The following is a 144,179-nucleotide window of genomic DNA, read 5'->3' on the forward strand; positions in this document are numbered from 1 at the left end:
GAGGATCCTAGGAGTTGTAACAAAACAATTCTTTCCAAGCTGTGCAACCCAGTAATGTCACCGTATTGTCCTTCGCTCCATGTTTGCCTCATGTTATTGGCTATTTGCTCCAGGGGGGTTACATGTTGTATTTATCCAAATGTTCATGGGAAAATCAGTGTAAAAGAGATATGGTCAGATGGCATGTCTTCTTTAAGCACTTGCAGTACTTACAAACAATGCAGATAAAACAGGATAACCAGCAAGATAAAGAGTAAGGCCTGTTACAGACAGCCAAAATAAAGCTGCTTCGAGTCACAGTGGAGGTATGGTGTTTCAATGATGCATGCGTCCTAAAAGTCCAGAAGCCACACCAAAGCCATGCTCCAGTCTGGAGTGTGGCTTTGGTGCGACTTCTGGACTCTTAGGATGCATGCATCACTGAAACACCATACCTCCACTGTGACTCGAAGCAGCTTTATTTTGGCTGTCTGTAACAGGCCTTAGAGATATTACAATTCTGCATCATAATTAGTTTTAATCTACTCTGAGTTTCAGTCGGAACTTCAAAGGAACAGTCCAAGGTGCTGAATGCTATCTCAAAATAGGTGCAGTTTTTATCTGGGTATGGATAACAAGATCACTTAGTGGCTGCTCCAGAGTCCATGAGAAAAACCCTAGTCTTGTATTATATGTCTTCAAATAGACTCTTATGGTGATCCTATCCTAGGAGTTTCTTGCCAACTTTTATTCAGTTGAGGCTTGCCAGTGCCGCCTTCTGAGACTGGGAGAGTGTGACTTGTCCAAGTTCACTCAGTAGGTTTCCATGGTTGAACAGGATTCAAACTCTGGTTTTTTGGAGTCCTAGTAATCCAACATTCAAAGCACTACTCCACATTGGTTTCCAGAAATAGTGACAACTTACAAAATCTAACATGATCTGGATACTCCATATCCAAAGAGAAAAGTAAGTTTGCATAACAGTCTATCCACAGGCCATCTGTCAGGACTGGGTGGTCCTTCTGGTCTCTTCAAACTCTATGATTCAAGCTGAACCTATAACAGTCACTGTTTTCTTTGGGGAATTTTGGAGTCTATTTCAAGTCCCCCTTGATGTCTGGTTCAGATGTGCCCTCCTCTCCCACTGTATTTGACCCTGACACCCTACACAGCCTTGCAGTTGTCTTAGGGTAGTGCCAGCCTGCTAAGGTTATGGGGACTAGCCACAATGCCTCCCTGACATTTGCAGTTTGCAGACGTCAAAAACAAAAACAGCATGCAGTCCAAGGAAATAAACAGTTCATAATTGCTAATGTTTCCTTTTTGATGAGTAAAAAGCATAAGCACATTAAATTATATATTTTAAAGATTTCATTCCTAGTTTAAATACAGCTGCAAGTAATTCTTATGTGCTTCACAGCTGTTCAGCATGCTGGCAGCTGTCCATATCTTATGTGTCCTATCATGCATTTTCTACTATTGTCTTTCTGACACATAAAGAATGTTATCTTTAACTCTTGGGGGGATGAAGAGATTTGATTAATTTGTTTTCTCCAGGTAGCCTTTGCTGCAGAGTGCAAAACACCTGCAGTTCTAGGGGTTTGCATCCATCAAGAATCAGTCAGGACTGTTTATAGAAAAGGGCAATTAGCGTTCTCCATTTCTCCTTGCAGCTGGTCAGCAAATCAGCAAATAGCATTCTAGTTCTATTGATCTAGTCAAGCCGTATATTGAGAATTATTTTTTTTCCTTGCTGGAAAAGCTGGCGCAACCCCTGTTCTACCAAGTCCTTATCCACCATACATTCAATACAGCCTGTGACAATGCACAGAGCTAAGGGTTGCATCATTCTTCCCTTCTTCTAAAAGTGTGGGGGGAGGAAATAGCACAAATTAGGTGTGTGTATGTGTGCACTTCCATTTGGAGCACCTATATCACATATTACATTAAGTGCATGTTGGAAAAATCTGTGTCCCCTTCTCCACCAATGTCACCAAAGTATCCCTACCAGGAGGTCAGGGGTGGTCAGAGTGCAGCCCTTCAGATGTTTTTAGACTGCAACTCCCAGAGATCCTCATCACTGACTATGTTGGTTAAGGCTCATGGAAGCTGCAGTCAATAAGGAGGGCCACACTTTGCTCTCCCCTGCTAGTAAGCCTACGAAGGATGTTGTACAACAAAACAATTAAAAATGAAGCAATAACTAGGAAATCACAGAAATAGCAAAGGAGAGCAAGAGAATGTGAAGAACAAATCAATGTCTTGCACAAATGCTTATGTATGGCAAATACCAGCTCCCTCCCCCCACCAGCTTAGAATGCCAGCATTTGGGGTTAAAGAATTGCAACTTGATAGAAGCAAATTTAGACTTAAAAAAAAACAAAAAAACACTGGCTGAAATTCTGCATCACAGATATAGCTATGATATTGTAGCTCCTGCTCCAACTGTTGACCCCCCCCCCCAAAAAAAAGGCAGTTAGCCATCCTAAGCAATGGAGTTTTGTGGTGCTGGTGAGTGGGACACTGCAGGATGATGCATCCAGCTTCCTCCTATCAATGACAGATTGACAAAAGATTGCAACAGGATTTCACAGGGGTCCCTGGTTTTGTTCCTAACACCATTGGCAAGAAAGGCTGTCATATCATCCTGCAATGTCCTATTCTTCAGCACTGCAGAACTTCATCACTTGGGATGACTGGCTGGCTTTTAAGGGGCATTTGCAGTCATGGCAATGGTACCATGAATGTAAATGTGAATAGGAGTTACATGGTCATAAGTCTTAACTTATTAATACATTGTTCTGTGCCTTCAAGCCATTTTTAAAAAACTTATGGCAACCCTAAGGCAAACCTATTGTGGATTTTTCTGCGGCTGAGAGTGTGTGATTCACCCATGGTCACCCACTGAGTTTTCATGGCAAAGTAGGAAATTGAACCCTGATCTTGAGAATAGTCCAGTGCTCAAAACACCATACCTCGCTACTTTACCCCAACAAAAATGATGATACAGCATAGCAAACATAACTACAATATTATATGACAAAAAGTCGTGTCATGTTCCAAATAGTGGGATACTGACTGGATCTCACAGCCTGTTCCACTGCAAGAGAATATCTATTATCTCTGTGTATTTTCATCCCTTAGCTATAACCATTCTCGCCATCAATAAGAATATGGATACAAGATATTTATGATGCAGATTTTCATTATGATTTCCACAACAGATAATAATAACAGTCTGTTAGTATGTTGGGTGCAAATCTACTTATTAAATTTAATACAATTTCCAAGAAGTCTCTTGCTTTTGGACAAAATGACCACGTAATAGTCAGAATTCCTCTGTGTTTACTACCTCTCCAGCAACACAATAATACATTTTTTATTAATTGATGGCAGTTGAGGAGTAGAATACTATCTATATACTGTTTTATATATGTTTTCTTTCAAACAGCTTTAAAAGAGGTGAAGGGGCTTTAATAGAGGCACAAAACCCAATACTTTTCCAATGGTTCTGAAATAGTAAGGTCTACATCTATTTCTCAAGCAGATTGAGAAGGAACTGAAGAGGAAAGGTTCATTTATTTAATTTATATCTCACCTGTCTCATCAGAAGCCATGGTAGCTCACAATATGATTTTTAAAAACAGGTTCAACTTAAAAATGTAATACATAAAATGTAATAATTCAATATTAAAACACAGTCAAACAGACTGAAACACAATAGAATAACAATAGCTAGTCTTACATGCATGGAATTGGGCATCCTTCTTTCCACAGTGGAAAACCTTATGACAGTGACATTATAATTAAGAATCATTTGAACCTGTGAACCACAATGATATAAAATTAAAGCTTGCTTATGTATAGCTCTATCCTGGCAAATATTTAGTTGTTTTTGTCTCTTTTACTGATAAGCATTGACCAGAATTATACATGTACTACTTAGTTATACAACAAAGGCCCTAAATGCACAGGTCAAATAAGGCAGCTTCCTGGCTGCTGTGGGACACCCCCCAAATGTCCAGAAGCTGCTCTAGCACTGCAATCTGGTCCTTTGGACCAGATTTAAAAGGATTGGATATAACCCCACTCCTGGTAGTGCCAGTTTGGGACTGTGGTGGTAGCCGACCTCATAAGCAGGGCTGTGTGGTCCCAGTGGTCCCAGTCTGATTGTGGCTGGAGTGGTCTTTGGCTGCTCTTTACCATCCATGTGTTTCAGCCGATAGTTAGCTTGTTGCATAGCTAAGTAGCATTTCCTGGCCAGACCACCGCAATCCTGACTTATTGGGCAATAGTCAATGCTATGCTGTTTCTAATATTAACCTATCACTTTCCATCATTCAGTTTTATGTAACTTACTTCATAATTCTATTCCCATGCTATTTTGAGCCAACTTCACCACTTCCACTGTTATCTTCAGCGTACAGTTTCAAAATACGTATAGACAGCTAACATGTTGCCCCTTTAGCTATACATATTCAGCTCTTTTAATCTTTCATCATAAATCAATCATTCAATTGCTTCATCATTTGTCTTACTCTTCTCTTGAGTTCACATCTGATTTTTTTTTTACATCTTTTGCAAGCAGATGAAATGCTACAAATGAATTTAAATAGTAGGATTTAAGCTGAAACTCTCTACTAATTTACCTTGAAGCATGTCACATGGAACCTCTACATTTTTTAAAAAAAGGAATTCCTATTTCTCAGTGCTTCTAAGAGAGGCAATTTTTGTTTGTAATGTCCAGAGAAATAGTGGTCTGAAAAGTTTGCTGGGGTCAAAGGCATGCTTTGCCCAACCCTGCAGCAGTCTAACCTTCAAGTTCCAACCCTTGAGACTACCGTGTCTTTGCTACTCCAGTGAAAATAGTGAGTATAGCGGACACAAGAGTACAACCCCCAGTATAGACCTTAAAATATGCAGGTCAGATTAGAGGGGTGAAAATTCTTTGAATCAGTACTTCATAATCATTGATCTTCCAGAAATTTTGGACTTCCATTCCCAGAAGTCCAAGTCCATATGATCAAATTTCAGGAATTCTGGGAGCTGAAGTTCCAAACAGCTGGAGCAGGCCAAATCTGACAACCATTGCTTTAGTTAACCTGATGCTAAACTATTCAGATCTGTGCAACTCTTAAAATATCAGACTTTTAACTTTGGGACATGGCAATTCTGTTCAAAATAGTAGATCCCAAGGCCTTGAATGTTAAATTTTCATGTGTCCTTTGGAGGCAGGGGGAAATCTACATAGTTTTCAGAGGACATGGGATAAATATTCTGCCCACAATCTGACAACTTCTGGCAGTTTATGTAAGCAAGGAGACTTCATCCTCTTCAAAGGCGAAACAGAAGCGAAGAGAGTGCATTTATAATTTGGGGGATTTTTGAAATCATAACTCTTTCATTAGAAACTGCCTTAAGCCCACAGACGTAGCAATCAAACACTGTAATATCCGGTGTCATGCAAGAAGCACCTTGTGTATTTGAGCAAACATCATCAAAGGGCTTGAGCTGAAATTAGGCATGTTTGCAGAAAGGTGCTGAAGGTTTTAAAAGGCCTTGGTGGATGAAGATGTTTATCAGGAAAAGGACACCACATGAGTTACTTTCTTTTTTGAATGGAGAGGGGGGGAAAATCTTATTGTTGGAATAATTTTCCAGGCCTCAGGTTTGGAAATCACTCCAGCATTGCCCATGAAATGGCCCATTTCACTTTTATGGATCGATGCGTGGAAGCCTGTTTCCCACAGTGAGATCTCACAGTATTGTAGTATATGGCTTAATACCAAGTTACTTACTCAAACAGTTAGAAGGCCCAAGGAAACAGTTCCTTATTGTTAAAATTGCAGTTTTTTTAAAAAAGACCTCATTACACAACTATTTCTGAAAAATAACTAGAAATTATACTTATCAAAACACTTCCTGAATACTAGAAGCTGCTGGCATGTGCTGTAAAACACATTCTCCTTCCATTCACCTCATCATTACCTCAACACCTACAACAAAGGAGGAAGCAGCAGCACAAGGCATGGCACATGCCAGCACCTGAACCATATGATATTCCTCCTCCATCCTGTAGTGAGGCCACTCCTGTGTAACTAAGAAAGCAGCTGACCCTTCCAGTTATGCCATCACCAAAAGAGTGACATTATCCTTTGTTATAGTACAGTCATAATCTCTCTCTCTCTCTCTCTCTCTCTCTCTGGCTTTTCTTCACGAACGAAGATTCAGGAAGGACTCATCCCGCGCTTTCTACACGCGCGTTGATGACTAAAAAGGCCAATCTGGGATAAACAAGTCTGGTTGCAGAAAGCACAGCGGAAAGTCCCCTTGGGTGATGTTTCCAGGTTGTGGTTCTTTCTGCGTTGTCATTTCTCTTTGAGACTCTTTCAGCGTGAGTTTTCAAAAAAGACTGCAACATCGTGGATAGTGCGTCTCCATGCCGCCCAATGTGAGGCCAGGGTGGACCATTGTTGGTGATCAATTTGGCCGAGACTGAGATGTTGTTTCAGGGAGTCCTTGTATACAGTCATAATATAATGTACAGTAAATATATTTTGTTTATTGGGAAACAGAACTGATCATATGTAACTAGTCATTTGTAACCACTTACTTCCGAGTTCTGCTTAATAAAAAAAAGTGCAGAGATGGAAGCACTGACCAAATTCATTCAACACTGACCATTTTCCAACTTGGAGTGAGAAATGTGGTGTAGAGTGGGCCCTTGGTGGGGTTTGGTTTCAGGACCCCCTGTGGGTGCCAAATCTGTGGATGCTCAAGTCCTATTATATACACTGGCATAGTAACATGGTGTCCATTATATAAAGTGGCAAAATTAAGGTTGGCTTTTTGGAATTTATATATATATATATAAATATATATATTTTCAGGCCGTGGGTGCTTGAAGCCATGGATTCAGGACATCAGTCATGTCAAGCGGTCCAGATTATGGACATTAATCTTTAATTTAAAAAAGAAATCCATACAATTTTTTTTATTTAAATAATCAAATACATTCCCCCCAAATATGCATTTTAAATGCATCTTCCTCTGAAAACCAAGAGTTTTAAAATGGATTTGATACTTTCTAAAAGCATAAAATTACAACATTTGGAGAAATGTGGAATCCACAGCATAGCGACATCCTGATACATGTATCAGTTTAAAGGCATAGCTGTGTTAGTCTGATCAGTATGCAAAGAGATCTTGTAGCACGCTTGAGACTAAGGACCCTATCGCATGGAGTTAAAACCCTGGCTTACCTTTCTCAAATTCAGTGCTAATTCAGGAGGCAGCCGGGTCCTATCACTCAGAAATCGTAGCTGAATCGCTGCCTGAATCCATCTTGGATGCAGCTCGGGTCATGTAAGCCAATTTGTTGGCTCCTTTTTGAAAACGGAAACTTCCAACTTCTAAAAGTGGCTGCTGAAGCGGTTTACAGCACCAAGGCCACATCCAGGCACCAATTTGGTGGTGATTTGTATGATAGGACCTGAGACTGCATCTGCACTGCATAAATAATCCAGTTTGACACCACTTTAAGTACCATAGGCTCCATCCTATGGAATCCTCGGCTTTCCAGTTTGTTGTGGCACCAAAGCTCTCTGACACAGAAGGCTAAATATCTCACAAAACTACAAATCCCAGAATTCCATAGTATTGAGCCATGGTAGTTAAGGCAGTATCAAACTGCATTAATTCTGCAGTGCAGATGCAGCCAAAGTGAAAGAAAGGAGAGAGAGGAATCAGCTGTTTACTTCATGCATCTGATCAAGTAGACTTAGGGGCTGCACAGACAGCCCCAAAGGAGTGGTGTCCTGTTGCCCCTTTCAGTGCTGGATTGGGGCTGTGGCAACTTCATGTTGTGGCCCTGATCTGGAGTTTTGCCAGCCCAAAAGGGACTGGCAAAATGCCACTATTTCTTAAAGCAGTGAAAAGCTGCCCTTGCCATTGTGGTGCTGGCTTTCGTCGATGCTTTGGTGTAGCACATCCAAAGGCTGCAACGAAGAAGGGGCATGACGCTACCCGCTATGTGGTCAGTTGGTCAGCGTGATGCCAGCATTGGAGAGCAGTCAGGGCATGCAGCCTGATGCTGGCATTTAGTGCTTGTCTGTTTAGCCCCTTAGTCTATGAAAGTTTAAGCAACCAATGAAAGTTTAAGCAATCAAGAATGCTTTGCTTGTATCATTCTAGTTCATGGAATCTGGACTGTATAAATTCCTCAAGTATCTCTATAGACAACTGGATTTAATTTTCATTTCAGACAATGTTCCTGTCTGGAATTGTTCCTCAGCCCCACCCTGCCATGGAATGCAAGCTTACCTGAGGCCCCAAATTTTCCTGTTTTCCAGGGAAACTTGTACTCTAGCCTTCTAGCAGTCCTTATACAGGAAGCCAGAAGAAGCTGTTGGCAGGCTAGCTCTGCCTTATAACTGTTTGTGCCTTTGGCCCTTTTCTCTATCTAGCTGGACTTGGATTGACTGTGGATCTGTTTGTTTTGTTTACCGCTTGCTCTCCCGCATTTCCCTAAGCCAACTTTTTTGGCTGCTGATCCAAGTCTGTTGCTCACATCTCAACAAGTCCCCAAGAGCATGTAAACAGCAGTGCATAGTCAGATTCCCCAGGAATGCCCATGTTGTTGATGCCTGGGTTTGAAAAGCTGTGCTTGCAACTTCCCCCTGTGAAGGGAATCTCTAGTCATTATTTCTAGTCATTGATTGGAGATAAGAGAAGAAATTTGCCCACAAACCAGCTGGGAGGGAAGCAACATAGGAAGGACAAATCCCCAACTATTATCTCTGATCACTGATGATAAACCAGCTGGGATTTACCCATACCAGTTGGGAGGGAAGCAATATGGGAAATGGGGAGAATCCCAATTCCTATCACTGATCCTTGATGACAGAGAGCATAGGAACTCACCCATATGCAACATTGTTTATTTCCCCTCCCATTTGGGAGCATGAATGGGGAGAGGGGAATCTGGGAGAGACTTCAGGATGGGGCTAGTAAAAGGGTCAAGGTATCTCTCAGACTGTTTGTAAGACATACCACAACCAGTTAGCAGTGATATAGACTTGAATCAATTGACTCGGACTTAAGTTGGACTTAAGTCATTTCAATGACTTGACTTGTCAAAAATGACACACTGATTCGACTTGACTTGAGACTTGTATATTTTTAGTGATGATCTTAACAGCACTCCACTGGCTGCCAATTAGTTTCCGGGTAAAGTGCAAAGTGTTGGATGTTACCTCTAAAGCCCTACATGTGGCCTGAACTTAGGACTGCAACATGGCTTTGGCATGGCTTCCAGCCTCTTAGGATGCATGCATCATTTAAACAACACACCTCCAAAGTGGCCAGAAGCCCCTCATTTGGCCTGTCTGTTTGGGCCCATCATCTGAGTCCAGGTTGCCTATGGGATCACCTTTTCCTGTACAATCCTCCCTATACACTCAGGTCCTCAGGGAAATGTTGGTTCCAACTGGCCAGGACTGGACAGGGAATGGTTTCCAACAGGATCTTTTTGTCTGCTGTGGAATGACCTGCCAGAGGAGACACGACAGCTAAAAATGCTGATGGCACTTAAAACATTAAGACACATCTCTTCCAGCAGGCTTCCGCAGTCAATTTTAAATCATGACTTATTAATTTGTATATTTTAATTGTTGGTTTATGTGTTTTATTTTTAAATTGTGTTTTGTATTTTAACATGTTGTACTCCACCTTGAAGAGAGGAGGGAAATAAATAAATAAATACATAATATTGATATTATTGTTATTATTATTATTGTATCAATTTGTCTGAATGGGAGTATTATCCATTTGATGACTCCATATCCCTGGTCCATTTAAAATAGGGATGGGGAAAATGAGGCCCTGGGGATCAGAGTGTTTTTGCAGATCTCACTCCCTCCGGGCACCCCAGATCACTCTGCTGCACCCCCAGAGGGTATGTTCTTTTTCCTGGAAGATTCCTGGAACAACAGTTCACTGTTTCAATCAGTAGTGGAACCTCCAGCATTGCTTAACGTAAAATACAACAATAAAAAACTAGAGGTGAACTGCCACAACTTCTCAGTGTGTGTGAGGAGGTCCAAGGGCTAGAAAGTTGCCCTCTGGACATGGAGCCCATTCACTCTACAGAATTATAGCTCTGCCATCCTACTTCAACTGTCATCCTGGGATGGGTGGTTTAGTGAAGGGCATTCACTAGACTACAAACCCCAGGATTCCACAGAATGGAGCCACAACAGTTAGAATGGAATAATAGTGGCCTAATTCTGAAGTGTGCTGCAGTTGCCCACCCTGATTTTGAAAGCACGGGGTTATATTCAGTGGTGACTTTGTCTTGGTGGAAAGTGGTCCCACTTGCACAACCTATTTTTTCCTTCTTCCCACTGCAATAGTCTGTATCACATCTCATTTTATTGTGATGGCTTCACTAGTCTCAGATGAAGTTGCCAAACGACCCTCCATTATTTGAGTGCCAGAAAGCTTGTTCCTTATAGGGTTGACAGTCATCTCATATTATAAAGGATGTCTCCTATTAGAGGGCTGGAAACCTTTTTCTTTAATATAGGAAGCATCTGCACTGCAGAAATAATCCAGTTTGATACCACATTAACTGCCATGGCTCAATGCTATGGAATTCTGGGAACTGTATTTTGTTGTAGCTCCAGAGCTCTCTGTCAGAGAAAGCTAAATGTCTCATAAAACTACAGTTCCCAGAATTCTGTAGCATGAGTTAAAGTGGTGTCAAACTGGATTATTTCTACAGTGTGGATGCAGCCATAAATGGAATAAGATACTTAAAAAAGAATCCTTTGTATTGGAGAGTGGGCCCTTCATAAAGCAGCAATATATGCATCATATAATTTATGAGGTTGGGAATAGATTAATTTTACAGGGGAATAGATGGCTTATTGAACTGAATGCTTTCATCTGGTGTTTAGGCAGAACATAAACCTGTTAATAACTACTTCTTGATTGTCAACCCTGCTGTTTATTATTGCTCTTTTTAAAACTTGGCAATACTAGCCTCGGGAGTATCTTTGCAGGGAGGGGAGGGGTTGCTTAAATGAATCGGAAATAATGCAAAAATAAAAAATCAGGAACGTTGTCTTTCTTCCTACTAAGGCAAACCTAGCATTTGATCCAACTCATTGGGCTCTTTCACATGGAGAGGCAAGCTTCATTAAAACATTATTAAAGTGTGGTAATAGTGCGAAGAAATACATAAATTCAGTCTAGACAATGAGGAAATTGAATAGTTAAAGAATTCCCCTATCTAGTATCAAACATTGACCAGAATGGAGACTGCAGTCAAGAAATAAGAAGACTAGGAATGGGAAGGGCAGCTATGAAACAACTAGAAAAGATACTGAAGAGCAAAGATATACAACTGAGCACTAAAGTCAGAATTGTTCAGGCCACTGTATTCCCAATTATCATGTACATCCGTGGGGCGAGAGCCAGATAGTGAAGGAAGCAGACAGAAAGAAAATCAACTCATTTGAAATGTGGTGCTGGAGAAGAGTACTTAGGATGCCATGGAGAGCCAAGAAGACAAACAAATGGATTCTTGAACAAATCAGACCTCTCCTTGGAAGCAAAGATGACCAAGTGGAGGCTATGGTATTTTGGCCACATAATGAGAAGGCAGGAATCACTAGAAAAAACAATAATGCTAGGAAAGGTAGAGGGTAGAATAAAGAGAGGAAGACCACAAACCAGATGGGTAGACTCAATCAGGGGGGTTGTGGCCAAGGGCATGCAGGATCTGGGCAAGGCAGTGGAGGATAGGGATTCTTGAAGATGCTCATCCACAGGATCACCATGAGTCGGAACCAACTCGAGGACAACAAACAAACAACAACAACAACCATCGTGTGATCAGGGGGAAGATTATCACAACCCTGTGCGCTTCTCCCATTCATGTCCCGTGCATAAATTGTAATGGATGCATCATTGGGTAATAACAGGAGTTTCCATTATTACCCAGTGATGCATCCATTACAGTTTATGCATAGGACACGAACAGGAGAAACACACGGGGGAATGATAATCTTACCCCTGATCATGCTATTACCATGATTTAATCACATTTTAATGATGCTTGACTCCAGTGTGAAAAAAATCTATTGTGTTTGAGTTTGAGTTGGTTTCAAGTAATAAGGAAATATAATAAGGAAAACAACAACATCAAATCAAACTCTTTAATTTCAGTATTTCAAAGGAGTTTACAGTAGTAAGAAAACATACAATATCCTTTCTGTGGTTAACAGCTGTCAAACCAGCTATGACCTATGGCAACCCTATGAATGAGAGACCCCCAAGGGCTCATCTACACTACTCAGAATACTCCGGGAGGTTCCCAGATTTGGTGTTGAAATGGCCTTCTTTTGTGAAGACAGTCCACTCTCAAATCAGCATTTTAGCCTGTGTCATGTAGACAGGTCTCAGTGAGGGCAGAGGAAACTGGTGAAATTGGCTTGTGTAGACATGCTTCAAGACACCTCTTATTAACAGCCCTGATCAGGTCTTGCACACTCAAGGCTGTAGTTTCTATCATTGAGTTGTTCCACCTGTAATGTGGTCTTCTTCTTTTCCTACTGCCTTCTATTTTACCAAGCATTATTGTCTTTTATAATGGTTCATGTCATTTCATGGCCTGCTAAATGTACAACATCCTCAGTTTGGCCATTTTGGCTTTTAGGGAGATTCTGGTTAGATTTGTTAGGACTCCTCTGGACACACTCCAGCTTGTCAATATCCTTCTTGAATTGTGGTGCCTAGAACTGGACACAGTATTCCAGGTGAGGTCTGACCAAAGCAGAATAGAGTGGCACTATTACTTCCCTTGATCTAAACACTACACTCCTACTGATATAATATAATGAAGACATTGCAAGTTGCTTGCTGAGATTTTATTTTTATTGGTGACCCTTTGAATAAGGCATACCTATAGGACTTTCTGAAATATCCCACTAGCCTGCCACTTTCTATTACTGGATGATGAGAAGGACTGTATAGCACCTGCAATGAGAAAAGTACTTGCCAGTTTTTAGAATAGCATTATCTAGCCCTCTTTGCCAAACCATCATTTTGCATACAGCCTGAAATTTTCAGAACAGCTAAGTACCCTTTCCTCTTTTTGGCTCTGTAAAATTTCCTTGGTATAAGCATTTTCAAATCAAAGAGTACTGGGCATGGTAAAAATGAAAACACACCACTGGATGCATATCAAAGTGGGCCATTCAATATTACGAACAAGTAAGGACCTGTGGCACAGTACCATGGGCGAGAGAAGGGGCAAAGAGTCAGAGAAAGAGGATCCCATTTTCTCTGCCCAGTCTTCACCCCACCTTAATGCCACTTCTGGATGCCCTACGTACCCCACCTCACACCATTGCATCTTCTGAGTCTCTAGTGCATATTTATTTATTTGTATTTTTAAAAAAATATTTCTGTGTCACCCCCCTCCCCAGGCCACAAGGGCTCCTAAAGTAATGAACTAAAGCAATACAAAGATAAAAACATTTTTAAGACACGTTAAAATGGTCTTTAAAAACTGCTAAAAGTAATCTAAAAATAATCCTAGAATTCAGTTTTGAAACAGTTAAAACAGCAGTTTCAAAGACTGTCATGCGGAACAGCACTGTTTTGGCTGCCCAACCCTGGGTCATGGAAATTCTGTAGAATGGTTTTACATCAGCTTATGCTCAAACAAACAGGACTCTACCTTTAAGAAGCAGGTGGATGCCATGTTTTATAGACATCCCACAATTTTTAATATACATTTCCAGATTTGGGGAGATGTTAAGGTTTTGAACTACAGGACACAGAATCTCCAAGAGTAACTTCCATTTTCCAATGGAAGATGAATAAGAAAAGAAGTAAAACATAGAGGTATCTATCCCGTCCACTTTCCTAAACCATGGAGGAGCTCCTGAAAGGTGCAAACAGTAGCATTGTGAATCAGTAACTTGTCAAACAGAGAATGCCAACACATACCGGTTATTTGGGAAGAGTTGTTTCAGTTTGCCTTTCTGTTTTGGGATTCTTTACTATGTATTTTTCTTGGATGTGTTCCTGCTCCCTTACATCGATGCTTAATTTTTAATTTTTAAAAAAAATATATTGTTTGATATTTTTCTCCCCGCAAGTCACTAGTGCACCTCTGCCTTCTAATAACCTCTCTGAAGGTTATACATGCTAGATACGTTCTTGGCAGCCATTCAGGTAGTTTTCAAGATCACTCTTGTATGCAAATGGAACCTTGATCTGATGATTAAGCAAGATTTATGACTGCTGCTGCAGTAACAGCAGTAGGAGCCCCATCGCCTTCAGTGTGTACAGGATTTGGTAAAAGGAAGAACCTGTCATTTTTATTACCTGGGAACTGAAGTGACATCTTTAAAATGCTGATAAACTCATAGCTGAAGCCAGCCTTTCAACATCTGGAGGGGACTGAAACACATCCAAATGGGATAACAAGAGAGCAACTTGTTCTGGTTTTCTATGACGCCCTCTGCTCATATTCTGCCACATGTCTGCTATACCCTCCAACTGTCCTGATTTGGCAGGGATAGTCCTGATTTATTATCTGTCACCCATCTTATTAGATGCCTTTAAAATGCCCAAGTTTATTTCCTCCACCCACCCTTCCCCCCTTTGTCACTGACTTACTTCACTTGCCTCAGACTGAGTTCAAAATACAAAAGTAGTTTGCACTCAGCTAGGTGAACAGAGAGGAGGGACAAGAGGGAGTGAAATCCTTCCCTTCCCATTAGATTCAAGAAAAAGTAAACAGCTGCAGTCAGTCCTAGTTTGTGTGTCATTACTCATTTGCTGTCCTAACCACACATTGATGTTGCTTGGCCACAAGGATTGTCAGATCTCAGGGCCTGGCCCCGAGTTTCCAGTTTTCATGAGACAAGAGTGCACATTCCCCAGTTTGGGTGGGCTCAGCTACAGGCAAGAGGAAGGGGTTATATATGCACCTCTCTAGCTCTGCCAATATAGCAGAGATTTGTTACAATTTCCAGGGATTAATTAATTTGCTGCTGCAGTTTGCAAATATCCTGTAGATTCAGCGAGCAGGAAACTACTGAAGCCTCTGCTAGTTTGTCTGGTCTTCCTCATTAATAACCTTTCCCATCTTGACCACATACTGATGTTGATTGGCCACATGTGTCCTGGTTTGCATCTGTGCAATGTTAGACGGCATGCTTTGCTGGGCAGCTTGTGTTGCTTATGCATTCTGTTTCTGTTCAGTAACTAGTTTTACAAGCAGAGTAGGCCAGGCCAAAGAATAAGGTAACAGATCAGGCATAAGGGCCAGGAATGTAACTACAGGGTTGCAAGGAATTCAGACTGCACCAGGTGATGCCACAGAGTGCACTGGTGGGAAGAGGCTGCCTTCCAGGTCTGCTGGCTGGATAGAAAAGTGAATTTCCTCCTTTTCCCACTCAGCCAGCAGCGCTTCCAGATCCAGAAAAGCCTGTTGAAGAGAGGAGTATTAAAAAATGAGCCTCATCGGGTATCAAATATATTAGGTCCACCTCTGATGACAGGAATCAACCTGATGCCTTATAAGTGGACCCAAATGAACAGATGAAGAACATCCATCATCATAATGGAATTTATTTGATCAAAAGTCGAATGTGCAATTTATAGGTGAAACTAGCAGGAACACTAGCATTTTTTAAAAAATGCAATTATGCTTCCCATTAGGAAAGGACAAATTTATATATATATTTTATTCCATGCCAGAATTTTGTGAATTTTGGTAAATTCCATAAACCCATCTCAGATGACATACTCATCCATGTCTGGAAGATGGGCAATTCATCAGTTGCACTTTGTCTTCTGTTAAAATAAAACAACACAACACAACAACTTCTGTATATTGGTAAATTATGATCAAAATGCAATTGAATTATTATTTATTACTATTAACTGCATTTATATGCCAACTTTTCTGCAAAAGTTGACCCAAGGATGCTTCTATTGAAATGGAATCCTCACTCACTGGCTTGCAATGGCCATAATGAGTCTCTCAGCCAGAGCTTTCAGACACAACTTTTCCCAGCTACAAACTTTGAAATTTTATTAGCTAGTATGGCCACTATAACTTTTCCAAGCCTAGAAGTTTTGTGTTATTTGTGGATCTCCTCTACTTGTGTCTTGAAAATATTTTCAAAAACTAAATGTGTTGTTTAGGATTTTTTTGGGGGGGAGGTCCTAGAATTTTAATAAAAAGGATGCAAATTCCTATCAAAGCAGGAGAGCCTTCCAGACCTTTTTACACATCATAGGGCACATCTGTCATCTTGTATTAAATTTTGGACATATCTATTTAAAGAAATTAATCCACTATGGTCAGCCTTGGAGTCTTCATTTCTGGTACTTCTGTTCAAATAGACAGGATTTCATTTCATCTCATTTTAACCAGTCATCCAGTAAGTCCCCCAGCTGTGCTATTATTTGGATGTGTATGTGTCCATAGAATCATAGAGTTGGAAGAGACCGCAAGGGCCATCCACTCCAACCCCCTGCCATGCAGGAACTCTAAATGAAAGCAACCTGGACAGATGGCCATCCAGCCTCTGTTTAAAAACCTCTAAGAAGTTCAACACTGTCTACTTTGTAAGAGCTCATACAACTTGGCTGCAAGGTGGTGCAAATAGCACAGCTCAGATCTCTTACTCCCTTTATTAAAAAAAATAGTGATTAACCTTTGACTGTGTTGCTGCTTCCAAGACTTTGGTTCTTGTCTGCCCAAGCTGATACCTCTCTACTAGTCCATCTTTTCACAGTGTGTTTGCTCCTGGGCCTTAGAATACTCTCCATTGTCCTGATTTCTCAAGAATGGGAGGAATCTTGCCTTTCTCCATAGGCTCAGATAAAAGCCTCTTCTAGCTTGTGCGATCTCCCTAATTTATAACCTTTACTGTATTGACCACACTCTCATGTTGTTTGGCCACATATGAGTTCAAGGTGTAAAGGTTGCTCATACTCAGTTAATTCAGCTGGGGAGGGGGAAGGACAGGAGAGGAGAGGAGAGGAGAGGAGGGATCTTGTTCTTCCCAGGAGGCTTAGGCAAAAGCAAAGTGCTGCGGTCTTACCTAAATTGTGTGTTCTTCCTTATTTTTAACTTTTGCCATTCTGAGTGCATTGTGATATTGCTTGGCTGCATGTCTCCTGGTTTTTTTTTGTGGGACGTTGGAGGGTATGCCTTGAGCCTTCTTTGAGTGGTGTTGTGCTTGGTTTCCAGCCAGATTGTGGCCATACTTCCTGCCTGTGGTTCATTTGACCTTCACTGGACACCCAGCTGCTGCTTGTCATGAAGCTAGGCCACAGGCTTGAGATTACCAACATCTGAATTGTATAGGGTCTTTTAATACCAGCTAGAAAGGGTTGTACTAGCTGAGTTATTAAAATATTAGCTGCTTAGTAATACCAATATTGTTGAAGAGTAGTGTAATGGTGGTGATGACAGACTGTGATTCCCCAAGCCACCTCCCAGAGTTGTCTGCCAGCAGCTTTTGTACAGATACAAGGTATTACTTCTACATTTGCCTCTGGGTTACCAAAAGACAGCCAATTGACTACCCCTCCCCAAAGATATATGGCCTAGGGGCTTCTAATTGCTAACTCATTTGCTCTAACATTAGCCCCCCCCCAAAGTGAGTAGATGTCATGTTAACAGCAAAGCTAACAGATATATGTAATGCATAGAGATGAAACCAGTATGTTGCATCTGTGCAAGTCAGGCCATTTTACCATTGGAAACATTATTCTTTTCAAATATAAATATCAAGGTTTCAAAATCTCAGAATCTGAGCCCTTAATAAGAGAGACCCTGACAGCAAACACCATTCAAATCTCAAATTGAAAGAAGCATATGCAGGATTGAAGTGTTAGAGACAACTGTTAACTACAATCATAGTTGGAGTTGAAGGCTTTCATGGTCGGCATCCATAGTTTTTGTGGGGTTTTCGGGCTATGTGGCCATGTTCTAGAAGAGTTTCTACTTTGGGGAAAAACTCTAGAACATGGCCACATAGCCCAAAACCCCCACAAAAAACTATAGTTGGTAAAGTTACTTTCTTGGAGATACAGACCACCAGCCCCCAGACACAATTTTTCCATGTTCAGACTACAATTTTGCAAACCACACATTGTGACTAATCTCTTTGGGAATTTATTTTCTTACTCAAGGGGGCAATAGTGGAAAGAGGGTATTAAGTTAACTGGGAAATTCAGAACGGGAAGCATTTAATATAAATGCATGCGAGGGACAGTTCCTTGTGATTTCACAAGAGGTGGAACCCTGGTGATGTTATATGGGCAGTCCCTAGTGATGTCAATAAGCATGATACATTGAGCGTACAATTACAGCATATACCAAAAGACAGCCAATTGACTACCCCCCCACCTCCGTGAAGAAAATGAATAAAAGGTTTGCGTGGAGACCCCAGTCCACATGTTCCTCACTCCTGATTATGAAGGAATGGCTAACAGTAGGAAACATGGAGCTCTTTTTGCCTTACATGTGGTTTGTTCTTGCTTCTGCTGGTTACAGAGGAAGAACAGCCACCCCCACCTTTGCCAGAAGAGGACAAGTCACCCTGCTCCCTGCACCCAATTTTTACTGAGCTTTGCTAGTTGCTAGTTTGCCGAGTTTGCTAGTTTGCTAATCTGAGTTTCCATGCAAGGGAGATGCTTCCTGTTCTTTGCAGCACTGTGCCTTTGCAAGCAAGTAAGAATGGGGGAAATGCAGGCTAGCAAAACTGCAGACTTCTTGGACTTACAAGACGGAACTAATAAGTATTAATTTCAAAAACTGTTTAGTATGGAAAAGAGTGCAGAATATGGAAGCATTAGGTGATTAATGGTATCATAGTCATTAACAGTGGCCATCTTAATGCATTAATTAATTGATTAAATATGGAAATATTTTCACCGAGTAGTAACAAACTCTTTTAAAAATATTTTATTGAATTTAATCAATATATAAGCATTCATTAGCATATATAAGTTCTGAATCTTATACAATGTACATATTTTAAATCTTATACTATTTTATACAATCTTAATCTTATAAAATCTGAATATTCTAAGTCTTTAGTACTAACTATATCCTAATTCTCTTAGACTTCCTTCCCCATCATTCATTGATTCTAAGTGCCTTTTTTTATCTTTACTTTACTTTTCGTCTTGACTACTAAGTAGTTATCTTACCTAAATATAGCTTAGATTTGTGTCTTTACAGCTGAATTGACTATTTACTAATTTTGATATACTAATTCCTTCTTTATTAATATTTCTCATATATATTATAATAAAATAATATTATTCCTCTAAAATATATTTTCCTAAGTATTCTAAATATATCTTATCTTTATATTTATGGCCTGAGAGGGACGGGTCCTTTGTGGTGTGGCAGCGGTGATACTAGAGTTGTTGCGCGGTCCCTAACCTTAGTATGTGTGGGTGGCGTAACAATGGCGGCTTCCCGTGTACACGGGCACTGCTATTGTGTTGTAAGCACCGCATGGCATCTGTATGGCGCCGCGCTGTGCTTATTTTGCAAGTGCTCCATTGACGCACTCGTGACATCCACCCTGTGACACAAAAAGAAACTGTTTTTTTGGGGTCTTTTTACTCCAGAGGGAAGCCGCGCGGTGTGGAAGCTGTGGCTTCCCTCCAGAGGGAATCAGGCTGCCGGTAGGCCACCTCTTTGAGGCGGTCTGTACCTCGCCTATATAAATAATAAATAATAATAAATAAAACTTTAATTTTTATCCCGCTTTTTGTTACCACAATCAAAGAGGTGTACAACCTTTAAAAATACAATATATACAATTACCCACCTTAAAAAAGGATTAAACAATTCTATCCATTAAAATTACAGACGGTAAAATCTAAAAACAATAATACAATAATAAAATAATGGTGGGCAGAGTCTTCACTTATATCTTCAAATTACCCCCATTGCTCCTTTATGTATGTAGTTACATCTGACCACTCTGAATTAAAATTTTCTAAGGATTTGTTTCTTAATTTTTGTGTCACTTTATCCATTTCAATCATGTCCAATAAGTTAAGTTTCCAATCATCAGTCTCCGGTATTTCTGGTTTCTTCCAATTTTTTGCATATAAAATAAGATTTTACCATACTTCTTTTCCAATTCTCTATTTATCATACCCAGCAAAAAGATCTCCAGTTTGAATTCCAACTTAATTTTTAATATATCTTTGATTATTTTATTTATATTCTTCCAGTATTTCTTATCTAAATCATGGCTCCACCAGCAGTGTATGTAAAACAGGATGTGGGTGATGCAAAGGCCTGTGCAGAGATCCTAGAGCCAATCCCAGTTCAGGTAGCCAGCAAAGAGCTAGAAGAACAAATTAACTGAACTGGTATAAATTTGCTTCTTATATTCATATGCCCAGGTTGCAGCTTTATGCTTTGCTAGCCCTTGAATCTGGGAAAGCTTTCAGACCCTGCCCAGTTCTTCTTAAATTTCTGCCATGGAATGTGAATATTCCTTCCACTATGGAATAGGATTTCCCCCATTGACAGCTCTGTGGATTTGGAGGTTTGGTATTTCTTTCCTTGTGACAGCATCAAAGCATTGTGAAAGGTGGATCTTACAAACTTCCAAGTCCTCTGCCTTTCCCCAAAAAAGTGTACGCAAGGTCAATCTCTTTGACTAAGAATGAGACAGGACGTCTTGTGAACAGCACTGGTATCCTGGGAAGATCAGAGGCAGACTAGGATTCCTTGACTGCCTCCTGCACTGCTCAGATATCTAGAATGAAGTCAGAATAGTAGGACCAGTGGCTGATTTGGTGGCTATACCCAAGAAAATGCCTAACTTTGCTGGCTCTGAATGCTTCCTACCCCTCTTCATGTCATCTCAACCTGTCAAGGCATGAGGAACAGTAAGATGGATTCATGAATTCTGAAGCAGCTGAGATAGTCTCAGCTGCATACATCCACCCCTCCTTATTACATATAGTCTAAAGAAATGAAACCTGCCAAAATGATTTATATGGCAATGTTTTGTAAACCTAGAGAGGCAGGCAAGCAAGCAATGAATCTGGACACCTGATGCAGCTTTGGGCCAAGGTAAGGGTCTGACTTTGGTTCTTTCAACATAAGTACAAGTGAGTCATTGGACCTGCCCTTGCACACCTGATGGAAATAAATGGAATGAACTAGATCTGAAGGGAATATTTTGATTGCCAGCAGAGAATACCAGCATATTTAGTGTCCTTTGCTCTCTGTTGGCTGTTTCTTCATTTGGCAACAATACCTTGAAACCTCTTATACAGCCCCTTCCCTTCAGTTCATTGCACAAAACAATAATTGAAATGCAGCCTCTTCCAACCAACATCATATTTAGTGGCATAATGGGGTTGCCCTCTAGTAAATAAACCCTAATTCTGTAAAACGTCTTGTTCTCCAAGTTAATTATACTTCCTTGGTCTGGTTCTGTGCCACTGTTACTGTGGGTAAATATTATTCTCATTTATTCAAACATCTGATTATCCATAGGTTCTTTTTTAAAAAGCTACACGAGCAACTTGGAGAAATGTTGCAAACGTGGGAGTAGAATCAGATAAACAGTGCTTGTACAGTCATTGTAAAAATATGTCAGATTCTCATTATGAAAAAGGATCTTTTCAAAAAGCATTCTATTACTTGCACAGGGACTTCTGGGATGCTTGATCAGTGCCACTTTTCCACCTGTGCTATATTCATTTTTGGTGTGATATAGGTTTGATGTGATATATATTAGCATCTTATGAGACAGGCAGTATGATGTAATGGTTTGAGTGTTGGATTAGGACTCTGGGAGATCAGACATGGAATCCCACTGGGTGACCTTGGGCAAATCACATTCTCTCAGCCTCAGAGGAAGGTAATGCCAAGCCCCTCTAAACATACAATAAATAATTTTTTTTATTTATATCCCACCCCTTTGTCCAAGACAACCGGGATGGCTTAAATTAAAACAGTACAGTCCCAAATACCAGTATCCTCTCCCCTAAAATAACAATTAAACAATTCATAGTTTAAAACATACCTTAAACTACGGCCTGTTACAGACTGCCAAAATAAAGCTGCTTCGGGTCTCTTTGGAGGTATGCTATTTAAATGATGCATGAGTCCTAAGAGTCCGGAGGTCACACCAAAGCCACACTCCATTCCTAAGCACTGGAGGGCAGCTTTGGTGCAGCTTCCGGATTCTTAGGGTGCATGCATCATTTAAACAGCATACTTCCAAAGAGACCCGAAGCAGCTTTATTTTGGCAGTCTGTAACAGGCCTAAGCAATCAAACAGTGGCTATAAGAGATCTTGCCAAGAAAGCCCTGTGATAGGTTCTCATTAAGGTTGCTGTTAATTGGAAATGACTTAAAGGCACACATCAATAAACATTTGCTATTGGGTACAAGGTTGATGTCCTGACATACGGCAGTGGGTTTAGTAAGAAATCTTTCTCCATCTAGTTGACATGGTGCAATGCAGCCTTCCCAAGTATGGTGTCTTCTGGGTGTTTTGGACTTTAGTGCCCATCATGCAAAATCAGTATGGCCACTAACTTGGGATTAGCAGCTGTGATCCCATATATCTGGAGGGTAGTAAATTGAGAAACCTGATTAAATGGATTATTAATCCCCCCCCCCCCAAATACTACATGTAATCCTGTTTGCTAGTCCCAGCTGAGGTAGGTTCATTGAATTGATCATTGAATGGTAAGTGAACACATAGATAAATCTAATTGATTTAATTGCTCTACTCTAAACAATAGGATCCAGGGTGCCATGATTTTGGAATAGCAGCAGCAGATCAGGAATGTTGTCACAAAGGTGAGTGGGCATTCCTTAAATTTTCATCACTTTTCCCTACACCTTGTTCTTAACTCCCTTGAGATTCTTCAGCTTCATAGTCCTAGCTCCAGTTGCCCTCACTGCTATTCAGCTTCAATGACTGTGGCAAGACAGATTATTTCTTTATGCTGTCAAGCTGCTTCTTCTGATGAGATGACATCTTGGATGCCCATAAACAAAAGCATATCCAATCAGGCTAAATGGTAGTGAAGACAAATGAGGACTAAGTAAAGGAAGAAAAGATAGTAATAGAAGAAGCTATGGTCAGACAAAGATAAAGAATGACATTAAAACCAAGGCAAATATTTGACAAGGTTAGTATTTTGTCCCCAAACATTTGTTTACATATAACACACATGCTAAATTTGAAGTTAATCTTGAAATGAGAAAATAGGGCAGATTCATTCTCCAGACTTCATGGAAAAACAATGAAGACCAGCTTTTACAAACCTATTTTTGACCAACTCTGTTGATAGATGTTCACTTGCTCATATCCTGATCCAGCATTTTAAAGAAATAAATGCTACCTGATGAAATTGTTAGAATTTCTCTCTTGCATATTCCCCTCCTATAGGACACAGAAATACCAAGAAGCGGGGAGAACATGAGACTGAGCAAGAGAGAGAATTATTATACCACAGCCTACTCATAGACCCATTGAATCAACAGTTGAATGGCGGGTCTGCTCATAGATAAATCTCATTGACTCAGTGGATCTACTTTAGCTTAGACTAAATGTAGAATCTGGTTTATGGGAGTGATTCAGATTTAGTCATACTTACAGAAGAGTCAGTGAAGACTCAAGAGGGCTTTTTGATTGTCTGATTCTGAAATTTTTATAGCTTTGGTCCTAATGTTGTATAGGTTCCGTATAGGTTCTACTTAAGACACATAAATATATCACAGCAAAAAAGTTTTACTGAGTGGTATAGAGAAGACCATGTTAATCTTGAACCAAGAGGATGCCAGTTAAAATCCCCACTCAGCCAGCCTTTAAAAATCAAACTCTCTTGGTGCAATTCAAATCCTGAAAAGTTACTTTTTAAAAGTAATTATTCCATTACACATTATATTGTTTAAATTTGTTCTTGTTACTCATTGTGATGATGAAAAAACACTGGAGAAGTTAATGACTTGTTATGTTGCTCATTACTTTTCCACTCGGTCCTCTCATTTGCAGGAGGCAGGGCAGGCTGGATGAATAAGAAAAGGGGATAAAATTTGAAAACTTTCTTTTGAAATGCTTCTTAAAATGCCTGTGAGAGTAATTTTTGAAAATAACTACACACTATTCCTCATTACACTAATAAAGTAACTTTGCTCTTGCTTTTTATGTTGCTCTTATGAAACCTGCATTGCCCCCATAAATAAATAATCACTCTGCCCCAGAAGGGCATTTCTGTTAAGACCTGTTCCTTAAGTGTGTTGTATATTGGTCTGTAGTTTTGTGAGACATTTGACCTTTTTTGTCAGAGCTCTCTGGTGCCACAACAAACTAAATTTCCCAGAATTCCATAGTACTGAGCCATGGCAGTTAAAGTAGTTTTGCAGTATGGGTGCAGCCCTCGTCTCTAGAGCTGCAGAAAACAAGCTTGCTCCATCCTCAATATGACATCTCTTCAAATATCTAAAAAAGACTATCATCTCACCTCTTAACCTTCTCTTCTTCTGGGCTCTAAGCCACTGCTCATAGGGTATGGTTTCTAGGCCTTTCATCATTTTGGTCAACTCCCTCTGGACACACTCCTGGTAAGAAACAATTCCCATTACACTCTTACTTGTGACTAGTTATTTCAAAGCTCCTATCCAATGTGTGGCCACAGACTGATCATAAAGATAACAATGGGATAACCTCAAATTAACTGTTCTGATGAGCTACTTACAAAAATGGTGGGCTACACAATATAAGAAATAGAACCTTGTTATGCAGGTGCTAAAAGAGGCACCATTTTTCTGCCTCTGGTCAATTTCTGTGAAACATTGTCAGAACAATTTCCTCTGGACTAGTTGGTGAAATGTTTTTCAGTTATATAAATTATTGTGGCTGGCAATCTTAATGCTTGGTGGAAAAGGAACAGAATGTAAAAAAAAAAAAAACAACCCAAACAATTATCACTCTGTTCCTTGTGCAAATGATTTCCTGAGCAACACCTCTTCTTTAACAGCTACTGGCAAGCAGGCACAACATGATCCTCTTTGTGCTGCGTAAATCTGAATGAAGCAAATATTAGCAATTATTTCCTAACTTGTACGATTGTCTTTTGTTTCTAATCTTAGTGTGTGGTTGCATTCCTTTTGTGTGTGTGTGTGTGTGTGTTGTATACTTAGTGGCAGCTGGAGTTCCATGAGTCTGTCTTGGGAGAAGGGTGGGATATTAATAAATAAAATAAATAATGAAGGTTGGTGGGGTGGTAATTTCTGTTTCCAATTTGTGACTGAACTTTAATGAGCTTTTGGAAATGCTAGAATAGACCCTATCCTAGAAGTCAGTTCAGCACCTGGGACAGCATCTTTAAAATTCAAGCAAAAACCCAGAGTAGATCCCCTGCTCCACAGACATGGGAGTCAGCAGCTGCCATTGCATACACAAAGTTGATATCTAACAGTATATATGCTTGGTACAATAAAATCCAGAACAGTGATACCTTTATTAGAACAACACAAATGCACAAAATACATGTCAAAAACTTTCAAAGCTCCACTGGCTTCTTCATCGAGTAAAGGTGTTAAAAATGATACAGGAGGAAAAAATGATGTTAGTCATAGGCCTGCATTTTGTCAAGATATTGTTGGGTGTTGTTTTGAGGTATGGAGGAATATTCTTGGCCATGTGTGCACTTGGAGACAAAGGCCCGGTCCAGATGGGCCTATAGGGTGCCCTCATCACGTGCTAGGGGTTGGCCGAGGGCACTGCACGCACACATGCCTCAAACCTAGCACATGACGAGGGTGTCAAAATGGCGGTGCCCTGTACAGATGGGCACTGCATTTTGATGCGATGGACGCTTAGCGTCCGCACGTCGCAGTGCCATAATGACGTTGCGAGTATGCCATTGGTGCATTGTGGCGTCATTATGGTGCTGCAAAAAGAACCCGCTTTTCACAGGTACTTTTTGCTCTGCAAGGGAGCCGCATGGTTTGTCCGGAGCAAACCAGGGCACCAGCAGACCGTCCTTTTTGGGCGTTCTGTACTGGGCCAAAGCTTCTTAAAGTCAAGGGAATAAAATTTAAATTCCATTAGTAACAGAAATTATTGTACTTTGTTATTGTACTTTGCTATATGGCCAACATAACTATTCCTAATATATCTGCTGTGAGTCAGTGTGGCATAGTTGTTTGAGTTTTGAACTGTGACTCTTATTCCCAACTTGGCCATGAAACCCACTGGGTGACCTTGGGCAAATGACATGCTCTCAGCCTCAGGGGAATGGCGAACCTCCTATAAAGAAACTTGCCAAGAAAATCCCATGATAGGTTTGCCTTAGGGTTGCCATGAGTCGGAAACAACTTCAAGGCACACAACAGACACACATATGCTTATACACTATAACAGTATATATGCTCCCTCTCTGTCTCCCTCCCTCTCAATCTCTCTTTTATCTTGATGATCTCCTATGGCAGGCCTTTAACTGTGTGAGAACCTTTTCATCCTCAAGCTTGTTCCCCCTTTCTGCTTCAAATGGTACCCTTGATTATAGTAAAGAAGGTATAGGTTTAATAATTTTTTTACAAATCCCCCTAGGAAGTACAGACCTGTGCTCTCAGTTGCACCTTTAGTAACTTCACTGGTTTAATAGCTATCCTGTATATTTGAAGAGTGTTATCCCAGACACACAGGCATGTCACACACAATGCCTAGGCCCCCAATGGCTTACTTTTAGCTCTAGGCATGCTGAACTCACTTTTTAGAAATGACAACAAAAGCAGGGAAGGAAGAGAAATCTACAATGGTGAATGAATTGAAGGGAGTTGTGTTTTGTACAAGGCGTTCCCCCTCCCCATTCTCTGTGTAAGCGGATTGCCAAAGGGTGTACATGTTACTGCTACAACCAAAGTTACTGTTATAGCCAAGGGAGGTACAACAAGTTGTTGTGTGAGTGAGTTGCCCAAGGGTGCAGAAGCTATAGTTCAAAGATACAGTTGAAGGGGCATTCCTAACTTTTCCACACATGTAATATTCTTTTCATATTCAATTATTCTTCTCCTCCAGATGGCTGAGGGAATTGTTGAAAGGGAGCCCAGTGCATCGGGTGACCTTAAATTTTACCCTCCCCCCTCTTTTAAATCTCTGCTCTTATGTAAGGTGTGAAAATGTAATGGTACTTGTGGCATTCCCCTCTCTAAGCATAGTGGATACTTGCTCAAACAAGTAATATCATACCAAATAGTAATGTCAGAGAGGAGATGAAAAGATCTCAGGACGTCCAATGCACCTCTAGGACATAGATGGAACATCTCCTGGGCCAGTCCTGACTGGATCTCATTGCAAGCTGGTGTTGCTAAGTGGCCCCTTACGTCTTGAATGGCCATGATTCAGCACAAATCCCTGGATGCTTCAGTCCGCTAGAAATCGGGACTTCTCACTCCAGACCTTGGGGAAGTAACAGTTCGGACTTGGTTGTTATTGTGTGCCTTCAGGTTGCTCATGGAAACCCTAAGCAGACCCTATCATGGACTTTTCTTGGCAAGATTTATTTAGAAGAAGTTTGCCATTGCCTTCATCTGAGGCTGAGAACATGTGACTTGCCCAAGGTCACCCACTGGCTTTAATGGCCAAGCTGGGAATCAAATCCTGGTCTCCAGAGTTGTAGTCCAACACACAAACCACTACGACATGCTGACTCTTACACTTTGAACTACAGATCTCAAAATTCCTCATCCAATAGGCCACTGCCCATGTTGGCTCTGGAACCTCTGGTCTCCAAAAGGCCCTTTTCCAAGCTGTTGTAGTTGGGTAGCTGAACCAGGAATAACAGTTTTTACAAATGGCTAATTTCAGCCTTAATGCAAGAAATATTTGGAATGACAGAACTGTTGTAATGGAATTGGAAATGGAAGGGATATTTTGGACAAATGGGAGCAAAGGAGAGATGGGGATAACCAGTGTAATGTAGTGGTTATAATACTGTAGTGTAGCGTAGCCATTATAGTACTTATAGTATTGGACAGGAACTTGCAAGATCCAGACCTATCTTGTTGTCAGGAAAAAATTAGAAAGGAAACCATATATGGTGCCTTTTGGTCATTGGAAAAATGGTATAAACATATCCAACAAATAAAGAGTTCAGTCGGACAGTTCCCTTATGGCTTAAAGCTCAGCACAATGGAGGAAAAAAAGTCTTTGGAACTGAAAGCAGTTGTGTATAGCTTCTCTCTGAAGGGCAAAGAAATATGTATACAAGTAATTTGTGAAGTTCTGGGTTTATGACTAGGCTACTGGCAAAGACAGTGTAACTCATAGGACAAATGTCACTGTATAGAATCATGGCATGCATCTACACTTTAGAAATAATGCAATTTGACACCATCTTAAGTGTTGTAACTCCATTCTGTTAAATCCTGGGGTTTGTAATTTTACAAGGTCTTTAGTCAGCTCCGCCAAAGAGTGCTGGTGCCTCACAAAGCTACAAACCCTGGATTCTGTAGGATGGAGCCATGGCAGTTAAAGCAGTGTCAAATTGCATTATTTCTACAGTGTAGATGCACCCTAAGGCTCCTTTATCCATATGGTGCAGACAAATATTAATTAGATTTGGGCAAACAAGTGGTCTAGGATTACAAGAGTGGTCAGTTTGATGGGTAATGGTCCAAATCTTGGTCCTTCATGCTGTAGAGGGTTCTAGATTTTATCCTCAGTACATTTTGGCTTCTGGTGTCATGTTTAAGGCTTTGCTATGGCTCCACTTGCAGTGAGAACACACCCTAGAATGCACCCAGTACTCTCCACATTGGAAAGGAAAGTCCCATTCTGAGCAAGCTGTTTTTTCTTAAACCTTGTCAGCTGTTACTGAAGGATTACCCTTCCAAGGGATCCTGGATTTCCTAGAGCACTGTTAGGAAAATGCATTCTTGCATCAACACTCTGGGCTTGCATCAGTGCTCTGAAGAAGTGCAAGTGGAACAAAACCCCTGAGAGCTAATTTTACATGTTTCCACTGAGGGGAAACAGGCAAAATGTACTGTTTGTTTAATGTGAGCTGTTTTGTGTAGGTTCAGCTGCTGACCCTGTCATCAGTCTTTGTGCGTGAGGCAAATGAAAGCATGCTTTAGCCCCAAGCTCACACTTGAATGCTGGATCCACAGGCCCATGCACCTAATCTCAGCAAACAAGCTGGTACATGTACATTTAAAACTGATAGATGATTCCCCCCCCCCTCTTTCACAAATCAGGGGAGATTTGATCCTTCTGTCTCAGGTAAATTTTTAATTATCTTTTTATATTTTCAAACCTCCTTTGTGTCTTCCATTTTTAAAACTGAAGTTTGGAAGAGTGACTTTCTATCATTCTCTATTGAGCCAGGGGGTCCTTTCACACTGCACAGTTGTAGTGCTATGATTCCACTTTAACTGCTATGGAGACACCTTCTGGAATCCTGGAATCTGCCTTTTAGGGAGGGGCATTTAGAATTCTCATCCAGAGACCTCTAGTGCCTCACCAGACTATGAACCCTAGGATTCCATACCAAAGTGACATGCTAGTTAAAGTGGCTGTGTCTGCCCTGTAGAAATAATGCAGTTTGACACTACTTTAAGTGCTGTAGCTCCAATGTATGGAATCTATAGTTTTACAAGGTCTTTAGCCTTTTCTGCCAACAAAGGTGTTGCAAACATCAGAGTCAGAATTATAGCAATAGCAGCTCTATTTCTATACTGCTTCATACTGAACTATGCAGTCTTTAAGTGGTTTACAATGTGTAAGCTAATTGCCCCCAACGAGCTGGATACTTATTGTAGTGACCTTGGAAGGATATCAGGCTGAGTCAACCTGGCTGGAATCGAACTTACAACCTTGTGGCCATGAGTGAGTGGCTGCAGTACCGGCATTTAACCACTGCACCACCAGGGCTCCCTAGTTACCCACTTCATGGTATGGTTTCTGTGCATAGACGTGAAAACTGGGACATGGCTGACCAGGAATCGACTGAGGGTGCATCTACACTGTAGAAATAATGCAGTTTGACATCACTTCATCTTACAGAATCCTGGGATTTGTAGTTTTGTGAAGCACCAGCACTCTTTGGCAGAGAACATGAAAGACCTGGTAAAAGTACAAATCCCAGAATTCCATAAGATGGACCTACAGTACTTAAAGTGGATCAAACTGCATTATTTCTACATTGTAGATATGCCTGTGGACTCAGTATGTTATAACTGTGTATTGTGAAAGATCCTATGGTCTCTCTTGGGCCATGCTCTTGTACTACCAATAGACTTTTAGCCAAAGAATGATCCAAGAAGGGCTGCTGACAGTTTGTGCTGGGCCGAGTGCAAGAAAAATGACCCCCCCCCCCAATTTTGCAATAGACACTATGCCTACTCTACCTTCTGTTGAGATACCAAAATTAATTTTGTAATGTATTATTTGTTTTTTGAGAGACCCTGGATGCTTGGGTGTTGTGCTCCTTCAAGTTGTTTCTGACTTATGACAAGCGTAAAGTCATGGGGTTTTCCTGGCAAGATTTGGGAGTTTATTGCATGAACTTTAAAGCTGGCTCCAGCTTCCTGGGTTGGAGCTGGGATGCAGGATGGAGTCGGGGATTATCACATGCTAAATCATTGCCTAATCACCACCTGCCATCAGCTTTGGTCCAAGCCATGCTCCACCAGCACTTTTTAGAAGCCGGAAAGTCTCCAACTTAAAAAAAGTGCTGGTGGAGTGTGGCTGGGACCCAGGCTGATGGTGGGCAGTGATTTAGCAGGCTGTCATACTTTGGCCACATCATGAGAAGACATGAATCACTAGGAAAGACAATAATGCTAGGAAAGGTAGAAGGCAGCAGAAAGAGAGGAAGACCACATGTCAGGCAGATAGACTCCATCAGGTTGGTCACAGGCATCAGTTTACAGGACCTAAGCAGAGCAGTGGAGGACAGGGGGTCTCGGAGATTCCTCATCCAGAGGGTCACCATAAGTCATAGTTGACTTGAGAGCAGTTAACAATGAACAACAAGCTGAAGAAGAGTTCTGTGACTACTGTAGACAGCTAAAAAAGACCAATAAATGGGTAACGGAGAAAATCAGGCATGAACTCTCCCTAGAAAGAAAGGTGACTAAACTGAGGTTGTCATATTTTGGCCATATTATGAGGGGGGAAAGGGCTCACTAGAAAAGGCAATAATGCTTGATCAAGTTGAGGTCAATAGGAAAACAGAAAGACCACATACCAGACGGATAGATTCAGTCAGAGAAGCCATGGCCATGAATCTGAAAGAGCTGCGTAGGACAGTTGAGGATACGGTGACTTGGAGGTCTCTCATTTATAGGAAGTTAACAACAAGAAAAACTCATGTACAGCCATCTGCATAATGGCACCACATGTTCATCTCCACTTTTGCAAACCCGAACTGAATATGGACGTTCTGCACTAGACAAAAATGTCCAATTAATTCCATAGGGAAACTTACACATAGATGACACCAATTGGATTCCAGGCAGTATTTCTTTTTCTGTTTCCAGTTGCTAGAAATTTCCCCCTTGTGTTTCAGGTAGAAAGTTAATATTATTGTTGCTCATTAAACTCAAATGCCTCTAAAAACTCCACTTCAACCTTTATATAAACTGTTGTCACAACTGCACAGCTTTATCCATTATTGGAAATCCATCAGTTATTGTCATCATAGGAGCAGACGAGGCACAGAAATAGAATAGTACATTCCAAAAATGTTCTATGACAAGCAGAGATTGGAGGATACTCTTGACCTGTAGTACACAAGCCCTTTATGTAAGGAGACTATGAAGGATTGGCGAAACATCCCCAGGTACTAAAATATCCTGGGGATGCCCTACTCCACATTCTTTCCAATAATGTAATGCGATATCCTAAGAGTTGTGGGAACATTCTTGGTACTTGTGCATTGTTCATTGCTTTGAGCATGTTTTGGTGGAAAATGTGAGTCATAAATGTGATAAAGAGATGTCAAAATTCAAGGGTGTAGCAAACTCTTAACAAGTCAGACCACTTTAAGGCTGGAAAATTTAACCATAAGTACTTGGGAAAATAAAATGCTGCAAGTTATATGGGACTGTGACTTGCATTAAAGTCACATTAAAGTCCTTAACTGAATATCAGGAAAATGGAAGAATGGGAAGTAGCACTGGATGCATCTGCCAGTGTTGCTTTCTGCCACCATTTTTTAAAAAAACTCTCAAGATATTTCCACCAAGTTTATGAAGGAAATTTGTATGTTTTGAACATAAAAGATAAATAATCTAGACAAAATTCCTACTCATATACACTGCCCAAATTGAACAGGTACAGCTGTTCCCACTACCTTTTCTTGTTCTTTTTATTCCAGAAAATTTGAAAATCAGTTATGGGTAGAAATACAGGCACAAAGTCTTTTGATGGTAGTACCTGTATGTAAGTAAACTGTGGGCACTGAAGACATTGTAGAGAGAGACCTGCAGGTAAATCACTAGAAATCCTACTGTGAGGTGGTGGGAGGAAGCTAAATGGTGATTGATCCAGAAAAAGTAATGCTCAGGCTGGATACATGGTTAAGAACATCAAGAGTGGACCTGCCTGGAAATACCACAAAATGCACCATGATAATATGTGAAGAAATGATTTTTTTTCATTGGGTCTGTTTTGGGAACTAGTGGATGAGGGGGAAAACATGAGCCAGGCAAGAACACAAAATTAAGATTATTCCTAAGAATTCCCAGAAAGTACACTGCAACATGAGAAACATTGTTTGGATCTCAGAAATAACTGCAGTTAAGCACATAGAGAGATCTTGTTGCACCTTTGAGACTAACTGAAAGAAAGAAGTTGGCAGAAGTTAAGTCCATTATTGTTATTGCTGTTACATTCATTTATATCCCTTCTTTCTCCTGATAATAGAGTTGAGGTGGCTAACAATATATTTAAAACAATGCAAATTAAAAACAATAAAAACATTAATAAAAGTATAAACTTAAGATTTATAAAAACAATTAAACAATGTATGAAAAAAGCAATGAACATTAAAAAATATTAAAATGCATTAAAAGACTATATACCAGCCTTAAAAACAGAATGGCACTGTATTAAAAAAATGAATCCTAGATAGTTTGTAAAAGCCTGACAGCACAGCTATAAGCAACATGGCATCCCAGTACATTTATCCCATATCCTCCACCTGTCCCAGTTCAAAATAATCTTCTGTTGGCCCACTTTTTCAGCTGCTTTTACATTGTTTCTCTGTCTTCTTCCCAGTAGTCATTGACTTACTTCAGTTGCTGCAAACTGAGTTCAGTGCGCAAAAGTAGTATGCACTCAGTTAAGAGAAGAAGAGGATGTCCCTGTAGACCCAGGCAAAAGCAGAGTGCTGCAGCCTCTCCTAGTTTGTGTTTTCTTCTTCAGTAATAATGTTTGCCACACTGATGTAGCTTGGTTACATGCGTTCCAATTTTCATCATTGAAATGTTGAATGGTAGGTTATCCTGTCTGGCGACAAGTGTGACAATTTAGGTTTGATGTGTCTCTCTCAAAAAATTTACACTTTTCAACTATTATTATTATTATTATTATTATGAAAAAAAAAACACACTACAATAAAACATTTTCACTTTTGCAATTTGCTTTTGCTTTTAAATTATCCTATTTGTCTTTTAGCTGAGGATGCACTGTTCTTTTTCCAATGCTGAATCATGTCTGGTGAAAATGGCTGTGATTAGAGGATTGACTCAGAAGATGGCTCCATTCTGAGCTTGTTTCTAGCAAGGGACATTTAGGGCACTTCCCATTTCATAAGCAGCCTTCTACATCAGTGCTGTGGAAAGGGAACAGGATGACTTAAGTCTTTTAAGGGTTTCCAGTGACAGTTTGTGTTTTGCAGCCATTAACTAATTATTGCTGGGAAAGTCTCGCCAAAAGCTTTTGTTTTGGTGGGCAATAAAAAGATTCAGATGGATGGCGCCTGGCATTAAGTTCTAACAAAAAACAATTCCTGCCATTCAAGATTTGTAGCATTATCTATGCAATTTTCATTTAGGGAAACGTTACTAAATCATTTCTTGATCTTTTCAGAAAGCACTTTTAGAGCAGTGGAGAAATCCTGATGGGCTGACAAATCAGCCTGGCTCATATATCTGTTTGCTTTGCAATCTTCTGCCTGACATGCACATTTCTAAATAAACAAATTTCACTTGGACTCTTTAATTCAAAGTCATAGCCGGGTTTCTCCGGAAAATCAGTTTACAAAGGGATCTTGTAGCAACTTGGAGAATAAGTGAAAGAAAGAAGTTGGTTGCATGAGTTGTCATAGACTTGAGCCTACTTCCTCAGATGGCTCACAAGAAAACTAATTATGCCAACCTTTAATTGCTGGCAGAAGTGTTGGATGAAAAATAACTCAGAATTAAGGTTGTCTTTAGACTACTTTGTTTGTTTATTAACACTGATCTTTCACACCTCAAGAATCTCAGATCATCTTTCATGATATGCAGAACGGCTTCCCACCTAGACACCAATCCATATTCATGGCTTCTACAATAGAAATTTAAATATAATCTAAGATAATTGGAGGTTATATGGGTTGGGAAGCCAGCAAATCCCAATAATAGCCTAAAACTAATGCTTGCTTAAGGACTTTCTCTCAAGGACTATGGGCACAGCCTATGGGTGTTTTTAAACTTTGTTGTCTGTTGAATTGCCAGTTGTAGTTGTGACCAGGATTCTGGCAAGTATATAGTTATAAGTGGAGCAGTCAGACCAGGCTTTAGTTTCCCTTGCAGTGATTACCTCCTAACAGGGCTATTGCATTGCACTGCACTGCACATGAGTCTATCTTTTCAGCTAAAGCTGGTACACTGTGCAGCTGTCTGGATGTTTATGGAGACCAGGATGTTTGAAAACATAACTCTGACTGCAGTGCCAGCTAATAGGCTTCTGGATAGAATTCAACATGCTGGACTTAACCTGAAAATCAAGACCAACATGGCTTGGGACCGAGCTTGATGAAGGACCATTATACTTAATGAAGGATTATACTCATATAATTTTGCCCATATGTTAAGGTTTGCATCTACTTCTTGAGCACTCACCAGCCAATCTGGTGTGCATCAGAGAGCAGAATTGTATGGTGGTGGATCCTAAACTGTAGAATTCCCTTTTACTGATTCATGCCTTTTCTATGGAAGACCTTGTGATCTTTGAAGACTTTTGATGTTCCCTTGACTTGAGATTGTAAGGTGTGTGTGCACACTCACACATGTGATACAGGCCAACTTCTCAAAGCAGTCCAGCTTGTTCTAAATGTGGCTATTATATGGCATAAGGCACATCTTGTATCTTCAAATCTTCCCTCACTCATGTCTGTAGGTTGTTTTGTGAGGGCATGGCTTTCAAAGGAGGATTAAAAATTAATTATATCTTGAAATATTGAGCTGGAGAAGATACCACATGGATACCACAGACTGCTAAAATGACAAATGAATGGGTCCCAACGCAAATCAAGCCTGAAATCTCCTTAGAAGCCAAGATGACTAAACTGAGGCTGTGGTACTTTGGCTATATCATGAGAAGATAGGACTCACTGGAAAAAGCAAAAATACTTTGTAAGGTAGAAGACAGTAGGAAAAGAGGTATCCATATTACATGTGGATAGCTGGGCTGTTGAAGACAGGTTGACTTGGAAACCTCTCACTGACTGACTTGACAGCAGTTAACAACAATGATCTTCACATTTGCACATTTGTCACTAACCAAAGAATCATACATACTATGCATTATAATCCTATGTGCTAAAGGATCAAAGTGGGGCCCCAACCATTTGTCACCATGTGATAGTGTATGCAAAGATCAAAACTCATTGCAAATTTTGAAGAGTAGGGCTGTACCAAATATTTTCCAAATGTATCAGTTGGCTAAATATTCCAGGATTTCATCTTCCTGTTCTACCTTCAAGTTATTTCTATCTTATGGCAACTCTAAAGCAAACTTATCATGGGTCTTTCTTGGCATGATTTTTCAGAAGGATTTGCCACGGCCTTCCTTTAAGGATGAGAGAGTATGACTTGCTCATGGTCACCTAGTGGGTTTCCATGCTGGAGTGGGAATTTAAAGCTTCTCTCCAGCATGGCTAGTGGTTTGAGTACTGGACTACAACTTTGGATACCAGGGTTTAATTCCCCACTCAGCCATGAAACCACTGGGTAACATTGGGCAAATCACATAATCTCAGCCTCAGGGGAAGGTAATGGCAAACCTCCTCTGAACAAATCCTGCCAATAAAACCTCATGATAGGTTTGCCTTAGAGTCGCCATAAGTCAAAAATGAGTTGAAGGCACACAAGAGCAACAACACACAGTTGTAGTCCAATTCTCAAAGTGCTACACCGGTCTCAACCTCCAACTACTCGACCCTAAACTTGAACTGTTTAATTAATATTTTTAAGCCATTCTTGGAGCCTTTGTGGCTGAGGAGCAGGGTATAAATACTCTGAATGAATAAATAAATAAATAAATAAATAAATAAATGCACCTTTGCTTTTGTTATTTAAGCACTCCCTTTAAGAAGAAAAAGGCAGGAGTGAATATATATCCCTTGCATATCCCAATTTCTCAGGAAGCACCAATGATTTCCATGGTACTTATCTCTGGAAATCTTCGGCATTCTTGAGTTCCTTCTTGAATGCTTGGCAGCCTCAGTGGAGCCATCTCCAGCTTTGAAAAGCCCTGTTTCATTTTCCAGCATGTTTTTGTATCTGCAATATGGTTCTTTATCATGTGAAAAGGGACTCCTCCTCCTCAATGAGGGGAAATAAACGTTAGAGAATTCTTGCTTTGTAATAAGTTAGCTATTAAACATCCACTTTAGTTTTTTGTGTTTAAAGCTTATGTCAATTCTCAAATACTTTCCATAAAGTATCAGTAGTCAGTCAGTCATTAAAAATGCCAAAAATTCCTTTCATCTTTCTTTAAAATATTATAGTCTGCTTCTATATCTCACTACAAAAAATAAACACCACCCTCGACTAGTTTGTCTAATCTTCAGATCATGTTGGGATGGCTTTTAGAATAATACTGTGAAGTCCCACTAGTAACACCCATGAGAAAATCAGCTTGGGAAAGTTACTTTTGGGGGTTCTAACTCCCAGGCATATTGATGTTCCCCAGCTCTGATGATCAAGAAGTTGACACACTAGACAAAGCTGGCTCAATTATTTCTAAGTCAATACTATTATAGGTGTTTTCCAGGTAGAAATTCACAATTTCAAGCCCTGGCATATCTAATTAAATACAAAGGATCCCAAGTAGAGCCAAGTTTAAAATTTCCTTTCTACACATGCAATTGCACACCAAATGGGCAAAGAGAGAAATTTGCCAGTTACTTTAACTTTATTAGGTGACCCAGGTCTGTGTTTCTTCCTTACTTTTAAAAACGTAACTGACCTCCATTGCCTGTCCCTCCAAACCATTTACAGTGGTATGAGTCTGCCCCCACCAAATCCACTCACTAGCATCTCTGGGATGCTTTGGGAGCAATGGTGCATTGCATCACTCCCAAAGCATGATATTCAGGTAGTAGAGACAAACAGAGGCTGCATCTGCACTACAGAAATCATGCAGTTCGACACCTCTTTAATTCCATGAAAAATTGGGTGAAATTTCTCCCAATTAGTACAAAATCTGCCTCCCTGTTATTACTAAGAAAGAAATCAGAGCAATGACTATTTGTAAAATAATTCAATGTATGATGTTGAGTGTTTATATATTACATCACACAAAGTGATAACTATTTTATTTGGCACACTATCACAATATTCTTTTGCTGGCATGGAACTAGATAATGTTCTTTCTAGGTTTAAACCTGTTCCAACAGAATTTGGGTGAGAAGGAACATTTCTGTTATGGTGATAAGAACATTCTGCTATTGAATAACATTTTCCTTTATTACTTTTGCCAGCTATTGTGATAAAGATGACCTAATGAGTATTAGCACAGTCTCAGGATTTCCAGTATAATGGCAGAGTTTTCTCTATTGCCAAACAATGCAAGCTGGTGAAAAAGAAAATTGTGTGAAAAGATGTCTTGCTGAGCACCTATAATACAAGCTGATCTATGTTGCCATCAATGGTGAGAGTGTTAAGTAAACAGAGAGGATGGGAAATAATGGTTTTCTGGGATTTACAATGGCCATAGATTGATCAGAATTCATCTGCCATATTTTATATTTGAAAGAAATGGCAAAATTCTTCTTGCTTTGTGATCTCTCCCATTCAAGCCATTTACAATGGAACAGAAGAGACTGGAATACAGAGATTCCTATTCTCCGGCTGCGTAATGGAAAATCTCCCTGTGATACTTCTCCATGTCAATATTTGTTGAGTTTTAATAGCCGTGCTGCCTAGCAATGGGAAGCATATTCTCTCAGGCTCGATATGAGACTGCATCTTTCAGGAACATTCCCCCTTAAGTAGGCCTTGCCACCATTCCTTTTCTTAAAAACACAGAAAAGATTATTCTAATTAGCCCATCTAGACTGAGGAAGAATATTTACCCTTCATATTTTACCCTTTGCTACTCTTCCAGAGCTTGGAAAAAGTCTATTTTAGGGAGCTACAACTCCCCGAATTCCCCAGCCAGCATGGCTAATGGAGGATTCGGAGATTTCAAACCTCAAGAAGATAATTTTTCTGTCCTTCACCTAAAATAGAAGAGAAGCTGGTTGTTATTTTAAATCACACTGATTTAGATTTGGGGATTTTCCAACATCTCTACAGTTCTTGGTCTGCACTCTGTGCCCCATGCCCCTTCTCTCTCCCAGGTTGACATCCATCTCCAGCCCTTCCTTTGGCCTTCTCCTGTTGTCCTCATTCTTCTGGACCACTCCTCTTCCAATCCTTCATTTCAAGGCCTTTCTGCTTCCTTGGCTGTGTTCCTATTCCAAGCTGCATTAACATTTCTTCTGTAAACTGTTCTCACGCCCTGCCCCTCCTTTAGCTTCTGAGTAGTTTGGCCAACAGAAACAAGAAATGCATAACTAGAGTAGGGATGGACAAAGTCCTCTGTTTCCAGTTCTTTCTGTTGAATTCATGAAGAAATTTGTGAAGTTTGGTCCAGTCTCATCAAAACCAAATTGAACTGAAACTCTGCCCCAACTGTTGCTGCTATTGTTATTGCTTTTGTCGTTAGCACCATCTGTGGCCACAATACTGTATCACCTACTTAGCTATGTAACCACTCTATTTATGTAGCTAAGAAATGTCTTCTACTCCAGCCTCCCCAATCCTCACTTACTGGGCAGCAGCCACTGTGAGCAACAGGGTTCTTTTTCTCTATCGATTAGGAAGCAGCTGACTCCTGTTTCCACCTCCTCCTGTGAGCAATCTCTGGTGCAACAGCCAGAAGCAGAGTCCCTGTCTCAGATAGGGAGACATGTTTATAGTCTTGAATTGGACATGGCTATTGTCCTGAGTCTAACTGTGGCCAGAAATGCCCACTGATCACTTATAACAAATGCACTGACTTAGTAGCCATCTTCTCTCTTGGAGTCTTAACCATTTTAATCCATGCTCATTCCTGTATTTGGTCAACATGACTGTTGCAAAGAGTAAGGCCAATGAAAGCCTGAGATAGGTAAATTGCTAATACCTACCTTGTGAAAAGCATTCCAAGGTCAGTATTTTGAGTTAAAGTGAGTGATCTTTACATGTCTATATGAATTGCTAGTTTGCATGTTTGCTCTTTATTCATTTTCTACATCCATTCTCTTCTGCATCACTCTAGCACACATTTTTCCTCACCCCTCTCTATTCTGTTTTATACCATGTATTCAACTACACACAAGTATTGGTAAGTAAGGCTGCTTCATATCTTTCTTTCATAATGAAGATTAGTCATATTTCCATTATCTGCTGCACTCTAAAGGGTGGGCATGGGACTGGTTGTTGATCAGCTTCTGCCTTGCCAGTTTCATTACTCTACTCTTTAGATCCAGTGTAAATTAACATTTTCCAATATTTTGACACCTGGCTGAGGCAGAAATCTTACAAGCAGCTCTTTGCATTTCTGGCAGTAAATATATAACAACAAAAAAGTAAATAACTAACCATGAAGTTGAAGGCTTTCATGGCTGGCATCCATAATTTTTTGTGGGTTTTTCAGGCTATGTGGCCATGTTCTATTTTATTCACAAACATTGGAAAAATTCAACAGGAAAGAAGAAATCCTCAAAGTAAATCAAGTTTGGCTACCAGTCCTGAAGGACACCAAAACCAGGACTTGGCAAATGCAAATGAGAAACTACCCAGGGTCAGAGGTTTTCCCAGCAAACAATGATCACCAATTAGCAGACACCAATCCTCCCACCCTGAGGAGGCCATCAACAACAGAACAATAGATTAACATGGGAATCACTCCTCCTTACCCAGGATCACACAGTATATATATATACCCACTCTCTTCCAGGTCAGCATTCTCTGAAGATGCCAACCATAGATGCTGGTGAAACATCAGGAATAAACTCTTATAGAACATGGCCACATAGCCCCAAAAACCCACAAAAAACTATAAATAACTATCCATTTGCTACCCTTTCATGACACTCAAAATCTGCTGCATCACTCTTCCAACAGGTAAGGCCAACCTGGTAATGGTCTCCGCACTGCAAAATAACATTTAAGACAGCTCCAAAGCTGCAGCTGGTCTAGGAGGTGGAATCTTGATTTAGCAAGCAGGAGAGTGACCAATCGTCTGTCAATTGCACTATTTCCCAGCATGCATATTAGCCTGACAACAAGACACTGGTTATTTCTGTCAAGACCACAGCTGAAGCCTAGTAAGGGAACACCTCTTCCTTGAGAACTTTTTAGCTAATTAAGATCTTTCGGTGAAGCTCTATTCTAAGTCCCACCTAATTGTGATGTAAAGTCTACAAAGGAGTGGAGTTGAGTCTTTCTTGATACTGGTGCCAAAGTTCTGGTGCTCCCTCCCAATTTGTGGAAATCCCACCCAAGTTAAAATGTTCAAAATTATAGGGAAAAGGCTGAGACATTCCCATTTCAGCAGACTCCTATGGGGCAGAACTGGCCCTTAGCCTAGGGACTGTTTTGATGCTAAGGTGCTATTTTTTTCCTAGGCTTCATGGGCACATAGGTTGAGTTAGCTATATTTTAATTTTAATTACTGTTTGGCTGTAGATATTTTAATGTTAATTATTGTCTAGCAGCTTTAATTGGCTGATGTCTTTTCTTGTAAACGGGGCTCTGTATCTTCCTATCTGTCTATCTCCCTGTCTGCCTGCCTATCTATCTATCTTTATTATATTACATAAGCCACATTGGTCAGAAGAAAGATGTAAAACTATATGAAGACAAGATAATATGCAGAACTTCACACGCTTCCCGTTTAGACATTTTGCATAACATTTATAGTTACACCTGCTGAAATTCCCTTTTTTCTTTTTCCTAGTTTGCTCAGCTATTAAAAGTTTGGGAACCTTGTCCTTTTTTCTAGCCATCTTGCATTTGGTCGGTAAAGCCCTAAACTTCTGGAAGGCCTAAACTTCCCCACTTTTCATTTACTTATATTTGTATTTTAAATTGAATATACTTCTTATGTTTCTGGGTTCCCCATTTCTGCATTAGATAATCAACTAGCACAACTGTATATTTATCTACTCAGGTGTGAGCTTTACTGAGCTCAACAGGGCTTACTCCTAAGTAGATTTATCTAAGATTGCAGCCTTAGTCAAGTCATTAACTCTCCAATGTGTTAGACAAGTCATTAACTTTTTACACACCTGTAAAATGACAGTATTTAAATGCTAGCCTACCTTTGAGGCGTCTTGTAAGGATTACTAAACTTCTGTAAGAAAAAGCATTTGCACACTCTGAAATCCTGTTTTATCTGCTCATTGTTTCCTCTTCCAAGGTACTCAGGGCAGTCTAAAGTGGTTGGTGGAATCTGCCATGTTCCACACAATGACACAATGTAGTGAGAATTCAGAGACATAGTTGTCTTAGTCTGGAATATCAGTATGCAAAGGGATCGTGTAACACATTTGAGACTAACTGTGTGAAAGAAGTTGTGGTATAAACTTTAATAGACTTGGTATCTGGGGAAGTAGAACACAAGTCTATGAAAGCTTATGCTACAACATCTTTCACACAGTTAGTCTAAAAAGTGTTACTTAGCATACTAATAATGCAGAGAGTTAGGTTTAGGGATGAATGAGAAATTCATTTGGTTTGCTTTCTTTTTATAAAGAACTTGGCAAAGTCATACATTTCTTCCTAAATTCAATGGAAAGGACACGAAAATTGTGAAAAAAAAACTGAATATGGAAGAAAGAAATCCAATAAATTTGTCTATGGGGTCCACAGTTTTTCATGCTCAGCTCTTAAAATCTTGGGAGTGAGTCCCTGTGCAATTTCAACCATGTTTGCTGTCCAAAAGCAGGATTACTACTTCTTTCTCCTCTCGACTTTAAGGGCTATATGGTAGGCAGGCACAATGTTAATCACCTGAAGACAGCCACTAGAGACAGTTAAGTATTTTGTTCAGTTTGTAGGGTTGTGTTTTTTTTAAATAAGAGTGTTCCAGAATTCTCAATTGTCTCAAATTCAGTGGAAAGAACAGGAGATATAAAACATTTGAAAGTGCAAGAAAGTGATACTGACTGATCTGTCCATTCTTATACTAAAGCATTGTGTTTTGCCTAATGTTAGGAATTGTCACTTAATAGGTCACAATATTGCACATCCAGATCACACACACACAACATCTAAGAATTTCTCTGCTTGGCTCCAGTATGATGACAACAAGACTATCTGCTAACATGAAATACAGCAGTGAACAAATCATGCATTTATTTGACTTGTATCCCACCTTTGTCACAGGACAGGTACTTAAAGTGTCTTGCATGAAGATTTAAACAGGTGCAGATTATAACAATTAACTAATATAAGTGCAGGATCTTTTAAATACTCCTTTACTAATTCATAAATTTCAAGGAATCTGTGGCTTAAAAAACAACAACCTTATGCCCTCTTGCTCAATAAATGGCCTTCTTTACCCCACAGGCTCCAGAAAGCTGTGTGATCTTCAAAATGGCATGAAAGTAATTATGCAAGTTTCTCACCTATGAACTGGCGAGACTGGGGATTGGAGCACAGGGTTATAATAGAAGAGATACAAAGTACTCAGCCCCCTATTTCATTCCAAATTAGACAAGACTAAATCCTTACAAGTACGGTTGCCCTTTGACAGTCCTTCCTGCTCCAGTCTTAGAAAAAGCAATGGGAACGGGAGCTCTTGATCGCAGCAGGAATGTGTTTATGATCATGCATTGCTCAGGTCTTGTTTTTATTTCCCATTTTATGTAAAATGCTGCAGTAATCCCTTTAGAATTCTCCTCGGCTTAAACCTCAGAGGCTGCCCAAGGCTGCTGCTTAATGTCTCAAGAGCACTTCACTCCCCATAAGCCTCATATTCAACAGGTAAAGCCTACTTTGTTCTATAGAGACAGCTGGAAATAATGTAAAATTAAGGAATTTAATCTTCTTGGAGTAACTCAGACTGTCCTGAGCTCTCCACAAAGGAGCAAAAAGTCTACTAACTTCTAAGGGAGAGAGTGTGAGAGAGGGTGGAATTGATGATTGATAGAGGACTACTAAGAACAATGCTACTTAAAAATTAATTAGAAAATTGGATGAGAAAATGTGAAATTCATCTATCTATCTATCCATCATTAACTGTGCTAGGAATGTTTCCGTATTTTATATATGCTAATTGGTAGGATTTAATAACAATGAAAGATCAGATTGAGCAATCGAACACACTGGCATTAAAAAAAAAATTCTCAGGTTGTCTAAGCAACTAGGCTGCCCTAGACACAGATAACTGGCAATTCTGTTCAATAGAACTGTGCACATTGCATCTCATTCTGAGTACAAATGAAAAGAATTAAATATTGCATTGCCTCTCTCATGAGAATTTAATTCATGCTTTCAAAGCCATGGATAGCCACACATATATCTTGATTCTAACTGCATTCTCAGCATGCATATGGGGATATAATTTATTGCTGTTATCATGCTGGATGCTTATTTAATTTTAAATATTTGTTTTATACCACATGGCCAAGTATGGCTTTTAAAGTAGCTAAGTTAAATTTCAGTTAAGATTTATATTCCAGTGGATTCTTAACAAATTGATCTGTGCCCATAGCCTCATTCCAAATGTGTTTCTTTTCTCTCTCTCAAGCATCCAACTGAATCAACAAGATACATGGCAGTCAAGATCCTACATCATGCTTACAGAGTGCAAATCTCCATTCACACAGTTACGTGTTAGTCCCACTATGTCACTCTTCTGTTATTCACAGTCATTCCTCCATCTCCATGGATTCTTTATCCATGGATTCAGCTACACACAGCTTGAAAATATTTTAAAAATATATAAATTCCAAAAATCAAACCTTGACTTTGCTATTTCATATAAGGGACACCATTTTATAATGCTATTGTATTTAATGGGACTTGGGCATCCACAGATTTTGGTATCCACTGTAGTTTCTGGAACCAAATCCCAGCAGGTCTCACTATACCAGCCTTTCTCAAATAGTGGGGCGAGCCCCCCAGGGGGGGCGCGAGACTCCATAAAGGGGGGTGCGAGGCTCTGTTATGCAGAGGTGTACTTATAACAATTTTATAGACAAATGATACTATTTACAGTCGCGTGGGGGGGGCGCGAAATGTTTTCTTCTTCCTAGGGGGGGCATGACAGAAAATAATTGAGAAGCACTGCACTATACTGACATTGTACAACCAATGGTCTATCTGCCAATGTGCTTACTTATTCTTCCAATGCGCAATAGAAATGCACAGTGGTTGCTTCTGTAATCCCAGTAAAGGCCCTTCTTATCTGCTAGGATTTGGTTTCAGGACTCCCATAGATACCAAAATTCATGGATGCTCAAATCTCACTGAATATAATGGTGTAGTAAAATGGTGTCCCTTATACAAAATGGCATAATTAAGCTTTGCTTTTTGGAATTTATATATTTTTAAAATATTTTTAAATCCATGGATGGTTGAATCCATGGATAAAGAATCTGTGGATACAGAAGGCTAACTGTATTTTAGTAATTGTATCTATTTCTGTTTCCTCTGTTTAAATGTCCTTTTCAGACAGGAGAAATGAAACCCACGCAACTCTATGACCGGGGAGTGGTTTTAGAAATGGGACATTCCACATACTCTGCAGTTGCTGGACTGCAATTCCCAACATTTCTCATTTAAAATCCACCCCTCTTTATCTTTCCAATTAATTATACTTTTTTTAAAACTCATTTTACCTAATAAAATCAGCAGTCACTAAATCACCTTCATTCAGTGAATTAGCCATAACTATTAATTACACTATCAAAACAATAATACTCTTGTTACTTGTAAGCATTTTCATAAGATGTACATTTTGAGATGGAATGTGTTCACTTTTGTATGCAGCCTTTCTCACTATATGCCACTTTTTGTGTCTCATTTAGAAGTGAGAATGGCACAACACAATCCAAAGATAACTGTGCACCAGCCCTTATGATAATCCTGGAAGTGAAAATTAGCCAGGTTTACTGAAAGACCAAATGAAATTATCTCTATTTTCTTCTTCTACTCTTGCCTTTTCCTAATAATTTGTCTTTTGGCTTGTTCCCCTTTCCTTCCCACTCATACGAATGTTTTCCATTTTGAAAAGTCACACCTTTGATTTCACTTGAAGGCTTATGATGTGGAATAATGACAAGGAGCAATTTCCCTACTGGAGACCGTGGTTTCAAAACCCAGCTTGAATTGAAGTTTTTGCTAAATTTGGGCCTGTCATTTTATTCCTGTTGCTGAATAACGGCAGGAGGGGGGAAAGCAAGAAAGAAATCTAATAGTGCTGCTTGTGGAAGCAGTTATCAGTCTGTGAAAGAAGAAAGAGTTGGATGCAATTGTCAAGGACCAAATTAGTTCATTAGAGGAGCAAGAGAGATTCACCTCTTAAGTGAGATGTGAGCAAGACAGTGGAAGACGTCCTGGATGAACAATGGCTTTATCATAATATTATTGCTATATTTATTTGTATCCAGTCTTTTCCTCAGTCTGGGACTCAAGGCAGTTTGCAAAAGTTAAAACAGATGCATATTTAAAATTCATATCATACAAAAAATTGAAAATAGAAGTAAATTAATAACTAAATTAACAGCAGGTAAAGGCATGACTGTTCAAAACAAAACAACAAATACATAGTACAGTGCATTCTGAAAACTCCTTCCTCCGCCTGACGAAGACTGGTTGGATGTCTACTGAATCTCAGGACTTATGTTTGAAAACTTCTACTTAAGATGCAGATTGAGTATTCCTTATCCAAAAATCTGAAATACCCCAAAATCTTTTTCGTGAGTGGTGAGATGGAAACACTTTCTTTGTTTCATGCACAAAATTATTTAATATAGTGTATAAAATTACCTCCATGCTATGTGTATAAGGTGTATAAGCAACATCAATGGATTTTATGTTTCAAAATTTGGGTCCCATCTCCAAAAATGTCTCATTGTGTATATGAAAATATTTCAATTAAAAAAAAAAAACTATATCCAAAATCTGAGCCACTTCTGGTCCCAAGATTTCAGATAAGGGAGACTCAATTTGTGTTTAAAATAAAACAATTTGATATCAGTGTACCCTCCATCTGTCCTGATTTGGCAGGACAGTCCTTATGTCCCACTTTTTTAAATGTCCTATTTTCTCTCTTCTCCTCCATTGTTTGACTTTTATCCTCAACTTAATTCCATTGTTGCAAATTGAGTTCCAAGTTCAAAAATAGTTTGTGCTCAGTTCAGCAAGGCAGACTATAGGAGAGGAGATCATCTTCCCTTTCCCTGTGGAGTTAGGGAAAAGCAGCCTGCTGCAGCTCCTCCTAATTTTTGTGTTTTTTCACATTAATAACTTTTGCCATCTTGACCACATTCTGATGTTTGACCATACGTGTTCAGTTTTCATCTGTGAAATGTTGGTGCCTATATATCAGCCAGGATCAGTGTTCTTCATATCTAATATATGAACCATCATTATTCAGTACTTTACATCTAGCTATAGGAACATACCTGGATGCTGCTATGCCACCCCTGTACTCCCCAGTAAATGGCCATGTTGGATGGAGGGAATATTGAACTAAAAGGTGGACTGGAGGCTGAGGGAAGAGATGCTGTGCAGTTCCACTTTGTGGAACTTTACACTATGTCTTCCAATATCTGTTACAGTATGACCCCCATATGCACATGGGATATGTTCCTGGACTTACTGTGGAGACACAAAACCATTCATATTAGTGAACCCTATTAAAATAAAATAAAAAACTTCTGGTGGAAGTTGACCATAGAGTTACACTGCAGGTCTAGAGATTTCTAGAGAGAATACCTCTCTAGGCATTTCTGGGCCCTCAAGCACTACTTGATAATCACTTTTTACTGTTAAGTATACCATAGCAATGTACTGGAGGACCTAGAAAATGACTAGAGAACACATTTTGGGGATGTGGGTAAGTGTGAAACTCCAGGTATCAGTCCTGTGGATATGGGAGCTATACTGTAACTATTAAAGATACAGAAGCTTTGTACTATATATAGCCTGACAACCCAAGTTGTGCTTGTGCAGCACTGGTACAGCAAAAAGCCAAGAGTAAGAATATGGAAATGCTTTCCTTTTGTCAGCAAGTAAAAACATTTTTATTGAGCCAGGCTTTTAAAAATCATGACAGGGTGGCTTTTATATGGTTATGTGTGTTTTAATGTTAATTTTATACTGTAAAGTGGGTTATTTTAATTGTTTTAATTTTTTGTTGTAAAGTTTTTAAAGTGTTTTTATCTTGTGAGCCACCTTGGGTCCCTTTCTGGGAGACAGGCAGCATAAAAATGAAATAAATAAAATGAGAAGAAAAGGTGGTTGTATGGAGTTGGGCTTCTTGTGGTGTTTGAAGATAGAGAGGGAGTGGTGAGCCTTCTTAATAATAATAATAATAATAATAATAATAATAATAATAATAATAATGTTTATTTATATTTCCCACCTCTCCCAAGGATCGAGGCGGGTTTACATCAATAAAAATAATACAATAATACAAATACAATTGATAAAACACTAATAATGAATTTACCACATTCCTATTGGTTCTCCAAAAACAGTTCATCAGTAGCCAATAATCATAGTCGAGAGTGGAACATCATCATAAGCTTTTAATAATAATAATAATAATAATAATAATATTTATTTGTATACCGCCCTCTGGCAAACCAATCCGGGCGGTTAACAACAGTAAAATATAAAATATCACAATTAAAAACACTTTATCCCTCCCCCCCTTAAGACAGTATTAAATAGTATAACATATTAAAAATACAATATCAAGGATAAAAACAGCAATTAAAACTAAAAACCCTGATATCCCTGTTGATCCTCAACCATCACTAAGATGGGGCCACGGGAGGAATGAGGGAATCAGGGAACCTGGGCCGGGATGGTTAATCTGGAAAGGCCTGCCGGAAGAGATCCGTCTTGACTGCTTTTTTAAAGCTGTCTAATGATGTTATCTGACGGATCTCATCCGGCAGGTCGTTCCAGAGTTTGGGGGCGACAGCAGAGAACGCCCTCTGGGAGGTTGCCGCAAGGATGGATAAGCTCACCGGAAGAGATCAGTTTTGAGTGCCTTCTTAAAGGTCTCTAAGGTATTGATGAGACAGATCTCTTCCAGTAGGCTATTGCATAATTTTGGTTTTTTTATAATATTTTTATTAGTTAATAAAACTTATCTCACATCAACATACATTGCATTACACCACATACACATCACATTACAACAAACGACTACACATAATCAAAAAGAAAATACGACTTCCTGAAATTTTATGATTAAAGCTCATAACCATACCAACCTCTTTTTTGATTATCGAAATTTAGATTAATGTCTATCTACATGCCAGAATATGCACTCTTCTAGCCTTATTTCCATATCAATAACTCATCCAGCAGTTTCCACTAATTCCATAATCATCTATGCTTACCCTATATAGTCAAATTTCTTCATTCTTGACCTTTTTCTTACTTAAATATAATATAGCAGTTTCCAAATCTCGCCATGCTTTTCCCAATCCTGACCTCTTAACAAACATGTAAGTTTATCTTAGATCCGTTAATTTAGCTAACCATTCCTCTACCGAGAGAAGTTCTTGCGATTTCCACTTCCTGGCAAACACCGTTCTGGCACTAGTTGTTATATAAAATAATAACTTGCTGTGTTTCCATAATTTTTGAACCGCAGCTGTAAATGCCCTATGGGAGGTTGTCATTAACCTAGTATTGTGATGTTCCAATAAGTATTTCCCAGATGTTCTGAGAGTGCAGGGCGGATTGTGTAGGTAGAGGCGTTCCCACAATAACTCAGGCTTGAGCCATGTAGGGCTTTAAAGGTGATAACCAACACCTTGTATTATGCCCAGAAGCTAATTGGCATTGTTGTACATTCCCTGGCAGCAATGGCAACTTGGGTCCTGGAGTAAAAAACTCCCTAAGGGCTGGGAGTGAATCCTCCACAAGTCCAGGCAGCAGTGTAAGACCTGCAAATCTCCCCATTTGCCATGTGTTCTGTAAGCAAGTAAACAGTAGATGTGAGTCCTGGTGGAAATTGTGGCAACTACTTTAACTACTGGGTTCATTTTGCCACTTGTCAAAAATGCTTCCCCCAAAACTGGCTTCAGGCTACCATATTGCCTGGTTAAAAACAAGCAAAAACTGGGGAGCATCCAATGAAATCCTCAAGAGAAAGAAGAGACATATCTTAAGACGTGCAAAAGAATGTCCATTGATTCGTTTTGAAAGCCAGGTGCATTTTGGCCTATAGATGTTCTTAAGGCCTTCTTCAGGGGACATTCAGAATAAAAATATCAGCACCAGGAACTCCAGAACCATCTACAAGGTAAATTCATTCATTTTCATTCAGTCATTGTTACAGTTCCTGGCTTAGAGATTTCTTTCATTTTGATTCTAAGTGATCCTCTGAAAAAATCCACAGTCCAAAATTTACCAGGTTTTAAATTAAGAAACAGACATCATTTGAGCATTTTGAATTCTATCACTTATTTCTCTTCAATGTATTACCTTCTTAGTTAGATGTTTTCCAAATTCTGGGTCCATATACCTGGATTGCCAATATGTCCATTTCCACAATCACCTAATCCCAAACAAGTCCTGACCATCTTCCCTGTCTTTGTCTGCTCCACCTATCTGCCATCACACTGCTGCATCTTCCAAATTCAGGTTTGGACCCTGAAATCTTTGAAATGGGACACTGCTCACCAGGCAATCCTAAGAATAGTCTCCAACATTTCACAGATGAAAACTGGGATGCATGTGGCCAAGCAGCATCCAAGTGTGGTCAAGATGGTAAAAGTTATTAATAAGAGCTCACAAGCTGCAGCAGTTTGCTTTTGCATGAGCCTGCTGGGAAGGGCAAGGTTCCAATTCCTCCTCTCCCTTCAGCTGAGTTAATTGATGGCAAGCAGACAGCTAATTGACTGTTTTCACCAAAGGAAGTAAACTGAGGACAAAGGGTGAAGGAGATAGAAACTGTGACATTTTAAAAACAGCTGAAATTGGAATGGCAGAGGATTCATCAGGACAGTCCCTACCAAATCAGGACATTTGGAGGGTATGTAAGTGTCATCTTGGAATTATTTGTGTGCTGGGGTAATGCTCCTCAGCTCCTATTCCTGTTTATAGAGCATATGTAGTCTATTATGTCTACTATCAATTAACTTTACATGCAGAGTAAAAATATTTAAGATATTCCTGCAGAAGTCCCCTTTTACAATAAAAGCAGATGTAATTCTTCCCTGAGGATGGGGGGGGGGGGGAATCCCAATTATCTCTCAAAACATAATAAGTGAACCTTCCCATCAGCAGTTACCCAAAGAGACAAATAAGGTAATTCCTTGTGCCTATGATGTCAGAGAGAAATGACTGCATCCCCCCTCAGCAATGCAGCCCAGGCTCCAGGAGCCAAATGAAAATGAGCAGTGCATGGAAATGGCTTTGTCTAAATGGATTTTCATTAGGGTAGAATCGAAAGGCGTTTAGAAATTGCTAACTTTCCCTGGCAGCAAACAAATGGCTGAGTCAACATCACTTTGAGTCCTTAGTGCTTGCTTTCTAGAATGCTGAACCACTGAAATAGTCTGATGAAACTTGGCATGGTGCATTGTGACTCCTGCCAGATCTGTGAAGTCATACATTTTACTCTCCCTTGGGATATAGCAAATGGCAAATCAACTTCTATATTCCTCTGGGTTTTTGATTAAGCTTCCCTGTCAGATATGTAGATAATAATGGGTGGGGTTGGACAATGGACAAATACATAGCAGCAATCATCCTCTATCTATCTATCTATCTATCTATCTATCTATCTATCTATCTATCTATCTATCTATCTATCCATCTATCCGTTGTGTGGTGCAATGCCAGAACACTGTTTTACAAACATTTTTCGCACTCCTTGCAAAAATCATTCACTTGCTCATGTAAATGAGCCTGATTTGCGTTCAGTGAAGACCGGCGACATCATCATATCAGAAATAGCACTATGATGTCATACTATTTATGTTATGATTCCAGATTTTGAGAAATTATCCATGTGATTAAATCAGAAAGGAGAAAACAGCCACCTCCAGAGAAAGAAATGGATCTGATCAGGGTTTTTTCTTTAATGTTGAATATTAATACCATCTTAGGGCTAGGCAGAAATATCTGGCTTGCTAAAATGGTTAATTTCAGCGTAACTGGAAAATATTTGTTGTAATCCCAAGACTATGTTTGTCACCCAAATGGTAAATTATGTTAAATTGTGGGACACATGTATCTTCAGGTAGAACCTGAACATCTTCCAGAGCCCACCAATTAATATGGCCAGTATTATGCTGGTGAAGAGACTCTGGGAGTTTATCTTGAGAGTATTATAATGGTCCAAGAAATAGTGAAAATTTCTTTTGTTTGTTTGCTTTTAATCATAATTCACCAAAATCTGCAAACCTTTTCCCTGGGAGAAAGTGAAAATGACATATGCCCATCTCTAGTGGATGGATGAGAATTTCATTTTAGTTTCCATTTGATCAGAATATGGGAGAAAGCAAAACTGATAGATTTGTTTGTCTCTAAATGGCACAGTTTGAGGAACTCTGCCCTTTATAAACTATGCTGATGCAGTTTTATCCTTGATTAACATAGTGGTTTATAAAATGAAATCTCAGAAGTCCAGGAGTCTGAGGATTTGCCTGAATACGGCCCTTTCAAGACAGGATTGGAAGGAACTGGCAGTACTCTATACAGATGACTGTACACTCTTTCTGACTAGTTAGCAACATCAAGTCCTTCTACACTTTGAAAAATCAATTCCCCATAGCACCAGTGGATGCCAGATTAATCAAATAAAAAGTGTTACCTAAAACAAAACATTGATTCCCAGTTTGTTGGACTGGGCTAGCAAGGGACTGCTGGTGTCAAACTAAACCTGAAACAGCCTTAAAGATATGGCAACTGGATAAGAGTCCTTCATTTGCCTCTGCAATCACAATCAGAACAACAGGATGTGAAGAAAACTCACTAAAAGATCCAAGCATGATGAAAAAGCCTTTTTCATCATAAAGATGCCTTGTCTTCAACATGAAAACTAGAGAATAAACTGAGGTTTCTGTGATTTGCACAAAACATGTCAGCACAAGACTAGTGCCCTTTTCCTGTTGTGAAGTAAAGCACACACCCATTGAGCAAAATACAGAAGGACCATCTGATTACTCAAGAAAAGGCAAAGAACTCACCCAAAACTTGCTGTTATAGTACAGCCATTCCATTTCAGCAGTTTTTGTGATCTAGAGATTGACAGAGAATGTCTTGCATTCCAGGAGAACAATTTTGTAGTTTCTTGATCTTGCACAAAAGAATGACACAACTGGGGATTTACCTCCCTGTTCATTGCACATGGTTCATTGGAGTCACAAAATGTCTATTTAATAACCCTCGCTGCCCAATCTATCCTCCTTGTCAGCCTCTTCAGCCATTGAGTTGGATGGCAGAAACAAGGACAGGGCCTGTGGTCAGTAGCAATACACAAATCCATACATGAGTATGTTTTTCAATGTATTATTTCCCATTTCCAGAGCCCCTGGACAAAGTGGTGATTGTCCCATGTAGAATATGCAGAGAAATGGCAGCAGGGTGTTGTAGGAGAAGTGTGTGTGTCACAGGCTCTATCTAAGCATGCAAACTGCCCTCAGGTATTGGAGAGGATACTTTTTGATCATTCATTTTAAAGATTCAGCGGCTAATCTATTTAGCTTTCTTGGTATGCAATTCTCTCAGGTAGCATGTTTAGTGCTACTACATTGTTCACTGAAATGAGGACCCTCAACACACACAGACACATCAAATGTGCATTTCTGCAAACATATGCACATACTTCTTTATTTTCAACCTTAATTGTACATCCATTAGAGCTGGAAAATTACTTCTTACAGTGGAATTTTTCGGAAGGGTAACAAATTCTGCACCCAGCTCCTTCCAAATACCAGGACTGAGTAGATCTATGGAGTATACAAAGCCCGGCTGAAAGACAATCAGACCCTCTTCCTTCCCTCTTTCTTTGACATCATCTGTTGGCCTCTTCCCACCACCTTTGGCTAATAAAACAGAGCACTTCAGGATAAGTTCTCTTCTTCAAAGCACTTTACAAATATTAGCTAATTAACTTCCATGCAGGTGCCAAAATGTCCCACAGATCTCACGTATATTTTATGGAGGTGCTCTGCACTTTCCAGCACAGAGGAGGAGACATCGTTTGCTAATTAGATTTTGGTAAAGGCACACGCATGCACCTTCCCACTTCTCAGCTGGCTTTTCAGAATCACGGCTTCCAGGAACATGACCCATGCATATCCAGTGAGCAGTATATGCACCTGGTGGGAATTAGAGCCCTTTGCTTTGCTTTTCAACCACAGATGAAAAGGACTCTTGCTAACATAAATTCCTCACATTTGCCTACAGCAAATTTAAGTGACTTCACCACCACATAAGATGCAACAGTGACAATCACTTTATTAAGGACTGTCAGCATAGTCAGAGGGAAGAAGGGAATATGAGGAGGTGGAAGGAGGTGATATAATGATCCTTGAGAATCAAAATACCCAGTCCTTTGACCCTGCAGATCCTAGTACAACTACCCCATTGATTATAAACATGGAAAAGGGTCTAAATACCCTGAAGTCAATAGATCCCCACTGGTCTTGGAAGCTAAGCAGGGTAAGCCCTGGGTAGTACTTGGAAAGGAAACTGTCAGTGAATACCAACAGTGAGAATTCCTTGCCTAAGAAAGCCCTATGAACATTTATTTTATTTTAATCCCGCCTTACTCCCAAAGTGGGACCCAAGGAGGCTAACATGCATAAAACACAACAGTTAAAATTGTACAATTAAAATTGTAAAAATATAAAAATTACAAATATAAAATTTAAAACACACAAAGTTAAAATTAACAATCCAAGACCATCCCCTCTCACCCCCCAATAAAACCAAGCCTGCCAGATCTCAAAAGTCATGTTTAAACAAAAACATCTTTGTCTGCCTTCGGAGGGCCAGCCTAGTCTCCCATGGAAGGGAGTTCCACACGGTGGGAGCAGCCACTGAGAAGGCTGTCTCTCTTGTCCTCACAGGTGAACCTGGGATGGTGGTGGGACCAAGAGAAAGTCTCCTCCTCAGGGCTCTAGGTGGTTTGTATGGGGAGATACGGTCTCTCAAATAGTCTGAACCTAAACTGTGTAGGGCTTTATAGGTCATGACCAGCACTTTGAATTGTGCTCAGAATTCTGTGAAGTCTGGAAGGAAAAGCAGCTATGCTTTGGGAAATTTATTTTTCTGAGCTGTGACAGAAGGCCATGAATCAGATAAAATATGGGCTTAAACTAAAAGTGAAAATTCATTTTCCACTTTGGTGTGACTTTGTTCAATGGCCCACTTCCTATTAGAAGTCAGGTTTACTAAACTGAGGCCATCGTGGTTTGGACACATCATAGGAAGACATGATTCATTAGAAAATACAATAATGGTTGTATATCTCAGTTTTGGTGCTGAACGTTGTCCAGTCTGTTCACATCAGAACCAAGATTTCTCATCTGGATTCCCTGCAAAGAGGATATAGGAAGTCTGTTTTATTTGGCCTGTACAGAGAAGGCCCTTATGGTGTGGTTTGCTAGGGAAATTATAAATTAAAGAGCCAGAATGGCTAGTAGGAGACGTTTGGTAGAAAGGAACTGATCATTGAGAAATTTATGGAGATCATTGAGAGAATCCCTGGAGTACAAGAACTCTTTGGTGAGGGTCTAGTCCTCTGAGAATTTTAACTACTCACCCCTACACTACAAAGTATGGGATTCTATTTATTTCATTTCATTTCTACAATGCAGCTCATAGTTAAAATGCATGCTTCTATAGCATGTTGCCATGGCAGTTAAAGTGGAATCATAGTGCTGTGATTGTGGAGTGTGAAAGAGTCCTAAGTAAGTCACACTATCAAAATGGTGGGATTTATTTGAGTATTTATTGATTTCAGTCACAAAGGCTTTCAGAACATCTTACAAATGGTTAATTTCAATTTGACAGTTCTCTGCCCTCAGGCTTATAATCTAAATAAGATATGACACACAAGGAAAATGAAATGGGAATCTAAGAGCTGTGTATGGAGAAAAGTAACCTTTTTTCAGGTATTTCAGATGAAGAGCAGCAAGTCTGAGGTTTGCTGGGACCATGAATATTTTTTGTCTCAAACTGTGAAATAAAGGAATAGGTTAATGGTAAACCATTAAGTGTGGTGTAGTGGTTTGAGCACTGAACTATGACTCTGAAGACCAGGGTTCGTATCTCTGCTTGGCCATGAAAACTGACTGAGTGACCGTGGGTAAGGCTCAGAGGATGGCAATGGGAAACCCCCTCTGAAGAAGCATAATGAGAAATGCTATGATAGGTTTGCCATACAGCTTGAAGGCAAATGGCTTGAAGGCAAGCAACATACACACAAACCATTAAGACAAAATTATGAGGTTCATGCAATTTGGAGGGCATCAGGTTAATTTTTAACAAATCATTTCCAAGCTTAATTTTATAAATAAACCAAATATTACAAAAAACCCAAAGAAGCTGTTGTCAGCTAGTGTTGCCTCTGGAACTTTTTTTTGCTGTTGTGTGAGCCTTCAAGTATTTTCTGACTTATGGCGACCCTACAGCCCTAACATGCTATCATGGGGTTTTCTGGGGCTGAGAGTGTGTGGCCACTGAAGGTCATGCAGTGGGTTTCCATGGCTGAATGGGAAATCAAACCCTGATCTCTCGGTGTCCATAATGCTTAAACTACTACAGCATACTGTCACTTCTACTGCTTACACGCTGGAATTTCTTACTCTTCCTGTAACATAAGGCAGACATGATGCTCCTTTATGATGTACATTTATTCTGGGCCTGTGTTTTAGATATCAAAATTCTGAGCCAGAGAAGAACATCTGGGAGAAATGATGCTTAGTTCATTGTACATATGAACAATTCTAGCTGAGTAAATTTATATTACGAAGCAAAGAATTACAAATGTTGACAATGTTAATTCTCAGATGTGTCCAGCTATGATTTTGACAGTTTGGGGACCCTCCAAGAATTCACCAAGTTAAAGAAATAAATTTCCTCTGTGTCAGTTAGTCAATATAGTCAAAATCTCTCCAAGCCATACCCATCCTAATTTTTAAAACTTTGAGTAACTCTCCCCATTGCTTTACAAGCATGGCAGCTAGGCTTTTATTTTATATAAATGCTTTTCTTCTCAAAAAAGAAGATACAAATCATTCAGAGATGCAAAGTCCTTCCCAAATATCCAAGAAATCCATCATCTCTTGCAGCATGGGTGTCAGTATGAACTTAGTCCAATTTTTTTTACCAGACCTATAGAAATGGCTACATTGAAAGAAGCACTTAACTTAGAAACACTTGCTGGAGACACCATTGTCTGGAGAGGGCATCCTTCCACATTTGGTTGTTTACTTTTCTGGCATTTTACAAAGATGGGAAGTTTCAAAGAGGCACTCCCCCCCCCCCAAATGAAGACAGAATGAAGGGGAAAAACATAAAGCTGAAACTGCAGAAAAACAAAAGGAGGATTTTAAAATAGGAGATGGTGGTGGAGGGTGTTTTTTTTTTTTTTTTAAAAAGAGGCAACAAACAGGGTGAGAAAACACTCTTAAAACATCCCTGTTTCTTTCCTCAAAGAACTCATTCAAATAGCTAAACAATCACTGAGTAGCTACAAGTTAAAACAACATTGCATTTAACAAACAACTTGGTTAATAGGAACACCTTCAAAGAAATGCCTTCTGGTAGGCAGTTGAAGGATGGGTCTTTGTGGGATGGAAAATACACCTGAAAATTGATGCTGTCCTGAGTAAGAGATTTTAAAATGGCATTTTGCCTGTTTTATTCTTAGTCACCTGTGTGACTAATTCACATCCCCTGCTTGCTATTCATATCCTTATTTCTGTTTCTCTCCTTACGATTTTTAGGGCTCATTCAGAAAGGGGGAAAAGTCTTTGGAAGTATCAAGAGCTTCCAGACCTTTTCCTTTTGATGTTACTTGCATACTCCAATGCCAACATCCAAACTGTGTCCTTCCTCCTCTCCTTCCCACTGATCACATTATACTCATGCTACATTTCAAAAAATGACTTTCACGTCTATTGATTCTTCTTTATATTATTCAGAGGTTATGCAGCTAAAGTGCTTTAGCAATATTCCACTCAAACATTAGTGTCCTTTTTCTAGGTGCAAACATTCCTCTTTCCCTCACTTGATCTCTGTTGAGTAAGTGTCCTGGAAACAATAGCTGTGTTTACTAGCAGCCACAATCTTAGCTAGTTTGGGGATAATACAGACAACCAACCAGAGATACATTTCATTTTGGAAACTACTGGCTATGCAGTTAGAAATTGGACATTTTAGAAATAGAAATGTGACAGAAAGTGATGAAGATGAAGAAGAAGAAGAAGAAGAAGAGAAAAGAGGTTTTATTTAGTTAATTAATTAATTACTATCTCGCCTTTTTCCTAGCATGGGATTCAAAGTGGTAAGATCTTTCCATCCCTGGTGAGAAGCTTTGAGATTCTTCTGACAATTTAATTCATTTAGTTCAGCAAATTTTAGATTCCAGCAAAGAGAATTCCATAAATACCAGAAGGAATGAAAATTATAAAGATAAACATAAATTCCCTCCAAAATTTGTGGGCCCTAAAACCTGGGGTCCAGTGGAGGTCAGTTAGGCTAATCACAGTCAAGTTGACCCATTTATTTCAGTGGTGACTTAAGTGTGAACCATGTTCTGTATATTGGGACAACTGGTAGTACCTTTCCATGTTTTCCAATTATTGGTGAATTCTTAAGAGAATGGGACCTATACAAACTTCATGCACTAAACATTTAGCCCTTTAGCTGTGTCTACCATCCAGATCAAAGAGGAATTGCACAGAATGAGCTAAATACATATTATTATAATAAAGCTCTGCAGAGTCTGCTGTATCTCTGACCTCTCTGATCAGTTTCTATGCCTGATGAAAGATGAGGCTGCTCAGTGTTTGTCCAGGTGTCAGTTTCACAAAATTGCCCCAATAATGGGTGTGTCTGCCTATTTAGCCCACATTTCTAAGCATTTCTATGTCAGTATTTGTAGGTATTATGATTTCTGTAATAATGTAGAGAAACTATTCCAAATAAATGAAAAGCAAACTTTTGTCTGAAATGTCAATTTCACTGTATTGTCAACATCATGAAGGACATTAAGCACAATCTTCTTGGCACAAAATACTTCCTGTTTCAGTTTGTAATCCTTTTTAAACATTATTCTCCTTCAGTTAAACATCTGTTTCAGGCTTAAATGAGCTGATTCTAGAGTATTATTCAGTGGCTATTATACTTCCAAGTGGAAAAGAGCTTTGGAGAGAACATAACAATAGCTATTATGACAGTAGCATTTTATTATGATGCAGCTTTTGTGAAAACTTTAAATTCTCTGGCTTTGACAGATAATTATGTACTTGCATTACACTGCAGAATATGTTGTAAAATTCAAATCCATGGCATGTCTCTCAAGTTTCAAACAGTTGACAACAACACTGGTTCCTCCTTCTGAATGAAACATTTATTTAGCAAAGGGAAATTCTGCTCCTTTGCAGAAGAGCAGACTCCTGATTGTTCTTGATTTTCATTCCTATACTAGTGCACAGCCATTCTATCAACTACATGTTCAATTTTACTGTATTTTCCACTCTCATGGGCTGCATCCCAGTGAAGCAAATTGCTTCCATTTGCCTCCATTTCTCCACCAAAATGGTGACCTGGAATTATATTCTGTCACTTCCTGTCATCACTTTGGAGGGAAATCAGATGGAACGGGAAATATTTGACAGTTGTGGATTTGGGATTTGGGGTTGTGGATGCTTTGGGGGGATTGTGCACATTTCAGGGGTACTTTTAATATAATTATCAGATGAAAATTGCCCCAAATTTGTACTGATTTTGGTTTTAAAAATGGAGCCTGTTGGGAGACTGGAAGGGGGCTTCAGGAGACCACAAAATTCAAGTCTGGGTGCTGCATGTGACCCACAAGCTGCATGTTCTTAATTTCAAAATGTACAATCTCAGCTTCTCATTTAAAGAGCAAAATAAGTGCACAGATGAAGAGGCTGAATCCTTCCTTCACCCTCAAGTGTCTTCCAGGTTCCCTTCTGGACAGGGTGGGGGGGGAATGGCACAAAGAGGCAGAGATTTAGGAAATGCATTGCAGATACTCCAAATAAAATCAATCTCCCCTTTGTATACGATTTCCTTCAGATCCTAGTTTAAGCATGCAAGTCCCTTTTATCTTGCGTGGCCTTCATTGGGCAAGAGCTGCTAGAATGTGATTGTTACTGCAGGCCAGCCCTCTCATTAGACAGTTTGATATTGTTGAGGTGTCAGTAACCAGAACTGTGTGTACCATGTGGCTTGCCCTGCATCAGCTAACCTACCTTGCTCTCCTCAGTCTGATGAAGGATGGGATCCTTCACCACTGCTGAAGTAAGACACAGTTGCCACTCTAGACAGCCTCAGTATGCAAAGGGACAGACATCGATTTCAGTGGCATACCTTGTATATTTGACACCCAGCACAAATACTTTTTTATTATCCCCCTTCCCTCTTTAAGAGCCTTTTCTGGGTCTGACAAAGCTACTGGCTAGGTGGGCGAGAGAGGAGACTTGCTTTCCTGTCTGGGCAGCAAAGCTGCCGGACCCGGGACTTCATTCCCATCCCACTAGTGCAGCCCCCTGATGACATCCCTGATCATTTTGCCCTTTGCCACAAATAGCTGGCCCTGCCCATAAGAGCGGGTGCAGGGATGCTGGGATAACTTTTGATATTAACAAGAGAAGTGAGTAGTATCTATCCCACTAAAGGTAACAGAAAGTGGCAGGTGGTTGGTTTGGTTGAGCAGTGAATTCATTTTGTGGTTTAGTCTGAAATTTAGAGGAATCATCTAAGGTGCTTAGCTTATTTGGAAGGTAGTGTTCTGTCTCTTTGGTAGTTCCTTTAAAGTTTGGATTGAACCCTTTAAAGTTTGGATTGAGCAGATTTGCCAACCTGACACTTGAGCCATCAGGTGCCACTGGTGACAGTTCTGCCCCAAGCAAATGTTACCTGCCTCAGAATCCTATAAACAATATGTCTTAGATACAATACTACATGCTGGCCAAGTACTGGATATCTGAGCATGCTTCCTAAAGCATTGACACACATATACTACCTTGAGGGGAGGCAATATTTCGAGGATTGAAAAGCCTGGCTCCAGGACAAAATCAAGAGCTAGTTTGGAACAGCGAGCGAAGACAATAATTATCTCCAATTCAGGAATAGGTACATAATAACTATTCTGCCTGCCCTTAGGAGCTCCATCTGTTATTAAATTACAGAGTGTAGCTCCTGCACAAATCTTACAATTCCTTTTCCAGGAAAGTGATTTTACTAGGAGCCTAAGTACCTGTTAACAGAAGAAATGAATATAATTTATTGGGCTTATTATGTGCCTTTACAAATTATTAATTAATATTATAGGCAGGCTTATGCTGGGGTCTCCTTCTTGGAGTACCTGCTTTCCTTTGGCCTTGTATCTATTATCTGCAGTGAGTGGTATCTTTGTTCAGTTTTATCATTCTTCTAAAACACAAGCTTTTAATCTGTTATGACAGGCATCTTTTGTTACACAACCTTTTCGGAACTCCCATGACAATGATGGTGATACTTATTTGTATCCCACTTTCCCCAAAAAAACTGAGACCCAAAGTGGCTCATAATTTAAAAGAACAGTACAATTAAAAACATCCAAAAAGTGGACACTGAAATGGAGTTAAATGATTTATAATATTAAAACAATTCATCCTTGTGTTAAAAGAATAAAATGCAATTAAAAAGACAAAAAGCTCTTCAAAACAGTTCAGTCAAATCCTATAAAAACTTTTTAAAAAGGCTGTTTTAAAAGCCTATCTGAATAAAAAGGTTTTAGCCTGCTGACAGAAGGACAAAAAGGAGACAACCATTTGGTCTCTCTGGGAAGGTGGTTCCAGAATCTAGGGGCAGACACTGAGAAGGCCCTGTCTCACCTCCACAGCAATGGATGCTGGTGGGACTGAGAAAAGGGCCTCTTCTGATGATCTCAGAGCCTAGTGAGGTTAATACAGGGAGATATGCTCTGCCAAATAGCATGGGCCTGAGCCATATAGAGCTTTATGGAACATAACCATCACTTTGAATTTTGCCTGGAAACAAACTGGCGGCCAGTGAAACTGTTTCAACTGGAACATACCATATATACTCGATTATAAGTCAGCCTCATGTATAAGTCGAAGGCAAGTTTGGGAGTCAACATGATGGATTTTGATTTGACCCATGGATAAGTTGAGAGTAAGACTTGGGGTTCATGTAACAAAGGATCTAAAGGATGAAACAAGAGAAAACAATGCCAAAGAACTTACAAAATTGCAGGAGGCATAACTTTTGTGTTCACACTGAGGAAAGATGGATGATAGAATAGAGGAAAGTTAATGCTTCAAGGACACATTACACTCTTGCGTTTCACCAGGGGATGGTTTCTATTTTTATGAGAGTTAAAGTACAGTACTTATATTGACCTGTGGATAAGTCAACTCAGATTTCTGAGACAATTTTTGAACTAAAATTTCTAGACTTATACATGTGTATGTACAGTAGTTTGGTTTCTGTATCCTGCCTCAGTTAACAATCTGGCTGCAGCTCATTGCATCAGCTAAAGTTTCCAAACATTCCACAAAGGCAGTCCCAGGTAGAGCACATTACAGTAGTCTAAATAGGATGTAACTAAAGTATGTACCACCATGGTCAGATCTAATGTCTCAAGGAGCAGACACAGTTGGAGCACATGTTTTAAGTGGGCCATAACCAGCACTTTGACTTGATTACTGGAGAATATTTTCTTATCCGTTTCCTGATACAATTCAGTGCTGATTTCAGAGTCTCAACAAGATCCATATATCTAGAGGAACATCTAACCATTGTAAATGGGCCTTTTCTGGATGCACTTGTCCAGACTTTCAATGCTTCAAGTGAGTTCCCAATTGTATCAGTTTTAGTTAGGGATGGATAAGAATCCCATTTTAGTGCCTTTTAAAAACAAAACAAAATATTAAACATTAACCAAGGAACAATTCTAACCCATCCCTAAATAAAAGTCTGAGCTATGTTGGCAGGGAAATTCTGGGGGATTCTAGTCCAAAAATGTCTCTTTTCCAAGCTCTGACCACAATGGAGAAGGCACAGCAATTATGTACTTGCCTTTCACTTTAATACACTTCCAGTTTCAGCCAGTAAAGCTTAGCTTTAGCAACAGATGGCCAAATCAGTTCTCTTTGCTTATCATCATCTTTACTATTTCCTAGGTACGTTTGCTAAGTTAGGAATAGATGGTGCTGTCTATGACAATGAAGCAGTGAATCCACTCTGAATTTTAATCTTATGAGTTTATTGCACTGCCTCTGGTGTCTGACTTACCTCTTCTGAATTTGGCTCAAATTTGGAAGTTATGCTGATGTTATCATATCTCACATCAGCTTCCCACTGCCTCCAGTGCTGAATTCAGGCCCCATAAGTCACTTCAGTGGCTATTTTTTCCAATTCCTAACCTTACGATTTGGAAAAAAATGGCCACCAAAGTGACTTATTGGGCCGAAATTCAGCCCTGGAAGCAACAGGAAGCCATTTTGAGATAAAAGTCCATGCTATAAAATCAGCTTAACTTCTGAATTTGAGCCAAATTCAGAAGAAGTAAGTCGAACATTGGAGGTGGTGCGATAAACTCCGGAGTTTAATCTGAGCAGCAAATTCACTGCTCCATTTCCACAGAACTGCCCATCTACCACTGTGCAAAGGTTTGTTCCCTGTATGACAGTCTGTGAAAACTTTTCAGAATCCTGGTATGATTATTCTGTTCCTACACTTCTGATTGTACATAGATTGTACAAATTTGACTTGTAAATCTGACATTGTTTTGTTTGAAAGATCCATAAGATAAGGGGCTGATGACATGAAATATGATGAACAGCAATACTTGCCATAATTGACTCCTTGAAGTCTTGGTTCATCAGCTCTGAAATGTTACATTAACAGAAATGCTTTTGGTATGTTGTAAAGAAACCATAAGCTTGTTAAGTGTGGTCTGTCAGAAATGAATGTGGTTATGTTTCTACCTTAATATTATTATTATTTTCCTCCATGCCACAATTAAGCAGAAGAGACAGTCTTACAAAACATTTAAATCGCCATGGACCATGAACAACCTCTTTGGTGAGACTGAAAGCTACATCCAAATCCTTCTTAAATAGACTGAAAGCTGATGGCAAGCAATAGAGCTCTGCTCAACCTGACAATAATTGAACTGCAAAAGGTACTCTCTCTCTCTCTTATGTTTATATCCTACTTTGCAACTGGAAAGTCCCTCAGAGCAGCTTACAGATGAATAATAAATACTAGACTGTCCCAGGCCTTAACTTTATAGTCTTAAAAATGATTTGACACAGAAGCAAAAGAAGATGGACAGGAAAAAAGAGAAACAGGTACCTCAAGCATCAAGATCTTCATCTTCTGTAGTTATCTGTTCAGTAAAACGAGTGCCCCAGTTCTTCTTCCTCATGGGTTCTGCTTTGGCAAATCCCAGTCAATCCCTTGTTTTCCCATTTTTTTCAGCAGCTTTTAAAATGTCCCAGTTTTTCTTTCACCCTCCCCCTTCTCCTTTTGTCCTCAGCTTTCTTCAATTGCTCTGGTGTTAACAGAGAGGTATATCACTATCCACAAACCTGTTGAAAGCATGCAACTAGTTCTGTAGGACTACTGTCAGATCAAGGCCAGAGAATATCCATCATCCTGCAGCCATGCAGTTGGGTGGAAATCATGTTGGACAATGCAATCCTGTGCATGTTTCATCAGAAGAAAGTTCCATTACATTGCAGTGGCATTTAATTCCAGGAAAGTGTGTTTTGGACTAGGGAAGGTGCAATGTCTGCTCTGGCTGAATTTTACTAGGGACTTTACCCAGTCTGCACTTCCTAGAGTGTCCACAGACTAGCTGCAATTTGAACTCCGGAAGCTGCACAATCATAGATTAGCAGGGACATGTCTGAAAATACAAATTGTGTCTCCATTATCCAAAATGCTTAGGACCAGACATGTGTGTAGCAAGATGCATACATTTGAAAGGTGCATAGAATATGGCTTAATCACACACCATCAGTGGGAGAATACATAAAATGCATAAAATTTTAAAATGTGCAGAAACATACCTAAATTTAAGGATAAAAAATGCACCTGATAGAGCTAGCCATTACCTGGATTTGGAAGAGAGAAGAGTGGGACATCTCCAGATGTGAACTTTATAGATGAGCACATCCCTTCACAGACTGCAACCTTAATGGTCTAATGTTTTCTTATGTCTAAAATGTGGTGAGAGGGATGTGCATGGATTTTGGGAAGTCAAAATCCATTGCAAATTATGAAGGGCATCTGAAAAAAATGTGAGGAAAGTTTCCCACATTCCAGTGTTCCAGAAGTTGTGGAGCTGAAATATCTTTTCATATAAAATGCTAGCCAATAATTAAAATTACAGGTGGATTATAAATGGCAATACCAATGCATTTTATAGCTATATGGTTTTATAACTGTAAACACCTCTGTGCTTTTAGCTCCATCATTAACAGATTTTGCTTCCATTAAGAGCAATGCTTTATTTACACAACTGGCATACAAGGATAGTGGTGGTTATCTGTGTAATTATCAAATGTAACTTTGAACAAGCCCTTCAGTTTCGTTTCATCGCCAGCCAAACATTGAGTTGAGAAAGGAATTCCTTTAAACTTCAGTGATGCATCAGCATATGACAGTGTCAAGGTAGAGCTCCAACTTTCATGAGTCAGACATGAAAATATTTTTCAGTGATGTTCTAGCTAACCTCAGGACATTTTTCTTTTCTGAGAGGGTTTATGTGTTTGTAGTGGGGAATAGTAGCCATTCGGAAACCAGGACAATAATTTCTAAAAAGTAATTAATTATGTAACTTGTCACAAGGCCCCAAACAAATTTTTACCATTAATTGTTACTGTTAGCCCCCTTTGTGGTGCCTTTTTATTTTATATTTATTTTTAAAAATACCTTAGGAATGATCCAGAAATGAAATATTAAGATCACATGCTTCTAAAAATACCTAAAATATACCTTTAATGTATTTATTTTATTTGATTGACTGACTGATTGATTGATATCTTGCCTTTCTGATGGGGTTGCCATGCAAGAAGGCTTCCAACCGCAATGACAACTTTCCAATAAAAAATGCAATAAAATATACATATTACAATATGTGTTAAATTAATTATATGATTAAGTCTGAGATCTTCCTTTGAGCTGACAGAGGTAACATCACTTCATTAGTGAATTTGGTTATTACATAACCAAATGCACAACTAAATCTGCATGTGAATCAAGTTGTATTCACCCAGTGAATAGCCATGTGCGATGCATGGGCACATCGATGCACAGTGTGTGGCAATGCATAAGGATGCTACAGGCACAGCTCCGCTTCTGTAACCTACAGTGTTCCACACTGGACCAAAAAATGTCCAAAATTCCATCAAACTTCTGTTGCAATTCAGTTCTGAAGCTGATCGAGGGGAGAGGGTCTGGTGTTGCTGAACTTGGTGTTACCCAGTGCAGCAGGGGATGAAATGTCTTGCCTCCCCTTTGGCTGCCCAGAGTCCGGCACAGTTGCTCCAAGTGCAGCGCTGCCAGACCCTGAAGGCAACCCCTCTGGAAAAGCTTGCCCTGAGGGGGGTGGCACTATGGCCTCTAGAGGGCACATTTAGAGTCTGGTGTGACTGCTGGGCAAATGGGAAAGGCAGGTGACATGCTTTCTCACTCAGCCAGTAGCTGTGCCAGTCCCTCAAGGTGTACTGCCCTACCGGGTAACACCCCCTGTGGAGTGTCACTTGGCGCAGTCTATACTACCCACACTCCCTAAAGACGCCTCTGTCTCTCCCATATTTTACATGTAAAGCACTATTTCTGAACTGATATGCTACGATTTTAGATTGTAAAAGCAACAATGTACAAGATTAACACCCAAATTTCCATCAACACTTGGTGTGGGAGTGTGCACACATTTGCTCTGATTGAAAAAATTAACACCTCAAGAAAGAGAAAACTGGAATGAAGACTATAGAGACAACTCTATTAACGCCTCATCTGTCTTTATTTAACTTTCTGAAAGTAGCCTTAATCAAAGTATACACCATCCTGAACAATTTTTGAATGTGTAGCAAAATTAGCTTGAGTAATCAATAAAATAAAATCAATCATATCTTTTTTTCATATGTAAAGGAGTCAAAACAATAACCAAGCAAGCAAGCAATATAATTATGCCAATAAATATTGTATGAACAGACTCTGTAATTGAACCACTAACCATCCTAGCATGGTCAATTCATATTAAAGTTGGCTAAGGGTATCAATCCAGTAGGTCTCTGCCATTTCAAAAATTCATACAAGGACTCCCCCTTTCCCATTTGATCATCCATTTCATAAGAACATTAGTTCCCTTTAAAGCAATGGACTGCTAATTTAGCTGGCAATAGTAAAGTGTTAAAAATAAGACATTCAAAATGTATCTCAACATTCAGTAATCAGCTGTGAAAAGGACAACCCAATGTGCTGTAGCTAACATCTTTCTCAGCTCATTTAGCTTTGTATTTGTCAATTGCTCTCACCTGTTCTAAGTGCTAAATTTATTTTTTAAGAACACAGTTTCCTGTCTTGTTGAGATGAAAAGCCGTTTAATGTGTTGTCAAAATCTATGCTTCTTGCCAAAGATTATTCAACTGAAATAACTGCCAAGCTGGGAGGGGGAAAAAACCCTACCTTTCTTAGGATACTGTTGATCTTAGGTAGCTTTTTAAAAGTGCAGTTAATCATAACAAAACTCTATAAATCAGTGTTAGTAGTATACTGAAGATGAAATTTTGGTTATATAGTAAGGGGGAGACAGCCAACATGATGTAGTAGCTTGAGCGTTCAATTCTGGAACTCAGGGTTTGAATCCCTTCTTGGCCCTGGAAATTCACTAGGCAAACCTTAGGCAAGTCACACTTTCTCAGCCTTAGAGGAAGGCAAAGGCTATTCCCCTTTGGACACATCTTGCCAAGAAACCCCGTGATAGGTTCATCTTAGAGTCACTGTAATAATTCTCCTTGGGTGCACTTGCACCACTCTGTACTGCATCTGAAAAAGTGGGTTTATCTCCATGGAAGCTCACGCAAAAATAAAAACCTGTTAGTGTTAATGGTGCTGCCAGTTTCCTTCCCTCCCTTCCTGCTTTTTAGACTGCAATACATAACACAGCTACTTCTTTGAAAACAAAACAGAAAGCAGTTGAAAGGATGGAGTACCATGATAATGAACTGTCTTCTTCTTCTGGGATTTTCTTTATGATCACTGTTGTTGTTACTTTTGTTGTTGAATGCTTTCAGGTTGTTTCCAATATGCATCATGTGGTTTTCTGGGCAAATCTCTTCAGAGGGGGTTTGCCATTGTCGTTCTGAGGCTGAGAGAATGTGGCTTGCCCAAGGTCACTCAGTGGGTTTCATGGCTCAGTAGGGATTTGAACCCTGGTCTCCAGAGTCATAGTCCAACACACAAACCACTACACTGTACTGGTCGTCTTTTGAGCATTACATAGCAGCTATTTGCTTCTCCAGGAAAGATTACACTTTGAGAACTCAGGAAATAAATAAGACTTTACTAATGGAGAGAAATACGTTATTTCGTCTCCCCCCCCCAATGAATGCTTTCAGATTTATTAGATAACTGTTCCTATCACTCTCCTAGCAAGGGTGGCCAATTGCCATTGTGGCTGAAGAATGATAGACTATGTATTCCAAAACATCTGATAAGCACCAGATTGGGAGAGAAAGTTCTGCTTTGAACAGTAAACAAAGAATTGGCCTAGGTTAGTCATCCCTTTAGGAAGAAACCTAATTCCACCTATTAAAAACCTTGTCTTGGTTGATTATGAATCTGAACCAGCTGGAAATTTTAGGAAATTATGGCATATTACTATGGAGAAATGATGAAGTAAGCATCTTTTGATTCTGGAGGAATAGTAAGCAACAGCACAAAAAGGAATGAATGTTGCAAACTAGGCCCTTATATGTACATATTAATTAAGAGAGCATTTTGGAGGTGGAATCATTGCAAAATTTCCTTGCATCATGAGAGAGACATAGCAAAAACCCAGAACCGATCCTGGAATGAAGACCTTTCCTGTTAAGATAGAAAAACAAGGTAGAAAGCCTTTTATTTCCACTCTTTTAAGCAAATGTATATATGAAAGTATTCCCAATAGATCATGTAATTAAAAAAACATCTTCTTTAGGGACTGTGAATGGTAACTTCAAGAGAAGGTGGACATACATTTTAATTAGTTCATTATTTGATCTTATATCGTTAGTGATGGAGGGTCTCAGAAAGGAATTATGTGTGCTTAGTCCTGACGTTGCTCAGAATCAAAATGCAAGGTAAAGAAGAATCCATTAAGGGAAGAGAGGAAAAAACTTTGGTTGAATTAAAGAAGGTATTAAATAAAGACCACAATTTGAAAAGAAATATACATCTAACAAAAAATGACCTCCGGGATTCAAGAATTTATTCCAAGCTTAACTGAGGCCCCCAAGCATTTTGATTGAGAATATTCAACTTTCAGAGCCTTTCTAAAGGTGGGGTAGAATATAGCTTGATGTTTCTGAAAGGTTACCCTGCACCAAATAGTGGCCTATCAGTGCTAACCATAGTAGACTCATTGACAGGGGGCAATGCCATTTTCCCCACAAAATGATGGAATGACAAATGAACAATATTTCTTATTGTTACTCATTTTGTTATAGGGAACAGAATAATAGAATTATAGGGCTGGAAGAGACCATAAGGGCCATCCAGTCCATCCTTCTATCATGCAGAAATACACAATCAAAGCACTCCTGACAGATGGCCATCCAGTCTGTTCAAAAAACAGAAATGGAGACTCCACCATCCTCCAAGGCAGCATGTTCCACTGTGGAACAGCTCTTACTGTCAGGAAATTCTTCCTAATGTTGTGTTGGAATCTCTTTTCCTGTAGATTGAATCTATTGTTCGTGTTCTAGTCTCAGGAGCAGCAGAAAACAAGCTTGCTTCATCCTCAATATGATATCCCTTCAACTATTTCAACATGGCTATCATATCAACTCTTCTCAAGGCTAAACAATAACCAGCTCCCTAAGCTGTTCCCCATGGAAAAGATTATTACTGGTTATTGCCTTAAATATGTGAGATAGCTGAAGATTTTTTATTTATTTCTTGCTAGCTGCACAAAGCCATTGTGGTGTAGTACTTTGAGTGCTGGGCTAGCACTCTGGAGATCAGGGTTCAGTTCCCCACTGAGCCATGAAACCCTTTGGGTGAGCATGGGCAAGTCACACTCTCTCAGCATGGCAAACCCTTTCTGAAGAAACTTGCTAAGAAAGCTAAGGTTTGCCTTAGGATCGCCATAAATCGGGAAGAGCTTGATGGCACACAGCAACAACAAAAGCTTGTCAGAACAGTGCTAGTCCCTGTTGGACTCAGGTAAAACAGTAACAGCTCCCAGGTGGGACTCATTCGGCCTATGGACTTCAAGTGCCCCCAAGGCCACGTTTATGTAGCAAACTGTTAAATGTTAAATAATCAATGGGAAAAGGAATGAAATGTACTATGGTCAATGGGATAGTCAATATCACAGTCTATTTAGTTCCTTTTAATTCAGCAAAGATAGTCAATAGTCTTTAAAGTGAACTTACATACACTTGAGGTTGATTTATGTACACAGTTTATTTTATATGCAGATTATAAAAAGATTAATCCAGTTTGAGTGGCAGGGGTTGAGACCTTTGTATTTGTGAACTCCCTTTTTATTGTTATGGAGTTGGAATTTTGTTTTGACCATGCAACCACCAAAATCATCTCCAAAACCTACCTTGTAAGCAGCACATTCTCCCCCAGATGACCATTTCTTTGTTGTTGAAGTGAAGGGAGATCAGTGGGGATGTGTCCAGGTATTTTCCTGTAGGTGGACATGCTACAAGGGCTTTATTTGCAGAGATGTCCCAGAGAATATCAGAGGTCTCTGTAGATGATCTCCAACTGTACTTCACTGTGGCACGTTACAGACCGCCTGTTTGGGGAGGCCTGTATCTGGCCTTTTCCCCGCCGGATTGGGTCCTCAGCTGCCACAGTGGCAGCCTCTGAGGCCCCGATCCGCCGCTTTCCAGGCCGTGGGGAAGCGGCAAAAGGCCGCTTCCTCGCGGCCTGGAAAGGGGTGTCCTTGGGGCTTCATGCCCCAAGGACACCCAACGGCGGCGGGGAGGAGGAGAAAGGGGCCACTTGGCCCCTTTCTGCCTTGCGTCGCTTGCGCAGCAGTCTAAAGGCTGCGTCAGCAACGCAAATCCTAGAAGGAGCTCCGTTTCTGAGCTCCTTCCGGGGCTGCAAAAAAGGCGTCCCAGCCACCCTCTCGCGGCGTGAGGATGTCACATCCACGCTGCCCTGTTTGGAGGCGGCGCTTTCGTGATGTCCTAATGGCGGCACCCATCTAGAATGGGCGCTGCCATTTTGTACGTACCGTGTATGTACTAGGGTTGGGGGCGTCTGGAAGAGATGCCCCCGGGCAACCCTAGTATGTACACGGTACGTACTTTAGGTGCGTGTGTAACGCGCCTGTGAGAATGAACTACAACCAGTCCTCCATATCCACAGATTCTGCATCCACAGATTCAGCCATCCACAGCTTGAAAAAAATATTTAAAAAAACCTAAAAAGCAAACCCTGATTTTGCCATTTTATATAAAGGACACGATTTTACTACACCATTGTATACAATGTGACTTGAGCATCCATGGATTTTGATATCCAGAGGAGATCCTGGAACCAAACCCTAGTGGGTCCCAACAGCAAATGGAGGTTTATTTATTTAATTTAAATATTTCTGTGCTGGCTTTCAGGGCAATGCCTTCCCAAGATAGCTCACATATACACATCCTCTATCTATCTTGTGAAATGATGCAAAAACTGATTTTCCCCATGGTGTCTTCAGCTCCTAGTCTATTCTGAATACAGTATCTCTTTCTCCTAATAAAGATCAACGTGTTTCACCAAAAGGGTTTTCACTATAACAGGGGTATAAGTTCTGTAAATACTTTGCATGGGCTGGAGTTCCTATTATTGCTAACCACTGGTTCTTTTGTCTAAGGCTGATGGAAATTACAGTCCATCTTCTTTAAGGCCATACTTTTCTCATTATTGTAAAAGCTATGGGCATTGTTCAGGAGTGATTAGTTGTGTATTCTTGCATGACAGGGAGTTGGAATAGATGGCCCTTGTGGTCTCTTCCATCTCTAAGATTCTATGATTTTATGATTCTATCACTACACTAGAGAATGTCTAGAATTGCTTACTTGTAAAAAAAAAAAAAAGAGTGCCTTGAACTGGTCTCATATTATCTTAACACTAAATCATGTCCAGACTAGACCCATTAAAGCAATGAGATTTACCTTTGTGTTGACTCATCACACAGCAATTAATTGAATGGGTCTACTTTAGTTGGGACTAACCATTAGGATGCCAACTGACATTTGTTCCAGAGAGCTATAGGTAGAATGAAAGATACATTGTTGCCTGTGTTCTGTATTTGTATATGTAGGGTGGAAAATTATTAACATTCATCATATGATAGCCTCTTTTTTCACTGGTTTTTCAGGTGTTTCTGCTGCTTCAGAAACATTCAAAACCTGTTTGATCAGGATCATCAGTGAGACAAAAAATGAGTGTGCACATTATGTGTAATGATCCTTCTAGTCCTCTTAAAAACTGCTGCCTCTCCAGCCATAGTTTCCCATACAAAATACATGTGTCTGTTTTTAAAGACATGTTCTGAAAGCTTCTGATGAACAAAGCATGGGAGAAATGCCCTCACATTTATCATGCCACCTTACAGGATTCATAATTGAAGTCCTGGCAAATGCAGTTTTCCAAGTATGTCAGTCTTAGCCTTGAATAACAACTATATTAATCATTATGCAAAGATTTCAAGGTTTTAAAGTGGCTAAGCAAAAGATAATCTTCTGAAAGGAAGCCTATTGCTTGAACCAAGCCTGCTGCCATAATCCGACTGGTGTCATGCTCTCAAAGCTGAGATGACCACATCTATTCCATGTTGGGAAGGACACAACATTTCATTATCTTCATTATCTTCAATATTTTTTCTTACGGAGTCCCTTTCAGATTAGTCTTGTCAGGGGAGAATTTTCAATGGCATTCCCTTTCCCCCCCCAACCAACCCAAGTCCCATCATTGTGTTCTTAAACTCATTCCACAAAAGGTATTTGTTTAAGACATCTCCTTTCTTTGCATGTTTGCACAATGAGCGTAGGCAGTGGGTTTCTGGAAGTCTGTGCCCAAGACAACTACTAAGCTCAGCTTCACATTTACTCTCCCATCCTGTCTTAATTCCCCTATTGAAACATCTTTTTAAAAAAAAAGAAAAAGAAAAAAACCCTGGCTGGCTGAAAAGGGCCCCTCACTCACTTTGCAAACCCTAATATGCAATTTATTCCCACATTTCAAAGGAAGAATGGGAAGCTTTTAAATCTCTTCAAAGGAACCAAGGCATTGCCATTGAGCCCAACTGACTAGAGGACAGATGTGGAGATGTGATGAGTGAGGTGCTCTTAAAACTGGGATCCATAAAGACAAGTGTCACTGAGGAAAAGAGGCTTGATGATTTTCCCTCCACATTTCACCCAACCCCAAGGTGATTACTTTTTTAATACCCATAGATTTGTGTAAGCTACAATGGTGAAGAAGGGGATCATGTGCCAATCAAGATGCAGCAGCTTCCATCTGGGTCAGTTGGTTGTATGTATTACACAAGACTTTCAGCTTCAATCTTTGAAGGCCCAACTTCAGGGCTGGTTTTATCTTTGAGCAGAGTGAGGCAACCACATCAGCTGGCAGATGCTGGGGGCTGTGGTAGCAGAAGCCATCCCACCTGAGCATACCACCATCTCAGCCATTCTTCTCTCCCTGCAGGATGACACTTTGTGTGCCCCATGGCCTATGTTATACCTTTTAGGTTATGCTGCTGGCATTAGGAGGGGTTGGGGGTATTTTCACATCAACAGTGTTAAAGTTAAGGCTGGAGCACATGGGCGTGAAAGAACAGCCCGAGTCCACTCCAGACACAAGTGGATTGGGACCATGCCAACCACACGGCCCTCTCCCAAATTGGGTCAGGGCTGCAGGACTCAACCCATGCCACCAGGAGCCAGATTATTTGAGCTCCTTTTTTCTCCAATCCAAAGGACAGGAGCGCAGCTTCGGAGCAGCTTCGGGACACTTTGGAGGGATGCGTCAGTTGAACACCACTCCTCCAAAGCAGCCAGAAGCTGATTCAATTGCTCCATCTGTTCTGGGCTTTAGGCTGGAGTCCTGGTGTATTTTGTTGTTGTTGTAGTTAGCAGCCCTCAGGTCAACCTTGACACTGTGTATGAGACATCTCCAAGACCCCTATCCTTCACTGCTCCCCTTAGATCTTGTGAATTTAGGCCCATGACCTCCCTGGTTGAGTCTATGCACCTAGTTTTCCATCTTCCTATCTTTTTGCTCGCTTCTACCTTTCCTAACATTATTGTCTTCTTGAATGAGTCCTGCCATCTCATGATTTGGCCTATAAAAGCCTCAATTTAATCACCTTGGCTTCCAGGGAGAGTTCAGGCTTGATCTTGTATTTTAGTGGCATTTTAGACACCCACAATTTCCTTGCAGAAGGGGCTGGGCAGGTTTGTCTGATGCACAACATTCACATTCATTTCAAGGTCCAGTATCATTGTGCAGGCAGGTATGCATTTGATTATGCATGCGTGACTCAGAATTCAGCTGTGCATTCCATTGTGAATTTGGTTACACATTTGGTGTGTATTTTTTGGACATTGAGTTACCCATCAGATTATGCATCCATTTGCATGTTCAGTTGTTCATTTGTCACATTCAGTTATGTCATTTGGCCCATTTGGTTGCACATTCAGTTGCACAACACTCCATTCAGCAGAAGGGTACAATTAAAGCACATCTCTGCATGTGACAATTTATACTATACAACTCTAATGCAGAATTTTGGCCTAAGTCATTGCCAGTCCAGTTTGCTTATGAATGAGATAGAAGGAGGAAAGTTTTATCATTTGTATTAGGCAACAAAATATTTTGGCTCAGACCTGCCCAGGCCAACTGGTGGTTTTGGAAAGATGGCCACAAACCCTTGATTCTCAAAATGAGACATGATCAATTTTAGACATTTCCTTTCCACTACAAGAAAGCCTTTGAAAATTGTGCAGTTTTTGAAGACTATTATTATTATTATTATTATTATTATTTGCGTTTCAGGACTTATTTCATGCAAAATTCACATATGATATTTTTGTATGTAAAATAGGATTTTCTATGCAGGAACCGTCTTTTTCTGCACAGAAAGTAATGTTTTAATGTTGAGATATTATTTTCTGCACAGAAAATCCTCTTTCATTAGCAGAAAATGCTGTAGGTGTAGACTTCTGTAGGTTTTATACAATGATGCTTTTGTCCCACAAAATAGCATTTTCTGTGTGAGAAGTAGCATTTTCACTATGATGATGTTTTATGTACAAGAGAGATGTGTTGGATTTGCACAGAGTAAGTCCTGAACTGCAAAAGTTCTTTTCGGTTCAGGTTTTTTTCATCAGAGTTTCTTGACCCTTGATATAGATGTTTTTCAACCATTTAAAAATATTTTTAAAATATATATTTTCATTCCTGCAGTGAAGACATCATTTAGAAATTTTGCTCCTAATTGTGGTTGAAAGGGGTAGGCAAGCTCAAGAGTCCCATGGTAAATTTTGCTCCCTTAAGACTTGTCATGAAACATGCCCACCCAACCTAAAACCCAAAGTGGCCATATGTCTAGTTCTGAATTCATAAAACTCCCTTTTGAGAACAAAATGCAGTTTGTGGAGTTGGAGTTAAGCATTGTATTAAAGGAAAATCACTGTTCCTGGAAGCTTTCATCCATGGCAGTGCTATTTTTATTTTTAACAATGTGTTGAGGGGCAAGATGCAGAAGGATCTGGGGCTTCAAAAATGGGCAGGGTTACATGTTCCACATAGGCCCATGTGTTGGCCACCCCTGGATAACAGAGAGACCAGGTATCTTAGTCAAAGTGTGTGGGTCCAGGTTTTGGGGATTTTAGTTTTCTGAATTCCTGACCAATGGCCATGCTGTTTGGGACTTCTGGGAGTTGAAACCAAAAACATTTGGCACATTAAAAGTTGAGAATTGCTGCTGTAGTGGATGAATTCATTCTCTCAAAGAATTGCAGATCCTTCCGACTCAAGCATGCACACCTGTCTAAGGCATCAAACACCCCACTGAGCTTATGAGAGCTTTATGAGAGCTACTAAGATTAATCAGGCGTGATATAGCATTGTGACAACACAGCTTTTCCAGAACAAAAACATTCCCTTCAAATTTATATTAAGGGAGCACATCAAACAAGGTGGCTTCCCTTCCAATTCAGCTAGTCTCTATTACATCCACTGAAAAGAAGGACAGGTCACAACTATCAGCTACTGGCTAACATTCCCTGGCCAAGCAAGGTGCTTCTGTAGCTTGTTGCCAGCCAATTCTGAGCTACCTTGGATTAAAGTGATTTTCTGAGTCCATTTCAATCAGATTTCAGGTCTGATTTTGGAATGAAAAGAACCTTAGTCACCCTGTGAGATGACATTTGCCAGGAGACAGTCTGGGGGTGGTGGCGTCTGTGACTCTTTTGATTCTTCTGGAACTCTAAGCAGATTTTGATACTATTGGTCATCTTTCTGGAAGTCCTGTATGATAACTGGGTGGGAGTGGGTGGATGGGACGGAGGTGGAGGGAAGTGTTGCATTGCAGTAGTTTTGCTGATGACTGAATGACGAATTCCAGAAGGTGATAGTGGGGGGAATTTCTGCTTGACTCTTCAGAACAGAATAAAAAAGTGTGACCATTGGGTTGCATGGAACGCCAAAGTCCTTTCAGCAGCCTCCAGTTTCTAACTGGATACCTCTCTATTTTTTAAAAAAGTGAGCTAATCCTGGAAACTTCTGGGAAGTGATTGCTAGTGGTGTTCATGCAACAATGAAGCTGTTTTGATGTGGCCCTAAACTCCATTAAAAAAACTGTGGATTCTGGCCATGAAAGCCTTCGATTTCACAAGGTGTTTCGAGTTTTAGTTTTAATGTCAAAGGCGCTATCCAAGGAACCAAACCCTGTCTTGCCAATCACTTCAGCACCTTGGCTAGCTCCTTTAAAACCAGCATGGATTCATCATTCCACTGAAATGAAAGCCATGACTGCTTCCAGGAGCATTAATTTTGCATTGAACCACAGTGTAGGGCCTCCTGCCGTGTGTGTTCACTTCAGCCCACCTTAAGAAACCAGAAGGGGAATTCAAACAATTATTGGTTTTGTTGCAGGATGAATCTGGAACTGGTGCAGGCTGCAGTACATCTCTGGGATGGAAAATTACCCACTCCCAAGCCTTCCAGAGTTACCCAGCCCTGCTTTAGAACATCCATGTTACCCCCCCTCACCCCATCATCTTTCATATTCGTATTAGACTACTGAGCAAGGACACCTGGAGATTTGGAGTGAAGTGTCATTCAAGATACAGATTGACACTCAACTTTACTCCTTTTTTATTGAATGCAGGTGTAAGTAGGGCTAGGCTTCATAAAGTAAGTGTGTGTTGGTGTGTGTGTGTGAAAATTCTCCTAATAAAGGCTCTCCCAGGAGAGGCTGGCAACTTTAGTAAATCAACTCCAGGTTTTTGCCTGAACTGTAAAAAAAAAAGCTATTTGAGTGCCGAATCCTATTTTTCAAATAGGTTCAGCATCTTATTCAAACTAAAACCCAGAGGAGATATACCATCCCAGTGAACCACCAGCTACCATTCCCTCCCCCCCCCCCTTGTAAATTCAGAAGTTGGAAAACAGAAACATTTGGGTGGGCCTGTTATTCCTTCTATTAGTGATGAAAGATGTGACTTTGGATCTCCTATTCCTGGAATGAAAAGAAAGCAGGCAGTTCAATACCAGCTGACTTCCATGGTAATGTGTACTGCATCTCTGGTGAACAGGTTACTGTATTAGAGGTGCTGTGTGAAAGCAACATTGTAGGGTTGAATCAGAACCCAGTGCTTAGATCCTCTGAGGGAAAGGAAACTAACTTGGAGTGTAGCTGAACATTACTTTATCATTGTCAGACTGTGTACAATATAAGAGTCTCTTAGGTTTTACTTAGCCATTGAAGGTTCAGATATCTATTACATGTAAATGGGTAAAAGAAAAACCAGCAACACATTTCTTTGCTCCAGCAAGGAGGCAATTTGAAGTTGAAAAGCAGCAGGGAGGTGTAGCTTAACATATCCACCAACTCAACCCTTGGTTTCTATTATGTGAAATGTATTTGTATGCCATGCAAATTAGGCTATGTAGATTTGCAAGACCAAAATATTACAACCTAAACTTGAGGCAGAGAAGTAGCAACCAGAGTAAGGGGTTAACTATCCCCTTCCCTCTCACCCCCTTCTAATTCTCTTCTGTTCTAAAGCAGCTTTTCATTTTAAAAATATCAGTCACCAAGATTCAGTTGCATCCAGTGCTTTTGCTGTACATTTGCAAAACTCCACAGGAACAACAACAACAATAGTCCTCTTGTGTACTGCTTTAAATGTCTTCACAAACATCTTATGGTTATTGTTGTATGCTTTTAAGTTGTTTCCTACTCCTCTAAGGCTGAGGGAGTATGACTTGCCCAGGATCAATCCAATGGGTTTCCATGGCTGAGCAGGGTTTTGAATGCTGTTCTCTACAATCTTTAACTGCTGACACACTCATGCTAGTGGGAGAATGCATTGTAGATAGTTGTCCTGCTTTACTACAGAGTGTGGCGGTAACGGGAGGAATCCAATGAGGCTCCAGGGCTAGTGTAGATGAGACCCCAGTCTTTCAGATAGTCTGGACCCTAGCCATGCAGGACTTTAAAGATCAAAGGTCGAAACCAGCACTTTGAATTCTGCCTGGAAATGGACTGGCAACCAGTGAAGTGGTTTCAACTAGGGGGTAGGTTACAAAATCCCTGTAAGCAGTGCCAGTTCTCAGCATTTACTAAGGTCTTGCACTATCCGTTTATCAACCTCACAATTCTCCCTGGTGAATTTATTCTCCCTGGGACCCCCAGTTCTTTCCTGTTTGATCACCTTCCTGCTTAATTTTTTATTTTCTCCCACCCGCTTTGTTATATGGGATGTTAGATTTCTATCTGATACACATGTCAGCCAGTTGAATGATAATTCCATCTCTGTCAGAGTGCTCTTATGATAGGATTAAGCATGTTCTTTTCTCTTTGGTGCAATCATTCATTAAAATACTTTTGTGTTAAATTACAACCTGCCGGTTGCTGAATGCTATCATTTGTCACAGAAGCATTTGCAACTTAATTCACACCAAGGATGTTATTACAATATACTGTATTTGTTAAGAAAGGGTGGTATTCTGAAAATGACAGGCATACACTGAGGTGGTGAGTGTGTATGGATGGGAAGAAAGATTTTTGAAGACATTAAGCATGGGCAAAGCATGCTCTGCTTTACAAATCTTGCTGGACTTTTCCCTTCTTTCAGAAACCATTGGATGTTTCACCAGCAATGAAACTTCCAGATTCATTTCAAAGTACTGGTTTTGACTTATAAAGCCCTACATAGTTCAGGTCTAGGTTATTTGAAGGACCATGTCCTTTAGGAACCTGCCCATCTTTTGAGATCTTCAAGTGAAGCGCTTCTCTCTGTCTCACCACCCTCACAGTTACATTTGGTAGTAACATGGGAGAAGGCCTCCTCAGTGGCTGCCCACAGGGTCTGGAATTCCCTTCCCAGACAAGTTAAACTGTCACCCTCCCTACTCTCTTTCTATAGACAGGTAAAGATCTTTTTTAATGTTTTTATTGAACATTTAAAATATTACCCTGGTCTGCAGAATCATAGTCCAACATTCAAATGATAATAATAATAATAATAATAATAATAAATAATTTTTATTTCTATCTTCCTGCCTCTCCCCATGGATCGAAGTGGGATCACAACAAGGTTAAAATCACAACGTTAAAATTACAACAACATTAAAACCACAATAAAATAAAAAACATAAAACCTAAAAAACTTCAAATCTAAAAACAATAGCATCCATCAATCAAGGGGTCAGCTGGACTCTTTCCATACTAATGATCTTCACAGGAGGTCAGGAGGATAAGCACGGCGAAAGAGTTCTGTCTTTACCGCCTTCTTAAAGATTTCTAGAGATGTAATAAGGCGGGTCTTATTACACTATGCCATGCTGTCTGTCTACCACTAGTAGTAGTAGTACTACTACTACTACTACTACTAAAACAATATTATATTTGGTTGGAATCCTCTATGGCAGATAATGAATGTTTAACCTGAAGTTATGCACTTGTTCATATTCACGGTTCTTTGTAACTCCTAGAAGGCTATGTAGGAACCATAGAAGTCTTGCAATGTCTAGTTACCAGGACACAGCCTCTGTAACTGATAGGGGTCTTTTGCTGAATGCTATCATGTGTCACAGCTGCATTTGCAACTTAATTCACACCAAGGATGTCCCCTGTCCCAGACTGCTCCATGCCAGTTCCATCATCCACCAGTCCTTTTAAGCACAACTGTTTGTTGTTGTTTTTGGTGCAAAGCAAAATGAAAGAATCACAGATATTAAAATAAAACAACAAAAATAGCTTTTGTATATGTGTATGTGATGGTGTGTGTTGTATAGTTTTTTTAAACACATCTTTGGCCTTGACTTCTGCCAAGCAGCTGAGACAAAACAAACCATTAGAAATAGTCATTATACAGAAGGCAAACAGAAATGACTCGTCTACCCACCCATCCACCACACCCCATTTGCCTGGTTTTCAAATAAAAAGAGATTCTGTAAGGAGTGGCCACTGTAGCTGCAAGTGCATTTTCTCTCTGATCTGTGTATTTGCTGTAGGTATTTGCTTAGGATTTAAATGTCTAACAAAAATGCACAGACCATCTGACATGAGAAGGCTGGCCTGGAGAGAGCCTCCGCATGCTAATCTCACTTCATATTTACCAAAACCCATTAACTGGATGTGTAATCAATTTCCATAAAACGACAGACAACTCTGATGAATAGTTGGGAGAGAGAGGACTGGATGGTCTTTTTCTTGAAAAATTAAAATGCTGGGTCTCTTTCAGGGGTCAATCCGAAAAAACTGTCTTTTATGCCTTCCTATATTCTGTCTCCCTCTTTCCTCTGCCTTCAAATGATGAAGCCCTTTGAATACTGCTTATCGGGTTTGGATCTATAGTGGAATTATTTTTAGAACCAGTAGCACGTGGTTGGTATAATATGAAACAAAGGAATGGCTGAGTATTCAGCTGAAGATTTAAAAATAGCACTCAAGAGAGCTTATACAGGTTGCAAATGTCTAGTCAATGCTAAAAAGAAGGGGGAAGAATGAAATTTTGTATTATGGCAATCCAATGTCTTTGTCAAGAAAATGGCACCTGCCACTTACACAGTTGACCCTCTATAGCCACAGATTTTTTATCCATGGATTCAACCATCCACAGTTTAAAAATATATTAAAATATACTAAAAATATACATTCCCAAAAGTAAACTTGATTTTGCTATTTTATATAAGGGACACCATTTTACTACACCATTTAAGGGATCTGAGTATCCACTGATTTTGGTGTCCATGGGGGTCCTGGAGCCAAACCCCGGTAGATATCAAGGGCTCACTGTAAAAAGAAAATGGGTTATTTTTTCCTCCTTTTTTCTGGTACTGAACAGATCAACGATGCCTCCATTCGAGGCTTTGTTGAGAATATTGACTTTTAAAGTTTCTTCAGATTGCTCTAATGTTGCCAGCCATTCTGGATGGTCCACAGTTGCAACAGTCACTGAATTCTACTGTATCCCACCCCAGTCCATCTGGAATCTTATGAAGCAACTTCCTTTAGCTTCTGAAATTTCAGAAAGCATCATTATCCAGGCATAGGTGGCCACTGTCGTGCATTTGGCAGAGCATCAGACTAAGGTTATAGATACTTTGTTTAACTATTTTCTCGGCTGTGTGGTTCGCTACATGATGTTTGGGCAGTCACTGGCCAGAATCCACTTAGTGTCATGTGTGTGTGTGTGTATGTGCCTTCAAGTTGCCTGCCAACTTATGATGACCCTATGAGTTTCTTCTGCAAGAAATATTCAGACATGGTTTTCCCAGTTTCTTCCTCTAATAATAGCCATGAATTTGCCTGGTATTCATTAGAGCCTTCCCATCTAAATTCTCTAACATATATGGTTGCACGTTTTTGCCTATTGTGCAACGACCATACTCCGCTCATGGTTCTGGGATTGCCAAAACAGCCATGTACATTCTCCATTGGTCAGTGTACATATTGGTTGCACTATGTCAGTATTAGCAGGAAGGTGGTATAGTATAATCCTAAATGTAGATTTACGTTATGGAAACATAATGTCGATTCTTGTCCATATCTCTCAGTCATGGGACTCTGACGAATAAAAGGGAAGGAGCATGGCTGGCATTTAGTATTGCAGTTACAGGTCCATAGTTGCTCTGTATGTAAGATCATATAATCTTACTGTAAAAACTCTGTAAATTGCCCACGCACATACCCCAAACACATGCCAGAGCCCTGGTGGCACAGTGGTGAAATGCCTGTACTGCATTTACCTGTATAGGTTGTGAGTTCAATACCAGCCAAGGGCTCAGAATGGACTCAGCCTTCCATCCTTTCATAGGTCACTAAAATGAGTACCCAGCTTGTTGGGGGAAATTAGCTTACACTTTGTAAACCGCTTAGGGAGTGCTTAAGTGCACTAATAAGCAGTATAGAAATGTACCTGCTATTGCCTACAATACATGAACAGCCAGAAGCTGTATTGGGAGGAGGAAGTTTGTTCAACTTTGATCAAGGCAAAAAGAGGATGACATTTCCATCCCCTCACACCAGAATGTAAGGCTGCAACAATCAGAAGCAGGAACCTTGTAGCAAGACCTTATCACAGTCTCACTTGCAGGCAGGAGGAGAACAGAGACATCCTTCTCCTTGTGCCCTGATTGGAACCTGAGTAGACCTCCTTCAGAGGTTGCTGGCTCTTAAAGTGGGCTGGGGGGGGGGGGAGTTCAGGCCAGGAGATATTATTTACTTATGAAAATGTAGCTAAGTAGCCAGTGTAGAATACTGGTGCATATCTACTAGAGCTCAGCATTTGTTTCATAATAAACGGACCCCTCTCCCCCCCAAAAAGATTATACCAGTTCAGCCACTTCATGAATTTGCCTGTACCAGAAGACCAACCTCAGAAATTACACTCTGAGTACATCTCCTGAGAAAGTCTTGGACATAATGACAATTTTTTCAAAAAACAACAACCTGTGATCCCCTCATCTGTGAAATACTCTCCATAGATAAATACAAGGATAAGATGTTTCTGAACTCCTATACATTTAATGGAGTTCTCAGGCATTTCTTAAATTATGCCAATTTAAATGACTGACTGTGATGTGTTATTCTTGGGGTGAGGTGTTGTTTTATTATATAGATAATGGCTGACATCCTGTTCAGTAGTTACAAGATTGTAAACTGGATTTACAGTCTTGTAACTGTTGCAAATTCACACTTGCAGTCATTATCGAACAGCACATGACCCCCTTGCCCAAACCAGCCTTTTCAGGCTGGCATTGCCCAAGCTGAAGTGTTTCAAAAGTGCTGCAGATCAGGGCACTGGAAATGACTTCTACAGTGTTCTCTTCATCATGTGGTGCATTGAGACAAGCAGTTATGACAGAACCCCTAGGAATGTCTCCAGGTGCCTGTTCTTGATGTGCCCAGCAATTGAGAGAACATTACAAGTTCCATTTCCCAATGCCCAAATCTGCAGCACTTTGGAAATCTTTTAGTTGGATACTACCAGGCTGAATAAGTAGTGTTTGGGGGCCAAGGCATTGTCAGATGTAACTATGATGACAGAGATCCATCATCATAGTTACATCTGATGGTGCAGGATCTTGAACATTGTTGATTTTCACTTATGGAAACCTCTAAGTCACCTTGTCATGAACAGCCCTAATCAAGTCTTGATGATGCAGGTCTATAGCTTCATTGATTGAGTCCATCCATCTGGAATGTCGTCTTCCTCTTTACCTGCTACCTTACCAGGCATTATTGTCTTTAGTGAGTCATGTCAACTCATGATATGGCCAAAGTGTGACAGTCTTAGTTTAGCCATATTGCTTCTAGAGAGGGTTCAGACTTGATTTGCTCTAGGACCCATTTATTTGTCTTTTTAGCAGTCCACGGTATCTGTAGAACTATTACCCAGCACATTTCAAATGAGTTGATTTTCTTTCTATCAGCTTTCTTCACTGACTAGTTTCCACAACCATACATCAAAACTGAAAATACAATGACATGGGCATTCCTAACGTGCTTCTTGAATATTGAAATAAAACAGTTTGACATCACTTCAACTGCCATGGCTCCATCCTGCAGAATCCTTGGATTTATAGTTTTGTGAAGCACCAACATTCTTTGGCAGAGAAGGCCTTGTAAAACTATTAATCAAGGATTCTATCAGATGGAGCTATAGCACTTAAAGTGGTTTCAAACTGCATTACTTCTACAGTGTAGATACACCCCTAACCTGTACAATGATAGAGCTTCACACTTCCAGAACTTTTCTAGTTCCTACTGTCATACTGATATCATACTGAAGATGGAGCAAGTTTGTTTTCTGCAGCTCCAGAGAACAGGACCATGAGCAAGAAATTCAAACTACAGGAAAAAAGATCCCACCTCGATATTAGAAAGAACTTCCTGACAGTAAATGCTGTTCAACACTGGAATATGCTGCCTTGGAAGTGTGGAGGAGTCTCCATCTTTGGAGGTTTTCTAACTGAGGTTCAATGGTATACAGCCCAGATGCCAGCAAATGAAGCCTGTATATAGCCTGAATGCCAACCAGGCCTATTTTGCAGCTTTTCAATAATGGGATTTTCTCATTCTTGAAAAGCCACAGAACAAGCTCAAGTGACATCCGGGCTGTATACAGGCTTCATTTGCCCAACCAGGGGTGAAGGCGATAAGACCTGTTTTTAAAATCAAATGTGCCTCTATCCCTTCAGGGATACGTTGCTTTAAAAAGAGTGTGATAATCTCCTTTGAATCATAGAGTTGGAAGAGACCACTAGGGCCAACCAGTCCAGCCCCTGCCATGCAAAGCTTTCTTGACAGATGGCCATCCAGCCTCTGTTTGAAGACTTCTAAGGAAGAAGACTCCATCATCATCTGAGGGAGTGTGTTCCACTGTCGAACCACTCCTACTCCTAAGAAGTTCTTCCTAATGTTGAGGTGAATTTCTCCTTCAACATCCCCAAGCCTCAGTGACTGACATGCACCACTTACCTTGACCCATCAAGCATGTTGGCAGAGCATAAGCCATCCATCATTAGAGGGAGCAGAAGCCCCCACCCTCAATTGATCCCTCTTTTTTCTTCATGTGTAAGAGCAGCTGGGGGCATCTAGACATAGGCCTGTTACAGACAGCCAAAATAAAGCTGCTTCGAGTCACAGTGGAGGTATGGTGTTTCAATGATGCATGCGCCCTAAGAGTCCAGAAGTCTCACCAAAGCCACACTCCATCCCTAAGGACTGGAGCGTGGCTTTGGTGTGACTTTTGGACTCTTAGGACGCATGCATCATTGAAACACCATACCTCCACTGTGACTCGAAGCAGCTTTATTTTGGCTGTCTGTAACAGGCCATAGTTCCATTCTTGTAGCCATTTATTAAGGTAAAGGGCTGTCCTCAAGAGCATTTCAGCTGTTGTTGCACCAGAGACGCATGTAGCTTCTATCCCCAGCAAAAGGCTCCTCTGTCACTCCTGGGTGTCAAGGGCAACCAAAACATGCCTGGCCACAGCCCTGCACCCAACCATTGGCTGGGAGAATCGAGCTGCATCTGGAATACCTCCTCTTGCAATGTCATTTGAAGTACATATGCCATCCTAATGTCATCAGCCCTAATCTGGCTATGGAATGGAAGATCTAGCTTAGTCATTACCAGAACTGAGGGGAGAATGGAAGAAAAAAACAGCAGGTTTGGTGGTTTCATTCTATTTCAGTAGAGAATAACCAGCCACTATGGTCCAGCCAATAAATGATTTCCTGTTAAGAAATCCATACTAAGCCTAAAATGTCAGGAAATTCCTATTTGGGCTCATGAATCAAGAGATTCTGCCCAGCCACACTTCTGATCCATGTTGTTGCTCTGCCTCCACCTTCCAGTGTGACCTAATCACTCTTTCTCATCTGAATTCACTCCTTAGCCCCACTCTGGGATCCTAGTAATTCAAACCTTGACAATTCATCCCTCTATGACAGACTGTGCAGTACAATTCTTAGCATGTTGGATGAGGATGAGGAGGCCCAGAGTCTAATCCTTTACATGAGCCAGACACATTCTCCCAGCCTGACCTACCTTGCAGGGCTGTTATAGGGATAAAAATGGGCAGAAGAACAGTGTCCACCACTGCAAACCTTAAGGTGGATGTATGTGGGTTAGGATGTAACTATAACCAATCAATACAAATTAAATGTACAGAGGATTGATTCACAATTCATAATGCTGAGTGACAGCATTGTGGTGGTTGTGGTGCTAGGCCTCTGTCACACAGGGCTCTGATGTTCAACTTGAGGGGACCCCTGTTAGCAAACACTGCTGGAAACATGGGCTTTTTGGGTGTGCGTGTTTTCTGCCATGTTCACAAGCAAGAGGAAGAGTAGTGTCCTTAGATGCAGATAGAATTAGGTCAGCCTCTACGTGCTGCCAGCACAGTAGCAAGGGGAAGGAGGAGCTTTCCATTGCATTTCTCTGCCCATAAATGTAAAGGCAAGGAGAGCCAGTGGCAAAGGTCATATGACAGAATACACTCGCTGAATCTGAAGAGCTGATGCACAGCACATCACGCATAACTCTCTGAGTCACATTTGTATTTAAGGTGATACAAGGCACATGGAGCCAGGCTGATGGGACTTCCTGTGGCAGAAAGCTCAGAATCATAAAATCATAGAGTTGGAAGAGACCGCAAGGGCCATCCAGTCCAACCCCATTCTGCCATGCAGGAAATCTAAATCAAAGTATCCCCGACAGATGGCCATCCAGCCTCTGTTTAAAGACTTCCAAGGAGGGAGACTCCACTACACTCCGAGGGAGTTTGTTCCACTGTCAAACAGCCCTTACTGTCAGGAAGTTCCTCCTAATGTTGAGGTGGAATCTCTTTTCCTGGAGCTTGCATCCATTGCTTCTGGTCCTCGTCTCTGGAGCAGCAGAAAACAAGCTAGCTCCCTCCCCAATATGACAACCCTTCAAGTATTTAAACAGGGCTATCATATCACTCTTAACCTTCTCTTCTCCAGGCTAAACATCCCCAGCTTAGGGATTTGTGATGTAGAAGTGACACAAGAGGGGGACAAGGCCAAGACATTTGCCTGAGGCAAGGGACAAGTCACACACACACACACACACACACACACACTCAGATCCCATGTACTGGAACCAACTGGATTGACAGTGGAGTCCCATCTCAACATGAGTAATGTAGATAGCATTCCCCACTGGATCTGAGGACAAGCAGCAATCTGAGAAGGCCCAAGGCAGATGATGCATGGCATACAGCGCTCAGTTCTCTGTCTTCACTGCCACTCCTTGCCACCACACCAAATCTGCCTCCTGAGTCAACTGGCTCACTTTGCCTAATGGTAGGGCTGGTCCCATAAAAGTTGTTTGTGCTGAATCGCCTCCTATGCCTGGGCACTACACTGAGCTGTATTTTTAAAAACTTTGAAACATTTGCTCTCCTCCCACTGTGCTTTGAAAAATACCTTGTGCAACAATTATGGAAAGGGAGGGCAAGAGATACAAAACTATTAATACTGTGAAGAAAAGTAAATATGGAGAAGTTTCATTCCCTCTTTCATAGCACCATGTTTCAAGCTCATCCACTGAAGCTGAATGAAGTTGAATACAGGAAAGGTAAAAAGGAAGCATTTCTTCACACAGTGTGTTGTTAAACTGTGGAACTAGCTACCACAAGATGTAAAGATTACTGCCAACTTGTATCCTTTGGAAAGGAGATCAATAAAAGTCATGGAGAATGTGGCCACCATTCAGGATGACTATATATGATCTCCATCAAAAGGTATACAGTCTGCCCTTGACTATCAATTGCTAGGTATGTGTGGATTGAGAGATATGAATGAATGAAATTTATTTGTTGCACTTGTGTCCTACCAACATGAAAACATAATGTTGGACCAGATAGGCTTTTGGTCTGACCTAGCAGAGTTTTTATGTTTTTAAAAGAGAAGCCCAACCTCCATTACAACAGCCTGAAAGCCTGGTAATGTTGAAATCAGCAAATAAGGCTGCATTTGCTAAATCAGTAACAATGGTTCATATTAAGCTATGCTGCTACTCTGCTTTGCAGATGTATTTTGAAGACAGTCAAAGGGGAGCCACACAGAGTTCCTTGGAAGAAAAGTGGAATAAAAATCAAATAAAATGTATGATGTACCATTTCCTCTGTTAACTTACTGGAAGAATATAGCTGAGCCCTAATAGATACTGATAACAGCTTGAATTCATTGTCTTTTACATACTGCAGCTATGCTATCAGCAGCTCTTCACAGCATGCATAAATTCAGGCAAGATATCCTATGAGGTGGATAAAAAGCGTGTAATCTAATGCATTTAGGCTTGAGAACATACTGATTCAAGGCTCCTGTGGATGCCATGTGAAGGGCTTGTCTACACCCGTAAAAATGCTGTATTCACCCCAACCTGGTGCTGGCAGTCTCCAGGATGTAGAGCTACTTCTGGAGAGGAGCCATGGTTTTTGGCCCTTAACCTGACCTTGCTCTAAAATAAACAAAGTTGGGGGGAAAACTCAAGGTTTCCTAGTGCCCCTGGAGTACCTCTAGTTCTTTTGGCCATGCAGGCAGGTGGATCAGGTCCAATTAGATTGACCCAGTTGTCCACATGACAAGAGCTACACTATCCCCTTTACTCTGTGATGAGCAGCATAGGAAAGGAGATGGATCCCCTTTGGATCCAATGGGTAGCCTGCTAGAAGTTGTTGGGTTGCAATGCCTATCAATCCCAGAAAGCCTTAACAGTTGGCAGGGATAACAGCAGTTGTAGCAACATCTGGTGGGCCAAATATTCCTAATACATGGCAAATAATATTCAAATTAGACCAGGGAGACTCAAAGGAAAATCTAGATGAACTTGAACTCATCACATTCTCCTTCAATTTAATTTAATTCACATGTCTGTTGTGATAATGACATGTGGGTATGTTTGCCATCTTATTACCTTATTTATTTAGTGGTTACATTCGTATCTTACTTTATTCAAAGAGCTCAAGTTGTCCAGCATGGCTTGTTTCTTCCCTACTTTATCTTCACTACAACCCATTGAGGTAGGTCAGGCAGAGACAGACAGAATGAGACATGGAGAGGTTATAGGACTGATGAACAGATTTTTATTGAGAGTCAGCACATTTAAGGCTTTCTGATCAACTTTTTGGATGGCGTGAAAGAGCCAAAAGACTCTTCAACAGCAATCTTATGATATTGTTCCTTTAAAGCAGTCCAGAAGGAAGAGGAGGACAAAAATCAGTTTAGATGACTCTGTGTGTGTCTGTGTGTGTGTGCATGCACGCGCACACACACACACACATATTAAAAAATAAGATTGCCTTGGATTCCCCCTTTGAAACTCTGAAAATGAGGCTGGGACATTAAGAGCAAACTTTTACAAACCCAGGCACATTTCTCTTGGCGTTGATTTAAGATGCCTGTGACAAGAAATTCACTTAAAGAGCTCCAATTTTATGGTCACTCCAAGTGACAATGGGGCTGAAGGTTGAGTCAAATGCACTCGGCTTCCATACTCTTCTTCAGCCAAAGTCATCCGTCAATCAAAGTGGCACCGATTTCTGCACTGACAGAAGGGTGCAAAAGAGGTAAAGCAACTGTCTCCTATTTGGTCTGCTTGAAACCATGGTGCGTTACAGACCTCCATTTAGTACGCGCTCTGCACGTACTAGGGTTAGAAAGGGGCATGCTAGGGTTAGGAAGGGTCTTACCTTCTTAACCAGCCCTGTTCCTAGTATGTGTGGAGCGCATAGTAAATGGTGGCAGCCGTCCACACGGGTGCCACCATCTTTACGTCTTGGACGCACAGCGTCTGGACGTGGCACGGCAGAAGTGACGTCACACACCACTTCCAGGTGCCAAGAAGAAGCACCATCTTGACGCTTCTTTTTAGCTGCGCCGGGAAGCCTCGCGGTCTGGCCACTGGGGCTTCTTGGCGCAGCTAATGACGGCGGCGGCCGACTGCCCGCTTTTGGGCGGTCTGTAATGCGCCCAAGAAAACATTGGAAGAGTTCGTGTCTAGTGCTTGCTTGTGTGTCCCTCCTACCCACTGACCTGAGAGTAAGCCCTGCGGAACTCAACCAAACTTTTCTCTGTGGAGATATGTGCATTATTGCACTCTCGATTTCCAAACACAGAGGTGAGAAATTTGGGACCAAGGGGAGGGTGGAACTCTTCCAAAAATGGATTCTTTTTCAAAAAATTCAGAACTAGAAGCAACAGGAAGTTCCCTTCTCATTTCATAGGGTAAATAAACCTCCATTCATACAATAAAGCAAATCCCTGTACCTTATTCTAGAGGAGAATCACCACTCCTGGAGGCTTTCAAAAACACCAGGGGGATCACTAGAAAGGTGCAGGGGTATGGACCACACCGGATGACATCTCACGTGGGGTTTCAACAGATCATACTAGGGGACACCATAAAGGGGTTTTCACCCAATGTGATGGTGGGAAATAGCTGCTTTCAAGGTCTGCAGACCAGGCAAGGAACCACATACCCTTCCTTTCGTGCTTACACAGCAGCTCCACAAGCAAAAAGGCTATGGGGCAACAGCAGTAGGAACCCACTCCACCAGCAGCTACTGGTGGGAAGAAGCTGCCTTCTGGGTCTGGCAGGTCTGCTGGAAGTCTCCTCTTTTGTACACCAGGCCAGCAGCTCCACCAGACCCAGAAAAGACTCTTCAGAAGAGAATGGGTTTTAAAAATGATCCATGCCAGGTGCCAAATATTCTAGGTACGCCACTGAGGAACAGCAGTTCTCCTTAAAACAAATAATAATAATAATAATAATAATAATAATAATAATAATAAATCCTGAGGTGGAAGCTCCATGGCAACTAAGGATCCTGAGAGGCTCTTAAAATGGATGGTGGCACATGCAATCTATGAATCACATGATATCCACCCTGGTTCTCATAGAATAACTAGAGTTGAGTGATTCTATTATTACCTGCCTCTGTGTTATGTGTGGCCATTGGTGACTGAATGGTGACTAATGGTGATCAATGAGGGGAAAGAGTGGAACAGATTCATGGGCAAATATATTCATGAATGCTCATGTCCCATTAAATACAATGGCATGGTAAAATGGTGTCCCTTATATAAAATGGCAAAATGGCAAGGTTTGCTTTTTTGGAATTTATATATATATTTAAATATTTTCAAGCTGTGGATGCTTGAACCCATGTTTTTTTGTGAGTTTTTCAGGCTATCTGGCCATGTACTGGAAGAGTTTACTCCTGACGTTTCACCTGCATCTGTGGTAGGCATCTTCAGAGAACGGTGGCATGGAGGTGTGTGGGGTATATATACTGTGTGACCCTTGGTTGGAGGGAAGTGATTTACATGTTAATCTGTGTTGATTTGTTGGTGAATCACTTCCCTCCAAGCAAGGGTCAACAGTATATATATCCCACACACCTCCATGCCACCATTCTCTGAAAACGCCAGCCACAGATGCAGGCAAAACATCAGGAATAAACTCTTCTAGATGATGGCCACATAGCCTGAAAAACCCACAAAAAACTATGGATGTCAGCCGTGAAAGCCTTCGACTTCACCTTGAACCCGTGGATAAAGAATCCATGGATACAGAGGGCCTACAGTAGTTTCCAAGGCCTGCCAAACAGTGGTTAATGGAAGGTCTACTGCAATGTGCAGAATGGCCAAAAACATTCAAGAAAACCAAGGAGAATAAGTGAATAGGGGTGAATTGGAATGGGTGGGCAGGCCCACAGTGCAATGGCTGGGTTTGCTGAGGCCCTGCTTTATATATAAGCAGTGAAAAGACTGAAAAGGAGATGTTATCTCTCTGGTCCACCCAGGTCAAGTGTTGCTCCTCCCCTGAGCCATTAGTTGATTGGCTTTCCCAAAACAAGGCAAGGCAAAGCTGGCTGTCATTGGATGGCTTAGTCTCATGGGGCTTTTCTTTAACTCCTTCTGAACAATACAAGCTACAAAGAGAAATGTCATACAGAATAAGGATGCAACCATAACTGATCTGGGACTTTTGTAAGCTTCTCTGTAAAAATTTCTTTCCAAAGATATGATCCTATCTGGTTACTTCTCCGGGACCATTTTTCTGCAGATAAACAGCCTTCTGTTTCCTTCTGGGTCTTAAAATTTATTCCCAGCAAAAATTCTACTGGTGGGCAAGGGTTTAGTTGGGGTTTTGACAGAAGGGTTCTTAAATCTATTTGAACTCAGAGAAATGTCATACCCTCCTGACAAATTTCACAGGTCTGTTCACTTCACTTGAAATTCTTTGAAATTTTTCCTCTCCGCAGGAACCTCTGGTTTAGTTCAAAATTTCACATTAAGTGAAAATTACTGGCCTGTGTTTGGAAATTAAAAGATAGAGACTCTTCCAAAGATTTTTCAATGTATGGCTTGACAGTTTTGTAGGGCACACACACACACACCCCTGCATAAAAGTTGATTGTTGTTTTGAGCTTTGATAACCCACCAATTCTGTTTATCCACAAGAGAGGCATAATCCCAAGATGTCCATTAAATACAATGAACATCCTCCCATGATCAGTGATGACTGAGTTCAATTTCCCTTGAGAGAAAACCATCCTGAAGACATTTGCAAAATGGTGTTCTTGCTGAAATCAGATAAACAGCTATTCTTTGTTGTTATCATGTGCCTTCAAGTCAGCACCAACTTAATGGCATCCCTCTCATAGGCTTTTCTTGGCAGGACTCATTCAGAGGCAGTTTGGCATTGCTTTCCTTTGAGCGGAACAGAGTGTGATTTGCCCAAGGTCATGCAATGGGTTTCCATGACAGGAATTCGAACTCTGGTCTGAAGCTGCACCCTTTGCTAATTTGCAAGTCGTATGATCTCTTTTTCATGATGAAAGGTGTGCAGTTTCCAGAAAACTACGTAGTTTTCTGGGCAAACTGTGCAACTTTTGTAGAAAAATCACAGGTACGTTACAGACAGGCACAAGAGGCGCCATCATTGCGCCGCGTTTACGCGTGAGGGGCGGTGCTTCCGGATACGCCTTGCCCCTCGCACGTAATCGATACGTCAAAATGGCAGCACCCTATACAGATGGGTGCCGCTATTTTGACGTAGCGGACGCTCTGCGCCTGCACGTCCCAACCCAGAAGAGACGTCGCGAGTGCATGCTTTGGCACTTGCGACATCTCTTCCGGGTTGCCAGAAGGAGCGCGATTTCCGCGCTCCTTTTTTGCAGCGCAGAGGAGTTGCGCAGTTTGGCTGCTGCGGCTCCTCCACGCTGCAACCGGCAGCAGCCCAAGACCGCCCCTTTTGGGCGGTCTGTAACGGGCCACAGTTTCCCATGACTGGGGGGTGAGGAGAATTGCCAAGTATCCTGCTGCTTACAGAAAAAAAACCATGTTTCATTGTTCCCAACATTCACAGAAAATTGGAAAAATCAAGACGTATCATTTCTAACACTAATCCAGAGAATCTAAAAAAACTGTGGAGTATAACAGTCTCCCTTATCCTCCTCTTCCCCTTTGTTCCTTTGCACTTTTTTGGGCAAAGACCCAGTTGAATTTAGGTCAAAAGGAAAAGGGAAAGGGAAATCATATGAAGGCAGAACCAGGGGCATCACTATGGAAGTGCTAGGAGTGTGGAACACACCAGGTGACACTCAGAGGAGGGTGAACATTCAGGGGAGGCTGGGTGTTAGCTTCCTTGCATCTTCCCTGTCTAGTCTCCTCTGCCAGCTAGTGTGCCTTTGCCACCTGTGAGCTGCATGGGGTAGGATGCTGCTGAAATCTGGCAGATCATTACAGGTCTGGTGAGGCTGGTAGCTGAGCCAGAAAAAGGGTGCTAGGCAGCAGCAGAAGCCTATCCCCACCAGTGGCTGCTCGTAGGAAGAGGATGTCTCCCAAGTCCAGTGGGTCTGCTGGCCAGGCAGGAAAGTGAGCCGTCTCTCTTTCCCACTTGCCCAGCAGCTCTGCCAGACCTGGAAAGGCTGCCAGGCAGTAGCAGAACCCTGTCATGATAGAGGCAGCCTGGCTGGTGGAGAGAGGCAGCAGGAATGTGGGCCAGGTATCCAATGGGTGATAGCATAAGTTACCTCACTGGGGTGACATCAACCCAATGATGCCACTGGGTGGAACAGAGGTATAACCCCATGGCATTGCCCCCAAATATGAATTCTGCCCCCCTCTCCCAAGAAACCTTTTTTCCATCTCCAAATTTCTAGCCTTGCTGTAACTGAAACATCAGTTGAGCCTTTAGAAATAGTTTAGCCACCCAAAGAAAAGGGGCAGGCAAATTACCAAGGGAATGCAAACATAGCAATTATGTGTTCTTCTGTTTTCAGTGTCTTGATTTCTGCAATGCTAGAAATTTGAGGACTCAGGAGAAAATGGCTTCATTTTGTTCCCCTGGTAGACAAACCCTTCCCAAAGCCACTATGGAAAGGATGAATGGGAGATATTGGGAATGCCACTACAGTACCACCGTTCGGTTTAAATATATAGAGAGAAAGGAGGGGAGAGAGAGCTTTTATAGAAGAACAAATAGGAGGAGGCAAACAAGTCACATCCCTCCAGGAAAACTATGTGAACCTCCTTCTCTTCCTGAAATCCATTTTGAATCATATAGCCAAGTCATGTGAGGGGAAATGAGATGATCTTACAGCTGCTGCTGCCATTTGGTGAGCAGCACTGACCGTAAGCATCTGCCATATATTCAAGTAAATGGTCCCCTCCTCCACCACTACAGTCCTCAGGAGACTGAATGGCAAAGCACCTTGATTCTCCAGAGTGAGTACACCAGAGATCACAGTACACAGACCAGCCTGAGCTGGATATCACAAAAAGACTGAGAAACTTTGAGAAGCTGGACTGAGTAGGTCTAACATTGTACTTTCCTTTAGGTCGGTCCTCATTTTGCAAACATGTTAAAGAAGAAGAAAGGGATGTACACAGAGTCTTTTCATCTACTGTATGGTTTCTTCCCTTCACAGAGAAGCTGGTATTTCCATTCCCTCCACTATATAGAGGGGAGAAGGCAACAACTCTAGTCGATCAATTAAAGTTTCCCCATGCCTCCTCTTGGACAGATGGTTGCATCTTTTTTAATTAAGTGCATGCACTGGACTGACGGATTTGATGGATCTGATATGACAGACGATTTCTGTGCTCATTTAAGTTTGTTATGTTTTCAATCTTTCTACTAGTCATAGTGTTACCAAATTTTCACACTTTTGCTCTTGGGTGTTCATATGATATTTTTTTTTTAAAATGTAACATGCCTCAGTTGCTTACTACTAGGCTAGCATGGAATTTGAAATTCACTTGTGGAAGAACTTCAGAGGGGGTCATGGGCAACTTCATAAAGGGATGAAACTGACTGAGAGATGATTCATGCATCTATAATATAGATTCTATATGCATCACTCAAGATTTTGCTGCTTGATGTGTCATAAACGAATGTACGATATGGACTGTCTCCAATGGTAAGGACTACAGTTGAAGTTAAGTAAGGTGAAACAAGCTGTCTGTGCTGTTTGATTTGTTATTACTCTTTTGCAAAGCTTGGGAAAACTAATTTTGGACTACAACTCAAAAATAGCTTGAGGGGCACAAATGGTACCTATGACCAAAGAAATCCCACTCCTGCACTAGGAGAAGTAGTATAGGAGGTATGTGATATAGTATAATATGAGCCAGCATGTCATACTATAGTGGTCTGCATATTTGACTACAGCTCCCAGAGAAAAAGGTGCAAATCCCTGCTTAGCCATGGATATCCACTGACTGATCTTGGGCAGGTCACCCTCTCTCCACCTCTGAGGAAGGCAAGGGCAAATCCCCTTTGAAAAAAAATTATGCTAAAAATAGTTTCCTTAGGTTCACTATAGGTCAGAAATGACTTGAAGGCATGCAATAACACAAAACAGAATTGCATATAACAAAGGACCTGCTTTACATCTCACAGGCTTCAGATTCAATAATTGGGCATTGAACTATGACTCTGGAGATCAGGGTTTGATTCCCTGTTTGGCCATAGGTGAGTCACACACTCTCAGACCCAGAAACCCCCATGATTTGCCTTTCAGTCTCCAAAAATAAGAAATGACTTGAAGGCACACCACAACGAACGACAATGAGATCTTCAGCAAAGGATGGGGGAAATTACTGCCTAAAACCCTGGAGACCCATTGCCAGTCAGTGTAAATGACACTGCATTAGGAATTCTCTGACTCAGGCTTGGTATAAGCTTCGTATGCTCCATTTATGGCTGATCAGGGATCTGAACCCTGGTCTCTCAGCATCCTAATGCAAAACCCAAACCACTACACCACACTGTCTCGCTCTACAGCCATTGCTGAACTCATCCTATATTTCAGTGGAACCACAAGCTGCTTGTTTTTAATGATTCCATCAACTTTTAAGGAAAGCAAAACAAGAAAGTTTAGAGCAACTCATCAAGGGGTCTGACTACAAACCTCATTGACCCCTGGCAGGCTGATGGGAGTTGCAGTCCCCCACATTGCTCAGGCTTGAGAAAAACTGGTTGAACTACCATCAGCCTGTAAGCAACCACCACATTTTGATGCTCTCAGAGATTGAGAGAGAACAGAGAGAAAGAGTCACACACACACACACACACACACATTCCTAACGCCTTGCACAAAAATTCTTGGCATTGTCAAACCTGAGCTATGCTCTTGATGAAAGCAACTGTCATTCATAGCTGGGGCTTGCCTTTAGAACAGCTGTACAAGGCTTGAAAACTCACCTGGTAGAGCACAATGAGCTGAATCTGCTCTACACTTTGCTTCTCAGCCCCTGATAAGTTTGTCATCAAAGCCAAGAGATAAAAAGAAAGCAATCATAACTTCTGCTGTCATATTTGACAGAGGAGATTCTTAGCCAAGTGGCTTTTTAAACGGCTTCGTCTTTTTGTGTTAGCGAGTGACGCCCTGGCTTGGTGACAAGATGTGATCACTGGTACTTATTTGCAAAATGAAAAAGGCTGAAAAAGTGGGGGCATCACAGAGGCAAATGGAGTGTCTTGGAAATCGTCTTTGCCAGACAATATTTTAAAAACGAAACAATCCTATAGCACAGAGATTGCCTTGAATCCTGTTGGTTAACCCCAACTAGAGTAGATCCATAGATATCCATTACTGGGTAAATCCTATTGATTCAATATGTCTTCTCTAGTTGAGACTAGCAAAAGGACCATTCTCTGGATAGCGTTTTAGAACAAAACTTTACCTTCCCATATTTTACCTAATGAATTCCTGGCTAAAGAAGCAACACTGAAAATTTTCTGTTGAGCTCTGTTGCTCTTGTCTGATTTCAAAAGGAATGATTTGCTTCATTATTAAAACACATCTTGAAACAAAGTAATAAAGGCAAAGAAATATAATACTGGGGCAAAACAGACCAACCTGAAGTTGCTCTTGGTGCTGCCCTTTTGAGTGTTGGTTTGGGGCTGCAGCAACTGCACATCACAGCCCAAACCCGGCATTTTCCCAGAGCAAAAAGAAGTGGCAAAAACCCACTTTTCTTTGAGTTGAGAAAAGGGTGCCTTTGTTGCTGCTGCTGTGGGTTTCCTGTGTTTCAGTGGCATGCGGCATCTAAACACTGTCCCACTGCAACACTGCAATGCAGCTGCCATGTGGTCATTTGGGTGGCTTCACGGCAGCCTCCCAGCGGCTTAGGGGCATGTGTCATGCATACGTCATGCCCCCAAGCTGCTAGGATGCTGGCTCTTTTTGTCGGTCTGTTCAGCCCTACTGAGGCTGCATCTGCACAGCAGAAATAATGCAGTTTAACACTGCTTTAACTGCTATTGCTTTAGTGCTATGGAATCCTGGGAATTGTAGTTTTAATTAGATATTTAGCTTTCTCTGTCAGAGAGCTCTGGTGCCACAACAAACTACTTAGCAAGTTCAGCAACACATTTCAAATACCCTTCTGAAATCAGTCAATCAAATCAATTTTCACTGGATGGTGAGACAAATCAAGGGATGGATTCTAAGGCAGCTCTATGGTTAATGAGTTCCATCTGGTAGATGCCACCACATGAAAGACCCAAGAGTATGCACTGTTCTTATCTCAGTGAAAGGAAGGATGCCAAGCACTTGTATCATCCTAAGGAACTGAGATGGCTTCAGCCAGTAGCATCATTAGAGTTGGAGTCACCTGTTTGCTGGTGGGGCAGATATGTAGCTTGGCTTTCTCCAGCTACCATTGTGCAGCGAGAGGTAAAGTGTTGCCCAAAGAGGTACTGGATGCCTCCTTACTCAGCACTCCAAAAGACACTGCATCAATGTAAAGAAGCCACCTACTGGTGGAGTGGTTAAATGCCAGTACTGTAGCCATAAGGTTGTGAATTCAATCCCAGGGCTCCAAGGTTGACTCAGCCTTCCATCCTTTCGTAGGTTGGTAAAATCAGTACCCAGCTTGTTGGGGGCAATTGGCTTACAGATTGTAAAGTGCTTAGGGAGCGCTGAGTTCACTATGAAGCATTATATAAATTAAATGCTATTGCTATCTTAATACTAAATTGCCAAGAGGATTCTGAGCATTCACTGGTGGATGCTTTGCCTCTTTGGTTTCTCCTCCCTTCCCTTCCTTTCAGTCTTCACTAGTTCTTGTAACTTCTCCAGTGCCATGTCTCATGTTAGTTTATCCCCCAGGCAGTAACAGAAAAAAATATTTCTTCCTTGGCTTTTTCCCTCCCTTCCATTCAGGAGAATTCAGAACTAAGGAGAAAACTGTTATGCTTCAGAAGGATCTTTTGGTGGAAGTGAAGAGTGCAACAGCATAAAGATAATCACCCAATCCTCACTCATCTGTGGAGGCTGAGATAGTAAAGATAGAGTGATTTGCCAAGAAGATATCACTAGTTGAGTAATGTGCACAGAAATTTACAAAGTTGGCCCAACTACATCCCCGTTTTCATTTTTCTGAATCATTTTGCTGGTTCATCAGCATATTTATGTCAAAGTAAATTCCATTGAACATAGTGGGTTTTATTTCTAATTAGACATGTGTGTCGCTGTCTGATTCTACCCCAGCCCTTGTCCAACCTTGAGAAGCCTTTGATGCCTTTTGATTCTTTTTGTTCACTTTTAAATAAAACATCATTGGAAAGTTTGCAATACATTTTTTTTAAAAAAAAAGTTTTTAAAATACATTTCCCTTGTCTTTCAGGTTTGAAAATAGGGTTGCATAGAAGGCAGCTGTGTTTTTTAAAAATATTTTTAACAAGTCTACCCATTCTTTGGAAGGATATACAGTACTCTTCCTCTGGAACTAAAGGAGAAATCACCTAGTCTTTCAAAGTTTTTTTTCCTCAATATATTAACTATTCTGCATAGTATTGGTGGGTCCATTTGAATGGCAAAGGAGGCAGTCATTTTAATTTTCTTCAAGACCAAAGTATTTCATAACAGGGTTGGTATGGGTGTGCGAAATGGTGGCCACTCCAATTCAGCCCCCCCCCCAAAAAAAAAACCATGGAGAGGAGATCAGCATAAGGGATTATATTGTAGCTAAACCTTCTGTAGTTTTGTATGCCTCCCTACAACCAAAATGGCCACCAAAATGAAAATAATAAAGTGAGGCCAGTGAAAGAAAAAGATCATCCTTACATGCATTTTTGGGGGAAATTTCACATTCCCTAGAAAGTTCGAAATGTTTTACTTACACAAGGCTTACTTGATCTGATTGTTTCACGTGTACATATCATTAGTTTTGAATAAAAATTCACTTAAATATTATGAAGAATTGCTTTCCTATATTATGGTGAAGGAATCTATCCCTAATTTTACAAATTATTTCTGCTTTTCGGTATCAGATTTTCTGTTAAATGGCCAGGAACATATCTACTTCATTAACTGAGGTATATCTATATTCTTAAAGATCCTTGAGAATGCATTCTTTCTAAATTTATACTTAAACTGATCTCATCCACACATGATGTTTCACCAGCAGCTGTGGCTGGCATCTTCAGAGAAGACGCCAGCCTCAGCTGCTGGCGAAACATCAGGAATAAACTCTTTTAGAACATGGCCTCATAGCCCGAAAAAACTACAAAAAACTATGCCAGCCATGAAAGCCTTTGACTTCACAAAGGAGAAAGATCTGATGTAGATGGACCAATCAACCAATCTGCCGGAAAGCAACAACCTGGACTCATTTCTCAGCTCAGCTCAGCTCTCTCGCTTAGATATTCCATTGATCTGTTGGGCATGGATGCACTTGTCACTAAAGATGTAAAGAATATTATTAAATTTTCTCATCCTCATTTGAGAAAGACTGACTCGACAGGCCAAGACATCCCATCGGGAAAAAAAATGGCATTGACCACAAGATTTTTCATATTTCAGATTTTTGCATTAAAACAATACAAAACAAAACATAAGAAAACCCACAACTGTATTTTTTTTTGGGGGGGGGGATCTTTTGCATTAAAAAAACTGCATTTTTTGCACACACAAATGGTCCCTTTATTACTCTTCACGGAAAAGTTCAGCAACATGAAAAATTATTATAAAATGTGCCTAAACTCTCATAATTCCATGCAGCAGGAAGAAAGCATTGTGCACAGACACTAAGTCACCATGCTGCCATACGGGACAGTACAGATTCTGAAGTGCATTTCAGAGGTACATTTAATTGGACAGCATATTTTAGTGTCTTTAATCAAAAGAATGGCTTTGTAAATTCTCCAAATATAGGCTTGTTGCACAAGAGAGCCAGTGGTGTAATGGACTGAGCATTGGGCTACAACTCAGAATACTAGGGCTCCAATCCCCTCTCGGCCATGGAAACCCAATGAGTGACCTTGGGTTTGTCACACACTCTCAGTCTCAGAGGAAGACAAGGATAAAACCATTCTTAACCAAGCTTGCCAAGAAAAAAAAACTTTGATGGGTTTGCCTTGGGGTCACCATAGGTCAGAAATGACTTTAAGGCACACAACAAGAACAAAAAGGCTTGTTGCACAATAAATGTACAGAACGCAACTGTTCATGGACTGCTTAGGGCTTGTCATAGGTATCTGATTGGTCTCTGTGCATGCAGTGCTCTTCTTATGCTCAACATCACAATTGGTTTGAAGATTGGAGTGTTATGAGAATGACCATAACGTCATCCATGAAACACTGGAAATGTTTTAAGCTCTCATTTGTTTCAACATATACATTGCATTATTTTATTTATTTATTTATTTATTTATTTAGGTATTTCTATCCCACCCTTTAGCCCTAATGGCTCTCAGGGTGGCTTACAATTATTATTTTTAATCAGACAGTTCCCTGCCCTCAGGCTTACAATCTAAAAGACACGACACAAAAGGAGAAGGGAATGGTGGAGAGAAAGGGGATGAGGTCCAGTGGTTCTTCTCTCCCTCTGAGACCTGGACCAAGGCAGATGGATTGGAGGGAGGGCTCTTCCTTCTTCAGAATGTTTTGTAGTGGCCATTATGCCATAGATGAAGAAAAGTATTAGGAATTGTGGCATTGGTTCGAAACTGAGACCTTATTAGTGTGAGAGCAAGGAAACCATGGAAAACCCTTCTACTCCATCTTTGCAAAAGTACCAAGCTAACCTTTTACTTATCATGGAGAATTCTTACAGATCAGGAAGCTGTCAGTCAGGAAAATCAAAATCATCACCCTTCCTTTTTCCCAGACTGGCTCTCAAAGTGGCTTACAACTATTAGAAACTATTGTCATGCCCAGCCTGGAGGATTACTCGGAGGACTCAGAGGATGAGCCAGAGCTTCTGGGGCCTAATCCTGCAAATGGGTAGCAGAGTCTGTGGCCTCTCCAGAGGTTCAGCAGCCAAGTCTGCCTGTGGCCGAGTCTGTGGACATAGAAGAGGATCAAGGAAGCGTGCCTGCCTTCAGGGAACATCAAACTCAAAAAGAGGGCCTTTGAAGGTCACAGAGGCTTTATCAGAAACTAGCTGCTAATAAGACACACCTGAATGCCTGCTGCCTGCCTATTTAGGCAGCTGGAGCATGTGTATCTAATTACTAGTGATTATCTGATCTTCTCGAGGAAAGACTTTGTGGTTGGACAGACCAGGTGGAAAGGGACAGATAGAGGCTGCCTCTTTATCCCTTGCACCATTGCCGTGGCAACCACATGGCGCCAGCAATGATGCGCTCCAAAAAGGAGCTTTCCGTGCCACTACCAAGGCACTATTAGTGGCCTGGAGCAGCACGATAACGTCTTTTGTGTGCCTCACCATTTAGAGGTGGCACACAAGGCACGTCATCGGTGCATGTGCTGTCTAAATGCGTACAAGCGCAAAATGGCACTGGGAGAGCACAGGCCATGTGGACGCTCTATGCTCCCCAGCCCTAATTTTGGCCCAAAGCTGTCACAAAGTGGCGGTCTGTACCGAGCCATAGCCTCTGGGTCCTTTGCTTCTTGGACTGCTGGCCTATCTTGATGGTGGAGGGAAAGGGGACCTCATCCCCTTTCCCTCCACCATTCCCTTCTCCTTTTGTGTCATGTCTTTTAGATTGTAACCCTGAGGGCAGGGAACTGTCTGATTAAAAACAATAATTGTAAGCTGCCCTGAGAGCCATTAGGGCTGAAGGGCGGGATATAAATACCTAAATAAATAAATAAATAAATAAATAAAATAATGCAATTTATATCTTGAAACAAATGAGAGCTTAAAACATTTCCAGTGTTTCATGGATGACATTATGGTCATTCTCATAACACTCCAATCTTCAAGCCAATGGTGATGTTGAGCATAAGAACACTGCATGCAATACTTCTCTCCGAGAAGGGACATTTCCACCTGCCTTAAAACAGGCCATAGTAAAACCAATTTTGAAAAAACCTTCTCTGGACCCCTTGCAGATGAGTAATTACAGACCGGTCTCTTTATTACCGTTTTTGGGCATGGTGATTCTGAGGGCAGTCGCCTTTCAACTCCAAGCTGTCTTGGATGAAGCCGATTATCTGGACCCATTTCAAACTGGCTTCAGAGCGGGACACAGAATTGAGATGCCTTAGTTGATGATCTCTGTCTGAGCATCGACAGGGGTAGCGTGTCCCTACTGGTGCTCTTGGACATCTCAGCAGCTTTCGATACCATTGACCATGGTATCCTTCTGGAACGCCTGAGAGAGCTGGGTATCGGGGGCACTGCGCTCCAGTGGCTCCGTTCCTACCTCTTGGAAAGATTCCGGATGGTGAGGCTGGGGAACAGTAGCTCTCGTAAAAGAGAGCTAACATCGGGCGTCCCCAAGGCGCCATTCTTTCCCCAATGCTATTTAACATTTACATGAAACCGCTGGGAGAGATTATCCAGAAATGTGGAGCTCGGTGTTATCAGTACGCTGATGACACCCAGATCTATCTCTCCATGTCTCCGACTGACACAGTGACTAAGGACGGCACCTCTCCTCTGGATGCCTGCCTGGGGTCAGTAATGGGCTGGATGAGGGAAAACAAACTCAAGCTGAATCCAGAGAAAACAGAGGTACTTGTGATAGGTTCCCCAAGTCCTGATAGGGAAATTTGTCATTCAGTCCTGGACGGGGTCACGCTTCCCCTAAAGCATTTTCATCTGTAGCTCCCATATACTGGAACAACCTTCCGGAGGAGATAGGCTTAGTTCCTCTTTAGATGCCTTTAAGAAAGCCTTAAAGACCCAAGTTTTCCGGTCAGCATATCCTTCTGATTCCCATTAGAAATTATTGCTTGCTGAAAGATGCTTTTAATGACCAACAGATGTTATTAATGTTCTTACTTGTGATTTTAAGGATTTTTTTTAATTATATGTACTTACGGTTTTACGTATTTTGTATTTGATGTATTGTATAATTGTATTTGATGGTATTGTGAACCGCTTTGATCATTGTGGAAAGGCGGTATATAAATAAAGTTTTTATTTGTTTATTATTTATCTGAACCCTTGACCTTGGACTGCTTATTGACCTTCCCTTCTGATACCCTGATACCTGAGGCCTGTTACAGACAGCCAAAATAAAGCTGCTTCGAGTCACAGTAGAGATATGGTGTTTCAATGATGCATGCATCCTAAGAGTCCAGAAGTCGCACCAAAGCCACACTCCAGCCCTAAGGACTGGAGTGTGGCTTTGGTGTGGCTTCTGGACTCTTAGGACGCATGCATCATTAAAACACCATACCTCCACTGTGACTCGAAGCAGCTTTATTTTGGCTGTCTGTAACAGGCCTTAGTCTCAATACTTTGCTACTTAGCTCTGGCTCTGCCAGTTGGAGGTTTATTTGTTTGGGAACTGAGCTGGCCTTATCAGCCATTTGGCCACTATCCCAGACAATCATTTTTTAAAATCCACAAAATTCAAAAATTTAACACAAACAATCAGAAAAAAATTGAGCCAGGTGATTTATAGCCTTGTTCAAATATTTAAAAGGACATCATACTGAGGATGGAACAAGCTTGTTTTCTGCAGGTCCAGAGAATAGGATCTGGAGCAATGGATTCAAACTACAGGAGAAGAGATTCCACCTCAATGTTAGCAAGAACTTCCTGACAGTAAGAGCTGTTCAACAGTGGAACAAACTCCCTTGGAGTATGGTGCAGTCTCCTTCTTTGGAGGTTTTTAAAGAGAGGCTGGATGGCCATCTGTAAGGGGGGCTTTGATTGGGTATTCCTGCATGGCAGAGGGTTGGACTGGATGGCCCTTGGGTTCTCTTCCAACTCTGTGATTCTATGATTCTAGATTAAAATATGTATTAACGCACACACCTGTACAGCAAATAGTGATATCCAATACGTTGTGTAAGGTGGGCCTTATATCATCACTCATCAAATGCCTGTTGGAATAAAAAAGTATTTGCTTATCTGGAAAAGGAAGAGACTAGGGAGAGTGCCAGTCTAGCTTCTCTGGGAGAAGCAAATCTCAGAGCATGGGCTGGTTCGTAAGGAAAAATATAGTCCTTCAAATAACCTAGACCTGCGCTGTGTAGGGTTTTAATGGTCATAGCCAGCACTTTGAATTGCACTCAGAAATGGAACAACAACCAGTGGAGTTGTTGCAACAAGGGAGTTGTGAACTTTTGGGTGCCTGCTCAATGGAAAGGTACCCAGCAAACTTTGCAACATTTTATGTCCAGAATGTAGGATCATGCTTTTGCATTCTGATCCTCATACCAACAACAATGTTGAATACTAAGAATATAAGACTTATGTGGCATTACAAGTGGTATCCGTGTCCCTGTGGCTTCCACAGTAGCCACACTTTGCAATGATATTAAAGAACAGTTTGTGCAAACAAGAATCAAAGAGAGTACTAAAGTGGGAGCTCTTCAAGGATCTGGCCTTGAGGAAGTGTCCTAATGTATTTCTTTGCTAAGTTGGATCAGCTTCAAGATCCAGGCTGGGAGCGTGTCACCAGTGCTACTGTTTCAAAATAAAGCGTGGCGTTCCCTCCAGTTAATGCTTAATAAATTGCAGCTGAAGTTTGTCAGTAAAGCCATAAGGCAAAGTAACCTAGCAAATACCTCTCAGTCTTTAACATCTCAAAGTGACTCACTAACATATGATAATCATAGTCAAAACTCATGAAGTGCCGTTCATCTTCAAAGCACTTTACAAACATTAACTAATTAATTTTACTGTCAAAACCCTTGCAGATCTAGTAATGGAATTTGGCTCTTTCTCAGAGAGCAATTTTCTCCCAGCTTCTGGCAGAGAAAACACCCATAATGATATAACCAGTGGGAAGAACAACTTTTAGCCACGGAGTATGCGATCCGAATGATGGTTTCTCTGTAAGGGCCTTTGGGTTAAACTTGGATCAAGAACAAATGGCCCTGGAGCAATGCTTCCATTTTGAAACAAACAAAAAGATATTTCTGATAGGTGTTCATTTGAAATCCATTTTTCCTTAATGTATTCTGGGATAAATTGATTTGATCTAGTGTATTGTGTGTGTGTGTGTGCCTTTGTTACTTGTTGATTTGCAGTAACACCACAAATTTCATAGGGTTTTCTTAGGCAGGGGATAATCAGAGGTGCTGTTGCCAGTTACTTCTTGTGAAATGTAGCTATAGCACCTGCTATTCATTGGCAGTCTCCAATCCAAGTACTAACCAGGGCTGACCCTGCTTAATTTCCAGTATATTAGATCTGGTTAAATATCTTTGGGATTCTGGGATTTGTAGCTTGGTGAAATACTCAGAAGTCTGTGCTAAACATCTCTAGCACATGTAGTTCAGGGGAGACACCACAACGTTATAACAAAGAAGTCTAAGTATCTCACCAAACTACAAATTTCAGAATTCCACAAGATAGAGTAGTGACATTTAAAGTGGTATTAAACCTATTGTTGCTGTTCCTGTTTTTGTGTGCCTTGAAGTCATTTCTGACTGATAGAAACCATAAAATGAACCTATCGCAGGGTTTTCTTGGCAGGATTTCTTCAGAGGGAGGTTGCATTTGCCTTCTTCTGAGGCAGAGAGTGTGTGACTTGCCCAAGGTCAACCAGCAGGTTTCCTTGGCCAAGTAAGGATTCAAATCCTGGTTTCCCAATGTCCTAGTTCAACACTAAAACACATTGAGGATGGAGCTAGCTAGACACAAAGGAGCAATGGATGCAAGATACAGGAAAAGATATTCCACCTCAACAGTAAGGGCTGTTCGACAGTGGAACACTCTTCCTCGGAGTGTAGTGGAGTCTCCCTCCTTGGAAGTCTTTAAACAGAGGCTGGATGGCCATCTGTCGGGGATGCTTTAATTGAGATTTCCTGCATGGCAGAGAGTTGGACTGGATGACCCTTCTGGTCTCTTCCAATTCTATGATTCTATAATTCTACTGGGTCTCTTTGGTATCAAACTGCTATCCCCATATCTTTCTATTTAGGCTTAGCCTTTAAAAAATACCATTTTTATTGACTTCTTTGGAACTACAGAATCTACACTAGAAAAAGGGAGGGGGAAGGCAAATAAAATTATCTTGGATGGTAGGCATTTGTCCTCATGGACTTGGTGGAATGTGCTGATTAAGAATCTTAGCTCAAATACCATCACGTGACCGAGGAGATTAATAAAGCTGGCATTTCTGCTGGCGTTCTGCTGTCAGTCTAAACACAGATATTTTTCTTTTCCTTTCTTTTCTTTAAAAAAATCTTTTAAGTACTAATAGATCTGAATATAAGATCATATAAGTATTAGGCAAAGAAAAAATAACTAGTAAAAAATAAAGTCACCTTCTAATGGCATTATTATGGCATACAGATTTTAAATTGATAATGTGATGTTGCATTAGTCCATTAAGGTACTTTAAGGAAGAAAACAAGCCCATCCTCCAAATTTCTCTTTGGGCTAATAGCTAGAGGACAATGGCCAATGCATTGTTCTGCAAGGGAGGGAAAGAGAACATTTAGAAGAGAAAGCTACATGTATATTTCTCTACATGTATATTTTGCCTCTATTTTTAAATACATTTCTGGACCAATATATATAAGCTGGAAATTGTGAGAGAATTTTTGTGTGGACAAAGTGACTATTACACATTGTGGAGATAGGAGAGGGATTTTGGTAAGGGAATGAGCAAAGGGAATGTCCAAGATCTGCATTATTATTATTATTGGAGGTTTTTAAACAGAGGCTGGATGACCATCTCTTGGAGGTGCTTTGATTGTGTATTCCTGCATGGCAGGGAGTTGAACTTGATAGCCCTTGAGATCTCTTCCAACTCTATGATTTTATGGCTTCCCAATAATATCACAATGGTTAAGAAGAAGCATAGTTTGTGGACATGAAGTGATGCTAAAGAGAGTCACTCAGTTTTGTCACTTAAGAGTCAGTTAAGAGCGTCCAATTCTCTGTAGTTCAGGAAGACATACAAATTCGGATCATAAGATGTGGTGTGAATAGCTATATCCCAGATGATATACTGAAAAGAAGATGCTTTTCATTGGGAGAAAAGAGCACTGTTTTTTGAAATGGACTCCACAACTATGCTAAATGACAGTTCCATTTTCTCTTCAATGAACTTGGGAGTGACAGTGAAGCTCCAGCTTTCATTGTGGACTCATTGGGAGTTTTTCATGGCTGAGACTTGAACTGAGTAGTTTATCCAAATTTTTTGTTTATTTTTATTTATCTACAATGGATCTATATATGCTGGAGGCTGCTCACACCTCATTTTGCATTTTGGAACCAAAACTGCTCACCCAAGAAGTAAAGGCATGAAGTGCAAAGGAGAGAAGATACTGCAGCTAGAAAGATCTCATTTTGTGCTAATTGAACTAGATGCAGGTGGTCTTTTTGACATAGAGGCTACATGATGAAATCAGGCACAAGTTGACTTATTGTGTAATAATAAACTGCAACAAGGGTGAGTATATCTTTCAAGTTACACTTGTAGTAAAATTTAATTATGCTTTTGTTATTGGGAAAAGGAAATGGTTTCAAGGAACTACATACCCGTTAACATTTCACAAATGGAAACTGAGACACATGTTGCCAAGCATCATCAGTGTGATCAAGATGGCAAAAGCTATTAAGGGGAAGGACACACAAGTTGGGACAGGCTGCAGCAGTTTGATTTTGCCTGAACCTACTGGAAAGGGAAAGATTTTGCTGCCTCTTTCCCCCACTGCTGAATTAATTGAACACAAGATACTTTTGCACTTTGAATTCAGAGGATAAATAGGGACTGTCCCTGTCAAAGCAGGACAGTTGGAGGGTATGGAAATAGTTGTTTGTCAGAACAGTTGTCCATCTCACCTGGAATTTTGTGACCTCACCTGGAATACTATGTCCACTTCTGGGGACCACCATTCAAGAAGGATATTGATATGTGTCCAGAGGAGAGTGACCAAAATTATTAAAGGTCTGGAAGCCATGTCCTTAGAGAGCTGAGTATGTTTAGCCTGGGAAAGGGATGGTAAATAGGTGACATGACAGTCGTGTTTAAATATTTGAAGGGATGTCATATTGCAGAAGAAGCGAAGCTTGTTTTCTGATGCTCCAAAGACTAGGACATGGAACAATGGATTCAAGCTAAAAGAAAAGAAATTCCACCATAATATTAGGAAGAACTTCCTGATGGTAAAAGCTGTTCAACAGTGGAATGCACTGCATCAGAGAGTGGTGGAGTCTCTTTCTTTGGAGGTTTTCAAGCAGAGGCTGGATGGCTATCTGCTGGAAGTGCTTTGACTGTGTATTCCTGCATGACAGAAGGATGGACTGGATGGACTTTGTGGTCTCTTCCAGCTCTGTGATTCTATCTCTGTTCCAAACACAAGCCAAGCTTGCAACCACTTCCTCCTGTGGATGGAGGCATAATCTTGATGTATATTATAGATGCTGTAGAGCAATCAAATTACTATCTGCAGTACTGTGCATCACCAGGCCCTGGGAAAAATGGTAGTACACATACTTGGCTTGTGAACAATTTGAGCAGCAACGCATCCATATAGCAGTCCTAGGTAGATTCTCTATCAGAAAATTTAGGGAGCAATTGCCACTTCTGGCTCAGGTTAGCCAATAATATTACTTGGCATAAAGCCATGCTTTATATTTCCTGTCGTAATAGTATATTTATTACATCAGCATAGAATTAGCTATCATTTGGAATAATGTCCATAGGACCTGAAAGGCCTCACTCTGACCACCAGAGGGCTCACATTTTTGTTAATATTTGCAAAAGAAATGGACTTAAGATGACAAATGGTTTTAGGTGAAATCAAAGCTGAAGAAGTCTCCCCTCAAAAGAATAGACATACCTGATTTTCCATCAGAGTCCATAAGGAATTAAACCAATTCCAAATTGGCCTTTAGCTTTCTTGAGTCAGGGACTCTTATATCTTGTCCATTGCTTTGGCATCCCTAACAGGTGATTTTTTAAAACCTAAAAATTGCAGCAGTAGGAAAAGCATAATGCTCAAGAATTTTTATTGACTACTTCTGGAGGATAAGAGCTCAGGCATGGGAGTTTTAGCAATCCATGCAAAGTGGAGGAAGAAAAAAAATAGTGACAGATATTATCAAAGGGGAACATGAACCTAACATGCATTTACATGGTTGCAGTTATTGTTCAATGGGATTTGCAGCTATTTTTTTGGCCACCAGAGGGTTCCCAATTTTCCCTCCTTAGAAGAACAAAGAATAAAAAGGGGATAGAAACTTCATGAGGATATGCATATCTCAATGCTTAACTTCAGTAAGTAGGTAATATTAAGAACCGCAAACATGTACATCTTCAGTTAGACACCAGAGGGGCATGTTTTTCAAATAATGCATGCTTGTGAGAAATTAATAACAATTTATCATACTGCAAGATACCTTATGTTTACTCTGATATTAAAGTTAAAAAAAAAAAAAAGATGTGGCCCCTGGACTGACCATACTTTCCATAGCATTGTAGACTATGGAATTTAGCTCTTTTCCCACAGAGGTAAATTTTGCCAGTAATATTCCAAACTATACTATCCCCCCCCCCCCCCAAGTAATCACAATAATCACAAAACTCATTGCATTCCAAGCATTGGCGTTGTCTGGGCAAACCCCAGATTCCAAATCAAGTTCAATCCTGTTGACTCCGTAATGGCAATGCTCTTGAATTTGGCATGGATTTGTTAACCGTGACTCCACTTCCAAGTTAAGATGTGATTCATCTTAGCATAATTTAGGGAAAGAGTCACAACGGTTCAGATAAGTCAAATGATGGTCAGATAGTTTTTCTTCTTATTTACTCCTTGAAAAGGCTGCTTTTTAATTCTTCAAGAGGAATGTTGGCCCCCATCCTGCCAATTTAAGGGAGTGGAACAGTTCCAATGAGCTTGAAGCTAGAAGGGTCGGAGATCACATATGCAATTCCAGAACTTTAGATGCTGCCTATTGGTTATGTTGGTGAGGGCTGATGGAAGTTGTAGCCCATTATCTTAGTGGGGACTCAATCGCTCCTTCCTGATATACAGGATGATTCAAAAGAATGGTGCAAAAGTAAAGCTGTTCTTATTTGGTTTCACACCATTCCTTTTGAATCACCCTGTACAACATTCTGTTGTAATCACTGGCTGCTATTCAAAGACATAGCCGTGTTAGTCTGGAAAATCAGTATGCAAAGGGATCTTGTAGCATCCTTGAGACAAACTGAAAGGAAGAAACTGGGAGTATGAGCTTTCATAGACTTAAGCCTCCTTCCTCAGATGCATGGGGTGAGTGGCAAGTCCAAGGACAGACCTATATAAGTCAGTTGTGTGAGAGAATGTCAACTGAAATGAAAAACTTTATGAGTATGGAGATGAGGTGACAACTTTAGTTTTAACAATCTATACATTAGCTTCTATAACAGATTCTAATGAATTGGGAGTTCTAGTCCCATTTGCTACTGCTCGTAAATTTCATAGTATTTTCTCTAGGGATGAGTGAGAATTTCATTTCAATATATTCTATTATTTCCTTCATTTTGTGAATGAACTTCACACTGCGGGGTGGGGAATGAAATGGAAGAATTAAAATGGACAGATTCACCCATCTAGGCACAATGTTTTGAAAGTTTAACTTTTGAGGCCTAAATCCAGTTGCTAGTCCCTGGACAGAGTAGATCTATTGAATCAATGAAATTTACAGTCGTGTTGCCTATTCAGTGCTTAATTCAATGGGTCTAACCTGGTTAGATTTAGGACTAGAAGTCTGGGTTTAAAATGCTGCATATACAATGACTGCCATTTTTTCACCCTGGCAGACGCCTCACGCTGATTCTCTCCATGCTGAGAAGAGCTATACTTATTGAATTTTGGCAGTTGAATGGCAGAGAGGCAGATTTTGTTTCAGTTTGTGATTAATGTACTTAAATTCACACATCAAATATTTGGGATGGAAAGAAAGACAAGAAGAAAGGAAAGAAGGAAGGGTTGCTTGGAGACCAGAGACCAGTCTGAGAGGACCTGAAATTTTTTTTCTCCTTTAACAACTTATTGAAATAGTACCACCCACCTTTTACTATAAATATTGCAGAGATGAGGAAAGGATAAGTGGGTATTTCTATACTTACCTGTCCCCCTTTCCCCCTCCCCCTCGCTATTCCCAAGCAGACAGTTTTTCTTTTCTTTTCAAAATTTTGGTTCGTTTGTTCTTTTTTCCTTAATGGATAGCCCTGATCGCACAATTGCCCTAAAAATAAAAACAAATGCAGACTGGAAGGCATGCTGGGAAGAGGTTAGGACAAGGAGACAGGTCTATTGAGGACAACATGCAGAAGACAGAGGCCAGGACAGAATCAGCACCATCATACTTTTGAATAACTGTACAATCATGAGTGTCCCCAATCTGGTATGTTTGCATTTCCTACACAAATGTTATTTGGGTGCTTTATGAACCTAGCATGATAAGGTCCTTGTTATCTCCCTCATCTCTCTTTCTTATTGTCGATTTCAGATTGCATGTTCCATTAGGACAGGACCTGGTTATTATTATTATTATTATTATTATTTTGCAAATCATTTTATATGCTGATGAAATACTGATTATGATGTCTCTTCTCTCTCCCTCCCTCTCTTTTCAGATGTTTGGCATAACTATTCACAAGTCTGATGCTTATCCACATGGCTTTTCTTTCTCCTGAAAATGAGAATCTTGGATATGGTGGAAGGATTCCATGTCAACATAAAGCCCAATGAGAGGATTCCATGCAAACATAAAGCCCAATGGGAGGATTCCATGTCAACATAAATCCAGCCTAGGAAGCTGACTAGAATATACCTTTCCCCAACCTGATCCAGCCCAGAGCTATTGGACTGCAAATGATAGAAACTGCAGCCTAACACATCTGGACTGTGCCAGATTGGGGGAAGACTACTGTAGCAGAAGCCATTACCCAAAAGCAATTTGCTCTTAAGCTTAAAAACATGCAAGTTCAAAATGAGATTAGCCCTTACTAAACCAAGGAAGTATCTTCAAAGGAGTAATGAAAGCAACATGCACTGACATTTCAATGAGATAGCCTCGTTTTAGTCTTGTCTGTGATTTTTCAGTCAGTTTATGGATGATACAATCCTTTAAATGTGGAATCATCAAAATCCTGGACAGTGCATAGTCCATTAAAATGGAGAGCAGGCTCTGGGTGATCTGAGTTCAAACACACCATAGAATGACCTTCAGGAAGCCATTGTCTCTAGGTTTTTCATTTTCTAACTGTAAAACAAGACTATTAATAGCCTGGAAGGCTGAGTAGTATAAGGATTATAAAGTCCTTTTCCAATTGGAAAGTGCTCTGGAAATGATAAATTATGAATGTTGGTTGACCTCAGTATTGGGGGAAATTGATAATGCCAAGGAAAATAGTAGTCACTGTTAAGGAAATATAGATGTACACAGTCCATGATCAATCATTATCTTTTTATGAAATACCAGTGCATTGTAATATGTGTGTGTGAGAGAGAGTGTGCGGGTGTGAAAAGCAATTTGGAGATCAGTTCATATATCAGAGCACACATTTACTTGATTGAGGCTATTAAGAGTTTTCAGTTCCTCTTTCCTTTTCCTCCTTGAGGTAATTTGCATGACTAACCACTGGAGATGTTGCCCTTCAACACCTGTGTGTTTCGAGCCCAGGTTAAATTATAAAAGAGATGGTAACATCTCTTTTGTCCATCAAGCTTTCATAAATCAACTGATTAATTTTCTGTGGATTTGATGTAATGGCATTTATGAGCACTGGCAAAGTCCTGTCCACTTAACTGATGCAATTAAAGCAGTGACTTGCTCTTATTATTATAATAATGGATTGAATGATGAGTAATTTATTTCTTTTCAGTGCAACTGACAAAAATAGATTATATTCATAGATGGTGCAAAGTATTTGGATCATGAAACTGCTGCCTCCTCATTTCCACCATTAGTTTAGATTTATCCTTTCCAGAGTAGTGGAATTCATTTTCAGCAGACGATCACCCATGATATCATCCCAAGAACCTAATGGAAAACTGTGTAGTGAAATCATGTAACATCCTACATAGGAACTGAATCTTTCAGCTAGAACAGCCTGACACAAACTTCTATCAAAAACATAAATACTGAAAATTGAATTATACCATGTAAATGAGACCTGTAGCAGCATTATAATATAGGGTGCACCCACACTGCAGAATTAAAGCAGTTTGACACCACTTTAACTGCCATGACTCTTTCCTACAAAATCCTGGGATTAGTAGTTTGTAAAGGTATTCAGTCTGATCTGTGTTACTCAAACAATAGGTGAAGGAATTGGGAATCCCCACAGCTGTCAGTGATATTTCAATTGTTGGGAAAATTAGCGTGGATCGTGTGCACCAATATATACCAGTACTAACTGGGAGGACTCCAGGTTTTGGGTGAATGTTGGACTACAGCTTTGGAGACCAAGGTTGGATTCCAAACTCAGCCATGAAACCCACTTGGTGACCTTGGGTAAGTCACATTCTCTCAGTCTCAGAGGATAGCAGTGGCAAACCACCTTTGGAGAAACTTGCCAATCGTATCTGACTTCAGAAACAAAGCAGGATTGGATTTGATTAGTGTTTGGATGGGAAACTACCAGAAAATTTCAGAGATCTCCAGGTAGGTATGGGAAATAATTCTGTCTGAAATTCTAGAAAGCTGTTGCATACTCCCCAACTGTCCCAATTTGACAGGGATAGTCCCAATTAATCCCCTGTCATCCCACTCTTTCAGCTGTTTTTAAAATGTCCCAGTTTCTCCCTCTTCTTCCCACTCTCCCCCTTTGTCATCCACTTACCTCAATTGCTGCAAACCAAGTTCAAAGTATGGACATTGTTGCACTTGATTAACTTCAGGAAGCAGGGAGAGAAGAGAAGAGGGAGTGGAGTCTTGTTCTTCCCTGAATCCCTGTAGCCTCAGACAAAACATTGTAGCCTCTCCTAGCTTGTGTCTTTTTCTCATTATTTTCTTTTGCCATCTTGACCATCCTCTGATGTTCCCTGGCCACACATGCACTGGTTTTTATCTGTGAAATGTTGGAGGGTATGCTGTTTTCAGTTACAGGTGACAATATGGTGTTGGAGCGACCAAGTGTCTGACCCAGTATAAGGCAGTTATCTATGTTACCCACATTCCCCTATGCTATCCACATCTTACTCACAGTTTCATTCTGTTTAGCCATTCCATTGATGAACTCCTTGCATAGAAGTGGGGGGGTTTGCTAAATTTCATTTTTAGCTGTGGTCTTCTGCACCTATGCCACCCATACTGACATATATCTCAGCCAACAGAAGTAGGTTTGTTGGTGGATGGGGGTGGCACCAGATGAGAGGCACCATAGTAAGGAAAAGTATAAAAAAATGGATTCTGACCATAGAAAAGGTGATTATTGTATAATGATACAATTAATGTATTAGAATATTTTAAGCTGGGTACAGATTTGGAGAAGACCAGGGGCTTAAGGTAATGAAAGACTAATTAATTTCAGTGGGTCTACTCCAAGTATGACTGTATCTGTAACATCAGAAATGTTAATGATGCAATATATGATAACTACAATGATAGAATTATAATGATATAATATGCTTTATTAATGAACTGTGGAACTTTTTAATATTAAAGGTCAATTTGATGGATAAAAGGTGTATTCCAGCTCCATTCCTACTGATTTTAGTGGAATTAATAGGCATTTGTTCAATTCTTCCCAATGTGCCCCCTGAGCATGTCAAGTGAGACATAAGCTTTGTCACAGGTAGAAATTAAACCAGTGACTTTTTCCTTAACAGTAATGCAGAAAGGAAACTTTCACTTGACATCCTACCTCTTTGGCAATTCTGGGTTAAAGATCAGATTGCATTTTTAAAAACAAATATATTTTGTTGGATAAATTAATTTCAAAACCAAGATTGCCTATGAGGCCACCCAGGATCATCTTCTTTGACTTTGTTGTTACTGTAATGTCCTTACTGAAAAACATGAATACACATAGTGCAGTGGTTTGAGAGCTGGACTAAAGGTATATTTATACTGCAGAAATAATATAGTTTGACATCATTTTAATGTAGTTTGACATCATTTTAACTCCATCCTACAGAATCCTGCTTTTGTGAGGCACCAGCAGTCTTTGGCAGAGAAGGCTAAAGACCTTGTAAAGCTACAAATCCCAGAATTCCATAGGATAGAGCTACAGCACTTAAAGTGGTGACAAGTTGAATTATTTCTACAGTGTAGCTGCACCCTGAGACTTTGGGAGACTCAGGGATGCAACCCCCATTCAGCCATGGAAACCCACACTCTCTCAACCTGAAAGTAAGACAATGCCAAACCTCATCTGAATAAACCTTGCCAATAAAGGCCTACAAATGGACCCTAGAGAAAATCAAGCCTGAACTTTCTCTAGAAGTTCATCAATTGATGAAACTGAAGCTACTGTATTATTGGAAGATGCCATGACATGGAGCATCGAGTTCAAAATATAGGAAAAACATCTAAACATTAGGAAGAACTTCCTGGCAGTGAGAGCTATTCAACAGTGGAGTACTCTGCCTTGGAAGGTGGTGGAGTCTCCTCCTTTGGAGGCTTTTAAACAGAGGCTGGGTGGCCACCTTTCACAGGAAGTGCTTTGACTGTGTGTTCCTGCATGGCAGAGAGAATGGACTGGATGGCTTTTGGGGTCTCTTCCAACTCTAGGATTCCATGATTCATTAGAAAGGATAATAATGGGGAAAGTCACAGTAGGACAGAAGGAAGACCACAGAACAAGTAGATCAATTCAATCAAGGAAGCCACAGCCCTGGATTTGCAAGACCTGAACAGGAAAACGGATGAAAAGGGTTCTTGGAGGTCTGTCATTCATAGGGTCATCATAAGTCAAAGTCGATTTGATAGAAAATAACAACAAAGAGTCCTTATATGTCAGAGTCAACATGAAGTTACATACTATTTTTTATGCTTCCAAGATATCCATGGCTGGGAAGAGAGGGGTGGTTGTCTTTTATCCTACCAAAAATCCTGCCAGATAGGCTAAACTGAAAAAGAGAGTTACCTATTCAGCTATACAGCTATGTGAGGATGATGCAGCTATATTTTCATGCCAGCCCCATGTCTTTCCATGGGGCTTGTATCAAAGATGAGCTGAGTGTATTGCATCCTTAGTCATTAAAATGTGTTAAGTGGCAACCACAGAGAGCTTTAATCCTGGTGGTGAGAATGAAGCAGAGTGCAAACCCCCTAAGGAACCAGACAAGAAAGTAAAGGCCTTTCGTTGCCAAGATTTAACTACCATTTCTTTCCCATTACTGAAGAAAAACTTTTTCTCACACTGTTACCTTTTGACCTGATGCGACAGCTTGAGTAAGCGCAGGGATTATATAGATATAGATACAGATACAGATATAAATAAAACAAACCTGAAAACAGCTTAGAATATTTGTCCTCTTCCCCCCCACCCCTTCTTTTCTCCTGTACACTTGGTTTGTGTTTCTTCTTATAAGCTACTGACTTCTCAGCTACAGGCTATGACTTATCCCCTGACAATGCTAGTCCCTGTGATAAATTTTCAAAGTCGGACCTGGGGCTGTCTCTGTTGCTGGAATATCTAGGTTTTATGTCTTTCCTAGACTCATTTGAATTTAAACAGAAGTTGCATGGAGGAGGAGAAGACTGGCCCCACATGGAACAGGTTGAAATGGGACTTTACAGCTCTTTCTTCCTTGCTCCCCCCTCTCCTTTGCTCATGCTTCACTCTGTGTTGATAATACAACAAATATTTGTATCTCTATAATATTCCTGCAGTCTGCCTTGCATGTAGATTTTACGTGGGTCAAAAGGGATATCAATAATATAAAACTAAGGAAAACTGCCAGGTTTTTCTGGTTTTTCCACAGGTGGGCACATGAATTGAAATGAAACACGTCACTATTGTATTCTGTCCCTACCTGATTGTCCAGCTGACCCACCAAAAAGCAATGTTCCACTGCCAAAAACAAGGGAAAGGGTGCAAAAGAGAATCAAACCTTAAAGCAAGTGCTAGAGGGTGAATGTGTGGGTTAAAAACAAGCAGTTGAAGAGCACGTATTGACAAAAAAAAGAATCAATCTTCTTTCTTGGTGATCATGAATACCGATAAATTCACAATAAAGGTAAAATAACAACTGGTGACTATTGACAAAGAAATTGACAACAGAGCCAGCATGTGGTAGTGGTTTGAGCATTGGGCTACAACTCTGGATACAGGGGTTCAAATCTTCTCTTAGCCATGAAAACACACTGGATGACCTTTGGCAAATCACACTCTCTCAGCCTCATAGAAAACCAAAGGCAAACCCCCTCCGAACAGATCTTGCCAAGAAAAACCCATGATATGGCTTAGGGTTGCCATAAGTCGGAAATGATTTGAAGGTATACAACAACAATTGCAAAATTGTCAAACTCACTGAAAATTGATTAAAATCCTGAGCAATGCATTGCTAGTTTCACAAAGGAACAAAAAACATACCTGTCAGATTTTTTTTTCAAAGAAAGGATAATGGAGCAGAGGACAGAAAAGAGGAATTTCAGCAAAGAATAAGCAAAGAGATAGTACAGGAATACCTGTTTAACCTAAACAAATATAAGTCTCCAGGACCAGATTAACTACATCCAAGGGTATTAAAAGAACTGGCAAATGTAATATCGGAGCCATTGGCAATAATCTTTGAAAACTCCTGGAAAACAGGAGAGATCCCAGCAGACTGGAGGAGGGCAAATGTTCCCATCTTCGAAAAGGGGAAGAAAGAGGATCCCAACAATTATCGCCCAGTTAGTCTGACATCAATACCAGGAAAGATTCTAGAGCAGATAATTAAACAAAGAGTCTGTGAACATCTAGAAAGCAATTCCATAATCACAAAACGTCAACACGGGTTTCAGAGAAAGAAGTCATGCCAGACCAACCTGATCTCTTTTTTTGATAAAATTACCAACTTGTTAGATGAAGGGAATGCTGTGGATATAGTATATCTTGATTTCAGTAAGGCCTTTGACAAAGTTCCCCATGATATTCTTGCAAACAAGCTTGTAAAATGTGGGCTAGACAAGGCAACTGTTACATAGATTTGTAATTGGTTGACTGGCTGAAGCCAAAGGGTGCTCAACAATGGCTCCTTTTCATCCTGGAGAGAAGTGACCAGTGGGATCCCACAGGGCTCTGTCCTGGGCCCAGTGCTATTCAACATCTTTATCAATGACTTGGAGGACAAAATTGGGGGCATACTTGTCAAATTTGCAGATGACACCAAATTAGGGGGAGTAGCTAATACCCCAGAGGACAGGATCAAGATTCAAAATGACCTGAACAGACTAGAAAACTGGGCCATAGCTAACAAAATGAAATTCAATACGGAGAAATGTAACGTACTGCACTTAGGGCGGAAAAATGAAAAGCACAGATATAGGATGGAGGACACTTGGCTGAATGAAACTACGTGTGAAAGGGATGTAGGCGTCCAAGTAGACCATAAGTTGAACATGAGTCAACAATGTGATGCGGCAGCTAACAAGGCCAATGCGATTTTAGGCTGCATCAATAGAAGTATAGTGTCTAGATCAAGGGAAGTCATAGTGCCACTATATTCTGCTCTGGTCAGGCCCCACCTGGAATATTGTGTCCAGTTCTGGGCACCACAATTCAAAAAGGACATTGAGAAACTGGAGCGTGTCCAAAGGAGGGCAACTAAAATGGTGAAAGGTCTGGAAACCATGCCCTACGAGGAACGACTTAGGGAGCTGGGGATGTTTAGCCTGGAGAAGAGAAGATTAAGAGGTGATATGATAGCCCTGTTTAAGTATTTGAAGGGATGTCATATTGAGGAGGGAGCAAGCTTGTTTTCTGCTGCTCCAGAGATTAGGACCCGAAGCAATGGATGCAAACTGCAGGAAAGGAGATTCCACCTCAACATTAGGAGGAACTTCCTGACAGTAAGGGCTGTTCGACAGTGGAACAAACTCCCTTGGAGTGTAGTGGAGTCTCCCTCCTTGGAGTTCTTCAAGCAGAGGCTGGATGGCCATCTGTTGGGGATGCTTTAATTGTGATTTCCTGCATGGCAGGGGGTTGGACTGGATGGCCCTTGTGGTCTCTTCCAACTCTATGATTCTATGAAAGAGGTGTGGATAAAGTACATCAGCTTATCATTCTAGAGAACATCCATGTGACTTCAGATGATGACTAAACAAAATTGGACATTGTTACATTTGGGACAATGATTTTCCCCAAATCCCACCGCTAGCATGGTAAGTACTGTAGTTGGGAAGTCCTGAGAGCTGTAGTCTAGAGATGTAATGTTTCCAGGCCATGGTAAATATATATAAGACAACAAGTCAACAAACTGGAATTCTGGGAGTTTGCAGACAAAAAACGTTTTGTCCCTCCAGAGCTGTTTAATTTGTATCTTAAGAGCTCTCTGCCACTCTGCTCACTTTGAGAAGCCAGCAGTGTCTTAAGGGATGTGGGCTGCACCTGCAGTGCAGACTTAATGCAGTCTGACACTGCTTTAATTGCCATGGCTCCATCCAATGGAATCTTGGGATTTGCAGTTTGTTGTGGCACCAGAGCTCTTGACAGAGAAAGCGAAATATCTGACAAAGCTACAAATCCCAGAATTCCATAGCATGGACCTGTTTCAGTTAAACCAGTGTTAAACTACATTATTTCTTCACTTCCAAAGATGTATGACTATACTGGGAATTGTCACAATCCCTTACCCTCCAACTGTCCAAATCTGACAAGAATTGTCTTAATTAATTCTCTGTCATCCCATTTTTTCAGCTACTTCCAAAATATCCTGGTTTCTCTCTCCTTCTCAACTTTCCTCTATGGCTTTAACATACTTCGAAGACTGTTGACTTATTTCAAAAGGCAAAAGGAGTTTTCAATCAATTAACCCAGCAGGGGGGATAGAAAAGAAGAGAGATAGAATCTTGTCCCTTCCAATAGACAAGCAAAAGCAAACTGCTGCAACCTCTCCTAACTTACATGTTCTTTGTCATCAATAATGTTTTTCACCATGACCACCCTCTGATATTGCTTGGCCACATGTGTCCCTGTTACCTTCTGTGAAATTTTGGAGGGTATGTAATCCTTCCTCGCAAGCACAAAGGTGGTCCTGAGATTAATGGGGTTGTACAAATTATCCTCTCCTTTTGTTCATGAATTTGTTCCATTGGACTTTAGAGTTGTGTTTTGACAGGTGAGTAAAATAATTCTGCACAGATTTGCACCAAATAACCATCCAAATAGTTTTGGAACTGGTATGGCCCTCTATCCAAGGTGTAAAATGGCAGCTTCCGATGGCCCTTATCAGCAATTTGTGGTGACGTATTCAACAGTTCCAAGAAATGTAATATTGTGGGTGCCTAAAATTAAACTTGGATTTGCACTGATGTCATTCTGAAACTCAGCATCTGGCCTGTTGCAATAAGCTTGTTCCAAAATTCATGCTCAGCAATAAGAGAAAAACATTTTGTTCAGCCTTTCTGTATTTCCTAAGCCGCTGGGACATTTATTATGCTGAATTCTGCTCGCATCTTACAACATCTGTTTGTTAATGATGAAATGGAACTAATATTGCCTAATGAGGACAAAGCCTACAAACATAGCAAAGCAGATGGAAAACATTCCCTACTCAAAGAAATTATTGACATAATTGGTTTTACATATAAGTCCTCTAAAGGTGAAAGTTTTCTTTAAAAAAAATTAAACCTGTTTAAGTAAAAAATAATAATCAGATAATGGAGTAAGTAATGGAGTAAGTCTAGTTGCTAATCCCACTGATTAGTTGCTGGATAATGGATCAACACTTGCATAAATCACAGTGATTCTATAGGTCTACTCTAGTTGGGACTAGCAATTAGATTTAGGCCTTTTGTAATTACTTGTGCATATATATCCATTTGGGAGTTACTTGGGGGAGAAGAATGGTTGTGGGCTGGGGTGTACCTGCACAAAAGGAAAATTACCCCCCCCCCAGCCCCATAGATTATTGCAGTAACTTAAAACCTGAGCATTTAGAAATTCAGTTTCAGCATCCAAAGAATGGGGCAGGCAGAGTTATCAAAGGAAGGGGAACACAGCACATATAAGTGTTCAAGATGTGAATATGTTTCAGTGTCTCACTCTCTGCACTGCTAAAAATTTGCAACTGAAGAAAATTTCACGGGAACGGAATTCTTATTGGAGGGAAATGCTCTCATTTGGTCTTTCTCCCCATAGCTGCACAACTGGTTGTGTGGTGGGACACAATCCACCATCCTTCAATTGTTGGTTCAGGCACCCAAGAGCCTTTCCATGAGCCACAGTATAAAAAAATTAACTATGATTGGCAAATTGATCTAACAAGGTCCGTAAATTTAGTAAAAGTTGTGGCTATGTGTTCTACTTTATGAAGGATAGTCCTCTGTTAGAAAGTATCCTATTAGAAGAGGTGAACAATCCCATGACGCATTCACACTACATAGTTATACCACTATGATTGCATTTGAACTGGCATGGTTTCATCCTAGGAAATCCTGGGATTTGCAGCATGTTGTTGTTATTTGCCTTCTAGTTGTTTCTAGCTAACATGGGGTCTTCTTGCCAAGATTTGGTCAGAGCAGGTTTGTTGTTGCCATCCTCTGAGGCTGAGAATGTATGACTTGGCCAAGTGGGGTTCCATGACTGAGTGGAGATTGGAACCTTGGTCTTCAAAGTCATAGTCAAACACTCAAACCACTACATCATACTGGCTCTCTTTGCAGTGTAGAAAGAGGTATATAGAATTCTCAACCAGGGAATGCTCTAAGATTCATAGTACTGTCGGCCCTCCAATCCATGGATTTTTAAATGCATAGATTCAAGCATCTGTAGCTTGAAAATATTTTTAAAAACACTATAAATTCCAAATAGCAAACCTTGATTTTGCCATTTTATATAAGGGACACCATTTTTGATACCATTGTATTTAATGGGACTTGAGCATCCAGCGATTTTGTTATCCATGGGGGGGGGGGGAGGGTGTCTTGGAACCAAACCCCAGTGGGTAACAAGGGCTCAGTGTATGTAGCCCTGGCAATTAAAATAGCATCATAGTACTATAACTGTGGAGTGTGAAAGTGCCTCAAATCTTGTTTAAATATAAATAACCATAAAGAAGGGACAATAGGGAGTTGGAGTTGGTGGCCATCCACAGCTGCGGTTACCGGTCAACCTAGACAGCAGGAGAAGCTGACACACAGGTCACCTGTTTCCACACTATGGCAAATTTATTGTATTTCTATTTAATGTATAGCAATTATTTCTCAATTTGCAGCCACATATATAAATGAGTGCGCAAACCAATGTGGTGTAGTGGTTTGAGTGTTGGACTACAATTCTTGAGATCAGTGTTCAGTTCCCCACTGGAGCACAAAAACTCGCAGGGTGATCTTGGGCAATTCACACTCTCTCACCCTTAGAGGCTGGCAATGGCAAACCCCCTCTGAAGAAACTTGCCAAGAAAACCCCATGATAGTGTCTCCATAAGTCAGAAATGACTTGGAGGCACAGAACAACAAACAATATGTCTGTCATATTCTGATTATCTATTTCCCCTTTTCCCTTGTGATGCAGAGATGGTCACCTGATGTTAAACCCATCTTCTTTCCTTGACTGGAAGGGAAAATCTTCAACATCTGTCAGAAAAGCCAGTTTTAATTGCTTAGAGCTGAGAATGTTGTTTAAGGAAGGAGGAAGCAGGACTTCTTTGGCAGGAAACTTTGACTGCAGACTTTTCATCTGAACTGTGTACCTACCTGTTTTTGCCGACTAAAGGAGGGGAATGGCACAAAGAACAGCAAGCTGAGAAAAAGTCTGGAGACATCATCCTAAGCATCAAGGAAAAATCAGAGATGAAAGAAAATCAGAAAGTATTCAAGTTTGACTGCTGATGGTATATGGGAATTGTATACTGATAGCATTGGTATTATAGGAATGGCACTCAACATACATCAATGGATCTACTAGGCTGAGTGAGAAAAGAAATTGAACCCCTGCCCACAAAAAAACCCACAACCCTATGATGCCAACTGTATTTCCATTGGCTGCCCCTAGATTGTGGAATGACTTGCCGGGAGAGAATCGACAATTAAACATGCTGTCTGAATTTTAAAATGTATTAAAGACCTATCTCTTCTAGCAGGCCTACCCAATCAATTTTAAACTCTGAGTTTTTAAAATTGGTACAGTGGACCCTTGGTATCAGCTGGGATTTAGTTACAGGATACCCCATGGATACCAAATTTTGTGGATGGTCAAGCCCCATTAGATACAATGAGATCGTAAAATGGTGTCCCTTATATAAAATGGCCTTGCTCTGCAAAATTTATATATTTTTTCCCAGGATATTTTCAAGCCATGGATGGCTGAACCCATGGATAAAGAATCCATGGATATGGAGGGCCAACTGTATATTTTTAATGTTATGTTTGGATTATTTTAATGTGCCTTATGTTTATGTGTTTTAACCTATGTGTTTAAATGGAGAGTAAGAAATTTTTTTAAATCTAGTATTTATTTATTTAGAGCTGGAAAAAATCCTTTTTGGATCCCAAGTCCTATTACAGTATACCACTCCCACTCCCACAGTGGCCAAGATGGCTGAGGAATCCTAGGAGTAGTACTCCAAAAAGTAACTTTTCCAAACAGTGATGAAAGCATAACATAGACAAGACAACAAATGCTAAAAAGGGGAAGTGGAAAAATTGAAGTATGCAGTCGTCATGTCACTATGCATTGCTATATTGATGATGGAAGAGAGATCCGGTTAGAAACCACTGTTTATGATAAATTAGATTCGGATCCGTTCTTGTTTTTGTTCAATTTGTATTAACAACTCGCTTATATGCCAGCATGAAAGTATCTCCTACATGATTGTACCCATGAGACTGCGTGATGCTAAATATTTGAAAACATCAGCCCCTTTTATATTACTAAATCAGAAAATAAACTAGATGAATATAGCAATATTCTGCTGAAGCAGCAACAACAAGACCCAAGGAAGGAAGACAAAATTCCAAACAAATTTTAAAGGGGAAAACTGAAAGAATTGTCTTATTGAGTATTTGCAAAACAAGGCACACTTTTCAAACAGCATGAATCATCTGTTTTTAATATGCTGAGATTACTTCTTTCTGATACATAGAATGCTGAATTTTGAAAAATAATCTTTATTATCTGTATTGTTTTCATTTTCAGAAAATATAATAACATTCAGAGAATGATCCAAAAATGTCAATCATGGAATGGTTCAGAAAAAGAGGATGTGTATGAAAATAAACACATTCATCTGAACCAACAATAGTGAGGCAATCTTATTCTTGGTAACACATACAGGTTTGAGAACTTGTTGCTGGACTTCAACTTCCACACTTCTTTACTACTGGCTATGCTGCTAAGACTAATTGGAGTTGCAGTTCAATAGTATGGGGAGGACCACATGTCCCCAGCTCTGCCATAGACAATAGCAATAATCAGTGTAAAATCTTCAGCAGGTCTGTGGAATTAACCATAGGCTTGGGACCCCAAGTAAGGAGATGATAAATGGTGGAAACACTGAGGCCCAGCAATTTGGAAACTTGGCAAAGACTGCAATTAACTTTGTTAACAGCTAAGACTTAACCAGATGACAACCTAAGAAATGTAGGTACCATAGTTGGGTGGTAGACAATATTTAGTCATCCAGATGTTTTGGAACTCCATTTCCATAAGCTTTTGCCAGTAGAGAGCATGGTTGGGGTTAGGGAGTTGCAGTCTCAAAACATCTGGATAAGATCCCAGGTTGTCTACCTCTGTGTCAATGAGAAGGAATGCAGCAAAGAGCTCAATCCTTCAGTTGAAGATAAAGAGATGCATTGGACAAGTATGCAGACAATTGTATATTCAGTAGGAGAATGTGTTGGTTTTTCTGTTGAGTGAAACCAGGCTTCTTAAAATTTCCAACTGAATGTAATGACAAACAATTGGGTCCAACTGAATGGTAATATCTGTTGTCCACACAATCATCTCATTTGGCCAAAGCAATCTTTTCTGTCAGCAGTCCTACCACCTCAAGATGATCACTATTTCTTGTCCTCAGTTCCCATCTAACCAAATGCCGCATCAGTTGCCTCAAAGCAGAGTTATGCCATTAGAGTTGTAAAACACTCACACAATAAAGGCACAATAAAGCAGTCATACATAACAATGAAAACATATTTTGCCTTAACATTAATGTAGCTGACTTAAATGTCATCCTCTAAGAGAACTAGAACCATGGTGTGGAAGACCACACCCAAAGTCATCTAAGCCTAAGCTTGTAAATGGTCACCTTTCTTGGACACAAAATACAAAGGTAGGAGGACTGTAACACAATTGTGGGGTTATTGTTCCTTTAAGGAGCCACTCCTGCCATATGTTTAGGAGTGATATAATTGACTCTGCAGTGCTTAGTCTTCTATAGATTTTGGAACAGCTGTTGGCAGGACTCATTCATCATGGATTCTAGATAATTGGAGGTCTCCATCTGTTGTGGAGAGGCCACTGTGACCAACTGTGTCAGCGATTTAATAAATAAAGGCCTGATCCTGTTTCCACTGAAAAATCAATGGTGCATATTGTCATACAGGTATGATGGCTACAGAGACCAATTCTGCGCTTTCAACTATGATATCCAGACTGACTATGAAATGTCTAGCTTTGAGTCAAATGCAGCTGTCAGGGCTAGAATGAAGCCAATGGCGGTATCACTTTCGTTAGAGCACTAATTTACCCCACTGATGAGCATGAATATTATATTTTTAGTTGGGGGGGGGAACCTAGGCTGTGTTTGATTTATGGCATTAAAGTTTGTTTTCCCAGAGCCTGGAAAATGTTAATCTTTGGACTACACTTCCTAGGATCCCTGTGGGATTTTGGGTGTTGTAGTCCAAGAAGTAACATTTTCAGCATCTGGATGTTACAACAGTGATATTTCTTGTGTGTTTCCATCAACCCATTCTCCATAAATTCTGGTGCTTGAATCTCATCCTACTTTGCTTCTCCCTCCTTATCTTTAACAATTACATGGCAGGGCAGGTACAATATGGTCCTCCCCATGCTAGGAATGACTGTATCTGTTTACCATGGCTGGTGAAAATGGAGGAGAATTTTCTTCTAGATTCTTCTGGAAGAACTTACAGTGTTTTCCAATTACTTCATATTTGGAAATGAATGAATTTGATATTTGTGAGGAAAAACATGTGAATATGGGAGGATGAAAAAGTGTTAGATTTCCTCGTCTCTAACTTAAAATGTTAGACAGTTGCCTTCAGAAGGCTGTATTGAAGGGAAAACAGATTTATGAACACAACTAGTATATTCATTTTGTTGGTGTTTTTCTTTTTAAAAAAAACAAAACCCTTTTACACCCTGGGAGCAGACCTCATATGCCATGAATTCATAACATTTTTGGAGAGTGCATGACATTTCAGAAACTGGCTGGCTTTATTTGTGTCGCACGTGGGTGAGTTTTTGCTCATACCCTTGCTATGTCTGAGCAAGAAATGCCAGGAGAAACAGCATGGGGGTGACAGACAGCATTTCAGTGGCAGAATCTGCAGTTCAGACATGGCAGTTCCAAGGGGTGTTAAGAAAAACTGAGCAAATTAATGTTGGAAAAATCCTGTCTAAAGCCATCTAGAGCTGGGGAAGGTTCATTCTTGGGACTGTAATTCCCACCTACCCCCAGACAACAAGACCCCCAAAAGTGATTTTTTCCAAGATCTGCCTTGGCAGATCTTTTCTATTACAAAAACAGAATCTGTCATGTTCAAGAAGAGATAGTGCAGCTGGGGCGGGGGGGCATAAGACACCCTAAACCTGGATTTTTGATCATGATGGAAGTAGATTGCCTATGTGAAGAGTAGTTCTCATAATTCTTAGGAAAAACCATTGTAATGTTTCCAGCACATCCATTTTTGATCTGACCAGGTTTGTTACAATGTTCTTGACCAAATTTAGGAAGTCCACCTGTAAGAGCTGGCTTGTAAGCTCAGATAAAGACAGTTCTAAAGAATTACAGTATATAGCCTGCAACTTTTTAAGTATCTGAGGACATAAGGTTATCAGACTAAAAACTGGAGAGGGCCCCTGGGCCTTTAACAATAATGTCTGCCTGCCTGCCTGCCTGTTGTGTGCTTTCAAGTCATATCTGACTCATGGTGAACTTCTCATGGGATTATCTTGGTAATATTTGTTCAGAGGAGATTTGTCATTGCCTTCTCAGGCTGAGAGCATGTGACTTGCCCAAGATCACCCAGTAGGTTTCATGGCTGAGCAGAGAATCAAACCTGGTCTCCAAAGTCATAGTCCAACACCTAAACCGTTACACTACGCTGGCTGTCACAGTATCTGACCATATTCTGCTTTTCCATTTGAACTGCTATAAAGAATTGTGAGAGATGAGGTCCAAAACATCTGGAGTGTCAAAAGTCCTCTGTGCCTAATATATTGAACATCCTCCCTGACTTTAGAGAAAGAGGTACTTGAGCAGATGTCTTTCTCTGCAAGACTTCATATTGTAGTTGCAGAAACCTTGGGCTCCATCACCAGTGTTCTTCACTGCTCTGCTTAGTTCTTGTAAATTCATACACATGACCTGTTTAACAGAGTCCATTCACCTAGCATTCTACAATAGTGCAGAAGAGGGCATTTCAGCAGGTTTTGCTGAAATTAAAACACCTGGTGAAAGTCCCTGTTTTACACAACCATTAAAGGTACAGGAGCCCTCTCCAGTTTCCAATCTGGCCATCCTACAAGTATTCTATATTCTTCTAAGAAGTCTAGGGCTCTGAACACAAGAACCCTCTTATTCTGTTTCAGTATAGAAAGAGAGGAAGGAGGAGGGAAAGAGTACGTGGCCTATGTAAGACAAATCAATTTATTTTAGCATCAAATATTATACTCCATCAAAGTATCTGAGGAAGTAGATGGTAATCCAAGAAAGCTCATGTATTTTTTATATTCTTTTAGATTTCTTTAGCTGACCAAAAGGTTGCCAAGTTTGCTCACAATCACAGAATATCAGTATTATACAGTCGGCCCTTCTTATACATGGATTTTTTATACACGGATTCAAGCATACACGGTTTGAAAATGTTCCAAAAAAGTATAAATTTACCTTGATGTTCCATTTTTTATTAGGGACACCATTTTGCTATGTCATTATATTTAATGGGACTTGAGCATACACGGATTTTGTTATACACGGGGGATCTTGGAACCAAACCCCAGCGTATAACAAGGGTCCACTGTATGTTTAATAAGAAAAAAAAATGAATTGGGAAAATACACAGCTGAATTTTTGCTTCTGGAACAAATCCATTAGATAGCCACATGTGAGCAGTGCTCAGTCTCTGTAATAATATAGTATTGGTTGGCTACATTTTATCTGTAATCAAATTAATAAATTTAATTGTATTTTTATATTGTTGTTATTTTATATTCATAGTGCTGTAATCCACTTTGATTCCTTGAGAAAAGTTGAATATAAATAAATGCTATTGTTGTTGTTGTTGTTATTATTATTATCTGGCCATGCAATCCATTCTTGGAGCATGTGCCATGCACCACCTATTTCTGTGCATCTTCAGTACAATGCAGGGATTGCCTTAACTTTGGCCAAGAATGTAATACTTGGGAAGCAAGAGTACATGCTTTCTTATGTTCATAATTTAAAATATATATTATTGCTGAATCCTCTTTGATCTTATGCATACATAAATTCCCCTACAGAGCTGGTTGGACACACTTGTTTGACCTGAAACATCTACATTTAGTATATGGTTGTGGAAGTGGAGGTTCACATGCAATGTCATTGCACATTGATATACATTATGCATGGCTGCACACTGTGCATGGATGCATATTTGATTGTGCATTCAGTTACTCGTTGAAAGTCTTATTTCAGTTACACAGTGTTGCCATTCATCTTAAGGGCTGTGTAGAACAATTAAGGTGTAACTTCACATGTAAAGATATGCTATGCTATTGGATCTTAGCCCTTGTATTTCACATGGCCAGTCACAACAATAAACAACCAAAGCACCCTTGGAAGATGGCCATCCAACCTCTTTTTAAAGACCTCCGAAAAGGTCCACCACTTTCTTTGGCTGTCTATTCCACTGTTGAACATCCCGTACTGTCAGGAAATTCTTCCTAATGTTTAGATGGATTCCCCCCCCCCCCCCCCGTTGGTTTATATCTTAATCTCTGGAACAGCAGAAAACAAAGCTGTCCTATCTCCCACCTGATGTCCCTTCAAATATTTAAAGATGGTTATCATATCACTTCTTAGTCTTATCTTCTCCAAGCTAAACATACCCAGCTCTCTAAGCTGATTCTCACAAGGCTTGGTGTCCAGTCATTTTACCATCTTGCTTGTCCTCCTCTGTATACATTCCATTTTGTAAATATCTTTCTTGAACTCTCATGCCCCAAAATAGATACAGTATTTCCAGCAAGGTGTAACCTAATTTGAATAGAGTAGCACTGTTACCTCCCTTAATCTGAACAGTATACTTCTCTTGATGAAGCTTAGAATTAAAACATATAAGACAACTGGACATATAAGACGACCTCCAACTTTTCCAGTTAAAATATAGAGTTTGGAATATACTCATCGTATAAGACTCTTCCAACATACACCAAATAAAAATATCAGATTTGATTTCAATATAATAATTTTAATTCAAATGCTTATGACATTCAGGTACTTAGCAGGAAAACTTGTTGTATACAAAGCCTGCTCCCCCCTTCACTTACACCTTTACGGTGAGGTGCCCCCTCACCTCATCATCGGGACTGTGTTAAGTGACTTATTTCCACGAATCCTGGTGAATGGGTTTTCTTCTACTGTACTTGTACAGTGCCACCCTTGCTGCTTTCATACGGTCACCACATATGGTGGGGATGCAGCCACAGCCATTTTTGAGATCCCTCCACCATATGCAGTGACCGCAGATTCTCCAGTCCGGCTCAGAAGTTTCAGCACCCACCCTATAAGACAACACCCGGAGTATAAGACGACCCCGACTTTTGAGAAGATTTTCCTGGGTTAAAAATTAGTCTTATACGCCAGAAAATACAGTACTTTTTTTGGCACCCCTGACAGATGGTCGTCCAGCCTCTATTTAAAAACCTCCAAAGAAGGAAACTTTACAACACTCTAAGGAACTGTGTTCTGCTGTCAAATAGCTCTTAGTGTCAAGAAGTTCTTCCTAATGTTGAGGTGGAATCTTTTTTCCTGTAGTTTGTATCCATTGCTCTGGATTTTACTCTCTGGAGCAGCAGAAAACAAGCTTGCTCCATCCTCAATATTATATTGTGGAGAGAACACAGGCAGATTAAAACCTTGTCACTAACAAATGTTATTGAAGCCAGGAAAAGGTGGAGGCTGCTCCCAAGAGTGAGTATATAAGAGAGAGGAGTGGGTTTGAAAGGAGTTTTGATATTTTTGGCACCCTGAGGAGTGCAGATCCATTAAGGCTAGGTTAGGCTGCTGTGAGGGGCAATTAGAAAGGATTTGAGGTACCCAAGAAAGGGACAAAGAGTGTCCTTAATTATATTATTGTAGTGTCTTGCAGGAGACATACTGTTTGGTGACTAGAGGAGTCACAGGTAGCCAGAAGGGTTATAAGATACAAAAGTTTAATAAAGGTTCTGTGAGAACTTAGTCTGTAAGGAAACGTATATAAAGCTATTGAGAAACAATTACAAAAACAAGCTAAAGGAATTGTTAAACTGTGTAACTAATTAAGTATTTATACACCGTATCTATTGTAAACACCATCCACTAAGAGACTTACTGTATTCAGCCTGACTTGTAAATAAATTTATTACTTTTTTTTTTCAACAAACAGCTGTCTGAAATAATTTCAGAAATGCATTAAAATGCTACCAACATTGAGAAAAATATTTTAGGTTTGGGACACATTAGATAGTGGGTGTGTGGCTGCCAAAGAATAGTTGGTGTCAAGCTGGGGGAAATTTGAAACCCAGAGTGCTGGCATCTAGAGAGAGTTATAGTGCAGGAGACACTTAAGAAAATCCCAGATTTGAGTCTTGCAGTGAAGAATTGGTGGGATAGTGGCCACCACCTTCACAGACATCCCTTCAAATATTTAAACAGGGCTATCATATCACCTCTTAATCTTCTCTTCTCTAGGCTAAACATAACCAGCTTCCTAAGCTGCTCCTCATAGGGCACTGTTCTAGATCTTGCACCATTTTGGTTGCCCTCTTCTGGACATGCTCCAGTTTGTCCACATCCTTTTTGAATTGTGGTGTCCAGAACTGGATGCAGGATTTCAAGTGAGACCTGACCAAAGCAGAACAGAGTGGCACTATTACTTCCCTTGATCTAGACCAGGGGTAGGCAACCTGCGGCCCGTGGGCCGGATCCGGCCTGGCGAGGCCTTGGGACCGGCCCCAGCCCGGTCCTGCCGCCGATTGCCACCGGGGCCTTTGGCCTATCAGGAGGAGGCGGGCAAGTGGCGGGCAAGGGGGGGCAAGCGGCGGGCAAGGGGGGCAATTGTCTATAGAAACATGCATTTATATTAAAATTTTTTTAAAAATCAGCAATTTTTGTGTGTCCTCCATTTTACAAAAGTGTCCTCCATTTGTAAATTTTGTCCTACATTTGTCCCAGTTTATTTATTTATATAATTTTTTAAAATTTTAAATTATTTCTTTTTTGGCTTCGGCCCCCCAGTTGTCTGAGGGACAGCAACCTGGCCCCCGGGTCAAAAAGGTTGCCTACCCCTGATCTAGACTCTCTACATCTATTGATGCAGCCTAGAATTGCATTGACTTTTTTAGCTGCCACATCACACTGTTAATGCATATTCAACTTGTGATCTGTTAAATCTCTTTCACATGTACTGTTGTCAAAACAGGTGTTCCCCATCCTATATCTGTGTATTTTATTTTTTTGCTATAAGTGTAGTACCTTACATTTCTCCTTGTTGAAATTCATCTTGTTAGTTTTGGCCCAGCTTTCTAATCAATTAAGGTCATTTTGGATTTTGATCCTGTCCACTGGGGTATTAGCTACTTCTCTTAATTTGGCGTCATCTGCAAATTTGATAAGCATGCCCCTTTTTTTCCATCCAAGTCATTGATAAAGATACTGAATAGCACAAAACCCTATGACACTCCACTGGTCACTTCTCTACAGGATGAAGAGGAGCATGTTAACTCATGTTTAGCTTGTTGCCTACTATCTCCTCAAAGGTGTCCACTGTTGATGCAAGTCCAAATACAAGGTACATCTAACAAAGTTATTTTGGTCCATGAAACAAAAATTTCTTCAAGCACATCTCCCTACCTTCACACTGTCAGTAAGAATATAATAATTGCCAGGTAACTATTTGCTGCCCTTTCATGACATCCTCAGTCTGCTGATTAATGGTAGGTCTGGTCGCGATATTTCAAATGAATTGTTTTTATGCAGTCATCTTTTTTCCTCCCTGAGACTGAGACTGAAAAATGTCAACTTTTCAAAGTAACAAAAGACATGTATCTGCCAAGAGACATGAATCTTCACAATCCAGCACAATTCACAATCATCATGCCAGTTAATGTTTTTGGCACTCTGTTGTCCAAGCATGTGAGTTTTCAATGGCTGGCTTGTTGCAGAGTTGGGTCACCACAACTCCTACAGGTTATGGGAATTGTGCAGATACAAAGGAAGAGTATTGAGAAGGAGAGAGACTGTGGCATTTTTATTGCTCTTCTCAAACATTGCAATAGGGACAGGAGGTTGCTGAGCAATAGAGGAAAAACAATGACACTCTGGTTCTCAAACAAATTGGGAAAATTTAAACAAAATCCTTCATTGTCTAGAGGGGAAGGTAAACTGATGGATTTACTGTATTAAAATTATGCTTACTCCCTGTTTGAATTATGTGTGCCCAAGGAAACTAACCTAAAAGAAAACAATAACAGCAACAGCATAGAAACAACATGTTTGCTGTGGTTAGGGATTCACTGTGGTGTAGTGGTTAGAGTGGTGAACCAGGACTTGGGAGATCTGAGTTCTAATCCTCATTGAGCCATGACATTGATTAGGTGACCTTGGGCTAGTCAATCTTGCTTAGCTTGTCTTGCCACACAGGACTATTGTAAGGCTAAAGCAGAGAGGAAGAGAGCCATTTTTTTTTCCATCTTGAGCTCACTGAAGCTCAATGAAGGAATGGCAGACGATAAATGTAATGAATAAGGGCTTTTTTTAACAACACCTGTATGTTTTAATTAGATTAGATTAATTTAGATAAGATTAGACTATGAGAACTGTGGTCCAAAAAGTAATTTCTCCTGTGCAATCCAACTGACCCAATTTGGCAGGGATAGTCCTGATTGATCTTCATTTATCCCATTTTTTCAGCTGCTTTCAAAATGTCCCAGTTTCCCTCTCCTCTTCCCACTTCCTGCTTTGTCCTCAGCTTACTTCAATTGCAGAAGACTAAGGAGTTTATCCCATGGCTTAATAAATCAATTTACCTCTATCCCGTTTAAAACTTAATTCAGGCAGCATCCCAATGTTATCAGAAGGCTTTTGCCACCTAAATCCAGCCCGGGTCCATCCCCACTTCCATGAGCACTCGAGACGCCATTTTCTTAAGCCAGAAAATTCCCGGATCCGAAAAGAGCCACAAGGAGTGCTCCTGAAAGCGGGGATGGACACGGGCTATATTCAGGTTGCAAATTCAGTGGCAAAAACCTTCTGATAACATCAGGATGCCGCCCAAATTAAGCTTTAAACTGGATAGAGGTAAATCGATTTATTAAGCTAAGTTCAAAGTGCAAAAGTAGTTTGCACTCAATTAACCCAGCAGAGGGTAGAGGAAAGGAGGGGTGGAATTGCCCTTCTCAGTAGGCTCAGGTAAAAGCAAATTGCTGCAGCCCCTCGTAGCATGTGTGTTTTTCCTCATTAATAATGTTTGCCATCTTCACTACACCCTGACATTGCTTGGCCACACATTTTCTAGTTTTCATATGTGAAGGGCTGGAGGATATGATATCCAAACTCTGATAATGGGCATGCTGAAGTAGATTAAGGGTACGTTCCCACTATGATTTAAAATGAATCACTGATCGGGTTATATGATTGTTGTTCCCATTTGAAACTGGTTCTGATCCTACTTTGTTCAATATCTTTTGCAATAAAGTGAGGCAAACACACACACAAAACACTTTTTCCAGACACTAGTTTCCTAGCAGTTCTTTTGAAAAGAATCGATTCCAAAGCGAGTTCAACAAGTGGGAATGACGGATCTGAATCACATCATTCTGGAGGGGAGGCACTAATGGCAGAGGGGTGTTTACAATCCCTCCACACTTTTTGGTAGATCCACCATCCCCCCCCCCCCCCAGCGCTGCCATTGTGCTTGTGGTGTGACCTATGGGAGCATGATTTTTATAAAAAAAAATTAATAGAGGATTCCATTAGAAAAATGATCTCGCCTACAAATATCTTTATTGGGAAAAATTGCAATTATAAAATTGTGTATACTTCCAAAAATATTATTTCTATTCCAAAACTTACCAATTGTAACTAATGACAAAATTTTTAATCATTGGAAAAAAGACCTGACTAAATTTATCTGGGCAGGTAAAAAATCAAGAATCAACTGGAAATCCCCAACTGATGATAAAGAACGTGGGGGGTTCGGTCTTCCGGACTTTAAATTATATTATCATGTATGTAATCTTGATTGGTTAATAGATTGGATATGTTTAGAAAAGGAAAAATTACTAAATTTATTTTTTTTTAAAACAAAATTTTATTAATTTAAAAGAAACTACATATTCACATATCTTGACATAAATTTACAAACGTACATTGGACAAAATACAACACAGCACACATTTTAACCTCCTGATGTTAAGGTTCACTAGTCTGTGATATTTCATTAAACTTGATCATTAATACATTTGTATAATAGTGTAAATTTCTATATGCCATTTACTTTCTTGTACATTAATAAACTATATTATTCTTATCAACAATAAATTTTATTCTGCCAAATACGTATCAACAGTATATTCCTTGTTCATTTTTCCCTACTTTGTTCAACATATGAATTTATCTATTTTCCTTTCATCTTTTACAAATTCTATGAATGGTATCTATTTCCCCCCCCAAATATTCCAATCTTTTTCTCTGATTAAACAGGTAAGCTTGTCCATTTCAAAGTAGATCATCAATTTTGAAAACCAATCATTCCAAAAATTACTAAATTTAGAGGGATTTAATAAAATTTACGGTTGGCATGCCTACTTATGGTATGGAAAACTGGAATGCAATAAGCAATTTGTGAGAAGGTCACTGTTAAGAGTATGGAAAATCTATAAGGGAAAACTATACAGAAGTATACCTGATTGGGTGTCACCACATGAAGCTTTTCTGAGAAATATGAAATTAGAAAATAGAAATTGGATAAGATATAAGGAAATTGTGAAACAAGTAGACAGAGAAAGTGTAATGAAATCTAAAGAAGAACTTAAAAAAGAGGGGATTAAACTACAATGGTTCCCATATCATCAACTTTTGGCAAGATTTAAAACAGATAAAATACAATTCGGAATAGGATCGGATGATACAGAATTTGGTGAAATAATAAAAAACAAAGATAAGAAAGGGAGAATATCTAGACTATATAAAATGTGTTTAAAACTAGAATTGGAATCAGATCAAATTAAACATTGTATGATAAAATGGGCAAGAGATATAGGGCACATGATTAATTTGGAAAAGTGGGAAAGAACATGGGGTAAGGACGCCAAATTTTCAATTTGTACAGATATAAAAGAGAATCTGATGAAAATGATACACCGGTGGTACCTTACCCCGTGTAGATTAGGAAAAATATATAAAAATAGCAAGGCAAACTGTTGGAAATGTAAAGAGCGCGTCGGTAACTTCTTCCACATGTGGTGGTCATGTCCCAAGCTGAAGAAATTCTGGAATTCGGTACGGAAAATCATCCAAAATATTTATAATATTGAAATAAGTCTTGAGCCTGAACTTTTCCTCTTGAATATGGTTGATAATCAAGAAATTCGGAAGTATCTCAAACAAGTACTCTATTTGCTAACCACTGCGAGAATGACAATTGCGCAATACTGGCGCTCGGAAGAAATCCCACCAATCGATATGTGGCTACAAAAATCCTTTACAATAATAGAAATGGGCAAAATTACCATGGACTTAAAGGATGACGTTCAGGAAAAGAAAGAAACATGGGAGTCGTTTCTGGAATACTGTAAAAAAAGATGGCACCTCTCTTAGGATTAAACAACTTCCTCTACATCTAATGTTTAGAAAAGTTCTGAAATCCACTCTCTCTTCCTATATTGCATAATGTAAAGAGAAGTAATGAACATAAATTATGGTCTTTATCTGTAAATACAACACATCTAGTCGTGCGGTGTTAGTTAACGAAGTAAATACTGATAACAAATAGGGGTTCATAAATAAGTAGTGCTATTAGCAATATATGAGTCATAAAGGATATTGATATTACTCGGGGGGTGGGGGGAATTTTGATGTAATGAAGGAAATAGAATGATCTATGATGTAGATACAGGGATTTTATTGAATGTACAATCTCAATAAAGAATATTTATTTAAAAAAATTAATAGAGGATTCGATTCATTAATTTTACAAGTATTTGCAATCAGTGAGGCAAGTAGTTGTAAAACCACTGAATCGAATCTTCTATCAATTTAGTTGATATAATATATATATATATATATATATATATTGTTCCGAAGCTAGGCTGCCGCTTATGTCACTGATGACACACAGATGATTGACATGCATTTTGAAGTGGCGCAAACTTGCGGGGATGACTATTGTGCCAAAAAAGAAGTGATTATAAGGGGATAATGAAAAGATCCACTTTCACAGTGGGAACGACAGACCTTTTGGAATCAATTTACCTACACAGACTGAAGGCGAATTGCAAACTGGTTAAAATGTAAGTGGGAATGAGCCCAAAGAGAAGCTCTGGATACATTGAAGCCAGAGTCTCCTTCCTGTGCTTCCTTCCCATTTTGAGAATGAAAATCATGAATTGCTGCTGACATTAAAGAAAAGACAAAAAATGCTAACACCTTGCACTCTGTGTGGCTTTAGATGTGACACTTCTTCTGCTAAAAATTCTTGCCAAAAAGGTCATTCATTAGAGTGATGGATATTTCAAGACATATCACTGCCTTTCGTTTGTTTGTTTTAGAACATATGAGCCACATAATTATCCTAAACAGAATATAAATTGAAAGCATAAAACAATATGATTTTATTTATGCAAACATTTAAAATAAATGCAGAAGCAGCTGTGTTCCATTCAGACTTCACATTGGACCATAAAATAACCATTAAAACCAGTGAGTCAACATGTCAATATGCCTGGGTAATTTTTAGAAAGCTTTCCTGTTGTAATGAAGATACAGCTAAATGGCCTTCTATATGGAGACATTTCACATTTGAATCTCTGCAAATAAGAAGGTCCTCTCTCTGGTCATTCAGTCTCACCTACAATGGTAGGGGTCTGGCTTGGAGGAAGGCCTCCAATGATGACTGTAAAGTCTGGGCAAAATTCACATGGTGACTAGCACTTACGTTGTGCCCAGAAATGAGCCAGCAACAAGTATTGTTGTGAATTGGTGAGATGTTCTCTATAGCCAGTGCCCCTTAGAAATACATCTGTGTACTAACTAAAGTTAGATGTTTAAATAAATCACCTCTGGAAGAATGATACTAAATTAAAAGCCACTGCTCATTTAAGAACAAATGCTTTTGTAGTCATTAGTATCTTTGTTCACAGAAGAATATTTGTTCTATTCACAAAGGATTATTTTTGGCACATTTAGAAAAGGAGTATGCTCTCAAAGCTTCTTTTTTGGGGAATGATTAAACTGAAGCAATTGTTTGCCAATTAAATGCTTTACTTAGGATGTATTCTTGTAGGCTTTGTTGATTCATTCAGGCCTTCTATCCTCCCCCACCCTCATCTCTGATTTTAACTATGGCATCATGGGACCATTTCCCAGGATGCCACTGTGTTGTGTTGTGAGAAAAACAGAGGTTCACTGAAGGTCCTCATGGGCACTCTGACATCATGGGACCATCTCCCTCAGGAAAATGACATGTATTCTGCCTTATTCTTGCTAATCACTACACAGTTTCACAAAGACCTTCTCTAAATAATTATAGTTTTAAATGGGGACAGAGAACCCTTGTGGGTGACACATTTTGAGTAAATGGAGAAAATCAAACTTAAATAGAATTTGGAGAACTGCTAAATAAGAGAGGAAAGGCATAATTAGCTGGCATTCTAATTGGGTTATAAAACAAAAAAGAAGCATGCCCTAAATGGACACCCTCCAGATTTAATGGACTTTAACTCTTATTATTGACCCATTGGGATTGGCGGGTTGCCCTCTTTGGGTCACCACTTGGGGAAAACACAGGGGTAGGGGCACCAACCCTTCTTGGATGATTTAGAGGCAGACCTTGGGTGAGAGTGTGGGTCTTGGAATAACATCATTCACAGTGAGAGTGTGGGTTAAGTCTCTTAGGAGGCCCTGGGACTATAAGATCATTAGTCGTCCATATGAGAGGTGTGCACCAGGACAGATGTGGCAGATGTTTCTGGGAGGGGGTGACATGCCCTACTAATTGATTCTCTTGGCTTCCTCTTCATTTTGTAGTTGCTGTCATTATTTTGCAGAATCTAAAAGATAAAACTATTGATAAATACATTGTATGTGTGTGTATGTGCCTTCAAGTCACCTTTTGACTTATGGTAACCTCATACATTTCATAGGGTTTTCTTAGGCAAGTAATATTCAGAGATGGTTTTGCTGCCTCTGAAATATAGCTTACAGCACCAGGTATTCATTGGTGCTCTCTCATCCAAGTAACCAGAGTTGATGTTGCTTAGCTTCCAAGATCAGACAGGATCTGGTGCCTTTAGAATATTTAAATAAATGCAAGAAAAACACAAATAGTCTTTTTAAAAACTTCAACTTACTCTGGCTGGTGAATACAGCATCATTGGCAGATTGTTCTTCAGGAGATTACAGGTGAGACTTTTCAAGACCTAAACTTTAAGACCTGCTCATTTCTTGAGGTCCAAGTAGTGGTGACTGTGGTTTCCATGGCAGTGGGATGGTTACTCCACTCTGGGTCTTTGTGTCCACACTGCAAAGGAGCTGTCCAAGGTACTAAACCTATACTGACAGTGGAATTCAGTACCGTGGATTGCTCCATTCAAGTTCAGATTGAACCTCAGAGTGGCTCCACCATCCCACCAACATGGAAGCTACCAACTTCTGCTGGCTAAGAATCAATTCAAGTACATCACTCTTTTCATTTTTGCCTTGTAACTCCCATCAGCCCTTTCCAGTATCAAGGGATCCTGAGAGTTGGACTTCAGCAAGTTCTAGAAAGTCACAGTTGTCCACCCCTGCTTAAGGTGAAGCCATTGCTAAAAGCACAAGAAAAGGGCCCGGTTGGGAAGCTGGCAAATGTGAGAGCAGGTTAGTACTGAAAGGAACAGAACACAAAAAAGAAGAAAACTGAGATTCCTAGAGAACTGCCTGGCTGTGCTGCTGCTTTTTTAAAACTTCTCTTTCACCTCAGTAAATGAAGGAAAAGCTGTATTCTGTGTGACTATACCTTGGCACTGACACGGACATAAATCGTAAGGAAAGAAAATCTCTCCACAGTTACTATGCAACATCTTATCAGTAAGATTTTTTTCCCCAGGATATTCTCTCTGTATGGTAACTGTGGGTTGGTATTTGTCTATTCTTCACCAGCTGAGGCCTTTAGTTTTGTCTCTATGGTGTACATAAGGTCATCTTCCCACCCTATCGCAATTCCCCACTCCCAGTAATACCCCAGAAAGTCAAGTGGAAAGCAGAGAAAAGGAGTCTGTTTTGCCAAGCAAATGCTGACTGATAAAACGGGCTGTTTGTTAGAACAACTCGAAGTGCAAATAGCTGGGAGATTTACCCTCTCAAACAAAGCTAAGAGCAAGCAAATTCCCTTGAAGATGTACCTATGATCCGGACAGGAACACAGATAAAGATGAAGATGTCCGCAGATAAATGTGGCACTTTAGCTTCAAACATTTTCTGTTTTCTTGCTCAAATGAGCTCTACTGCATTTTCATATTTATTATTTTCTTGCTTAAAAGTATTTGTCAATTGCTTCTTCTCAAAGCTGGGCCAAACAAGAGATATAAAAACATTCTTTAAAACAAGAAGCTACACAGCTACTTGCTGGGGATGCTCTAACTGGATTTCTTGTACCTGTGTTTTCACGAGTTTGCAAATTTTCTTTCTTTAAATATTGTGGGTTCCATTTGTTCCCTCCCCTCCTTCCCAGTCTCATGCAACATATCAGAAACTGCTTTTCACCAATTTCCACTGACCCTTCCTTATTATTGTTCAGGAATTTTTTAGTTAAAGTGCTAAAGTGCTTTAGCAATATTACACTAGTTAGGCATTTGTTTTAGTACCAACATCTCTCTTTTTCTCACTTGATCTCTGTTGACTCTGTGTCTTGGAAACAATAGCTGTGTTCGCTTGGCAGCAGCCATCTTTACTATTTCCAAGACAGTTGAAACACAGAGACAAGTACAAATATGTTTCATTTCAGAAAGTACTAGGTTAATTTAAACCACCTGGGGAGTGAAAGTGTAAGTGCTCTAAGAGAATCAGTGTGGTGTAGTGATTTGGTCATTGGACTTTGGAGACCAAGGTTTGAATCCCTGCTTGGTCACTGAGACCTATTGGGTGACCTTAGACAAGTTACAGACTCTCAGCCTCAGAGGAAAGCAAAACAATTCTGAACAATTCTTGTCATGAAAAACCCTGTAATAGGTTTGTCATAGGGTCACCATAGGTCAGGAATGACTTGAATACATACAAAGAATAAGGTACCCTACGTTTAAGGCTAGTTGTAAGACCAATTTGAAAAACCAAACCCAGGCAGAATAATACTGTTTTATCCCATCCTCAAAGTTCAACAGGGATGGCCAGAGGCCAAATGGTCCAGGATGAGTAATAGTTAGGGCACTATCCCATCCCATCCCTAAAGAGGAAGAAAGCCAATAGCCAACTTCACCAATCTGCCACTTTTCATGTATTTCTCATTTTCAGCCAGCCAACATGGCTGATGAATGCTTGGGATGCTGGGGTTTGGAGTCCAACACATCTGCAGGATATGATGCTAATGTGGGTGATAGATGCCTGATAAGGATTCTAGAGCACTGACTAAAAAGAACAAAGGCACTTGTAAAGCTGTTACTGTGCATGAAGGCACCTTAGCTTTGAGACTCCTGGTAAAGAGTTCTTGTTTACTACTGTGTAGACATAACACCAAGATGCTGGATAGCACAGCCTCCTGCTGCTCCAGGTTGTTTTCATGTAAACGACAGATTTGTTTGTCCTTCTACTCTACATTTGTCATATGGCAAATGCAGAAAAAGGCTGGTTGTGTTGTAAGGTCTCACATACACACCTTCATTCTCTACCTCCTCCAATTCCATTCCTCTACATTATTTGTTGACTTTTCCCCATTTCCCATTAGCTTGTCAGAAAAACTGTGAAAGTGAAAGTTGGCAGGAGCTGCTTGAATGCCAGGCTTGGACATTTTCAAATCCATCAGGCTTTTGACAGCATGGTGCCTGTATCAGTGGCATGTTGTGTCACCCTCCTGATTTGTGGGCTGTTGCATTTCAAATTGGCACTTCCAAATCAACCCTTAAAATTTTGGATGTAGAAGAAGAATTGCTTCTTTGTGGGCTGACCTTTGTTGGAGGTTTTCATATAAAGATTGGATGGATATTTTTCAGGGATGCTTTTAGCAGGGGATAGATTGCTGCTCAGGAAGGGGGTTCTACTAAGTGGCCTTTGAGATACCTTCCAGTTCTTCAGTTCTGTGTTTCTGTGCCTCCCTAGAGTTAGCTCTTGGCTCAGAAACTTGCCACTGAGATTTTCCCCAGATGGCTACTGGAAGCTTCAAGAGACACTTGTAATATATTGGCATTATGGCAGTGTAACCGCCAGCTAGAATGGTGTAGTGCTTTGACTGTTGGGCTAAGACTCTGGGGATTACTACACACAGCTTTTAAACCCTGATTAGACCTTAAAAAAATTAACTTTGGCGATATTTATTATATGACACCGCCTCCAGTCCATAGCTGCTGTTTCCCTTTTCATTGACAGGGAAAATTTGTCAATAGCCTCTCAATCATGTTATTCCCCAAATGGGAAATGTCACTACTGGGGCAGTTGCATATTGGCAATCGTATGGTGTCACATTCTCCGCCTGTCCAACTGTCTTCCCTTACTATTCCCTTGCTTTTCCCAGGCAACCTGATTGCCTTTATTATTATTTTTCTATTACTTTTCTTCTTCTTTTTTAAAACTTACATCTGAGTAGCAAAGCTCAGAATTATGTTAAAGCAAAATAAATAAAAATTAAAAATTAAAAATCAAAAGGCATGCTGGGTAAGACGCAGGGCAGCCAGGCAGGATTAAGGGGGGAGTCAAGAGTGTGATGGTGATGGCAGCCCCACTTGCATGATTTTGGGTGCTCTGAACGCAGAATGTTTCTATGTTTAAAAAACTGACACAATTGCTGCAAGTGTGTGGCTTGTGGGGCAATCTCTTGGGATACAAAGCTTCAGTTCCCTTCCTGCTCATGGAAACCTGCTGGTCGGCCTTGGACAAGTCATACTCTC

This window comes from Sceloporus occidentalis, unplaced genomic scaffold, assembly GCF_023333645.1.
Source record: "Sceloporus occidentalis isolate IW3139 unplaced genomic scaffold, rSceOcc1.0.p SCAF_7, whole genome shotgun sequence".
In the NCBI taxonomy this organism is placed as follows: Eukaryota; Metazoa; Chordata; class Lepidosauria; order Squamata; family Phrynosomatidae; genus Sceloporus; species Sceloporus occidentalis.